Source organism: Rhineura floridana, chromosome 2 (genome assembly GCF_030035675.1).
Source record: "Rhineura floridana isolate rRhiFlo1 chromosome 2, rRhiFlo1.hap2, whole genome shotgun sequence".
In the NCBI taxonomy this organism is placed as follows: Eukaryota; Metazoa; Chordata; class Lepidosauria; order Squamata; family Rhineuridae; genus Rhineura; species Rhineura floridana.
In genome coordinates, this window is record NC_084481.1 from 140,246,140 (window position 1) to 140,390,318 (window position 144,179).

Sequence of the window (144,179 nt, forward strand, 5' to 3'; positions counted from 1 at the left end):
GCTACTCACTAATTAATAGCTTATCTCTGTTTTTGTTGCAAAAAGCTGTCCTGGATTTGCATTCTAAAGATATACACAGAAGAGGGATTTCTATTCCAGATTTTTATTTTGAAGAATATTATATTGTCTGAGACTACTCTCTTTTTGGTCTATTTTATTTTGACGAATCTGTTTCCTGACGACCGCCATTAATTGTTTCGATCCTGGGAACTGCATTTTGTTTACTTAAGCATGGAGAGATAAGGCTGTCTGCTCTGTTTATACTGTGATGTCACCAAGTTTGGAGTATTAACCCAATTGTTGCTGAAATAAGAAGTGGTTTTCCTATATTTTTCTTTTAAAATGGCAATTAAGAAAGTGGCTGAGAATCTGGAAATAACTATGTTTCAGAAAATAATGGATGAGATTGAGATAACGAAACAAAACCTGCGACAGGGTTGTAAGGAGCTGAAAATTGAATTGAGTAAAATGAAGCAGGAGATTAAAGATATAGGGGTCCCTGTGAGAGAGGTGACCCTGGAAGGGGTCCCTGTGAGAGAGGAGACCCCGGAGATTGGAACAAACGTGGAACAGGAAAAAGATTTGGAGTCTATGGACTTTAGAAACAAAATCTATTGTTTGGAGACACAGGAGATTAAAGACATAGGGGTCCTTGTGAGAGAGGAGACCCTGGAGACTGGAACAGGGGTCCCTGTGAGAGAGGAGACCCTGGAGACTGGAACAGGGGTCCCTGTGAGAGAGGAGATCCCGGAGATTGGAACAAACGTGGAACAGGAACAAGATTTGGAGTCTATGGACTTTAGAAATAAAATCTATTGTTTGGAACTCAATGTTATCTCTGAAGAAATTAATGAAGATTCTAGAGATAAAGTTATCAATGGCATGGATAATCTTCTGGACTGGAATGATGTGATGGAGCCCAATATAGAGAAAATCTATGGAATTAACTGCAGCCATGTGACAATGGAAAAACTTTCAAGAGATGACCCAGTGTATTTTGAAAAAAAGAACAGAGATATGATTTTACAGCAGTATTTCAGCAACCTATTCAGAATGGATGGCAAGAAAATATTTGGGATAGAGGTAATTCCCATCAGACTCTTACTATATGACTATGGCTTTGACAGCAAGATTATTATGGAATACTGATAATGGAAGATTGGATACTGAAATTACTGGACTTAACAAGACTACTGAAGATGGAAGATGGAAAATGGAACTAATAGGGATAATAGAACAATGGCTACTGAAATTACTGAACCTAACAGATTCTGATGTGATGGATTAATTGAAATGTTTATTTTGACTATGGTTATGACAATAAGATTATCATAATTAGTAATGAGATGGATTAATCGATATGCTTATCTGGGAAAAAAATTGATAGATATATTTCTTAAAGAATTGAAACCTCTCTTTGACTTTTTGTGGAAAGAATAAAGTAATGTTTATGAGATTTGATGATTAAGTAAGATAACTACTGGAGGAAAGTGATTTTATAATATGACTTAAGAGACAGGATTGTTATATATTATAGACTTATAACTGATTTGATCTTTGACAAATGGGAAGTCAATATTTTACTCTTTATTTTTTATTTTTGTTTTTTTTTTTCTTTTTTTCTTTTTGTTTAACTATTTTTGATTTTGTTTTTTGTCTTTGAATGTTTTATGATTTCGTCTTGTATGTTTTATGAAAATCTGAATAAAAATTATTGGAAAAAAAAAAAAAAAAAGACTAACAAAATTATTATAGCTTGTGCATGCCAGCGTCCCGAGTTTACAGGTACACACAAATACGATTTGGAGTGGCAAAATTGTAAACAGTGAGGACAGAGGGAAATGAAAGGCAGAATGTGCAGACTATATTGGTAACACTGGCCATTCACAAAATGGTGATAACATAGTCAGCCTGGCATTGGAATGCTTGTTACCATGTTATAAACCAGTAGTTCCCAGTAGCTTCTTATAATTTATCTCCCCCCCCCCGCATTTCCTGCACCAAGTTGGCAGTAACCTGCAGTTAGAAAAGTAGTACCAGGGGAAAGAAGCATAAATGAGTATGTGGTTTTATGCAACAATCTCTCGCCATCCCCCTGTTTTGGATTGCACAATAACATGGGTTGCAGACATTGCATGTATTGAATTGGTATTTACTAATAGGCAAAAAACCTTGCAGTTTAAGAATGTACCTATAGCCAACAGTAAGTAAAATTCATAAATAAATTTCAGAGTCACTGTGACCCTTGGGTCTCTTCCTCCTTTAGAAGCAAAGGAATCTGTCTTATACCCACTCAGGCCATTTGGTACCACATAGCTCAGTACTGATGACATGGACTAGCATTGGCTCTCCGGGCTTCCAGGCAATAGTCCTTTCCAGAGATTAGATTTTGGGCCTTTGCATGCAAAGCATGTTCCTGCTACTTAGTTAGAGCCCTTTCCCTGTGTAAAAAAGTATCTCTTCAGATTATTCTTTTCAGTTTACTATACAACATACCTAGTGCAGATCCACACCATTCAAAGCACATTGAACACATTTGAACCACATGAATCCCAGCACAGAATCATGGGAACTGTAGTTTGTTAAGGGTGGTGGGAACTATAATTGTAGGGAGTAACTACACTTCCCAGGATTCTTTGGGGGAAGTCATGAACTTTAAATGTGAGTTGGATGTGCTTTAAATGTATTGTGTTGTTGTTGTTATGTGTCTCCAAGTCGACTATGACTTATGGTGACCCTATGAACCAGCTATTTCCAAGAGCATCTGTCATGAACTACCCTGTTCAGATCTTGTAAGTTCAGGTCTGTGGCTTCCTTCATGGAATCAAGCCATCTCTTGTTTGGCCTTCTTCTTTTTCTACTCCCTTCTGTATTCCCCAGCATTATTATCTTTTCTAATAAATCATGTCTTCTCATTATGTGTCCAAAGTATGATAACCTCAGTATCATCATTTTAGCTTTTAGTGATAGCTCTGGTTTAATTTGTTCTAACATCCAGTTATTTGTCTTTTTCACAGTCCATGGTATGCACAAAGCTCTCCAACACCACATTTCAAATGAGTTGATTTTTCTCTTATCCACTTTTTTCACTGTCCAACTTTCACATCCATACATAGAGATCAAAAATACCATGGTCTGAATGATCCTGACTTTAGTGTTCAGTGATACATTTTTGCATTTGAGGACCTTTTCTAGTTCTCTCACAGCTGTCCTCCCCAGTCCTAGCCTTCTTCTGATTCCTGGACTATTGTCTCCATTTTGGTTAATGACTGTGCCAAGGTATTGTTAAGCCTTGACAAGTTCAACGTCCTTGTTGTCAGCCTTAAAGTTAGATAAATCTTCTGTTGTCCTTACTTTAGTCTACAGCTGTAGTCCTGCTTTTGTGCTTTCCTCTTTAACTTTCATCAGCATTCATTTCAAATCATTACTGGTTTCTGCTAGTAGTATGGTATCGTCTGCATATCTTAAATTATTGATATTTCTCCCTCCAATTTTCACATCTCCTTCATCTTGATCCAGTCCTGCTTTCCGTATGATATGTTCTGCGTATATATTAAATAAATAGGGTGATAAAATACATCCCTGTCTCACACCCTTTCCGATTGGGAACCAATCGGTTTCTCCATATTAGAACATAAGAACATAAGAAGAGCCTGCTGGGTCAGGCCAGTGGCCCATCTAGTCCAGCATCCTGTTCTCACAGTGGCCAACTAGGTGCCTGGGAGAAGCCCGCAAGCAGGACCTGAGTGCAAGAACACTCTCCCTTCCTGAGGCTTCCGGCAACTGGTTTTCAGAAACATACTGCCTCTGACTAGGGTGGCGGAGCACAGCCATCATGGCTAGTAGCCATTGATAGCCCTGTCCTCCATGAATTTGCCTAATCTTCTTTTAAAGCCATCCCAGCTGGTGGCCATTACTGCGTCTTGGGGAGCAAATCCCATAGTTTAACTATGTGCTGAGTAAAGAAGTACTTCCTTTTGTCTGTCCTGAATCTTCCAACATTCAGCTTCTTTTAATGTCCACGAGTTCTAGTATTATAAGAGAGGGAGAAAAACTGTCCTTACAGTAGCCTCTTGTCCAGAGTATAGGTTGCGCATCAGGACAATTAGATGATGTGGGACCCCCATTTCTTTTAAAGCATTCCATGGTTTTTTATGATCTACACAGTCAAATGCTTTGCTGTAATCTGTAAAGCACAGGGCGATTTTCTTCTGAAATTCCTTGGTCCGTTCCATTATCCAATGTATATTTGCAATATGATCTCTGGTGCCTCTTCCCTTTCTAAATCCAGCTTGGATGTCTGGCATTTCTCACTCCATATATGGTAACAGTCTTTGTTGTAGAATCTTGAGCGTAACTTTACTTGCATGAGATATTAAGGCAATAGGGGAGAGGGGGTTGCTGTGGTCTATAGGAGTTCCATCTCCCTCTGCAAGCACCCTGTCCATGTGACCACTGGTCTGGAGTGTTTGCACCTTATGTTGGGTCAGCGGGACAGACTGGGGATTCTGTTGGTGTACCGCCCATCCCGCTGCCCAACTGACTCCCTAGCTGAGCTGACGGAGGTGGTCTCGGGTGTACTGTTGAAATCCCCCAGACTGTTGGTTCTGGGGGATGTTAATATCCATGCCGACGCCACCTTATCCAGGGCAGCTCAGGATTTCATGGTCTCCATGACAACCATGAGATTGTCCCAATATGCCATTGGCCCAACACATGTAGCAGGGCATACTCTAGATTTGGTTTTCGCATCTGGACATGGAGTTGGTGATCTGAATGTGGGGAGCCTTACATCAGTCCCTCTGTTATGGACAGATCACTGCTTGCTGAAGTTTAAACTTACAGTGGCTTTTCCCCTCTGCAAGGGTGGGGGACCTATTAAGTTGGTCCGCCCCCAGAGACTAATGGATGCGGATGGTTTCCAAAGGGCTCTGGGGAGTTTTCCGGCTGATAGGGCTGGCGCTCCTGTAGAAACCCTGGACGAGCTGTGGAATACAGAAATGACCCAGGCGGTTGACATGATTGCTCCTGAGCGCCCTCTCCTGTGTAGAGCTCGTACAGCTCCATGGTATACCCCAGAGCGGAGAGCGATGAAACAATATTGGAGACGGCTTGAGTGCAGATGGAGACGAACTCCTAGTGGATGCAATTATACATTGGTAAGTGCCTATGGTGAGCTGTATTTAGGGGCAGTAAGGGCAGCAAAAAAACAATATTTTGCTGCCACCATCAAATCATCAATCTGCCGCCCAGGGGAGCTCTTCAGAATTGTCCGGGGGCTATTACACTCTGGTCCCAGGGACATGATAGAACCATCTGAGGCCCGCTGTAATGAATTTGCTAGGCACTTCCAGGATAAAATCTTTAGCATCTGCCAGGACTTAGACTCCAGTGTTATAGCAAGTGAATCAAGCAAGGTATCCAGAGCACAGCCTTGTCCCGATTTCTTGGATGAGTTTCAGTTGGTGCAGCTTGAGGACGTTGACAAGGTGCTTGGACAGTTTCATGCAACCACTTCTGTGCTGGATCCTTGCCCTTCTTGGCTAATAAAAGCTAGCAGGGATGGAACAGCCGGCTGGGCCAGGGAGGTGATTAATGCCTCTCTGTGAGAGGGGGTGGTTCCTGGCAGCCTGTAAGAGGCGGTAGTGAGACCACTCCTGAAGAGACCCTCCCTGGACCCAGAAAATCTTAATAACTATAGGCCGGTAGCAAATGTTCCATTCCTGGGCAAGGTCCTTGAACGAGTGGTTGCGGGCCAGCTCCAGACACTCTTGGATGAGACCGATTATCTGGATCCATTTCAGTTGGGTTTCAGGCCTGGTTTTGGCACAGAAACAGCCTTGGTCGCCCTGTATGATGACCTTTGTTGGGAGAGAGACAGGGGGAGTGTGACTCTGTTGATTCTCCTTGATCTCTCAGCGGCTTTTGATACCATCGACCATGGTATCCTTCTGGGAAGACTGGCTGAGTTGGAAGTGGGAGGGACTGCATTGCAGTGGTTCTACTCCTACTTGGCAGGTCGCCTCCAGAAGGTGGTGCTCTGGGAAAATAGCTTGGCACCCTGGACTCTCCAGTAGGAGGTTCCGCAGGGGTCAGTTCTGTCCCCCATGCTGTTCAACATCTACATGAAATCGTTGGGTGCGGTTATCCGGAGCTTTGGAGTGCGTTGCCATCAGTATGCTGATGACACGCAGCTCTATTTCTCCTTTTCATCTTCTTCAGGTGAGGCTGTCAATGTGCTGAACCGGTGCCTGGCTGCGACAATGGACTGGATGTGAGGGCTAATAAACTGAGGCTCAATCCAGACAAGACTGAGATGCTGCTAGTGGGTGGTTCTTCTGACCAGATGGTGGATGTCCAACCTGTCCTGGATGGGGTTGCACTCCCCCTGAAGGAGCAGGTTCGTAGCTTGGAGGTTCTCCTAGAACCATCTCTGTCACTCGAGGCTCAGGTAGCCTCGGTGGCACGGAGTGCCTTCTACCAACTTCAGTTGGTGGCCCAACTACGTCCCTATCTGGACAGAGATAACCTGGCTTCAGTTGTCCATGCTCTGGTAACCTCCAAATTAGATTACTGCAATGCACTCTCCGTGGGGCTGCCTTTGAAGACGGTTTGGATACTGCAGCTTGTGCAAAATGCAGTGGCCAGATTGGTAACAGAGACCAGACGGTCCGAACATATAAAACCGATTCTGGCCCACTTGCACTGGCTGCCTGTATGTTTTTGAGCTCGATTCGAGGTGCTGGTATTGACCTATTAAGCCTTACATGGCTTGGGACCACAATACCTGATGAAACGCCTCTCCCGATACGAACCCACCCATACACTACGTTCAAGATCAAAGGCCCTGCTCCGGGTGCCTACTCCGAGGGAAGCTTGGAGAATGGCAACAAGGGAGAGGGCCTTCTCAGTGGTGGCCCCCAAATTATGGAATGATCTTATTGATGAGGTGCGCTTGGCGCCAACACTGTTATCTTTTCGGCACCAGGTCAAGACTTTCCTCTTCTCCCAGGCATTTTAGCATGTGTTCTATATTGTTTTAAATTTTTAAATTGTGTTTTAAATTGTTTTTAAAAGATGTATTTTAAATTGTATTTGTTTTTAGTTATTGTAAACTGCCCAGAGAACTTCGGCTATGGGGCGGTATACAAGTTTAATAAATAAATAAATAAATAAATAAATTACTGCATTCCCTGGGATCCCATTTCTTTGGAATTGGAATGTGTACTGAACCCTTCCAGTCTGTTTAGTTTTCCATATATATGTCAACATTTGGACAGATTCAGTCTCAGAAGCTTGTAGCAACTCTATTGGTATGCCATCTGTTCCTGGTGATTTGTTTCTTCCAAGTATTTTAAGAGCAGTTTTCACCTCACATTCGAAAATTTCTGTTTCTTCATCATACGGTTAATGAATCTGTCATCCTGGCATCTCTTTTATACAGTTCTTCAGTGTATTGCTTCCATCTTCCTTTTATTTCATCTCAGTCAGTCAGTGTGTTCTCCTGTTGATTATTTAATATCCCTACTCTTGGTTACAAGAGATGGATTGATTCCATAAAGGAAGTTGTAGACCTGAACTTACAAGATCTGAACAGCGTGGTTCATGACAGATGCTCTTGGAGGTCACTGATTCATAGGGTCACCATAAGTCATAATCGACTTGAAGGCACATAACAACAACAACAACAACAAACTCTTGGTTTATATTTCCCTTTAATTTCTCTAATCTGTTGGGATAGGGCTTTGTTCTACACTTTTTGTTGTCCTCTTCTGTTTCTATACAATAATGATGGTAATAGTTCTCTTTATCCCTACATACTGTATTGTTGCATTAAGGGTTCTAACCATGTTTCTATCTCCTTTTGCTTTTGCTTTCCTTCTCTCTTTAACCATTTTAAGAGTTTCTTCAGTCATCCATTGAGGTCTTTCTCTCTTTTTAAATAGAGGTATTGGTTTTTTTGCATTTTTCCCTGATAATGTCTCTGACTTCACTCCATAGTTCTTCTGGTTCTCTGTCAACTAAGTTTAAAGCCTCAGATCTGTTCCTTATTTGATCTTTATATTCTTCTGGGATGTTATTTAAATTGTATTTTGGCATTATGATTGCCTTGTTTTTCTTTAGCTTTACTCTGAGTTTTGATATGACCAGTTCATGATCTGTACCACAGTCTGCTCCTGGTCTTGTTTTCTCAGAAAGTATGGAACTTCTCCATCTTCTACTACCAATTATATAATCAATTTGATTCCTATATTGACCATTTGGTGATATCCACATGTACAGTCATCTTTTCGGTTGCTCAAAAAAATGTGTTTGCAAGAAACAAATTATTGGCTTCACAGAATTCAATAAGTCTTCTGCTTAATTTCTATCTCCTAAGTCCATTTCCCCACAATTCCTAGTTCCCTACTTTTGCATTCCAGTCCCCCATGATTATAAAAACATCCTGTTTTGGTGTGTGATCAATAATAATAATATATAGCATTGCAGTTCTCAACTTATTTTCTTTAAAATAAGGAAAATAAGGGTACAGGATGGGAAATACCCAGCTTAGCAGTAGCGCGTGTGAGAAGGACCCTGGAATTGTAGTGGATCGCAAGTTGAACATGACCCAGCAGTGTGATGCTGCAGCAAAAAAGGCAAACGCGGTTTTGGGATGCATAAATAGAGCTATAGTTTCCAGGTCGAGGGAAGTAATAGTCCCACTATATTCTGCATTAGTCAGGCCTCATCTGGAATACTGCGTTCAGTTCTGGGCGCCTCATTTTAAGAAAGATATAGACAAGTTAGAGCGGGTTCAGAAGAGGGCGACCAGGATGATAGCCAGTATGGAGAACAAGTCTTATGAGGAAAGGTTGAAGGAACTTGGCATGTTCAGTCTGGTGAAGAGAAGGCTGAGGGGTGACATGATTGCATTCTTTAAGTACCTGAAGGGCTGTCACATAGAGGAGGGTACAGATTTGTTCACTGCTGCCCCAGAGGGTAGGACTAGGTCTAATGGTTTTAAGTTGCAGGAGCGTAGATTCAGATTAGACATTAGAAGGAACTTCTTGACAGTAAAGGCAGTTCAGCAATGGAACCGACTGCCTAGGGAGGTGGTGGGATCCCCTTCGCTGGATGTCTTCAAGCAGAGGCTGGACAGCTATCTGCGGGAGATGCTCTAGCTGTGGATTTCCTGCTGTGAGCAGGGGGTTGGACTCGATGGCCTACAAGGCCCCTTCCAACTCTATGATTCTCAGAGCTTGGAAGTAACTCGTTATTTTTAACGAGTTACTTTTAATTCGTTACAATTTTAAATAACGAGTGGGTAATTCCATTACATTTGGCAAGTAACGTAATGAATAGTAATTTCCCTACTTTTCAGCTTCAACTTTAACGTTTCCACGTTAGGTTGGACGTTACTTGGGGGCGGGAACAAGGGGAAGTCAGCTCCTGGCTGTGATTGGTTAACACAAGACATGTGCCTCACACTGATTGGACCTCTGCGCAGACTGTCTCTTCCCTCGTGATCTGTGTTAGGAGGCACGAGGGAAGAGGTTGAATAGGCAGGGGGAGCCTGCTAGCGTCTGACTCTGAGAGGAAAAAATGGATGCCGGAGGAAAAAGCCAGGGCAAGGACAACAATGGAGGAGAAGGCTGCAGCAGAATGGCGAAGAGCTGTGGAGGTGAGTGACGATTATTTGTGTGTGTGTGTGTGTGCCCCGGTGCGTGTGTTTTCGGCTGGAGTCTCTGGTTTTGGGGGGGGCTCCGGCTCTCTGGCTACCACCCCTTACTCTCTGGACTCTCCGCTTCAATTTAAAAAAAAAAGTTTCTAGGTGGTCTAATTCCCGAGATATACACCAAAACGTAACCCCCCCCTGCAAAACTTTTTTTAAACAGACCATGCTCTAGCTACAACTCCCATCAGCCCAATCCAGTGGCCATGCTGGCTGGGGCTGATGGGAGTTGTAGTTTAAAGTAACTTTTCAAAGCTCTGGCTGCAACCCCGCCCTTTCATGATTGTGAGTAAAGTGCAGACTTGTGTTTGTGTTGTAAATCTCTCTCCCTCCAACCCTATTTTTAAAGAAATTAGGCAGGGTTTATCACAGTTTTTATTATGTAGGAAACTAATACTCATTTTTTTAAAAAATGAATGAAGTTTATTTATTTATTTTTATTATTTTATTTATATCCCACCCTTCCTCCCAGTAGGAGCCCAGGGCAGCAAACAAAAGCACTAAAAACACTTTAAAAATCATAAAAACAGACTTTAAAATATATTAAAACAAAACATCTTTAAAAACATTTTTAAAAGCTTTAAAAACATTTTTTTTAAGAAAAAGTTTAAAAACATATTAAAAAGCAATTTCAACACAGACACAGACTGGGATAAGCTCTCAACTTAAAGGACTTGTTAAAAGAACAAGTTCCTTATCACTTGAGGCTGCAGTTTTCCCTGGTTGAGTAAGCCCCATTGAATACATTGGGACTTGCTTCTGAGTAAACAAACATAGGATTGCACTATAAATATCTTTACAGGTTATATAAATAAACATATTTGATAGTCATGCTTATATAAATATTTTCATAGAATCATAGAATAGTAGAGTTGGAAGGGGCCTATAAGGCCATCAAGTCCAACCCCCTGCTCAATGCAGGAATCCAAATCAAAGCATTCCCGACAGATGGCTGCCCAGCTGCCTCTTGAATGCCTCCAGTGTCGGAGATCCCACTGCCTCTCTAGTAATTAGTTCCATTGTTGTATGGCTCTAACAGTTAGGAAGCTTTTCCTGATGTCCAGTCAAAATCTGGCTTCTTGCAACTTGAGCCCATTATTCTGTGTCCTGCACTCTGGGATCATTGAGAAGAGATCCCGGCCCTCCTCTGTGTGGCAACCTTTCAAGTACTTGAAGAGTGCTATCATATCTCCCCTCAGTCTTCTCTTCTCCAGGTTAAATATGCCCAGTTCCTTCAGTCTCTCCTCATAGGGCGTTGTTTCCAGTCCCCTGATCATCCTTGTTGCCCTCTTTTGAACCTGTTCCAGTTTGTCTGCATCCTTCTTGAAGTGCAGAGACCAGAACTGGACACAGCACTCAAGATGAGGCCTAACCAGTGCTGAATAGAGGGGAACTAATACTTCACATGATTTGGAAACTATACTTCTGTTAATGCAGCCTGATATAGCATTTGCCTTTTTTGCAGCCACATCACACTGTTGGCTCATATTCAGCTTGTGATCAACAACAATTCCAAGATCCTTCTTGCATGTCGTACTGCTGAGCCAAGTATCCCCCATCTTATAACTGTGCATTTGGTTTCTTTTTCCTAAGTGTAGAACTTTTACTTCCACCCAGTTTTGTCATGCTGTGTCCCTATAAGTATCCAATTGCATACTATGGTTGTACAATACTTCCTTTACATTTTAAGTATGCCTTGGGGTACTCATGGTTCTCCATTGTTTTCATCCTGAGGGGCAGATAGGCTGAGAAATGGTGAGTAGCCCATGGTCACCCACTACACTTTATAGCTTATTTTCATTTTGAAAAATTAATTAAAACAATTTACATGCAGGCAAAATTTATTAAGCGGATTCACACAACATGTGTAAAGCACATCCAACTCGCATTTAAAGCGCATGACTTCCCCTAAAGAATTCTGGGAAGTGTCATTTCCCCCTCACAGTTATAGTTCTCACCACTCTTAACAAACTGCAGTTCCCATGATTCTGTGGTGGGATTCATGTGCTTCAAATGGGTGTTGAATGTGCTTTAAAGGAATGGTGTGGATCTGCCCTAGGTATGATGTTCATTCAAGAGTGAATTGAAAAGAACAATTTTAAAAGATACTTCTTACTCTTACTCATTTTTCAGACCTCTTTCTGAAGTAAAGGGTCAAATCTGTAAAAACAGCACATTAAAAGCAGCCATATTAAAAGATAAGGGCAGGGTATTCCAGGCAGGGGGTTGCCAACCCTGCTTGGATATGGATGTCTTTGCAGAAGAACCCTAGTCAAGGTTTACCAACAGCAAAGTCCAGACTATATCCACTTAGAAGTCAGTCCTGTTGAGTTCTATGGGGCTTAATCCCTTAGTAAGTGTGTTTAGAATTGCAGCCTTCAGGAGCCTCCATCTTTACTCCCCAAAGCTCCCATCTAACATCTCCACAACACTAGGCTCCTTTGTCTCTGCTGTGGCCTTCTGGTGACTGCCCTAGCCTGAAGGCACTTAACCCTTCTTGCTGAAAGCAAGTAGGCTAGATTAAATGTTCCCTACCCAGGCTCATATATATAAAATATAAACGGCATTTTGTCAAAAGTATTTTTGTCTACATTTTATACCTCCTTGGTTTTCCAAGCTTGGCATGGAATGCTTCTCATACAGAATTAATTTGAAATGCTGCATATTTATTATCATAATCATCATATTCAAAATAAAAAATATATGTACCGCCTTCAAGTTGATTCCAACTTATGGTGACCCTATGAATAGGGTTTTCATGAGGCTGAGAGGCAGTGACTGGCCCAAGGTCACTCAGTGAGCTTCATGGCTATGTGGGGATTTGAACCCTAGTCTCATTTTGTTCTCACAACAACCCTGTGAGATAGTAGGTTAGACTGGCCCAGGCAGGGTTATTTAGTGAGCAAAAATGATGCAAATAGGATCTCTTTTAATTGTGCTATCAACCTGCTTACTTCCACTCTGACTGGGGCATCTTGCAGCATGGGGAAGAGATGGGGGCACATCACAGCTGAAGTTCACCCACATAGGAGCATTATCTCTTGTTTATTACAGAGACGCCTGTTGCAGGTTTTGCTGCTGAGAGCAACAGTCAGTTAGTGCGGCCACTTGCGTCACAGCTTGTTGATCCTGAGGAGGCAAAACTAGAAAGTGAGGTTCAGAAAGGAGGCCCTGTGCACGAGGAGGAGGAGGGCATGAAGCAGTGCCAGTTGCCCACAGCCACATCTGCAGAACAGCAAATACCATGGTTTGGCTTTGAGAAAGCTTGTACATTTGTGAGCCAGAGTGGGAAAAATGTTGTTGTACGATGCAATTACTGCCTTCCAAGGATCAAAAATCTGAGATCAGCTGTTTCCTCCTCATCCAATGTGAAGAAACATTTTGAGGTAGGCCTTTGTCATGCTGGTCCTCAAAGAGTGTCCATTGTCTATTTATGTTTAAATTGTGAAGTTCCTCTTCCATTTTTTCTTGGATTCATGCTTTGTTCTTCTTCCTCAGAGGGCACACCCTGAGAAGCTGAGAGCAATTGAAGAAGCAATAAAGGCAAGGAGACGTGGCCTTCCTGAACCAATGCATGACACCCCTCCTCCCAAGATGCTGAAGCAGCAGCAGACAACCCTTGAGAGGTGGGGATCTGGCAGGGATCTGCTTCTTCTGGCAGCCTGCGTACACCCTCGCTTCAAACTAGATCGGCTGGAATCGTGTCAGGCCACCACCCATACCAACAAGTAAGAACATTAGGGAAGCCCTTTGGGTGGATTACTCCAAGGGAAATGTTGTCTCAAGGGAGGCATCAGAGGGCTTAAGGTGGTAGGCAGGGGCTGGTCCTTTTCTTCCTGGGGCTCCTCATCACAACCTTGGGTTGCTGCAGGTAATCCTTAAGGGTCTGCTGTGCTGCCCCATGAGTGTGGTGACTTGGTCACCTTCCTACCTTCCATGTCATCATCCACAGGCTCAGGCTGGACCCTGAACCAGGGGACATGACAAGCATCAGGAAATGAAGAGCAGATGATGGTTTCCTAACATATATGTGTTAACATATCCTCTCTCTTTCTTAGATACACAATGGAAGCCTTGCTGAAAGCCGAAATAAAGATGGGTGTACTTAATGAGGACAGTGATCAGTCTTCAGATAAAGACCAGGAAGGAGATGACTTAGGAGATGACTTCTTTAACTTTCTGCCCCAGGGCAAGAAGTCAGCAGTGTCTGCAGGTCTCCCAGCAGGGAAGTGTCATCACTCCATGGCTTTCCACGTGTGCTGCGGTGTTTTTTGCAGCACAACACAGGCATGCCTTCAAGCACCGCAGTAGAACGCCTGTTCAGTACTGGTGGCAACGTAATGACTGTAAAAAGACATTCCTTGTCTGACATGCTCTTTGAGCATCTTGTTCTTTTGAGACATAACAGAAACATATTATAAAAGCATTTCAAGTGTAAAATTTGATTTCAAGAGCTGGGGTATCTTCATTGCTTGGGGGGATGTGAGATTCTGTTATGCCATTATGTTAATCTTATGGATAAAATTTTTTATTCTACTACCCCCTGTGTGTGTGTGTTTATTTTTAATATTGTTTTAGGCTTCTTAGATGTGCAGCAGCCAAGGCCAGCACCTTGTAGGAGTTTTTTAAAAAAAGTAACTGAAATGTAATTGTAGTGATTACTTTTGAGAAAAAGTAAAGTAATCAGTTACTTTCAGAGCAATTGTAATTGTAACGGTAATTACCACTTTTTTGGGCCAAGTAATTGTAACTGTAATTTATTACTTTTTAAAAGTAATCTTCCAAGCTCTGATGATTCTATGATTTACATGACTTAGTATTTGTACACGGTCTTTTCCTAATTAATGGTTGTTCTTCATGGCTGTAGGACCCTATGTAATGCTTCATACATTATTGAACAGTGTTTCTATCTTTAATTTTATTTTTAAAGATGTCAATCATAATCAAACGCAGCACATGCCCTGTGACACATTGACTTTTTAAGTTTCTTTATATCTAGGCAGCTGTATTTGGAAAGGGCATCTGAGTGTAATCTGAGGACCCTGCATTGTTCCATAACTTGCTCATAACTGGTGCTCAGTCCAAGGCTTTGTCACAAGTTATTTTAAGCCACCTGATAGCAGTAGCATTGCTCACATACTCTTTCTCCCCTGCCCCAACACACACTCACACACTCACACACACACACACACACACACACACACACACACAGAGAGAGAGAGAGAGAGAGAGAGAGAGAGAGAGAGAGAGAGAGAGAGAGAGAGAGAGAGAGAGAGAGTTCTTCTCCTCTTGCCCTTTCCTAGCCAATGCATGTAACTACTAGGAAGTATTTAAAGACTGCTGGATCCTTAGCATAAGCTATTCAGAAAGGTACAGGAGACAAGGGAATACAACTCACTCTGGTAGGTACTGATGAGAAAGTGTCAAAAGGCTCTGCTTATGTTTAATGAGGAGCACGCTGAGCATTTTCCTTTTCACAAAGAGAAATGTATTCCTAAAAGTCATTGAATTTACAACTCAAGGTAGTACAAATCATAAAGGATGTTCTGAATTTTAAGTTTCTGGTGGCATGCTCCTTTATGTGAAGTCCCTAACATGTTATTTGTTAACAATATTTTTTTAGCTATCCCAAAAGTATGGTTCTTTTCTGTCATTTCCTTCCATTTAAATGAAAATAATTTTAGCTATAGCACAATGTAATGTTTGTGAAAATTATATGAGAAAGTGATGGTTGGTATCTTGACTTCCAAAAAGTGTAAATGCTATCTACTTTGAATAAATTATCTTAAGAAATATACGTAATGTGCTATAATAAAATGTTTCTTGCCACCTAATACTGTTGCTGCTACTACTACTATTACTGTTACTAGCAGCAGCAGCAGTAGTAGTCTGGAAACAAAGTTAATTTATGGCAGCCAGATTTTCAGTTTTCATCATCAGATGGTGTTATTTTTTACTTAGAATCAACCTTTAGATTTCCTGATAAAGCAGAGAACTGAGGGTGCACGAGACATTTAATTCTCTTCTTAGGTCAGCTGTACATTTTACAGTAAATGCAGCTTAGGCAACTTGTGTCACAAGGGATAGTAATTCAGTGAAAACAGCATTACAGCTTTTGTCATTTGTGCTCTATCCAAATAGCATGAGTGAAACTATATTTCTGTGTTTTTCTTTGTAAGCAAATAAAGAATACATGTAGAAATAGAAGTCATTGTCATCAAATATATGCAACATTTATGTGAGGGTGCAAGTTCAGTATAATGGTCTTAATAATGACAGTATTGACAGCCCACAACTGTTCCTCTGTTGCCGATTTCAGTTTTCCAGGATTATGTTAAATCATCTCAGAATTTGTGGTGTTTTTTGTGGTATTATATTTGAGATATGTTTTGTTATAATAGTAATATTCAGTTGTTGTTGTTTAAAAAAGAGAGGGGCCAAAGGCCTGCACTGCTATTACTGCAGTTTTCTTGTTCTAATCTGGAAGACTTCATTCTTATTTCAAGGTAGGGTTGTCAGTATGGAATGCTATCCTGTGCATGTTTACTTGGATGTAAGCTCCACTGTGATCAATGGGGCTTACTTTCGAGTTAACATGTTTAAAGGCCAAAACCAACTAGTAAAGTATAACTTATCAATACATCTCTGTGGTAGGTGAACCTTCAACTTGAAATTTCAGTGGCTCAAGAAGCACCTTTGAAGATACAGTTTGCCAGTTGTGTGTATTATTATGGCAAACAGAGAGGAAAATGTCTACCATACTTCCACGCATGATGAGAATTCTGGGATAGTAGGGAAGGGTTAAAATTCTCCTTGCTCCTAAGTGTAATACAGACAAGGAGCTTACCAGTGTGATACATGTCTGTTTTGGTAATGGCAGTCTGTATTTACTACAGTTGGACTGAATCTTGTTATTCAAATCAAATCAAATAGTATCTTTATTGCTTGGTTAACCGACCATTGCGACACATTAAAACCACTATATACAAGGAATTAACAATAAAACATATTAACACAACTTAAATAGGCTCTGCAGAGAAACAGCTGCGGACAGTACTTAGGGGCAAGACGCACTTACTAGATCTAGTCTCCATAGCCAAGTTCAGAAATTTGGTCACTTGGATTGTAATTGGTCTGTCAGAGCCCTGGAGGAGAACTACCAGAAAAGAGTCCATAGAGCGACCTGGGAATGCTTGCAGAATGGGGCATAAGAGACCAGTCCTAGGGCTCATCCAGACGGAGAGGGATAATCCAGGTTTTCCATACCCACTCTGTCAGCTGAGAGTCCTCACTTGCCCCTTTTCCCGCTCCTTTCCCGCTTTTTGCTGATACTAAAAACACGCTTTTTTACCTGCCGCACACGCAGCCCGAACATCTTCTCGCTTTTTTCCTGTCCATGCCCCCGACACATGTTCCGATTCGTTGGGAAAATATGACGTCTGCTCCCCTCTCCCCTTCCACTGCTATCAGTTCTGCACATGTTGAACGCGGAAGCGCGAAAGTTTGAATTTCCTGTGGGTGCAATGGAGGTCATGGCCCAAACCGAATTTGGAGGAGGGGGCCACGAGTGTTCCCGTAGCCTGTGGGGCCCTGGGCAAAATCATAGGTGGCTGATGAAAGGGCGGCGGGCAGCACAAAGAACCCACTCAGGCAGGGGATTCGCACCTCCCCCCTAAAAGCCGTGAGCAGCCTGCTTCACAGCTGATGAGCCGGAATCGGGCAGCACAAGGAATTCACTCAGGGGATTCAAACCTCCCGCCAAAGTACCTCACACAAACCCGATTCACAGCTGATGAGCAGAGAGGGGGGAAGCTGTCCAGCCACTCATCTGGGGATGGGGGGTGCCCCAAGAGCGGGAAGCGGCTTACGAGGCTGCACGGCTACAAAGGAGAAAAACACGCCACAGCCCACCCAGCTTCTCATCGCACACAAACAACACGTATGGTTACGGTGTCCCCCACTTTACAACACCATGTCTGCTTGGCAAGTCTTGCAGAACTGCGCATTCGTGGTAAACCAGAATAGTTACTCCATTTAGCAAGCGGCTTCTTGGATATTTCCCGTTTCAGCTTGCCAAACACTCCCTCTGGTTACAGTTAGCCATAAGTCAGGATTGCAGCTAATTCCGTTGCTATGGGCGAAAGGCTATAGCTCTGTGACAGAGCACCTATAGCAGCATATCTGCTTGGCAAGTCTCGCAGAAATGTGCATTCGTGGTAAAGCAGAAAAGTTACTCCATTTAGCAAGCAGCTTCTTGGATATTTCCCTTTTTGGCTTGCCAAACACTCCCTATTGCAGCCATTTATAAGCCCCAGCAAGTACATCATAATTTGGGTGCAAAAGTGATTTGTGTTTCCCCTTCCAGTTTCCCCTTCCTTCTGCTGCTTTCACAAATATGCTTTCTTGCATTTCTGCAATCACGTTAATCCAAAACGGTTAAACAGCTTTTCCACCATGACTTCCTACTTCTGCGCAAACCTGCATTTCTGCACCTGCGCAGTATATCCAACAGCACTGATTGGCCATGTTTTCCCGGGCGACGTTTCCACACAAGCGCAAACGTGCAAAGGACGGGATTGGCTGGAAAAGAGGAGGGGGACTGGGGAACCGTCCCAGGACCGCCCATGCAACAGCATCATCTCTTAAATCCGCGGTATTGCGTCCAAGCGGCCGAAGGAACCACGGATGATTCACGCTTTAAAAAAGTGTATCGCATTTTCCGCGGTTGTGCGAAAGCGGATTTAACCGCGCGAAAACGCGCTTTTGCACTCGGCGTCATCAGGACGACCAAAAAATAATGAGAACACAAAGCGGTCATGTCACACATTTTGCAGTTGTCTGGATGAGCCCCTAGCTTCATCATAGAAAGGGCACTTAAACAAAACATGTGAGACCGTTTCAACTTCAGGTTTGTCACAGGGGCAGTATCTGTTGCTCCTTGGTATTTTCTAAATCTTCCCTCCAGAAGTTTTGACGGGAGAGCATCAAAACGGGCCAAAGAAAAGGCCCTTCTATACTTTGGCACAGTTAGCCATCTTAAGTAGCGCATCCCTTCTTTGCGAGGGGAGCCTGATAGGCCCAATGAGTGGGGGGAGCATGGTCCCACAGCAGCTGCAAGGAGCTCCTGGTTATCAATATCGTGCAACCACTGTTTGACCAGCACCATAGCTCTGTCGTGTTCCATGGCAAGCAGGTCGACAGGGGAAAGGCCAACCGCTAGGATTTTGTCCCTCACCAATTTGGACCAAGTAGGGGTAGTGGAATCACTCATTATCTGCCTCACAAATGACTCTTGAGGTAGCATAGGACTACAACGAAGCCAATAATGAATAGTATGAGTCCAGGCTATACAATTTATAGAATTTAGGCCCACCTCCAGTTTGAGGGTAGCCCCAGAAGCACATCGTGGGACACCTAGAATGGATCTGAGGAAAAGGTGGAAGGAACCTTTGAGTGACCCCTTTAAAAAGGGATACCAGATTGGGGGCCCATATAGTATCATTAGGATTATTTTTGTTCTTGCCACACAAATTGCAGCAGGGACAAATTTCCCGCCCTTAAGAAAAAAGAAGCGGGATATTGCACCCAGGTTTTTCTCAGCCTTAGCTTTGACATAGTTTGTTTGGGATGTCCAGCTTATTGTTTCATGGAACCACACCCCCAAATACTTGTACGAGTTGACCTGCTCAATTTTAACAGACCCCAAAAAGCAGGGGAACCTCACTTTTCTCCTTGCAAACATTATTACTTTAGATTTCACATGATTGATAATTAGATGATTATTTTTGCAGTACTCCGCAAAGCCCAAGAGGAGTCTTTTTAATCCCAGCTGGGTTTGAGAGATCAAAACCGCGTATTCTGCATAAAGCAGAATCGGCACCTTAGTAAACCTTAGTTTGGGGGAATGAGATTGTATCCTTCTCAGGGTATTAATTACATCCATTACATTAATACATTAATTACTGACTCTCATTGGGCATGGTGGAGATCCCTCATTAGCCCAAGTTTTAAATCATGTTTATTATTGTGACAGACGCTACATAAAAATAAGCAAAAAAAGCTTGTCCATTCTAAATCTCTCAAGGGGCTTCCTTCTGTATTGGTCCAAGGTGGTTTCATTTCTGCATGAGACAGCTCGGAGTTGCTGAATAAAATGTTAATCAATGCTCTGCTGAAATCTGAGTACAAACTGCATGAAGGTTTCTCAGTTTCATCCAATAAAAGGTAGATTAGATTGCCCATGGCCAACTGTTGCACTATCAATTCTTACGGGTGGAGCAAAAAACCCCAATAACACTCTGAGGGTGTGAAGTAGCTCTGCTGGGAAGGAAAAATTCCCAAGACCTGCCTTTTTCTTATGCAGCTTCTATCTGTTCCCAAATGTAGCTGGCTGTAGCTTTTTCTGCCTTGGCCCAGCCCACCAGACTTTCATTCAGTGTTGATGAAAGGGATGGAAAAGGTTTGGCAATGTTGCTATAAATAGTCCCAGAAGTAAGGCTTCCTTTCAGAGTTCTGAGAGTAAGTGATTTGTGAGAGCCTGTTATTGTAAGACGTTTGTTGACTGACTGACATTTGTCTTTGGGTAGCTTAAAAAGAAACCTTCTACTTTAATCCTTTAGAAATGTCTACAGTTGCAACAGTAAGTCTTAGCATAGCCACAGAGGCATGCAAGGCTTGACTAAAGTAGGAGTTCTGTGGCAAGCAGAGAGGACCATAGCTAGGCGTATGCTGAAGGAGGTTTAATTGCTCACATCTCCAGTTAAAAGGATCTTAGAATCAGACAGCAGGAAAAGAGCTTTGCTTAGAGTGTTCCCACTCAAAGTATTGTTTATTATTCTTATGGTTTTTTGTTCATTTATATGAATCTCATATATTACTTTCACCTTATTGCACAGAAATAAAACAAGTACAAACTTAATAAAAACTATGCCAATTTAAAATTTCTACAACATGAAGAGCAACATCATAAAACAACAGTGCACCCTCCTCCAAAATATGGTGGAAAAGGCACATCTTTACCTGTCCTTTAAAGCACTGTTAAGTTTGTCAAGACACACTTCAGTGGGAGAGAGTTCCAGATGTATGGGTCCACCACTGAAAGTCTCTTCCCCAGGCCTCCAACTTATGGGCCATCAGGATAGCCTTATTGCAGTCTAAAGGGTGTTCCATACAAGGAAGCTCCTCTTTCAAGTGCTATCAGTGTGCATGGTGCTTTAACAGAGTGGAAGAGGTCAGGTCTCTGCCCCCAGGAGTTTACAAGCTAAAAGAGGGGAAACAACAAAGGAAGAGGAGGGAAGTGGAGGCAGAGCTAAAAAGGGAAGCAATAGCTGGTTGCTTCAGTTGCCCATCCTGAGTTACAAGCAGACAGTACCAGTTTAAAAGGACAGGTTGTCTGACTTGGTGTAATGCAGCTTCATAACCAGCCCAACTAGTTATGTGGCAATCAATGAATGACTAGTGAGGCAAGTCTGTCCCCCATGTTTTAAACTGGGGAACAACCAAATTGACTTAATACCAAAACACAAAAATTTCCCCATTTTTTTTACCTCTAGTTGGTAATTTTTATGAGGGAAAGACTGGATGAATCTTTCAAAATCTGACATCCTTTGCCTCAGTTAAGAATATCTCACTTGTTGTTTTGTCTAGCACCACTGAGAGAAACTGAGCAGAGCTTAAGGATGGGGTGGGGAGTTTATATAAAGAAAGTGACACTCCTGCCAATGACTCAGCCAGGAGTTCAGAACAGCCTGACTGATAATGTGGTGTGCTAATGTCAAGCTAGCATTTGATCATCCTAGAAAATATTACTCAGATGCATCAAAAAAGCACCATGAGCAGAACAGGCACTTACCTACTAGATTCTGTGACACATCTGAAACATGAGCCAATAAAGAAGACATGATGCTCAGGGTTGCTATGTCTTATACTTGCTTTTTGCCACCTGCCAACCAACTGTGATCATAGCCCCCATCTGTATTTTGCTGCCTTGTCCATAGATTAATAGAATAAGGGCACAATATTTATTTGCCTTTTTCTCTCTGAGCTTTCTGACACTGTTGGACTACATTCCTATCATCCCTTGCCATTGGCCGTGCTGGCTGGGGCTGATGGAAGCAGAGTCCAATAAGAACTGGAGGGCCATAGGTTGACCTCTTTATTCCTGTAGCACAGGAGTGGCTAAAACAACTCACTGTTAAATAAACATCAAAGGGACACAACAGAAGGCCAGTGCATCATCTTCTCATTGCTTGCCTGCTCAGAGAGGGCAGGTACAGAGGCAGTGAGAGCACAGGGTTCTAGTATTTTGCAAGGGGAGAAAATTATCTATTCATTTTCTTCACATCATGCATAATTTTATGTATCCCTATTATTCTGCTCTAGTCAGGGTGGCGTAGTGGTTAGAGTGTTGGACTATGACCTGGGAGATCAGGGTTTGAATCCCCATACTGTATAGCCATGAAGCTCACTGGGTGACCTTGGGCCAGTCACTGCCTCTCAGCCTCAGAGGATGGCAATGGTAAACCACCTCTGAATACCACTTACCATGAAAACCCTATTCATAGGGTCGCCTTAAGTTGGGATCGACTTGAAGGTAGTCCATTTCCATTTTTTCATTATTCCCCCCGCCCTCTTTTTTCTAAACTGAAAAGTCCCAAATGCTGCAACCTTTCCTTATCTTGGAGTTGCTCCAGCCCCTTGACAATTTTGCTAGCCCTTTTCTGCACCTTTTACAATTCTGCAATACCCTTTTTGAGCTGATGCACCTTCAAATGCTCCACAGGTTTCTGTGAATCAGTATGCTGCATGTGCCCTATAGAACGCAGTGTATGGGCTGGTTCACATATGAGCCAAGATCCACATTAAAAATGCTGCTTTTTCCATCGGGATTGATTTTGACAGTTTACATACTTCCACCCTCGCTACGAATAAATTGGCTGTTTTTCTTTTTAGCATTCACACGCGTGCGCATTTATTGCTATCAGTGTTTCCTTGTTGCCGCGCCCACACATTAGAATGTTAACTGTGGAGGCGGGGAAGGGACGATGTTTCCCTAAACGAAGGGAGGAATCGGCGCTTGAAAGAAAGGGAATCACCTACAGCTGCCCTACTAAAGGAAGCATTAATCGTTTAATATTATCGCAGTGGGGTGAGTGGAGCAGATGATGGGATGAGACACCAAGGCAGCTCCCCTTTTCCCTGTGCTTTTGGGTGCTTATAAATTACCCCAGCGGCGCCTTCCCCATTCTCCTCTCGCCGTGGCTGCACGTGCTCCAAGCCTGGGTATAGTGAGCAGCGTGTAGCAGTTTGCCCCCCCCCCCCGCAGCGAGAGAGCTGGCCAAGGCTGAAGGGGAGTCTCCCTCTCTGGGAGCCAGGAAGGAATTTACCGAGCTCCAGCTCTTCCCTGCTACCCTCAGGGAGTAGTTGGTGTCGCTGCAGAAGGGTGAGAATGAAGGGGTGGGGAAAAACCCGCTCACATCACATGCAGAGAGCTTTCACAGAATTAGATATTCTAGGGTGAATAATTTAGATGAATGTGATTTTGTTTAAAGGAGCGGGGTAGAAGATGTATTGGGGGGAAGTGGGAGAAAGGAAGGCAAGAGCCACCGGAAGTTGCTTTGTCAACGGCTGGAAACAAAATGACGCCCAGAGACAGTGAAAGGGGCAGAGAAAAGGGAGGATCTAATGGCGAAGAAACTGTGCAGCCAGAAATTAATACACAGTAGAAGCGCACCGAAGTAGATGTGGATTTTAAAAGCAATTTTGGGTTTTTGTCACATCGATTTAATCTGGAGTTAAAGGCAAAAGCAGCTGAATCTACTCGCATTGGGGAAAAAGTCGTGCAAATGGTCCAAATTAAAAGGATCTGCAAAAAACATCAGATCTGAATTATACTGGCATCTGATCAGTCCCTATGTGAAGGCCTTCTGCAATCTCTCTTCATAACCAACCATATCATCTCACAGACACGCTGCCTGCAGGAAAGAATTTCTTTTAACTTCTGTCGCTGAGCAATGCCTCATAGCAAGCTGCGATAAAATAGCATCTGCTGAGGGGAGATCAGTGAGAAGACTGAAATAAAGAAGGAAAGGAGCTAAGCTTGAAATATGAAGTGCCAGAGAATCTAGCCAAATGCTGCCTGTCCGACAGGGTGGCCAAAAAAGAGAGCAAAACAGGATACCACTTTGCAAAGGATAATTTAGATGTATAGCTGCAAATTTAGGAAAAAAACAATTTAAATAGAAATGTGATCCATCTCACCATAGTGGGGAAGACTATGGCCAGCGGAGTTGTGTAGCTGCTTAGTCTCCTGGCCAGGTGTGAAGTACTGGTGGGCAGCTACTTCTTATAGGCTTTTTTAAATGAATCTTTAAAATTGCTTTGGACTGGACAGTCTTTCAAGTAGAGGACATCTTCAGACTGAGGACTTTCTTTTGATAGCTTTTCAAATGGAGGACTGATCTCTCTAAAATAGGACATGTGGCTACTCTTTTCAGTCAGGGTTGGGGAACCTTCGATCTGGAGGCTGAATGCAGCCCTCCAGACCTCTTTATCTGGCCCTTGGAACTCTCCCCAGCCCACATCCATCACTGGCCCAGCTGCACATCCGGAGTGTTTTTTGCCTGGCTGGCACGTGTCCTTGAACTCTGATAAGGCCTCTTGCTTACCTGGAGAGAGGGCAGAAAGGGGTGTGTGAGGGTGCACAGAAATTAACTTTCTGTATAAAGGTAAAACTTGCATTTGTTTTCCCACTCATTTTTTCCTCTGGCCCCATTTACCTTTGCCATGTGGCCCTCAGAAGGATGCCCAGGAGAGAATGTGGCCCCTGGGCTGAGAAGGTTTCCTCACCCTGCTTAAAGTCTATAGAGTTCTACACTGCCATTACAATGGTATTCTTGCGGTAAAAGTTTACTACTGTTTTTGCTGCTGGAAGAACAGCCAAGTATACCCCTATTCCTGATGAATACGCATGACTAGGAGTATCAAAATGGGTCCTTCAAAGAGACAGGACAAATGCTTCAGGAATGCAGCGTAATCATCTGCCCCTCCTACGGAGCAGAATAGTTAGGCAGTGTTTCCTTTTCAAAGGCAGAATTCTTCATATCCCCTTAATATGCACTGCATATTCCCACCACAATGTGGAAGAGCCACTACTTTTTTCTCAGCATGGGGATAAATCCAAGAAGTTCAGCAGTAGCTTAATCTCTAAGGCAATGACATGCAAGCAGAGTCAACGTGAAATACTCTGTAAGGAATAAATAGCTGCAGTTTGAAAAGGCAGGTGTGAACACATCACTGTGGCTGAGACAGTAACTGGAACAACAAGAGGTGGCAACTGTTTCCCAGATTCAGAACTTAAGGAAATTCCTGCACCATTAATAGTTGCACAGAAAGCAACATTTTTCTAAGTGCTTTTTTTAAAAGGCAGAGGTAAAAGTTCTTCATGGAGAGCAATGCAGTTTGAAATGTGTGTGTGTTTTGGTAGAGAGCCCTGCAAAATTGGCAGGAAAATTTTAGGAACTGTGTAAGGCCACATCTGCACCATACATGTAGTTTGTAAAGGGTGCTGAGTTGTTAGGAGACCCCTATTCCTCTCACAGAGCTACAATTCCCAGTTTTCCTAGGAAGAAGCATTGATTGTTAAACTACTCTTAAGAAATGTAGCTCTGTGAGGGGAACAGGAGTCTTCTAATGACTCACAGCACCCTTTACAAACTACAGTTCCCAGGATTCTTTGGGGGAAGCCAAGCCATGACTGTTTAAAATTATATAATAGTGCTTTAAATGTATAGTGCAGAAGTGGCCTCTGTTTCATAAAGGGTGCTTCCGGATAGGAGCTTAATTTGCAAATAGGTCATTGAGACTGTTGCATTGTTGGCAGCAGGGTTTTACAAACAACTGTCTTATTTATTCTGGAAAGGATAAATCCAGATTGAAGGGAAGAAAAATGGTCTGGCATTTTGATGCCAGTAATGTTGTATGAATTCTACAAATAACTTGCATGCATGAAGAGCACTTATCCCTCAACCCATCTGGAAGCACCCAAGGTCTCAGGAAGGCACTACAATTTCACAGTAGTGGCCACAGTCTCTGCTTGGCTTTTCTTTTTTGCCACTGCTACCAGAGGTGATGTAGCTCCTCCAAATGGCCAACCTCCCTGGGCCTACCATTTCTTTCCCCAGCATGCCCTGTAATGATACTACATCAAGACGTAATGTAATTCCAAGGGGCATTCTGGAAGGTTGCAGGAATGATGACCATTAGTAAAAGACACACACAGAGAGAAAAAGCCACCAGAGTCACCACTGCAAAATGGGAGGCCCAGCCTCCACAAACCTTTTGGCAACATTAATTATCCCTGACAACTTTCCAAGATGCCTCAGCCTCAAATTTGACACCTGCAAATGAGGCAGATCATTTGGGAGTTAATTTTTACCCAGCCCTTTACTCCTCACACCACCAAAGTGTTGGGATAATGAGAGAAGTTAAGAATGTAAGAACATAAGAAGAGCCTGCTGGATCAGGCCAGTGGCCCATCTAGTCCAGCATCCTGTTCTCACAGTGGCCAACCAGGTGCCTGGGGGAAGCCCGCAAGCAGGACCCGAGTGCAAGAACACTCTCCCCTCCTGAGGCTTCCGGCAACTGGTTTTCAGAAGCATGCTGCCTCTGACTAGGGTGGCAGAGCACAGCCATCATGGCTAGTAGCCATTGATAGCCCTGTCCTCCATGAATTTGTCTAATCTTCTTTTAAAGCCATCCAAGCTGGTGGCCATTACTGCATCTTGTGGGAGCAAATTCCACAGTTTAACTATGCGCTGAGTAAAGAAGTACTTCCTTTTGTCTGTCCTGAATCTTCCAACATTCAGCTTCTTTGAATGTCCACGAGTTCTAGTATTATGAGAGAGGGAGAAGAACTTTTCTCTATCCACTTTCTCAATGCCATGCATAATTTTATACACTTCTTGTTGGCGTGTGCGTGTATAGATCATACAAGGATGGAATCCAAGAGTCGCATAGAACAGGAATAAGCCAGGCCAGGCAAGTTCTTGTAAGAGTCTTTACTAGGCAAAGACATTAGACACAGTTCTCTTCACAGACAGCTTTTCCCCCACACAAAGCTTTTCCAAGCATCCCACCTTATCTGCTTTCCCAGCCAGCTGCTGACCTTGGCAAACTGGCGCTCTGTTCTTACAGCTTAACCCTTCTGCTTCAGGTTTCACTCTCTCTGCTAAAAACCCTGTCTGTGAGTCTCACAGCCTGCTTCACTGACCAACACTTCTATCATGTCTCCTCTGACCCGCCTTTTCTCTAAACTAAAAAGCCCCAAATGCTGCAACCTTTCCTCATAAGGGAGTTGCTCCATCCCCTTGATCATTCTGGTTGCCCTCTTCTGAACCTTTTCCAACTCTATAATATCCTTTTTAAGATGAGGCGACCAGAACTGTACACAGTATTCCAAATGCGGCCACACCATAGATTTATACAACGGCATGATGATATCGGCTGTTTTATTTTCAATACCTTTCCTAATTATCGCTAGCATGGAATTTGCCTTTTTCACAGCTGCCGCACACTGGGTCGACATTTTCATCGTGCTGTCCACTACAACCCCGAGGTCTCTCTCCTGGTCGGTCACCGCCAGTTCAGACCCCATGAGCGTATATGTGAAATTCAGATTTTTTGCTCCAATATGCATAATTTTACACTTGTTTATATTGAATTGCATTTGCCATTTTTCCGCCCATTCACTCAGTTTGGAGAGGTCTTTTTGGAGCTCTTCGCAATCCCTTTTTGTTTTAACAACCCTGAACAATTTAGTGTCGTCAGCAAACTTGGCCACTTGACTGCTCACTCCTAATTCTAGGTCATTAATGAACAAGTTGAAAAGTACAGGTCCCAATACCGATCCTTGAGGGACTCCACTTTCTACAGCCCTCCATTGGGAGAACTGTCCGTTTATTCCTACTCTCTGCTTTCTGCTTCTTAACCAATCCCTTATCCACAAGAGGACCTCTCCTCTTATTCCATGACTGCTAAGCTTCCTCAGAAGTCTTTGGTGAGGTACCTTGTCAAACGCTTTTTGAAAGTCTAAGTACACTATGTCCACTGGATCACCTCTATCTATATGCTTGTTGACACTCTCAAAGAATTCTAATAGGTTACTGAGACAGGACTTTCCCTTGCAGAAGCCATGCTGCCAAGTTGTACCTGGTAGAATCTTTTTTTCCATGCAACTCTTAAAAATACAGGAGCCCTGTCAGAATCTGGGAGTTGTCCACCCAAATCAAGGAGAAAGAACTTTGAAAGGGCGAGAATCCCTTTCACATCACTCTCTTCAGTTAAACACACTGTTCAAAGCCTTCTACAGCAGACAGACAGTGGTAGAAAATTAAAGATCTCCAGGCTGAGCTAAGACTGTTCTCTCCATCTCTTGGAACTCCATTATGTTCTAGTATTATGCAAGGGAGGATTCTCTATCCATTTTCTTCACAACATGCATAATTTTATACGTCCCTGTTATATTCCCCCCTAATTTTGTCCAGTAAAATGTCACATTAAAACTGCACTTGATCGCTCCTCATTCTGGTTTATTTGTTTTTGGGTTTAAAGGTGGTGTCTCAAGCCAGTTGAAAGTTTCAAGGATGCCAAACTGGGGAGGTGGAGCCAAATGTGGTGCCTGTGACAAGACCGTCTATCATGCTGAAGAAATCCAGTGCAATGGCAGGAGTTTTCATAAGACGTGCTTCCATTGTAGTAAGTGGATCGATGCTATTCTCTTTCACCAAATAGCCACGGGTTACTCTTTTTCTCACTGACTGCAAGACATACATGTAGCAATAACTGCATCCATCCCATATTTCTGCTCAATATAAAAGTTCAGCTACACAGCAATTAATATGTTCAAAATGGAGGTTTATGATGGAATTATCTACAGATTAAACCCTTTGTTTCTACATAGTGTTCACAAGCCACATTTCTGGTGTATGTTGTGGGAAAGGTTTTTATGGTGACAGTGATCCTAGGGGAAAAAATCCAGGGTGTGGTCTGAAAGATGCATGAAGTAGCCACCTTGCTGAAGCTAAATAGGTCTGGTCTGTGCCTGAATGTGGAGACTACTTGGGAATCCCCTGTGTGCCACTGGAATTCCATGATAGTAGGGCATAAATTTTGTAAGGAATGTTTGAGATACATTTACGTACATGTTTGAGATTTATTTATTTATTTATTTAGTATATTTGTATGCCGCTTTTCATCACCAGGTGACCTCAAAGCAGCTTCCATACATAGCAAGAACAAAATAATATAATAAAAACAATTCAGAACATAATGATAATTTTAAAAATGATAACAGTATCAATAAATAACACCACAAAATATCACAAAACAGGCTGAAATCTCAAATCAATTTAGTCCAAAAAAGAGAGAGAGAAAGAGAGAGAAAAAACAAATATACACTTCAACTGGCATCATTTCAACATCCACTAAGGCGAGCATAGAACATGAATTGATACATATTCAAATATACCCATCATGAACTATAGAGAGATTAAAGGTGGGCAGACTGATGCATTTTTCCAAAGATTGCCTTACCTATCAATAGTAGCCACAGAACTTGAGGACCAATTTGCACATTTACTGTCCAAGAATCCCATATAGACAGTAGGATATCAGACCTGTTCACGTGCCCCCACTACACACCTAGCATAAGAATGGCCGGATAGATCAGGCCAGTGGCCCATCTAGTCCAGCATCCTGTTGTCACGGCAGCCAGTCAGCCTATGGGAAGCCCACAAGCAGGACCTGAGCACAACAGCACATAATATATGATATTTGGTATGTTTAAGGGTGACAGTCTCCACTGTCCTTTTCCTGAAAATATGAGACAGAAGACTTGTAGGGATGTAGAGTACATGTGTGCAGACATACTCATGTGCACCTTGCATCATATGTTATGCCACACATGCAGTGTAGAAAGGTCTTTCTTTGACAGTCCAGTGCCTTACCACATAGGAAATAACTTTACAAAACAGAAGAACCATATGTGAGTAGCACTTTATTTTTTTTACTGTTGTGAGAGGGGTTCAAACCATGCAGGAAAGGTTTTTCAGGTACTGTGGTTGAATCAGCCCTTAGTCAGGCTTTCAGGGGCAATTGGATACAAGCTCTTAACATCTTTTAAAAGTCGTGTATCCATCTATCCATCTGTCCAATCTATCTCCACTCTGGGGATGTGGCTCCATTCTACGTGGCATCTAACATGTAGTATTTAGTAAGACACTGAAAGATATTTGGTGAAAAAGCTGTGTGATTCATTTTATGGTTTGATACTATGTGGTACAAGGTCATGTGACATTTAACCACAAATCTCCAATGATCACACACTACAAAATAGTAGTGAGACCTGCAGCAAAATGTTGGTATATAAAGTCTACCTGTTCATAGCCTGCCAGCCAGCCATGCCCTCTTCCAACATACTCTATTTCATTTTTGTTTTCTTACAGGGGTTATGTTGGGTTCTTTACTCCTGTTTAGGGTTCTAGCTAGCCAGCCAGCCAGCCAGCCATGCTCTCTTCCAGAATATTCCATTCCATTCCTCCTCAGAATTCAGTACCCACTGAAAATGCCCAGTCCTCTTTGGGCTGCTTTGCAGTGTCCCTCCACTTTGTGTTTTTTCACATAAATTTTATTCTTCTTTTGCTCCTGTTCAGGGTTCTAACCAGCCTGCCATGCCCTCTTCTAGGATATTCCATTCTATTTCTCTTACCAATGCAGAAAGTCAGTCTTCATTCTTTGGCCACTAAAAATACTCATTGGGGTGTTTTGGGGGATCCCACTTAGGGTTTTTTCCCTAAAGTTTTTTTTCTGCTTCTGTAAACTTTTGTGGCCCCCTCTCCCCTGCCAAGTCTCCTTGTGTGTTGATGGTGCCATTTTGGCTACTTAAGGACTGACACTTGGAGAATGAATTCACCATTAGTATTGCTCACTTGTACTACCCTATCATTAACTATGCCACCCTGGGCTCCTACTGGGACGAAGGGCGGGATATAAATCTAATAAATAAATAATAATAATAAATAAATCTGTAACTTTCCATTATTTCAGCAAAACCTTACCATGAATAACAAGGTGCAGGTTTTCACCATTATAATAATGTTGTTGTTTATGTAAGGGGAATGAATAAACATTGACACAAATTATGGAAAATGTGACAGAGCACTTTAAAGGTTCAGTGAATAAAATAAAATCATTTAGCACAAAGATTTTGCTAGGACCTATGCAAAACCCAGATGGTGCAAATAAAATAATACGAACATCAAATAAAATTAAGGAGGACAGGACAGTGTTGGAAGAATAACTAGCTTAGTAAGGCATGGACAGAGAAGGATTGATGGTTGGCAGACAGTGGTTTGTTTTCTTACTGATCTTCCTTGATTGGTAGTCCATCTTCTCTAATGTTCAATCCTTCATTTACTTTCCTGTAATTTAAACTGACATCCATTGTTGATAGGACAAGGAGTGATGGTTTTAAACAGAATTGCTGATTTATGTTTAAACATTAGAAAGGACTGACTGTCTCTAAGACCCTGATAAGCAATTATTTTTCTTCCTGGCCCTCTTTGAATAGCAGATTGACAGCAAAGGGTGAAGGGCAGGTCTACTCACACTTTAAATAGGTTTCTGGCAATTCATTTTATTTCTACACACCTTTTGCCTCTACTGGGGAGGCAGGCAGCACTCTGCCTCAGAAGGTGATGGCATTTCTCTTCCTGAAAGTGTAGAAGAAGAAAAAAACCCAAGGTGTCTCCTGCCAGCAGTAAACCACATAAACTACAATCAGCATGAACAGGAGCATTCATGAAGCACATGCTACTGTCATTCAAAGACATTGTAACGGGGTGAAAACATCAAAAGCCTTCCATGTTACTGGATATAACTATTATAATAAAGTGCCCCAGCCCCACCCCAATTCTGTCCATCCTGAACAACATGGCAATGTTGACCTTGAATTAAGATCAGTATCAGAGGTCTTGCGCTTGAGATATTTAGCAAGCAAGCATGAGAGTTTGGCCAGAAACTGAAGACACTCTTCGTTTGAAGGATTTTAATATACATCTAGGTTAATTGCAGTCAGATTTAGGCTGCAGTCCCACACACACTTACCTGGGAATAAATCCCATTGAACTCAGCAGGATGCACTTCTAAGTAGACATGGCTAGACTTGCATTGTGTACGTGTAATATCTTTGAGCCTTGCTGCTATTTGTCTGGTTGCTTTACACTGTATGTCCTTTGGCACTGCTTTTTGAAACTTTGTTAAAAAAATTTATAATTATAGTGTATAATCTTATGCTCATGATGTATGATATGCTGGGAACATTAGTGAAAGAGCGGGATATAATAATATATTGTATTTAATACCTTTCTTAAATGCCATTCTTAGAAAGACCCAAGGCAACTTACAAAAATGTAAGATTTAGCAAATTTAAAACAAAGCAATAAAAACATCAACTATCCGTAAAATAGTAAAATCACACCAATTCATAAAATTAACAAAATCAACAACGGCAAAAAGCATAGAGATTAAATAAATAGCCCATCAAAAGCTAGAGATGTCTAAAGCGGCCATCACATGCCATCAAATGCATTGACTAATAATCTTCTTGTTATTGCACAATGCCAACAAAAATACCCTCCCTCCAAAAATCCCCGTCTATTATTTGCTGCTTGATGTCTGACTTGAAAGATACTCCTTCATGTGCAGCTTGCTGTCTACTTACTGTGCTTCTCAGGTGACTTTTACATAAAGCACATCTGTGGTGGACATGTGGCATGATCACATTTTGTAAGCCCCAAACTGCTTCATGATGTCTGCCAGCCAATTTATCAATCTCTTGGAGCTATTTCATCAATAGCACTTCAAGGGCTTGTGCTCCATCTGTTGCGCCAAGCAACAGATTGTCTCAAACGGGCCAGAAATAGAAGCACTTTATCTGCTGCCAGAGTGTCCATCACCTTTTAACACCCATGGTAACATAATTATCATTTCCTCACAGAGGAGAATGCAAAACAGAGACAGAGCAGCTTCACAATTTCCCAAAACTTCTTGCTTTAATTGTCTTAATTTTAGGGGGGGGAATTAAGACTGTAATCTTATACACACTTACCTGGGAGTAAATCCCTTTGAACCCTATTGGATTACTTCTGAGTAGGCATCTGTACAACTGCACCGTTTCTCTCCTCCCCACACCCAATACTCCTCTTTCAGTAGCCAGCTATCTGTCTTCATGATTTAGGATTGCATCCAAAATCCACTGATGGCAATTTGCAGTGACATTTGTTAATTTTATATCAGGCATCTCCAAAAAGAATATGGCCTTTTTCACAAGTATGAATAAGAACTGGAGCCGTTTACAATTCTGGTTATGCTTTTACTTAGTTCTGTTAATACACAGATGTAACAATCATTTGTAGAATCAGAAAGTAATTGTTTCCCAAAGCTGTGGCTTGGATTTACCCTATAAATATGCATTTCTGAGAAACAAGGAAGGCTTAATTTGGACCAGGCCTCAATAATAATACGTAGCATTTATGAATATTCAAAGCACTTCACAGAGATCATCTCAGTAATTCTTGCAACATTGTAAGGTAGGCCAACGCTATTAGTCCTGAGGCAGAGGAGGTAGGACTGAATTTGCCAAAATGTGGTTTGGTATTTACTGAGCTTGTGGCTGGGAAGAGATTTGAAACAAATACTTTACAATTCACGGTCTTCATTATAATGTTTTATATCTGCTCTAGAATCTGTCATAGAGTCTATTTTCAGTGCCAAAGCTCTGGCTCCTTGGCACATGGTGGGAAAATGAAGTATGCATGTTTCTCTGTGTATGTATAGAATGCTTTCCCTCTCCATACACATACAAAATACATAATACACATAAAGAATCAGGGGCAAGGCAACCTGGCCTTGGTGGGTGGGTGGTGGGACTTCTAAGCAGATTTGAGCCCTGGCATATTTCCTTTCAGAATGAATCTCTGGTTAAAAGCCTACACTGTTTCTTCACTGACTTAAAATATTGCAAAGAGCACTCTATTTCCCTGAGTGGTGTGGAAGTTTCATGAGTGCAGTATGCACCCAGATTTGGTTCCTTTGGGAGGGAGAGATCACTGGAGTCTTACAAATACTGCAGCAATATTCGAGTTTGTTTACATATACACAAGTAGGTGGAGGAGGCACAGTTTAACAATCCAACAAAGCAGCCAAATCCTCCCACTTTCACATTTGATTTTCCCCCTTGTATACCCAAATGCTTGCAGAAGTCAAAGCTAGTTCTCTCCCCTCTCTGTCACACTTAAAAACTATTACTTCTATCCTTTTCTTTCTTTGTACAAGCACTTAGCTTGTAATCTTCTCCAAACCTTTCAGGGCCGTTTACCTGTAATTTCACTAACCATAGATGTGTCTAGCATATTTTGCCACTGACCTTTAAGTAAGTAACTTTTTCCAGGCCTTTTGGCTCCATCAACCCTCTCCTGTGTAAACCCCCAAACCTATAGCAGTATAGTAAAATGCAGGTACCTATGTTGTGATAAAGGTTCATAAAGGCATTTGCTTCCTTTCCAGTGGCTTGTCGAAAAGCTCTGGACAGTACGACTGTAGCAGCCCATGAATCTGAAATCTATTGCAAAACCTGTTACGGGAGAAAATATGGTCCCAAAGGGATTGGCTACGGACAAGGCGCAGGCTGCCTCAGTACAGACACTGGAGAGCATCTCGGGCTGGATCTACAGCAGTGAGTGAAATCCTTGGTTGTTTGATCATTACACTTCCATCAACTCACTTCATTTAGTTTCCATAACAACATGGAACTTGTAGTATAGACTTTTCTGTGGAGTTTTCTTCAATAGATCTAATCATTTATATCCATTTTAATGATGTTCAGTGCCTGCAGAATATTACTTTACAATTATTTCCTATTCCTGTGGGCAATTATTCTACAGAAAGAGCCCTTGCTTTACATATGTCACCACAGATCTTAATATTCACAGCAATTGTTAACTCATTAAGTGTCGTACAATCAAAGGGATGTGATCTCAGTACAATGATGAAATTATTTTACTGTGTTGTACTGAGATTTTATGAATCCTTCAATAGTCACAATGCAATCTGCATTCTCTAAGGGAAGGCAGGCAGAAAATTTGCCATGGGTGGTTAAGGTTAAGGGTTACTACTACTTTTGCAGAGTTCTATGTTCCTATTATTATAAAGGCATAGAATAAAAGGTTATAATTGCAGCACAGTAAGAATAAGAACTGGGCATTATAATACTCATGGTGGTATTAATAAGCTATGTTAATTCTGTAAAGATTCTCATCAGCTGTAGAATCAGAAAATAATTACTTCCCAAAGTTGTAACTTCAAGCAAACTTATTTGAAACTCAGTAGGACTTGATTTCTTACTACTTTATCCCAAATTATGGACTTTTTGTGGGTACAGGAATGCCAATGAACACATAGAGCTCCTAAATGCACAAGAACTGCCCCTGTCATTTCAACAGTGGTAGCAGGTCTATGTGTGGTGTGCATGTTCCCTTTGAACATCAATCAAGTCCTTCCAGTAAAGGAAGGGAATAAAGCCCAAGCTTTGCATTCTAGAGGTCCCAATGACGTCCCAATTTCCCAACTTTTCAGGCAAGACTGGGAGTTGGGGGGAGGCAGGGGAAACCCTGGAAAGTTGATGCTAGTCAGAGTAGATAAAACTGAACTAGGTGCACGAATGGTTTGACATGGTATAAGGTAGTTTCCTATGTTCACTGAATAACTAGACACCCTGCATGCACAGGAGCTCGACATGCAGTGTGGATCAAGCTGATTATGGGTTTTAGTGCCACCATTTGTGGTCCTTGATCTTGTACATAGTGTTGGGGCAAGTTGGTGTCGTAGGTCACTGTACCTTATTCCAGGACTAGGACAGGAGTTTCCCAAACTGGGGGTCCTGCTGTCTGTTGCTGGAACTAGATCAGAGGACTTGATTTGGAGTCACAGTTATATGGCTATGGTATGGAGCTGGCAGTTTATGCACTGTTGATCAAGCAAGGCCAATGTTTTTATACCAGACCTGGATGCTTCATGCTACCAGCTGATCACAAGGGCCAATGTCATTAGCCTCTTCTTGTCTTGCTTCTTAATTGTTGTTGTTGTTATATGCCTTCAAGTTGATTTTGACTAATGGTGACCCTATGAATCAGCACCCATACATAGAGATCGGGAATACCATGGTCTGAAAGATCCTGACTTTAGCGTGCAGTGATACATCTTTGCATTTGAGGACCTTTTCTAGTTCTCTCATAGCTGCCCTCCCCAGTCCTAGCCACCTTCTAATTTCTTGACTATTGTCTCCATTTTGGTTAATGACTGCGCGAAGGTATTGATAATCCTTGACAAGTTCAATGTCCTCATCAACTTTAAAGTTACATAAATCTTCTGTTGCCATTACCTTAGTTTTCTTGACGTTGAGCTGTAGTCCTGCTTTTGTGCTTTCCTCTTTAACTTTCATCAGCATTTCTTTCAGATCATTCCTGGTTTCTGCTAGTAGTATGGTATCATCTGCATATCTTAAATTATTGATATTTCTCCCTCCAATTTTCACACCTCCTTCATCTTGGTCCAATCCCGTTTCCTGTATGATATGTTTCGCGTATAAACGAATAGGATGTTAAAATACACCCGTCTCACACCCTTTCCGATGGGGAACAAATCAGTTTCTCCATATTCTGTCCTTACAGTAGCCTCTTGTGCAGAGTATAGGTTGCGCATCAGGACAATCAGATGCTGTGGCACCCCCATTTCTTTTAAAGCATTCCATAGTTTTTCATTATCTACACAATCAAAGGCTTTGCTGTAATCTATAAAGCACAGGGTGATTTCCTTCCGGAATTCTTTGGTCCGTTCCATTATCCAACGCATGTTTGCGATATGATCTCTGGTGCCTCTTCCCGTCCTAAATCCAGCTTGGACGTCTGACATTTCTCACTCCATATATGGTAAGAGCCTTTGTTGTAGAATCTTTAGTGTTACCTTACTTGAATGGGATATTAAGGCAATAGGTCGATAATTACTGCATTCCCTGGGATTCCCTTTCTTTGGAATTGGGATGTGTATTGAACCCTTCCAGTCTGTGGGCCATTGTTTAGTTTTCCATATTTTTGTCAGAATTTGGACAGATTGTTGAGGCTCAGCTCTCCCAGAAGGGACAGGAAGGGAGGAGGCATGAGTTTCAGGTGCCTCTGCTGCCAGAAGACACAGAAGACTTGGGAGTTGTTGAGTCTGAGCGGGACCTTGGGGGGGGGAAGCGAGCCTGAACTCCAGCCAGTTCCCACAGATGGTGCAATCTCCGAGTAGGAGAGCGTGCCGCCCCCAGTTGCTGCTGAGGACCTGTTGGGGGAAGCTCCAGCGAAAGTGCCAACTCCTCCCTTACCAAGCAGTTCCCAGGATGCCACCAGCGTGATGCAGCCCCCTGACCTCGAGCCCGTTACTCAGGAGCAGGTGTCTTCCGATGAGCCGTTAGAGACAACCCCCCATCACCTCGCTCCCACCACCGCAAGAAACGGACAGGGCAGAGACAGGACTTGCAAAGAAGTCAAAGATTACTATCAAAAACGTTCCCTACTTAAGCTTGCAGCTCACAGTGGGGAGACATGTTCTGCGGCATATGAAGGAAGTGAGTTAGTGCAGGTTTCTCTATGAAGTGCAATGCCTTTGATGTATCTATTACTTTAATAAAACGAGATTTAATTGCACCCGAATCTCAGCCTCGTGGTTCCGGCTCTGGACAGGACACAGATTCAGTCTCAGTAGCTTGTAGCAACTCTATTGGTATGCCATCTGTTCCTGCTGATTTGTTTCTTCCAAGTATTTTGAGAACAGCTTTCACCTCAAATTCTAAAATTTCTGGTTCATCATCTGGTTCCTCCATGAATGAATCTGTCATCCTGGCATCTCTTTTATAGAGTTCTTCAGTGTATTGCTTCCATCTTCCTTTTATTTCATCTCAGTCAGTCAGTGTGTTCTCCTGTTGATTATTCAACATCCCTACACTTGGTTTAGATTCCCCTTTAATTTCTCTAATCTTTTGGAATAGGGCTCTTGTTTTTCCCTTTTTGTTGTCCTCTTCTATTTCTTTACAGGAACGATTGTAATAGTTCTCTTTGTCCCTACATACTAGTCACTGTATTGTTGCATTTAGGGTTCTAACCATGTTTCTATCTCCTTTTGCTTTTGCTTTCCTTCTCTTTAACCATTTTAAGAGTTTCATCAGTCATCCATTGAGGTTTTTCTCTCTTTTTAACTAGAGGTATTGTCTTTTTGCATTCTTCCCTGATAATGTCTCTGACTTCACTCCATAGTTCTTCTGGGCCTCTCTCAACTAAGTTTAAAGCCTCAAATCTGTTCCTTATTTGATATTTATATTCTTCTGGGAAATTGTATTTTGGCATTATGATTGCTTTGTTGTTCTTCTTTAGCTTTACTCTGTTTTTCGATATGACCAGTTCATACCACCTTCTGCTCCTGGTCTTGTTTTCGCAGAAAGTATGGAACTTCTCCATCTTCTGCTACTGATTATATAATCAATTTGATTCCTATATTGCCCATTTGGTGATGTCCACGTGTACAGTTGTCTTTTCGGTTGCTCAAAAAATGTGTTTGCGAGAAACAAATTATTGGCTTCACAGAATTCAGTAAGTCTTTCTCTTGCTTCATTTCTATCTCCTAAGCTCCATTTCCCCACAATTCCTAGTTCTTCTCTGTTCCCTACTTTTGCATTCCAGTCCCTCATTATTATCAGCACATCTTGTTTTGGTGTGTGATCAGTTTCTTTCTGCACTTCTGCGTAAAATCTCTCCAATTCTTCTTCTTCCGCATTTGCCATTGGAGCGTAGACTTGGATGATGGTTATGTTAATAGGTTTCCTGTTAAATCTCATTGATATAACTCGCTCAGACCTTGTGTTATAGCTCTTAAAATTTTTTGCTACATCACTTCTCACTATTAAAGCAACCCTGTTTCTTCTTAATTTCTCATTTCCTGCATAAAATATTTTGTAGTTGCCTGACTGAAAGTGTCCCATTCCCATCCATTTTAATTCACTCATGCCAAGAATTGTAATGTTGATACGTTCCATTTCTTGCTTGACAATGTCTAACTTTCCCTGGTTCATACTTCTCACATTCCATGTTCCTATTGTGTGCATCGTACAACTCCGGACTCTCCTTTCGTGTCTGTGCGCATCAGCCTCTGGGCTTCCTTTTGGCTTTGACCCAGCTGCATCATTAGTCACAGTGCTACTCGTACTTGTCCTTTGTTCTTCCCCAGTAGCTCATTGAGTGCCTTCTGACCTGGCGGTCTTATCTTCCACCACTATCTCGTGTTGCATTTTGGATACTCTGTTCATAGGGTTTTCGTGGTAAGAAATATTCAGAGGTGGTTTACCATTGCCTTCCTCTGAGTCTGGATGCATCTTAGTCTGGTGTCTCAGCTTTAAGCATTCCACCTTGGGTGCCCCTACTAGGAGTCTAGCCTCTTGGTCTAGATTCCTGATGGCATTGGTCTCAGTTTCTTCAACACTCTCACACCCCCTCAGCATGTTAAGGTGTGTATCCTAGAGGGGGTCTCTTGAGGATAATAATCCTGAATAGATTTCCTGCATGGAAACAAATATTTTGTATGTTGTTTTCTGCTTTGGGAAGACATTTCGAATGAACAGTTGTTGTTCTACTCATCCCTCATTTGCACCTCAGTGGTACTTATATTTGACTAAACAAAGTCTGTCTCTGGAGGCTAAGATAAGGACCTCAAATTTCAAGTGACCTTTTAATTGCCAATGTCTTTCATTATTGTCATCATTACAACTCAGTGTTTTTGGTGATAGCAAGCCTGTCAGGAAGAGGTTCAGCAAAGAAATAGCGGGGGTGGTGATGGTGGTGGTCATTTCCCACCATGCCATACTGCATTTGTCAACTCTTAAGTCCTAGTTAGAAATTAAAAACAGCAACTGTAATGTGCTGTCATGCTTATAGAGCCCAATTCAAGGTGTTGACATATAAAGCCCTTGAGATCTGACTACCTGAAAGAGCACATCCCCCAATATTGTCCTGAACATGATTTGAGATCTGCCAGGGAGACTCTGTTGGTTGTACCACTATCTAATTTGTCAGAACCTTGGCAGCCCCCCCCCGCTCTGCAATACCCTGCTTCTTGAGGTCAGACCGGCACCCACAACGGCTGGGTTCCAACGTCAGATAAAAACCTTTCTTTTCTTTTTTGACCAGCAGTAGCACTTTAGATATTGTGCTGTCAGGCAAAGGGATTTTTGCTGATATTTGCACAGTATGTGATCAAAAGTCCACTGGCAAAATAGCAACATTCTGCAATCTCTGACAATGTAACCTTTTATAAAGGAATAAAATTTGTTACTGTCTCCAAAGTGTGTGGTTCTGTTTGGTTGATATGGTTGGTTCTTTTTGCAGGTAATAGCTTTGTATAAAAATGTTTAAAAGTTCCATTCCTCAGTGAGTCTAGTTTAGCCATAATTAGGCCTACCAACAATTCTATTTCCAACACCAGATATGGGCTTGGAGGGGGTATTTATCTATAATCATGTGCTTCAGAAACATTCCTGCCACGGAATGTCCTGCTTGCTGAATCACATGTTGGGAGTCTGACCATTGAGGCCTGCAAAGGTCACTTCAGGAAAGATTTAAAGCCATCACAGAAAGGCTATATTGGGGGGAAAAGAGGGTTTAAAAAGTACTTCCAGGCACAACAGCAGCTCATTCCATCCCCTCCTGTCTGACCTTGACACAGACTAGGCATTTTGAAGAGCTTTAAGAGCTACTGTAGAATATGTACAATGAATGGAGAAAATAAAATAAATGCTTTTCCCTGTTAAAGCATATCAAATTTGCCACAAGTTCAACAAGGTAAGGATCCCCTTTAGCCCTTTTTTCCCTTTGTAGTTTTCAGTGGCTGCACACATGCACCCAAATCCTGCTGCAGTTTACAGTTTTCATGCTGAGATTTCACCTGCTATCTTTGCTTTAGAAGGCTTTTTTAAAAGTCCCTCAGCCTTTTAAACTCCAGGGTACTACATGGTGTTGACAGTATTTGACTATTAAGGTTTCATGACAGCTGTACTGGGAACTGCCTTTGGGTGAGGTTATCAGAATTCTCTGTAAGGGCATGTGCTTAGGATCATTAAAGGCAGATTAGTTAACCATTGTGTTTTTTAAATTTTCATAAGCACGTAAGAGCCTGCTGGATTAGGCCAATAGCCTTTCTAGTCCAGCATTCTGTTCTCACAGTGGCCAACCAGATGCTCATGGGAAGCCCGCAAGTGAGACTTGAGAGCAAAAGTATTCTCCCTTCTCCCTTCTTGCAGTTTCTAGCAACTGGTATTCAGAAGCATACTGCCTCCAGCTGTGGAGACAGACAGTAGTCATGAAGTTCATACTTGGGATTGCTCTAGAGCAGCCTTTCCCAACCAGTGTGCCTCCAGGTGTTGTTGGACCACAACTCCCATCAGCCTCAGCCAGCATTGCCAATGGTCAGGAAAGATGCGAGTTGTAGTCCAACAACATCTGGAGGCACACTGGTTGGGAAAGGGTGCTCTAGAGGCTAGATTTCCCTTCTCTTTTACTATGTGCTTATACATATAGGATTCTAATCCTCATCAGTGGTGGTGGGTACTGAACCATTATGGGTAGCAGTTGCTTTGGATCAATTGCTCTTTCATACAAAGGTGTTATCATCTCACAGTGTGAGGATGGGCTCTGTAGAACTCAAAAGTTCTCTTACCACGTTGTGAACTTTGGTTGGCCCCAATAAAGATGTTATTTTACATTTCCTATATGTTGTGTATGTGGAGTTTGAAGCCCTTATCCCAGCAGTAAAGGGATTACAACTGTCCCTCTAGTTGTCCCTTAACATTTTACACAACTTCTTTGGCTAGTTGTGTAATTTGGCTGTTAAATCAAAAGAACTCAGTCAGTGCTAGCTGTTTCACTAGTCATAATATAAGCTAAACATTGCAGAATGACACCTCTTTCCGCATAAAATATTTGTATTCTTCTACCAAAAGTGAGTATTTGTTCATTTTGGGTGATACACGTATTGTTTGTAATTCTGGTTAAGTTAGATGGTGCTTAATTTAGCTGTTCTGAGATCAAATGCTTAATATGGGCTGATCATTTCTTGCCATTAGCTCACCAAAGCCGGCTCGTCCTTCGACTCCTACCAACCCTTCAAAGTTTGCCAAAAAGTTTGGTGATGCAGAAAAATGCCCTCGTTGTGGAAAGTCGGTATATGCAGCAGAGAAGATAATGGGAGGAGGCAAGGTAAGAAACTTGCTAAACAGGTCAAGTGCTGTTGCGTTACAGCTGAAGGGCAGATGCTAACATTGAGATTTTAGTCATACATCTTGTTTCACAAAGGGAATGGTGCTCGTTGCTTCATGTTCTCAAACCATGATCGAGCCAAGATAAAAGCTCCAACCTTTTCTGAAAATAGATCTTACTGAACTCAGTGGGACTTTCTTCTGAGCAGGCAGGCATGTCTAGGATTTGATTTGTAGCACATTTCTGTCCTACATTTATTTCACATGTTCAGCTTTCCTGTTGGAATAGGATAAAGTCCATAGACCGTATCAAAAGAGAACAAAATAAAATACATTTAAACTCCACATACAAGTGAAATATGTTTACGACTCCACATAAAAAATATACATAAAACTTTGTATTTTTTAATACAAGTAAAAATGAAAGATTCAATAAATTAAATTAAAAATGAGAGATACATGTCAGAATGATTTTTAAATTATTTTAACAAATTTATAAACTGCTTCATGCAGTAGCATGAAATCATCTAAGTCATGTACAAGATAAAAATAGAACAAAAACACAAGGTCTATAAATAATAAAATCATTTCAAAAATTCTAAGAAAAAGCAAACAATATGTCAAAAATGACTGGGTCGTATTTCAGGGAAATACTTCTTAAACAAAAATGTCTTCAGTAGACACCTGAACATCATGAGACTAGATGCTTGTCTAATTTCTGCTGACAACTGCTGATTCAGTTTCAGCTGGTAACTAAGTTTATACCCTTAAAATCTCCACCATAATTGTCTGAAATTGATTCCACTTATCTTTTCCTGCAGCTTGAGACCATTACCGCAAAAGAGGCTACCTTCAAAGTCACATACTGGTTTGTTCCTTGTAACAGAAAACTAAACTTTTCTTTCACTCTGATATTTCATGTCCTTTAGTAACAACTGTTCAAGAGACTGTTCTCTAAAATTAAAATAAAACTGATATTTAAAAATGTAGAAAGGCAAATCCTCTGGCACTGCTGCTCCACAGATGCATAATCGGACTGGCATGCCCCAAAATCTCCTAGTTAAGCATTGATTCCACCTGTGCAAAATGGACTCTGGTAAGAGATTTCCAAGATTCCATTTTCATGTAAAATGACAGGTATTCTTCATATTGATGCTGAGATTTTGCATTTGCTAACCACTTAGCACAATACTTGAAGAGGAAAGGGCAGCTATGTCAATTTGTACTTTTTTAAAGATGTTTCTGGCTAGATTTCCAAATGAATTAACTGCCTGCACTGAAATTCCATACTGCTGTAATAAATCTGAAAATTGTTGAAACCAGAAACTACCAAGAGCTAGTGCCATCTGTTCCTCAAGTCAGATTTTAGGAAGCCTGTTATCACCCATTTGCAATAATCTGCGCCAGGAATTAAACATACTAATATGCACCTGAACTGTTAAAAGAATGTCCATAGGTTTGGCCAGATTTTGCCTCCAGTATTCCAATTCTGATCTTCATATGGCAGTTGATGTTTTCATCTCTATGTCCATTGTACACTGTCCTCTAATTGCACATGTTCCTAATTTGGTAGTTGTTGTTGTTGTTATGTGCCTCCAAGTCAATTACGACTTATGGCAACCCTATGAATCAGCGACCTCCAATAGCATCTGTTATAAACCACCCTGTTCAGATCTTGTAAGTTCAGGTCTGTGGCTTCCTTTATGGAATCAATCCATCTCTTGTTTGGCCTTTTTCTTTTTCTACTGCCTTCTGTTTTTCCCAGCATTATCATCTTTTCTAATGAATCATGTCTTCTCATTATATGTCCAAAGTATGATAACCTCCGTTTCATCATTTTAGCTTCTAGTGACAGTTCTGGTTTAATTTGTTCTAACACCCAATTATTTGTCTCTTTTGCAGTCCATGGTATCCGCAAAGCTCTCCTCCAACACCACATTTCAAATGAGTTGATTTTTCTCATCCTCTTTTTTCACTGTCCAACTTTCACATCCATGCATAGAGATTGGAAGTACCATGGTCTGAATGATCCTGACTTTAGTGTGCAGTGATACATCTTTGCATTTGAGGACCTTTTCTAGTTCTCTCACAGCTGCCCTCCCCAGTCCTAGTCTTCTTCTGATTTATTTACTATTGTCTCCATTTTGGTTAATGACTGTGCTGAGGTATTGATAATCCTTGACAAGTTCAGTATCCTCATTGTCAACTGTAAAGTTACATAAATCTTCTGTTGTCATTAGTCTTTTTGACTTTCAGCTTTTGTGCTTTCCTCTTTAACTTTCATCAGCATTCGTTTCAAATCGTTACTGGTTTCTGCTAGTAGTATGGTATCATCAGCAAATCTTAAATTATTGATATTTCTCTCTTCAGTTTTCACACCTCCTTCATCTTGGTCCAATCTTGCTTTCCGTATGATATGTTCTGCATATAGATTAAATACATAGGGTGATAAAATACACCCCTGTCTCACACCCTTTCCGATGGGGAACCAATCGGTTTCTCTATATTCTGTCCTTACAGTAGCCTCTTGTCCAGAGTATAAGTTGTGCATCAGGACAATCAGATGCTGTGGCACCCCCATTCCATAATTTTTCATGATCTACACAGTCAAAGGCTTTGCCATAATCTATAAAGCACAGGGTGATTTTTTTCTGAAATTCCTTGGTCCGTTCCATTATACAATGTATGTTTGCGATATGATCTCTGGTGCCTCTTCCCTTTCTAAATCCAGCTTGGACGTCTGGCATCTCTCGCTCCATATACGGCAAGAGCCTTTGTTGTAGAATCTTGAGCATTACTTTACTTGCATGGGACATTAAGGCAATAGTTCGATAATTACTGCATTCTCTGGGATTCCCTTTCTTTGGAATTGGGATATATATTGAACGCTTCCAGTCTGTGGGCCATTTTTTAGTTTTCCATATTTCTTGACAGCACACTTGGATGAAACGGATTATTTGGATCCATACCAATCGGGTTTCAGGACTGGTCACGGAACTGAAACAGCCTTGGTCGCTCTGGTAGATGATTTGAGGAGGGCATTAGATAGGGGAGAATCCACCTTTCTTGTCCTCCTCGATCTCTCAGCGGCTTTTGATACTGTCGACCACAGTATCCTTCTGCTTCGCCTAGAGAGATTGGGAATTGGAGGCACTGTATTACAGTGGTTCCATTCCTTTCTCTCCGACAGGTACCAACAGGCAGCGTTGGGGGAGGAGGTATCAGACCCTTGGCCTCTCAATTGTGGTGTGCCACAGGGCTCTATCCTCTCTCCCATGCTATTTAACATCTATATGAAGCCGCTGGGGGCAATCATCAGGAGATTTGGGCTGCAGTGTCATCAATATGCGGATGACACTCAGCTCTATCTCTCGTTTAAGTCTTCACCAGAGTTGGCTGTGGAGACCTTGTCCAAGTGCCTGGAATCCGTGAGTGGATGGATGGGAAGGAACAAGCTGAAGTTGAACCCTGATAAGACCGAGGTACTACTTGTGGGGGACAAGAGAAGGTTGGGTGACATTGACCTGAAGTTCAACGGGGTGAGTCTACCCCTAAAGGACCAGGTCCGCAGCCTTGGGGTTGTGCTTGATTCCAGGCTGTCTATGGAGGCTCAGATTTCGGCAGTGAGCCGGGCAGCCTGGTACCAACTACACCTCATATGAAGGCTGCAACCCTACCTTCCTACTTACCAGCTCCCACTAGTGTTACACGCCCTGGTCACCTCTCATTTGGACTACTGTAATGCGCTCTACGTGGGGTTACCCTTGAAAACGGTCCGGAAATTGCAACTGATACAAAATGCGGCGGCTCGACTACTTACGAATAGTCGCCGCCGAGATCACATCACACCAGTGTTGTTTGACCTACACTGGCTACCAGTTGTTTTCCGAGCCCAATTCAAGGTGTTGGTATTGACCTTTAAATCCCTACACGGTTTCGGCCCAGTTTATCTCACGGAGCGCCTTCAACGCCACCGATTATGCCGCCCGACAAGATCGGCCACACAGGGCCTTCTCTCAATCCCGCCAACAAAAACAGCTAGATTGGCGGGTACTAGAGAGAGGGCATTTTCAGTGGCGGCCCCCACTCTTTGGAACTCCCTCCCACAAGATCTCCGGCACGCCTCTTCCCTAAATGTGTTTCAGAAAGCCTTAAAGACCTGGCTCTTTCAGCAGGCCTTCGGGGTATCCGGGGAGGGTTAATTGTTATAACTGTAATGTCTCCTGACCAGTTTTAATATTGTTGCAGATGTATTGTTTTATATTGTATTATTGTATTTTATCTATTGTATTTTAATAATTTTGTAAGTCGCCTAGAGTGGCCATTGGCCAGATAGGCGACGAAGAAATTAAATTTATTATTATTATTATTCAAAATTTGGACAGATTCAGTCTCAGTAGCTTGTAGTAACTCTATTGGTATGCCATCTGTTTCTGCTGATTTGTTTCTTCTGAGTACTTTAAGAGCAGCTTTTACCTCACATTCTAAAATTTTTGGTTCTTCGTTGTACTGTTCCTCTGTGAATGAATCTGTCATCCTGGCATCACTTTTATAGAGTTCTTTCGGTTATTGCTTCCATCTTCCTTTTATTTCATCTTGGTCAGTCAGTGTGTTCTCCTATTGATTATTCAACATCCCTACTCTTGGTTTAAATTTCCCTTTCATTTCTCTAATCTTTTGGAATAGGGCTCTTGTTCTTCCCTTTTTGTTGTCCTCTTCTATTTCTATACAGTAACTTATTGTAATAGTTCTCTTTGCCCCTACGTACTAGTCACTGTATTGTTGCATTTAGGGTTCTGACTGTGTTTCTATCTCCTTTTGCTTTTATTTATTTATTTATTTATTATTTCAATTTATATACCGCCCTTGCTTTCCTTCTCTCTTTAACCATTTTAAGAGTTTCTTCAGTCATCCATTGAGGTCTTTCTCTCTTTTTAAATAGAGGTATTGTCCTTTTGCATTCTTCCCCGATAATGTCGCTGACTTCATTCCATAGTTCTTCTGGTTCTCTGTCAACTAAGTTTAAAGCCTCAAACCTGTTCCTTATTTGATCTTTATATTCTTCTGGGATGTTATTTAAATTGTATTTTGGCATTATGAGTGCTTTGTTGTTTTTCTTTAGCGTTACTCTGTTTTTCGAAATGACCAGTTCATGATCTGTACCACAGTCTGCTCCTGGTCTTGTTTTCGCAGAAAGTATGGAACTTCACCATCTTCTGCTACCAATTATATAATCAATTTGATTCCTATATTGACCATTTGGTGATGTCCACGTGTAGTCATCTTTTTGGTTGCTCAAAAAATGTGTTCGCAAGAAACAAATTATTGGCTTCACAGAATTCAATAAATCTTTCTCCTGCTTCATTTCTGTCTCCTAGGCCCCATTTCCCCACAATTCCTAATTCTTCTCTGTTCCCTACTTTTGCATTACAATCCCCCATGATTATCAGCACATCTTGTTTTGGTGTGTGATCGATTTTTTCCTGTACTTCTCCGTAAAATCTCTCCAATTCCTCTTCTTCTGCGTTTGCCATTGGAGCATAGACTTGGATGATGGTTATGTTAATACGTTTCCCATTTAATCTCATCGATATCACTCGCTCAGACCTTGAGTTGTAGCTCCTAATTGCTCTTGCTACATCACTTCTCACTATTAAAGCAACCCCATTTCTTCCTGATGTCTCATTTCCTGCATAAAATATTTTGTAGTTAGTTGCCTGATTGAAAATGTCCCATTCCTGTCCATTTTAGTTCGCTCACACCAAGTATTGTAATGTTGATATGTTCCATTTCTTGCTTGACAATTTCTAACTTTCCCTGGTTCATGCTCCTCGCATTCCATGTTCCTATTGTGTGCATCGTACAACTCCGGACTCTCCTTTTGCATCTGTGTGCATCAGCCTCTGGGCTTCCTTTCGGCTTTGTCCCAGCTGCGTCATTAGTCACAGTGCTACTCGTACTTGTCCTTTGTTCTTCCCCAGTAGCTTGGTGAGTGCCTTCTGACCTGGGGGGTCTCATCTTCCACCACTATCTCATGTTGCATTTTGGATACTCTGTTCATAGGGTTTTCGTGGTAAGAGATATTCAGAGGTGGTTTACCATTGCCTTCCTCTGATTTGGTACACAATGTTAAATCTAGACAGGTTTGTCTAAAGCAGCCTTTCCGAACTAATGGGGCACCAGATGTTGTTGGACCACAATTCCCATCAGCCTCAGCCAGCATTGCCAATGGTCAGGAAAGATGGGAATTGCGGTCCAACAACATCTGGTGGTCCACTAGTTGGGAAAGGCTGGTCTAAAGGAAGTTCTCAGCTGATTATATTCTTTATCTGCCAGTGGATTAAACAATGCATAAATCTTGGGGAGTGCAAACGTAAAGCTGTGATAACTATGTTTTCCTTAATGCCCTTTTGGTTTCTGTTTCAGCCATGGCACAAGACATGTTTCCGATGTGCTTTTTGTGGAAAGAGTCTAGAGTCTACAAATGTTACAGATAAAGATGGAGAAATTTTCTGTAAAGGCAAGTGTAACAGAATATCTTAAACTTATTTCAGACAAAGTTTATTAAGGTGCATCCTTTGAAGACTTGTGGAGGTGTATTATACATATTTCACAGAATGAAAATCCACTAGAACTTGATTTTCTCATTGTGTATAACATAATGCAGACTTCAGCAGTAATATCACTGAATTCCTACCAGGAACTGGAAATGTTCAGTCAAGAGAGTGGGGGCCAGGGGGGAATGCTAGTTTTCTGAATCTTAAAATACAATTGTTCACATGACCACATTGTTATCTTCCCAGGGCTAAACTAAACATATGAGAAAACACATCCAGCTCCTCCCTCAATTATGACATACCCCCATGGCTTGCCTTCACACCTTTCTACATCCTCCCACCAATGATGTGGAGGCAAGGAAATGCCAAACACTGTGATGTCAGATACCCTTTCCCTCTGCTTTTTCTCTCGTTACCCACATACCATTAGGCCCACATACCACAGATCCAAAGCACTAAACTGAGAAGAGTCCTCTTATACTGTACCCTAATGATATTTACCTCAGCCCAATAGAGGAGCTTCACTTATACAACTTTTACAATTTTTCACATGCAGCTTGCCTTTATAGAGTTCCATCAGCATGCACAAAGTGCTGGCACTTAACCCCAGCGGTTCTCATTTATACATCCAAGATCATCCCCCATGTGCAGGCAAGGATGCAAAGGATTGGCACCTGGAACCACATGTGGTGGGAATGTATAAAAGTGAAAGCCTTTGGGGAGATATTTTCAGCAATTAATAATTCAACAAAATATTTCTCCCTCCTTACTTGGCTCCTTTGAATCTGTTCATCAGTGCTGATAAGAGAGAAAATATAAAGAGTGGGTCACACATTGACAGCTGCAAGGGCATTGATAGCGAAGCATTGGAAGATATTCAACCTGCATTCTAGAGTGCTGGTATAAGGAGGTCTGGTAAATAGCCCTGTTGCGAGAAACTATCACACAAGCTGAGGGCATCTGGGAGACAAACTACACAAGACCAATTCTTAGTACAGTAATACGGCAGGACTTTATTTCTTATACAAATGATGATACACACAGGTACCCAATACCCTGGGTCTATGTAGAAACATGGTGCAGATGAATAGAACTTTGTGGTAACTGGGTAAATGGAAAAGGGAAAAAAGAAATAAGGTCAGATAATCAATTGTAAAGTCAGATTCCTTTAATACATGGAATAAATCAGTAAGGTAATTCAGCACACCTGTAATGTTCTAAATGAGTAAGATGGAAAAAATCTTTTCATTTTTAATTTTATTTAAAATTTAATTTGTTACAAATTGTGATGAAATTTATTAATGCAATTAATAAAAATCACAAATAAAAAAAATAAAAAGTATACACTGCCATGCTTTTTAAAATGCCAGCACAGGGAGACAGAGCGTTCTGTGGAGCAGAGAGTAAGACAACGGAGTTTTGCTGATAGTAGAAATGATGCCTTGGCTACCAAATGAAGGAAATGGCTGCAGCTCAGTGGCTGAGCACATACTTCACATGTAAAAGGTCTCAGGTTCAATCTCTCATGTGTCCAGGTAGGGCTGAAAAAGACTCCTGCCTGAAACAATGAGAGTGACACAAATGTAACTATGCATCACAGATAATATAAATGCAACAAATCGTCTCTCTAAATCCAAAGAATGTGCATTAAGGATTAGTGTAATATTTATTATTACTTATATAGCACCACCTATGTACGTGGGCTTTACTAAAACAACAGGTTTGAAAGGTTGTTATTGCAAAGTAGCCTTAAAGTCTATATTTAGATTCAGAGAAACAAAGGAAAGGGGCGTGGTAGCAGAGGCAAAAATGGGAAAAATATGCAGCCATTTAAATTACACTTACTTTGGCTTAGTTATGGTAGGGCATTGGCCGTTCCAATGGCTTCCAGGAAAGCTTAAGTTTCAAGGAAGGCCTTGGAAGCAAGGGTATTTTATGTTGAGTGCCTTATGAAAACAGCTAAACATAATGTATTTCTTTCTGTTCCAGTTTGCTATGCAAAGAATTTTGGTCCGAAAGGAATTGGATTTGGTGGCCTCACTCAAGTTGAAAAGATGGAGTAAGATATCCTCCCACTTAGGCTTGTTTAAACAGTAACACATGATTAAGAAGAGGGTACTGAGAACACTTTTTTCATCTCTCTGAAGAAATAATCTCCTTATACAAATTTTGTAGAATGGTGCAGGAAAGCATGTTTTGACAGGTAGTATAGAAAAACATTTAATTTCTGAACAAATACAGCTTAATATCTTAAATTCTGGACTGTTCACAAATTATTTCAGAATTGCTACCTGTTTTAGACAGTAGTAGCACTGGTTACTGTATCACAAAGTTAACTGCATAAAGGACACAGCCCAAAGACTGTATTTACATCAATGTTAACTAAACAGAACTTGATACCTATTTTACATTCTGTTACTCCTAAGTGCCAAAATAGCACTTATGAAGATGTGTTGCTGATGTCATGAGATAAAGATATTTGACCATAACTGGCCAGCATAATAAGTAGTAATTGTTAAAAAAATATTCCCACCACCAAGTCCATTTATCTTCACCTTTGTTAATTTTTCACTTTGACCCTCTCAAAACCATGTCATCTCTGCCTGGAAGCGCTTGGGGTGGCATTCTCTCATCTCCAAGCAGGTGTTACAAGGGTAGCTTATACATTTGCAGTCTGATTTAAAAACAACAAAAATATGCCTTCCAAGTGCGGGTGCGGAAGAAAATGGACCATTGGTCTCACCTGAAGGGTGATTTTCCTATGAGTACGGACATCACAGCGGGTATTAGCTCCACCTATCGTGCGAAGGCAAAAATGTCTTTGAAGTCAAGACTAGGGGCGTCAGGCCCCTCCCACTCTCCAGTTCATTCGCAGTGAGTCTAAGGAGAAATATCTAAAAATACAAGAACAAGGCAAACAGGCCTGGCAGCAGGAAAATAACACAATAGTACCATGCATAGTAACATGACTCCAACATAGCGGTATAACAGAACTAGAAGTCTTGACTTCACTCTTAAATTTAAATATAATAGCGTAACAGTAATATATAACACATTAGAAAATATATAGTCATCCTCCAACTGGGAGGGTCGTGATGTCCGTACTCATAGGAAAATCACCCTTCAGGTGAGACCAATGGTCCATTTTCCCTATGAGTCCGGCCATCACAGCGGGATGTACCAGAGCAGCCCATACAGGGAGGGACCACCCACGTGTTAATCGTCATTAAGAACCTGTTGCAACACTCATCTGCCAAAAGAAGCGTCAGCAGAGGCATAGCGATCAATTTTATAATGCCTTATAAACGAGTGTGGGGTAGACCAGACTGCAGCCCTACAAATATCGGCAACAGGAGCATTAGTGGCAAAAGCAGCCGAAGTGGCAGCTGACCTGGTAGAATGAGCAGTTATACTAGCTGGAACTGACAGCTTCAGAGACTCATATGCTAAAGTAATACATGCCCTTAACCAACGGGATAAGGTAGAATTGGATACCTTATGTCCCATAGACCTTGGATGAAAGGATACAAACAGAGACTCCGTTCGTCGAATCTCTTGGGTCCTAGACAGGTAGGTCTTGAGAGCCCTCCGGACATCTAACGAATGCCAAGCCTTCTCGAGAGGATGGGTAGGATTCGGGCAAAAGGAAGGCAAAACAATGTCCTGGTTGCAATGAAAAACCGAATCAACCTTGGGACGGAAGGAAGGATCAGTCTTCAGCACAACAGAGTCCTTATGGAAGACGCAGAGGTGTCGAGCAGAAGACAATGCGCCCAACTCCGAAACGCGTCTGGCAGATGTGATTGCGATCAGGAACAAGACCTTGAAGGACAGCATACGTAGGGGCACAGTCCTGATGGGTTCAAACGGAGGGCGTTGCAAAGCCTGCAAAACTTTCGGCAAACTCCATGAGAGAAACCGATGGACAACAGCTGGAGAGCATAGGGCGACTCCCCTCAAAAAACGTTTGATGAACGAATGTGAGGAAATAGGAGCTCCAGGAGAAGACACTGAGAGAATGGACGACAGAGTGGACGCATGTCGACGTAGAGTGTTGGGTCGAAGTCCCATCTTAAAACCACTATGGAGAAAATGCAGCACCTGATGCACAGTGGCCTGGGATGGATCATGGTGGTGGGACTGACACCACTTGGAGAAAGCCACCCAGGTATGTTGATAAATACGAGTGGTAGATGGTCTTCTCGAGGCCAAAATAATATCAATCACAGCGTCAGACAGTCCAGCTGACCTCAAATGTCCCTGTTCAAACGCCACGCTGTTAGATTGAGCCAAGTAGGGTCCTGGTGCCATACTGGACCCTGGGATAGGAGGTCTGGCCTGACTGGAAGTGTCCAAGGCTCCATCATTGACATTGCCAGAAGATGTGAGAACCACGGTCGGCGTGGCCAAAATGGTGCTATCAGAACCAGCTGTGCCCTCTCGGTTTGCGCCTTCCTCAAGGTTTTGGCTAACAATGGTATTGGAGGAAAAGCGTACAAGAGACCGTCTGGCCACGGTATTGTCAGAGCATCCATTGCTTCCGCTGTTGAATCCAGGTATCGGGCAAAGTACCTGGGAAGCTGGCAATTGCGACTGGAGGCAAACAGGTCGATTGAGCATTCGCCGAACCGACTCTGAAAACGATGGAAAATGGCTGGGTGAAGTTTCCATTCCCCCGGAAAAACCTGTTGTCTGCTGAGCCAGTCTGCTGTCACATTCCAAATCCCTCTGAGATGTTCTCCTTTCAGGGATTGTAGATGATGTTCTGCCCAGACAAAGATGAGGGAGGCTAGGTCCTGCAGAGGACGAGACCTGGTGCCCCCCTGTCTGTTCAAATGTGATTTTACACACGTGCTGTCTGTTCAAATGAGGACATGGCCCAAAGGGAACAGAGACTGAAAATGAAGTAGAGCTAAATGTACATCCTTTAGCTCCAGCCAGTTGATGCTTTGAGTCTGCTCTGTGGTGGACCAAACCCCCTGAACATACTGGGAGTTGCAGTGGGCTCCCCAGCCGATGAGACTGGCATCTGTGGTTACAACAGTTCTGTGTGGTTCTCTGCACGGCGTGGCCTTGGAGAGGCGTTGGGACCTCGTCCACCAGCGGAATGATAGGTGCAGCGCGGGGGTCAAGCGAACTTTACGATGGTTGGAGCTGGCAATGTCCTGTTGAAAGGGCAGTAGAGTCCATTGAAGATGCCGAGTGTGGGCTCGAGCCCATGGCACAATATGGATTGTAGAAATAAACATTCCGAGCGCCCTGGCTAGAAGCATGACGTCTGCTGATGTTTGGTGCATCAGGGACCTTGCGATGCTTGTGATGGCAGTGATGCAATCTGGAGCCAGGAATACCATTGCCTGCAGGGTGTCCAACATTGCCCCTAGATGTAGTAGGCGTTGAGTTGGTTGGAGATGTCTTTTGTCGAAGTTGACAAGCCAGCCTTAGGTCTCTGCCCTGGAAGCGTCGGTTCCAGGAGCCCCTGAATGAATTGGGGTCATAGGATCTGAAGTTGCGGCCTCGTCCTCCTGGCCGTGTTCCTCGAAAGGGCTGGTTAGTACGGAAGGAAGGAGATCGCCTGAAAGGCCTGTGGTCGATGTTCTGGACAGTGGCCAGAACCGGTTTGTGGGCGTCCTTGGGATCAACCAGCAGTGCCTTTAGAGCTTCCTCGCCGAAGAGTAACGATCCGGAGTAAGGAGCCCTGGACAGATTCATTCTGGCCGCTGAATCAGCGAAGCCAGAGGGTCCGTCGAGCGACTATCTGAGCCGTCATGGCTCGTGCCCCCAATTGAGTGGTATCCAAGGTGGCATCGGCCACAAAAGCTGCTGTCTTACGCAACTTTACCAGTGACCTTCTGAGGGCGACAGGATCAGGGCTAGTGTCCTCTAGAAGATCATCTAGTCACATCATAGCTGCTCTGGAGAAAATGGAGGCTGAAGCGGAGGCACGCGTGGAGAGGGCAGTGGCCTCGTGATTTTTGTGGAGGGCGAAGTCTATTCGTCGCTCAGTAGTGTCCTTTAGTTGGGAATCCCCTTCTCTGGGCAAGAGAGAACGTGAAACTAGGCAAGTGATTGGTTCATCTATGCCAGGGACGTGTAACTTGGTGGCAAAGTCCGGAGCTAGGGCGTAAAACCTGTCAGCCAGGTTCTTGAAGCGGCGAGAATGGAATGGGTGAGCCCATTCTTTAGAGGCCAATTTGGCAATTGGGTCCGGCACCGGGATGTAATGTTCAGTAGGTGCAGGGGATTTGAGAACCTTGGCCCCTTTGATGGCTGGGGTGGAGGAAGTTGAAGGCATAGTCTGGAGACCAAGGGTATTAACTACCCTGCGTGCCAGGGGCTGATAGTCTGAAGCATTAAACAAGCGATACAATGTATCCTCCTCATGATCTGAATAGTCGCTCCAGTCATCTCCTTCAACGTGGTCAGTGAAGGATGACTCCTCCGCATACGAGGCTTCGTCAAAAACTCTGCCTCTGGCTACATCAAAGGGGTTAGGTGAACAGGAAGGATGAGCTTCATGACACGCACGTTGGTCCATGTTGAGTTGGGGTATGGCAGGAGCTTGTGGTGGTGACTGCATTTGGGTGAAAAATGCCAGCATGGCTTGGAGTTGGAAGAGGAAATCAGGGGACGGCAGCAGCCCAGTTGTGGTAGATGTTTGTGCCTGAGTGGCTATTGGAGCAGATGTTTGGGATGGTAAAACGGAGGGAGGCTGGTTAGGCGAAGGCTGAGTGGGCAAGCCAGCAAAATCTTCCTCGTCAGAGGAAGCAGCAGGGGAATGAAGTATATCGCTTATGTGTGCCTGAGTTGCTGTGGTAGTAGTGGGGGTTGGCACAGAGGCATAGCGTGGCCGCTTTGGTTTGCTATGGCTTGAAAGATGTTTTGTCTTAGCCATTGCTTTAACATGCTTAGACTTAGTCGCCTTAGATTGTTGCGGCTGGGCTGTTTGTGACATGCCTGGCTGATCTGGCATCATATTGGCTGATTGCGACATGCCTGGCTGTTCTGCCATCTTATATTAACTTGGGTGCAGTACACGGCCACGGAGGGGGCAGGATGTAAAGACCCGAACTGGCACAGTGTACGACCACGGAGGGGGTAGGATACACTGGCAGATGGCTAAGTGCACGGCCACAGAGGGGGCAGGATGCACTGTGGTATCAGCGTTAGGATAATATAGGCTGTATAATATAGGCTGTATTTTAGGCTTGGTACACGGCCACAGAGGGGGCAGGATGTACAAAATATAGTTCAGATCAGTGCTGTAGGCTGGATTTCAGGCGTGGTACACGGCCACAGAGGGGGCAGGATGTACTGAATATAATTCAGATTTAGTACAAGTCAGCCACTGATATTAAAGCTCCAGCCTTGATGATACTGAATATAATTCAAATTTAGTACAAGTCAGCCACTGATATTAAAGCTCCAGCCTTGATAATACTGAATATAATTCAGATTTAGTACAAGTCAGCCACTGATATTAAAGCTCCAGCCTTGATAATACTGAATATAATTCAGATTTAGTACAAGTCAGGCACTGATATTAAAGCTCCAGCCTTGATAATACTGAATATAATTCAGATTTAGTACAAGTCAGGCGCTGATATTAAAGCTCCAGCCTTGATGATACTGAATATAATTCAAATTTAGTACAAGTCAGCCACTGATATTAAAGCTTCAGCCTTGATAATACTGAATATAATTCAGATTTAGTATAAGTCAGCTCCAGCCTTGATAATACTGAATATAGTTCAGATTTAGTACAAGTCAGCCACTGATATTAAAGCTCCAGCCTTGATAATACTGAATATAATTCAGATTTAGTACAGGTCAGCCACTGATATTAAAGCTCCAGCCTTGATAATACTGAATATAATTCAGATTTAGTACAAGTGAGCCACTGATATTAAAGCTCCAGCCTTGATGATACTGAATATAATTCAGATTTAGTACAAGTCAGATTTAGTACAAGTCAGCCACTGATATTAAAGCTCCAGCCTTGATGGTACTGAATATCATTCAACTTTAGTACAAGGCAGCCACTGTATTAAAACTCCAGCCTTGATGATACAGTCACAGTAAATTTGTGTGTGAGGAAGCCCTGTGTAAGTCTGTCTACAACACACAGACAACACACATACAGATAGCTTGCAGGGAAGGTGTCCGTTGGTTAATAAAGGGGTTAACAAAAAAGGCGGGAAATTTGAATCCCACAAAAATGGCGCCCAGAAAAGAAAGGGCGGGAAAAATGATCTAAAAATGGCGGAGATAGACGGAGCAATGGCGGCCATCTGATAACGAACTGGGGGAAGGGTAACCCAGCACAGTCTCGCAGGGGGAGCCGCGGGGCGATAGCCGCGCTTGCGGCTCTAAAAAACCCCAAGAAGGAGACTGCTGAGAGGAGCAGGAAGGCAAGCTGCTGCCGCCGCCGGCTGCAGAGCTCTCCACGGCGAAAATTAAAATCACGGAGATAGAGGCTACGGAGAGGCAGAACCCCGGCAGGCTGAATTAAGGCGGCAGGCTGAAAAGGGCAGGGAGCCACAGCCGCAAGCTCCCGCCTGGAAGAGAACCGCAGCCGCGGTCCCTTCAAAAGCTCCACAGAGCGCGGCTTGATCCGATGGATGGCAAAGCCAGGGAGGGAAAGGCTCAAAAACAGCCAAAAAAGGTAGAGAACCGCAGCCGCGGTCTCTGTGGGGACCCTCAGACAAGCAAGGGAAATAAAAGTAAATGAAAGGCTCAAAAACAGCCAAAAAAGGTAGAGAACCGCAGCCGCGGTCTCTGTGGGGACCCTCAGACAAGCAAGGGAAATAAAAGTAAATGAAAGGCTCCAAAACAGCCAAAAAAGGTAGAGAACCGCAGCCGCGGTCTCTGTGGGGACCCTCAGACAAGCAAAGGAAATTAAAGTAAATGGAAGGCTAAACACAAAAAACATGGAGAACCGCAGCCGCGGTCTCTGAGGGAACCCTCGAAAGAAGTAGAAATAAACTTAAATGAAGTTAAACAGAAAAACAGGGAAAGGATGGACTGGGGAGACACACAAGTAACACTAGGTTCGCACCCAGTCAGAACAAATAAACAGACAAATCACGAAAAAACTTAGCTAAATGCTACGCTATAGTATCTCAATCTTGTTCGTACGAAGGCAAGAATGAACTGGAGAGTGGGAGGGGCCTGACGCCCCTAGTCTTGACTTCAAAGACATTCTTGCCTTCGCACGATAGGTGGAGCTAATACCCGCTGTGATGGCCGGACTCATAGGGAAAATATATTGTATTTACCTCGTGGACTACAACTGGGCATTTCTTAAATTCTTCTGAGCTTCTAAAAGAGCCTGTAACATAATTCCACAATCCTGACTCTGAACTCTACACCTTGCTGTTCAAATTGCCTCTAAAAATTGATATCAGTTGTAATTTTAGCAACAGAAGCCGTTTTCTCTCTTATCTTTTCAAAAGAAAAAGAGTAAGAGTGAAAGCAATTTTGAAATCAAATCATGATGCTGTTTCCTTCTGAAGTTACAATAAACTATATACCTTTTTTTATTCTGTGGTGTCTTCTTAAACAAAGTGATACATTGTACACCAGACTAAAGAAGTCCATTACTATACAAAATTTAAGAATATATTTTACCTTAATTTTACACTATTACATCTATATCCTGCCTTTCCTCCAAGATCGGGGCAGTCTCTATGGTTCCTCCCATCATATTTTAATCTCAAAAAACCCTAGAGGTAGGTTAGGTTACGAGTCAGTGATGGGCCAAAGGTCACCCTGAGCTTCATGACTAAGTGGGGATTTGAATCCAGGCCACTTCAGTTCTAATCTGACAATTTAACTGCTACTCCATGCTATCTCTCAATTTTCTCTCTCAAAAGTGTGCTTCTATGGGAACTGCTCCCCGCAAGCCCTCTCACACCCAACTAAGAATCAAACCCCTAGACCAACAACCTTGAGTTAATTTTACACATAGACATCTATATCTGTTGACTGTTTAATATCTGCTTTTCTTCAATGTCACCTTTGTTCCTTTTTGCTCTGGCATGAACCTCAGTATGCACAAGATTCTTGCTGAATCTCAAGTCGAGAAATATGATTTGCATCCGTTTACAACTGCACACACCTGTTAAACATTAAAAAAAGGCAGACTACACGCTTTCAGTCTGAAATGAATTCTGCCAATGCCATTAGCATTTTCTTAACTGATATTGAATCCGCTGTCACTGGTTTCTAAATGTTCTAGCACCACTGAAAAAAAATTATTCTGTGTATTGGGGCCTTAGCCACAGTTATTGTGGCTAAGTTTATGTCAAATAATTTCCCTTGAATATTTGAAAAGCCAGTAATTATACTTGTTAATACAAAAAAGCTATAATTTAATAAATGTGAGCATGAATATATTAAATCTAAACAGCCTTTATATACAGATTTAAAAATCAGAGATAGGTAAGTTATTAAAAGTTACAAATAAGTTTTCATATACTAAAATATTATGAAATTCCAAAGCATCTTTTTTGCCTTATTAAGTGCATATTTTAATGGATAAACACATATGAACAATAATGCATAGGATTTACAAACTACTTTATTAAAAAGAGACCTTTCATTAGCAATTTGAAAAATGATATTTCACAGTTGTACTTCTTTCCAAACAAACCTATTCAAAGATGTCATATATAAACTACAATTGTCATTGCATTATTGAGTTTGCTGCAGTTTGTGCATGTAAACTTTACTTTCTTTTCCAACATAACAATAATATAACCAAGGGAATTACAGAATAATTTGTAAATTGTACAATATATACACCAAATATCCACATTTATTTAAGCCACCAGATGAATCTGGTGCAGGTTCTCTTCACACAGGATGAACATCCTTCACTGTATGAAATGTTAGTGTGTACTGCTTAGTCCAGTCAATGATGTTGGGCTTGAACATTCCAAAGCATCTACAAGTAAAGAAGTCTGCTAGGTTCTGGAGGCATCCATGGCTAGGAAGGGGAAGAAAACCACATGATGAGAGTCAAAATGTCTTCCCTTATTTTGCTAATAAATGAAGTATCTGAAACATGGGGATGTCTTGGGAGCATAAAGGGACCACTGCTAGGCTTTGTAGCTGAGCTGCACTCCTGCAGAGGGGCTGTCTGTGAAAACTGGTTTCTCAGCATTGGGGTATAACCATATATCCTCCTTAAAGAGGAAGTGGTTTGCACGTACAGCACTTGCATGTGAGCCTCTACATATTCCCATGGCACTGAAAAGGGGCACAAGAAAGATTATATTTATACTCTTTAGCCATATATGACAAAGTTTTGCAATGCAGAAACAGCATTAAAACTAAATGGAGTCCCCTACCCATAAATAGCATATAGATAGCTTTCACACAATTTTTGCAACATTTTGGTTGGTCTTATTAAAGGTGCTGTGCTACTATGGATTTTGGATCTATCTATAAAAACAGATTTTACAAGAGCTACCAACTGTACCCAGGAAGGAACGCAAGCTTGGGGTCTCCTTCTGTCCACAAGTCCTTGTCAAGTATGAAGGGATCCAGGACAAGATTTATGTGTCATTTGGGCACATCATTTAGCTTTCCCGTTTAAGGGGTGGTGGTGGAGGGCATAAATGACAGCTCATTTCTCAGGGTCACTGCAGATGCTGCAAACCAACATAGATCTTATGGAACAAGGATAGAAGGATGTCCCCCCAATATTTTGGGAGTGAGGCTGATATGAAATCAACATTCTCCAAGTAAGCCTTCCCTAATCTTGTGCCCTCCAGAAAGCATGCTGGCTCAGGATTATGGGACTTGCAGTTCAAAATATTTCAAAGTTGATGAAGACTGCTACAAATCATTTAAGAGAAGTACCTGCCATTTCAGACCCTTTGCAGGAGCCCCACTGTGAGAAAGGTTTAACATGCTGGTTCATGAAGTCACAAAAGTGTTCTGCTACAGCTGAGAACTTATAAACACCATGTACCAAATATAAAGTTATATAGTCATGCTTTAGTTTGTGCACTGCTCCTGAAACCTGTAGCTTACACTTAAATACTAACAAAATAATCTTGTTTGCATAAGGATGCAGATATTCAGATAACTACTGGAGGTAAAATTAGCTGGGACAGGTTTTTAGTTACATTCCATAATCTAGGCAGTATTCAGCTAAACAGTTGCGTGTGCAAAAGGATTACTGCTACCACAACAGGACCTTCCCCCTCTCCTTTCCCCATGTGTGCTCCATGCCATCCCCAAATCTGCTCTGGAGGGTTGGGAGAACCCTCACAACAGATTTAGGTGATGTGTGGGAGGAGAACATTCTGTTGCGTAAGGAGAAATCCTTGTCCTGATGAAACAAGCAGGTTAGTGTTATGTTGAATACAACCCTGTGGATCATTGTAATGGAAATGCAGCAGTTCCCCTTCTCCCAACATTTTGCTAGGCAGCAGGCAAAGCTACAGCATAACAGGCTTGGTTATGGTCTACTGAAGCCAAATGATGTTGCTTCCTCACTTTTCCAATGTACCCTGAGGCAGGAGGTGGCGGCATGGTGGGGTGGTGCTCTGCCATTGGCCTCCCAACAAGTAGCGTTGGTGCCACTTACTGGGATGGGGCAGGGTGAGGTCAGGGTTTCATGGGCCCAGTGCCAGGAACAGCAGATTTTTTCACAGGTACACCCACCAAGCCCCTATCTTGTTGCCATCCTGACTGACACCACCCCACTGTGCCTGCTGTTCCTGCCCTGAAGGAATTGTGAAGTACACTTCAATTATCTTTCTGCCACTGATTCATTTTTACTCTTTATGTTGTACCTACAGCCAGACTTCTGGTTCCTTACACTTCTATATAAAAGACACCCAGGAAAAACTAGGCTAAAAAAAATAGATTTTGTTCTGTAAATTTATTGTCTTCTTTTGTTTGATCTAAAAACAGATTACAAAAACTACCACCATCAGCATAAGCAGAGGAGGTCATTACATCATATCATAATAAGAGAAGTTCTATGATTTTTAGAAGGGATCTCTCTCCAGAAGCTACTTACTTATAAGGAGTTTTCCTGAGTGAAACAGGATGCTTTGAACGCTTACTCCAGAGGGTAATCCTCTCATGTGAGGTCAATCCAAGAAATGAAATCTTGAAAGAATAAAAAAGGAAAATGCCAATTAAATGCAATGCAGTAAGAGTACTGAAATTATGCTCTACATGAAAAGATATTTTCTTGCATTTTAATTACGTCGTAAGAAACAGCCCCCTTTTCAATTAAACATATACCTAAACAATGAAAATTTGGAGAGAAAGATAAATCTAACAATGAATCTTGAGCTTATCATCCCTAACTTTTAACAGAAATCTAATTATAAATCATTAGAACTGCATGCTTACACCAATCTCTCTATGTAGCATTATTAATTCTTCAGCGACACATTATTTGGCACAGGATACTAAGTGAAGAGCTGTATTATACAGCCATGAGAGTGGCTGTATACTATAGTCAGCATGGATTTTTCACATTCCACAATGTAAAATTGAAAATACCCCCCATGCCATTCTGATCCTTCCCATAAGCTCATTTCAAAACAAAACCTTACAAAACTTATAGTCCTGAACTCAGAAACACTTGCTTATTAACCCTGTAAATATTCATGGCGATACACAAAACAGTCAGAAAGAATCGAGAGTGTTCTAAAAGCCAGACTCACAGCTGCTTGGCTAATCGGGGCCACACCCACACCAGACCATTATTTCACTTGAGACAGTTCATGGCTTCCCCCAAAGAATCCTGGGAAGCGTAGTTTGTGAAGGGTGCTGAGAGGAGACTCCTATTCCCCTGGCAGAGCTCCAGTGGCCAAAGTGGTTTAACAGTCAGCCGCTCTGACTGAAGCTCTGTGAGGGGAACAGGACATCTCCTAGCTACATGTGCCTGCTGTAGAATAAAAAGGGGGGTATACAGAATAAGAATGATACTGTTCACAACGTTTTCTTTTTGCAAAGGAAAGGTGCTTCCCCTCTGCCAGTGCCCACCCACCCAATCTCCTCCCGTCCCTCCCCCCTTCCCTTCCTGCCCTCCTCCTCCCTCTCCCCTCCCCCAGGTCAGTTTCTCCTATCCTAAGCATGATTGCACAGGAGTAAATCCCACTGAAAAAGCATGCAAATGATCAAACCTGCCCTCCTCTCCCTATCCCCTCCCTCTTGCCCCTTCCCTCCCCCCTCATTCACCCCTCCCTTTCCCTCCCCATCCCCTTCCAATCCTCTCCTTCCCTCTCCTCCTCCTGCCCCATATGCTCAGAGGCACGTTACCCAATTCTTCCAAGCTACACAGCAAGTGGATTGGACTGTGAAAGACCAACCCAAATTGTGTTTGCGTTCTGACCAATTTGTAGGGCAGTCCAATTTCTCAGAGAGGAGTTCAGGTCTCCTGCTCTCCTGGTGCATTCACTATAGCTGCCCAATTTCCCTGCCTTTTAAAGTTTGATAGAAATATTTGTTGGCTATAGGTACGTTCTTAAACTGCAAGGTTTTTTTTGCGTATTAGTGAATCAACTCTAAGTCAATTTCCTAAGCATATGTCTTTCTTAAAATCATGGAGCTTTTTCTGTACAGTTTTAATACATGGTGTGTAAGAGCTACAAGATAACATGGATGGTTGCTGGACTTCAGTGGTTGAGAACTAATCAATTAGAAATCTTCATCCATACGTACAGTCCAAAAAAATCAAAATTAGCAGAAGAGAAGAGGGTTATTCAAGTAGATCTCAAGACTTATGCCCAAAATGGTGGCTTGGCAGAAGAGGGTTACACAGTTCCCTCTTCCTCAGACTGAACGTGGTCAAGATGTTAAGTACATTCATCTTGATCAGAGCTAGAAGAAAATGAGCTAAATTGACTGTTTACATAAATGCTAATACATTTCTCATTTGCTTCTTGGCTTAAAAAAAGCACACATGTGACTACTTGTGTAGCCAAGCTGGCATCCTTGATTTGTAATAACACAAAAACAAGAAAGAAAAGGCAACTTAACACTCCAAGTCAGCTAACTTCATAGGTCATAAAGGATCCAACATAGAATAATGATACACAGCTGAGCTATCTAACAGTTTTCAGTTCAGCACTAATCACTCCACCGGGCAGGAGAAATTATTCATACCATATTTTTAGAAACCGACAACAGAACTATTTTCTCTCATGCTCCTCCATCAGAACACAACTTTCTCAACAACAAACATTTGCTACATGAGAATTATACCAACAACACAATCTTAAAGGGCTGTTTTACTTGCAGCAGCTGGTGATTCTGCAACTAACTCAATATCCCAAATCTAGAACTAGTGCTATTAAGAGTAAACGGGGGAGGCTATGCTAATGCACAGGCTCTTATGCTACAAAGCCCTTTCATAAACTGCCCAAGGAGATCCTGTAGGTCAGAACAACTGTGTTATACAAACACATTAAGAAAAGGGCTTGTGCAGTATTGTCTGCTGCTGGGCTGGGTCTAGAGTTGGAACCAGTTCTGTTTCTGGCATTTGGACACCAGTATAGCCCTTATGCTAGTGCTGAAACCACTGTCCAGACCTCTGAGCCACTGTGCTTCCATAATAACTTAGATGACTGGATCATCATTCCTACTTATAACTTCAAGATCTGGAGAAGTAAAACTATGTGGGGGGGAAAACTTGACAGGGAAGAGAGCCTGCCCAAACAGCACAACAAGAGCTGAATGTTCTCAGTAGCCATAGAATTTTAACTAACTGTTGGAGAAGGGGTCTGGATGGGAGTCAGAATGGAATATTTGAAAGAAGGTATCACTAACTAACTGGAACCCTGAACAAGATCATTTCTCACCATAACATTTTGTTGCAGGTCCCACCTGTAAAATTCTGAATTCCAAGTGTCACCTCTATAGTCTACAGATTCATAAAAACTCTCCTAATTTATATCTATTGGCTTGAACTGTGGTTAGATCTGTACACAAACCTGAGGTTCAATTCTGAAGTGGAGACACAAACATAGACCACTTTTAGGCTTATACTTTAGATAAAACCAAATAGTACCTGATAAAGCTGAAGGATTAGCAGCAATGTAGCCCATGATGTGTGAAAAAATATTAGTGTGAAAATGTACAACACCCATGGAGAACATGACACAATCTGTGTGAAGGAAATCCAGGCTCCATCTTCCCGATATGTTGTTGTGCAGTGTTCTGACCAATCTAAGATAAGGATTTTTGATTATTATTGTAAATAGAGGGTTCCTTGAAAACAGACGATGGTGATCTTCCCAGAAACTCAGTGTGTACGTTTGTTACTAGAGTATTGTCCACATATTTAACAACCAACAGGGACTAGCGTAATCTAAAGATCAATGTGGGGCACAACTCCCTCACTGCAGCCAGGGTCAAAGAACTGTTTGTAGTGAAATCCTTTGAAATAAAAACAGAGCCTTACAGTATTTGACATACACAAGTTTCCCTAATAAAAGGTGACACCCAATTGTCCAGATGCCATTTACGTAACATTTAGTGTGTGTTTGTGCCAGAAGCTGTACAATTTGCAAGTAGTACTGCACCCATGGGTATTTATTCTGATCTCAACCCTTTACATTCCAGATTAGGAGTCCAAGTTTTCTAACATTTTAGCTACAGCATGACACAGTATCTTCTGAATTAAGTGCTAAGGATAAATACATAGCAGTTTCTGGCAAACTAAATAATGAAATAAGTGCTGGGAATACATACACAGAATTGTTCCGTATATAGCCCAAATATTCACCATTGTCAGGAAGAAGAGAAACAGAACAAAATAAGAATGGTTGCCAACACCTAGATTAGAAAATTTGATAAGGGTTTGTTCACATCACAATAACAAAATACTCTCTCCACCACATCAAAAAAACATACCCAAGTAATTCACAGAAACATTAGTAATTAATGGACATTAATAAAGTTCTCCACCTTTTCTGCTATAAATATCCAAAGCTAAACAGGATTTGGCCATTTTACAGCCCACTCTAATCACAGCATTAACGAACAGAAATATGCAGTACAGTTCTATGGATATTTATTCTGAAGAGTTCAGCAAAGCTTACTCCTATGAGTGTTTACAGGATTTCAGTCTAATACTACAGTTAATTTCATAATGGAAATCAGAATTAGCATAAAATATATCTAAAGTATTTTGGACTAAGGTTTTTAACAATACCTAAACCATGCAAAGTACATCTAAAAATACTGTACTCTCACATTCTACAATATAGTACCAAACTGGGTTGCAGTTCCCTGTGGAGCTTGTCAACATCCCTTCACTTCGCACTCAACTCCTAGAGTTTGTCTACATGATCTAGTAAGTGTTCTCCTTTCATGTCTTCAGAAACATTCCTGGCACTAACAAAGGACATCCAGTTCTGCTAAAATAAACTCACCTATACACCGTCCAATCCAAATGCAATGTTGGTCATATCTAGCTACACAAGAGTTGCAAGTGTGGCAGTGCATGGATCTCAAAGGTTTTTTCACCTGGTCAAGAATGCAGGGGAAAATATTAACTCATGATCCATACAATATATCCACAGATGTCCCACTTAACTTTAAATGTTCCTTCTTATTTACTTACAAAATCACACAAAATCCTCTAATATGAGCCACCACTTTGGTAGGCCAAGATCATGTCTTGGTTGGATTCAGAGAAGCCTGCATGCACATGCAAAGTGTATCCATGTGTGAATGGGTGGGTGGAGGGAGGCAGGTTCCCATTTATCCAGCATGTAGGGTACTGTTCTGAAGGGGCCCACAACCACTGAGGGAGGGAGTTTGGGGTTATGACGGCCAGAGGAGAGAAGCTGACACCACCCAACCTCATGCGTGAATGGAAAAACATTGTGCTTCCCTGTATCCAAACCTATCTGATGTTTGAATGGTAATGATTGCTTCAGTTATAGAACTTGCTGCTCCCCAGGATCGAACTCCTTTCTCTCTCCTTGCTTTATTTAAATGTTTAACTCTAATTAAACACCTGCTGCCTAAAGCAAAACCCAAATGGCATTGTCTCACTAGGGCCAACATGCTCAGCAAGCACAAAACCATCTATACGATACTGAAGCTCACTAAATCTGCTTCCTACAAACCAAATAATTCACATAAATAAAATTAAATGAAGGCCAATGCCAACAAGCAGGCTCCAACAGCTGGAAGTTATTTTGTTACTGCTGGGCTACTATTGTTGGCTGTCATACTAGGACTTGAAATTCCAATTTCAAGCCAGCAAAGCAGCCAACAGGATTGGGCTGCAAAAATATCACTATTATATAATTACTACTGAACAAAGTACACATACACGTTTCACACATCCTCCAAGAAATCAGGCTCTAAAAAACCAAAACTGCTGATCTGCAATTGCTCTTCCTTGCAGGCTTCTCATACACATCTGGCTGGTGCCGATGAGAAACAGGAAGCTAGATAGACACTTGGTTTAATCCAGCTGGACTCTTCTTGAGTTCTGTTACTGTGCAGTCACACATCCTGCCCACTTTCCTGCCATAGAAGGACGCTTTGGTTCTAGCCTCAACAGCAACCAGGAAGAATTGTGCAGGAAGGCTCGTAGCTTGCACCTGGTTCTTGTGCTTAGGCGTTTGCTGAAGAAAGGAGGCAGGGGGACCTATGCTTCTAGTCTCATTCTAAAATAAGTCTGTATTCACACCAGCATGAAGTGTGAAAATGCTATTAGGCACAAGGAAACCTTTTGTCATAGGAAGTTGTGAATGCAGTTTCTTATATATCAAATATATACCTACGCAATTAAGAAAAAGCAAGACTAGATAACAAAGCATGACTTACGAGACATGATGTGCAAAAGGTTCTGAAATCCAAGCAGCCAGATTCTCCGAGGTCAATTATATTCTGAAAGACAAGATATTTCACTATCATGTTTGTGTCTCAGGGCTTCACAAGCATCATGAGGAATATGAACCCTTATATGAGCATCATAATTATGAGGTCCTATACTCTCCTTTATATATTTCTGCAACACAATACTGGATGTTGGGAGTGGAATTCTCATCCATTTTGTGGCAACCATGACATTCCAATCTAATGCATTTGATTAAAATCAGAACATTCTTTCCCCATCCCTCCCTGGACCCTTTCCACTTTGAAATGGACAGAGTCCTTATAAGCTTACAGCATCTTGTACTCAGGTGGGGTGTACAGAAGAGTGAGTGGAAGAATGTTGGACAGCAGAGGAATGTGATGGAATGTTGGGTGGGGTTGGGGTGAATGACAAGTGAAGAGTGCTTGTTGAAGAGCTGCTGGAGAAACAAATGAAAGGGAATGAAATAGGAGAGATAATGAAAGCACAGATAAAGAGTTAGGGTACCTGTTAAGGTAGAGAGTTAGTTATGTTAGGCTAGGATATTATAACTCTTATTTTAGTATTCTGTACAAAATGACCACTTCTTCTGCATATTTTTTTCTGTAAATAAATTATGAGTTTGCTGTTTTAACTTATCTGTGTTCTGGTTTGGGTGGATTACAAGGTTAGTATATCTCACTCCATGTGTCTTGCGTGGACATACTTAAGCACATAAGGAGGAGAGTCCTGCTTTCAAACTCAGTAGGTCGTGGCAGCAGGTACTGCGAGGACCATCAACAGAAGGAAGTCTGGAATCACTGGAGTAGCTAAGCGACTGAACTAGTGAACTCCAGGGGTAAGGTCCTTGTAAGGGACCTTGGAATGTCACAGAAGGGATTAAACTTAGAAGATGAGCACCTCATGATGCACATTCCCCATCACGAATTCCTTCCCCAGGACACCATAAGGTATTGTGAGGGACTCAGTCATGTCAGTCTCCTTACCCAGTTTCCTTTCGCCCTTCAAACAACACCCTCAACATTCCATGCGTCCTAGAGGGCTACCAGCATACTTAGTCATCACACACTGTGATTCACAAGTATTTTTCTGCATACTCAAAGAATCTTCCAAGTATGCAGAAACCCCTAAATTATCTGTGGACAGCCTTATTTCACTGCCATACTGATAGACATGGGACCAGTTTGTTCAGTATTTGTCCTGCTGTATTCTCACCTCCTTATAACAGCAATCATGTTCAGGGATCCAGACAACCAGTTCTGACAGAGCAGAGAGGGAAAGGTTTGGGGGAATGAGAGGGGGAAAGGATATTTTTTATTTTCTTCCTGAATAGTGCAGGGAGGGAAGTTTTTTAACATTATGGCATGCACCCCCCCCCACCAACCCTACTCCTCACCATTCAGGACACCATAAGTTGTCAGGGGCTCAAACAGGCAATATCCTCCCACCGATACACTCAATATTCCACAGCTAACTGAAATGCAACTGATTTCAAGATTATTTTTAGGTCCCCCTACCTGCTTTTCTTTTTTTTACTTGATAAACAAATATACAGTACTTCTAAGCTAGCTTCCCAAGTACACAGAAACCACTATCTTGTCTGTGGATGTTTCCATTTTGCTTCCAAACTCATAGGCACAGGAACACTAAATTTAGAAGTAACAACAACAAAATCAATAATCAGCTGTAAGTATCTGAAGAAAAGCTTACAAGTCTCCAGACCAGTCCTTCCTAATCATGCAGAAGAACCAACATGTATGAAAACACAGCTGTACGTGTATAGAAACCCCTTTCAGGCTTTCTGCTAATATATGGGGGTTGGGGGGAATGGAGCAAGCAGCCTCTGTCCTCACTCTGTCCTTCATGCTTTCAGAGGGGAAGTCTGAATACAGCTTCTGAAATCTTACAAGCAGAAGAAGATTCTAAGCAGAAGTGGCATTTTGCCTGCTTCTTGAACTGTTCTTTGCCCAACACCAGTCACATCAATCATCAAGAAATTGGAAGCTATCTCCAGTATGATTATGGCCCCAGAGAGCTCTGACTTGTCCTTGTATGACTGGCATAAGTAAACAAGTTCCAGTTTTCTTGAAGTACTGACAGTTTTCCTTGCTGCACACTCACTATTTTTCCAGGTTTCTATCACTTGTAATTATTTACATTGTGAAGAAAGTATGAATAAAATATCTTCCAAATACACTGTTATCAATTAGGAAAATATTTAAATATTAAATAATGCAATATAGGAAATTGTGGCATATATTCTGTGTAAAAAATACCTTTTTATTCTCTTCTTCTGTAGTCTTAATGAATCCAGGATCAGTCCTGACAGTTTTGTAGAAATAATAGAAAAGACCAACCATGCCAAGAAAAAAGGGAAGCTGAGAAACTGTGCCTGAAAAATGTAACCTCCAGTTAAGGAATATGTCAAGGAGGATGTTGGACTAGGTGGGCCTTTGGTCTGATCCAAGAGGGCTCTTCTTATGTTTTCATAATTCATGCATTGCTACAAATAAACAGTCCTCTCCAAACTGAAAGTTTAGTGCCTGAAACACGGGGCTACAAGAACATCATTTACAATAATTTTGTAAATAAAACTTCAAAGTCATACTGCTGAAGCAGCAGCAGCACCACTATTAAAAAGTATCTTTTTGGGGACTGAAGCAAATATATGCACATATTTTAGCTGCAACATGCCCAAACAGTTCACAGGAATTAATCCAGATAATTGTATTAATCAGATCTCATTAGAAACCATACAAAAAGAAAATGGCACTTCAGAGATGACGTAATTAACATTGAAATATTAACTAGTACTGGAATAGATTAAAGTTGGCTTAATATAGTAATTATCGTTGCTTCCAAATCTGTTATCCTTTTTAAAAACAAACAAACCAAAATAAAGGTCTGTGTGTAGAAGCTAGGAAAAACAGTGGGCTGCAATTACTATATCTACATATCAAATTCATGTCATTCACACAGTGCAGCCATGTAAACTAGAAATCCGATGCCAAATATAGCAGCCATGACAGCATATTAGGACATTAAAGACAGTGCAGAAATTTAACCTTGAGAGGAAGTTAGTTAGGTTGTAGCATATTTGTCTTCTACCAAAACATGGTCAATTTTTTGCATGGATAGTGTAGTATACCATTCAGATGCTTGTACGATCTTCACTAATTTTTGATAATGCTTTCTGGTATTCACACCAATCCAGTAGGAATGAATTATCTGGAGTGGATCTGCCCTACCAGCAGTGGAGAAGGATGCTGCCAAGAAGGAGATTATGTAGGCAGTATTTAGTTATGAATTAAATGTATATCCAGCTCTTCCTCAAAAAGGAGCCCACTCCAGCAAACAATACGCAATAAAACAATGAAGACATCTTGGGTAATATTCCATTAATGCATCCTGTCAGCACAATGCAACTTCCTCCTCTCCTAGAACATAACCCTAACTCTCCCCAGATCTGCTTTGGAGGGTTGGGGGAACACTTAACAGATTTAGCAGATGTGGGGGGGGAGAAGAGGGGGAAAGTCCAATTGTGCTATTGGTAATCCTTGCACTGACAGGATGCTTACTTAGTGCTATGTTGGATACAACCCCCTAAAAATATCTTTAAAACATCTCCAATACAGATGCAGACTGGGAAAGATCTCTACTTCAAACACGCGTTAGAAGAGGAAGGTCTTCAGTAGGTGCTGAAAAGACAACAAAGTAGGTATCTGTCTAACAGCTGAGAGTAGGTGTCACAACATTAAAGACTCGATTCCTTTATTGTCCAGAACAGAGGTCCTGATAAAATGGTATCTGCACGAGGCCCTCACCAGTACACCAATTAAAGGTATGGGGGAACTACCGAACTCACTGCAGGTATCTCCTTTCCTTTCCCTTGAGTGCATAAGTCATAGGGTTGTTGGAGGCCAACAGCCCTGATAGGTGATAGTATGTGCTATGAAGTGAAGAACTGGTACACTATCTCATTTAAGTTGTATGATTTGAGGCCACTTTGTTTAAATCAGTCTTAGACCTAGGAAGCTAAACCATCAATAAATATTCAAACTATGAACCTTCCTTGATAGAAAAAGTCCATCTCTTTCCAAGATGCCAGTAAGCGGAAACTGTATTTTATGTTGCCACACAGCAAATATTTACTCATCATACAACCTCAGTTTCTTTTTGTAAGTAACTCAGATGTCTCATGAGATTTTTGGCTATGGGGTGGTATATAAATGTAATAATAAATAAATAAATGACAGCTTCCTATTAAATGTTATGTCCATATCATGTCAAAAACCAGAATTTCTATAAGCTTTCCATAGAAATCAATCACATTAATATCTGCAAGAACAAGACCTGTGTTAGTTCTATGTAATCAATCACAAAGGATATCAGGCAGGAAACGGATAAAACAGGTCCAAGATATCCAGAAGACAGAACCAAGCATGAACGCTACTGGAAAATATTTTAGTTTGTTGAATCCTACAAACTGCCTGAAAAGGAAAGTTGAAAAATATTTCCATGAAGTATCTAACACATAAACATTCCAAATTAAATTAAAAAAGGTTTAGTGAATTATTTTTCAGCTTAATGAGGTATGCTCATCAAAATATATTTGTTTTTTCTAAAAAAAAATTAGTACAAAGAACAGTTCTGACATATGCAACACAGAACTGTGGTTTGCTCTGAAATTAAAGTAGAAGCTTTCGCTCTTCTCTTCCATGAGAAAGAGAGGGTAGGGAGTGTGCCCAAGGGTAATTTACATAATAGGAAACCACCGTTTCCTTTGATGTCTTACTACCCCCCCCCCACACACACATACAGAGACATACTTAAAATAAATTGTTAACGTCAATGGCGATTTAAATAATGTTCAAGGGCTTTGTTTTCCTACACGGAAGACACTTTCAAAATGCATGCAGCCATATGTAAATTCTCATGTGTGACAGTCCTACAGACATGTTCTATCTTGCACGTACACCTGGTGCGCACATTGTGGGAAGGCACAGCCAATCACTACTGCATGTACTCAATTGCCATTGCATGTATCTAATTTGAATAACATGAGGATGTGATTGTTACATCTGCCATGTGGGTTTCATGCATTTTCCAATATGAAAGTAATTTCTGTGTAAGAAAACCTTAATGTGTCAATAAGATCTCTTTCTTTCTTTGGATTCTGTCTAGTCTCATCACTCCGTCAAATACTTCAAGTGCCAAAATATATATTTTTATAATATCTCAATCTTAGGCATGAAGGAAGGGGAGGAGAGAAGGGCAGCATATTAACCCAATGCTTGCTGTGGCTTATACTTTAGGAGGTGATAATCTGAACCAAGCCATGATGTTTAATTAAGCATATTTGTGTTAACCTAAAATGAGTTCCTTGTTGATCTTCCAGAAACAAATAATAAACAGAAACAAAATTCTTTGCAATGTAGAAATAGTCACAAGAAAGCTACATGCACCTACCTTGCAAACAGGGATAGGATAACAAATATGAAGACTAGCAAGCTTCCTTTCAGCAGCCAAGAATCAGAATTTAAGTCTGCTACATATCCTATAGCCCATATCAACGTCAACGATGACACTAGCAAGAGCAAGAACTAAAACACAATAAAATAATATCAGTTTCATAACAACATGGTATGGCAGAAGCAACATGTGAAAACTGGGAAACAAGTCAGAAGCAGCAGCTGCTAAAGAATGCGGAGGGGAGAGAAAATCAGGTCTCATAGATTAACCCAAGAATCCCTGAAGCTGCCTTGCCTATTAGCTAGAAAGCAGAACCAATCTGGCACCTCCTAGGTATGTCCCTTCAACTTTGATTCTGCATCTCTTCATAGGGAGTAACATCCCAGAAGTGACTATTGTCCTCCTTTCACAGCTGGATAATGCAACATTTAACTTTTTATAAAATCATGTGGAATGTAATAGCTCAACAGATGCATTTAAGAAAAAAATAAACTACAGTTAGAGACCTATAGCCAAGCAATTGGCTGGCTGTTTAAATAAACATGTGAATTGAAGCCCTCTACCTTGCTTGTCCCTTTGACCTTGCTAACCCCTTATATACAGCCACAAGAGTGGCTGTATACTATAGACACCACGGATTTTTCGCATGCCATTCTACTGTTTCCCATAAGCTTATTTTAAAACAAAATCTTACAAAACTTACAGTCTTGAACTCAGAAACGCTTGCTTAACAACTCTCTAACTTTTCATGGTGATACACAAAACACTCAGAGAGAATCCAGAGTTCAAAGTGTAAAACAAAAGAGGAAAAAATCCAGACCCTTGCTGGACTTTTTTTCTCTCAGTGGTCTCATAGTTTGTTGATATTAATTAAAAATCAGCCATGTTCAGAGTACCTGTAATCCTACTACTCACCTTGCCCCATAATCTGACTTTCATCTTCTGCAGTTTAAAAGTTTAAAAAAATTCTTAAAAATTTAAGAAATTTAACATTGGAGTCAATGATAACCATGGGCATGCTCAGTAAGAACCAACTGTCAGTGTTCTAAAAGCTAGACTCACAGATGTTTGGCTTGGCTCATCAGGTGGCCACACCCACACCAGTCCTTTATTTTACTTTAGACAGTCATGGCTTCCCCCAAAGAACCCTGGGAAGTGCAGTTTGTGAAGGTTGCTGAGAGTTGATAGGATACTTCCATTCCCCTGACAGAGCTCCAGTGGCCAGAGTAGTTTAACAGTCAGCCCCTCTTCTGGGGATTGTATCTCTGTGAGGGGAACAGGGTGTCTCCTAGGAACTCTCAGGACCCTTCACAAAATACACTTCCAAAAATTATTTGGGAAACCCATGACTGAAGTACAACAAAGGTCTGGTGTGGATGTGGCCAGTGATAGCTTTGGTTTAAATTTGGGTAGGGGACTACATGTGCCTGCTGGAACATAAAAAGGTAGGGGAAACCTTGAAAAATAATGATACTGTTCACAATGTTTTCCTTTTGGAAAGGAAAGAGGCTTTCCCTCTGCCCAGTGCCCACTCACCCACCCAACCTTGTCCCCTCCCTCTCCCCTCCACCTTCCTCCCCTTCTCCAGGTCAGTTTCACCTATCCTAAGCATGATTGTACAGGTGAAAATCCCACTGAACTCAAAAAGCATGGAAATGATCAAACCTGCCCTCCCCTCCCCCTCCCCTCTTCCTACGTCCTCCTCCCCTCCCTCCCTCTCCTCCCCCTCCTCCCCTCCCTCCCTCTCCTCCCCCTCCTCCCCTCCCTCCCTCTCCTCCCCTCCCTCCCTCTCCTCCTCCTCCCCACCCTCCCTCTCCTCCTCCTCCCCACCCTCCCTCTCCTCCTCCTACTCCATACTCACGTTTCACCTATCCTGAGAATGATTGCACAGGAGTAAATCCCACTGAACTCAATAAATATGCAAATGATCAAACCTGCCCTCCTCCCCCCCACCCCTTCTCCTCCTCTCCTCCTCTTCCCCGCTGGTCAATTTCACCTATCCTAAGCATGATTGCTGAGGAGTATATCCCACTGAACTCAATAAGCATGCAAATGATCAATCCATTCTCAGCAAACCTGCACAGGATCCCATTTCTTACCTCCTGGATTAAAAAGTAGAGAAATGCACTAATAGGCAAAAAAAAACCTTGCGGTTTACGAATGTACCTATAGCCAAGAGATATTTCTATCAAAATATAAAAAGCAGGGAAATTGGGCAGCTATAGTGAATGCACCAGAGGAGCAGAAGACCTGACCTCCACTCTGAGATATTGTACTGCCCTACAAATTTGTTTATTTATTATTTATTTAGTCCATTCATATATTGCTTATATTTAAATAAAACTCTAAGTGGTGTACAAGTCAAAACATCTTAAAACAACTACAAAAAACAATCAATGAAATACAGTTAACTGAACAAAACATCCTCTTTAGTATCAACGTAATATAAACATTGCATATAAAATTAAGTACAAGAAAAAATCATAATATACATAATAGACTAAACAGAATATTCCCTAAGTTTCAAGGAAAAACAAACATGTTAAAACAAACTTTGTTGTAAACATAATAGATTAAACAAATCAAAAAAATTTCTTAATCACAGTATAATAAAAAGCAAAACAATTCAAACAGCTGGCCCCCATTATAACAGAATTTTGTCTTACCACCGTTGGGAAAAGAGAAAAAAGGTTTAGTTTACTCAAACACACCCTTACAAAATCAGCACATTCATATTTAAACATATCAACATTCTAAACCAACATATTCATGTGTACCTCAAATCACACTCTACAAGCACTCACATAATTAAAAGTTGTAAAAATGCACACACAATTTGGGTTGGTCTTTCACAGTCCAATCCACTTCCTGTGTAGCTTGGAAGAATTTGGTAACGTGCCTCTGAGCATATGGTGAGTGGTGGCAACACCTGCAATCAGCCCAAATAACAGAAACAAGACATGTGCTGTGCTGATCTTGTTTTAGCAGGGAGGAAGCAACAATATTAAGACAATTGATATAGTTCAGATAGTCACTTTAAATATGTTTGATTTACTTTGCATTTTTAGTGAAGTTTCCTATGGTAAATTATTTTCTTTTGCTTCTGTTTCTGTGAATATGTGAAGTAGACCAACACTTTGCATAATTTTCATTAAAAAGACCCTCCAAAACAATTGTGGAATAATGGCACTGACTATTCTGTAGAAAAGTCTGCTATGGACATGAGGAGTATCTCAGTCTGCACAAGATAAAATAGCAGGAGATGAAATATATTCTAGCAAATTTCTAAGTGTGCTCTGTTTTTAATCGACCATGCCCAAGCTTCCTTAAATGGAGTGGTTTACGCATGGCAAACTGAACACATGCATCTTGGGCAGGCCAAGTTTGTTTTTCCCAACAGCTAGAGTCATTGCTTAAGTAGCAACATATTGGAATCAGTCTGATTTTACATCAAACTGCAGTTTCAGATTCAACTGTTAATGCACCCAAAATAGAAATAAAACACAACCTCCAGTATGAAGCACAAAATGAAGTCTTCACCATCATCATATGACATTGTCCAATAAAAAGGCTTTGAATTAATGAAAATAAATTTGACACAGATTTCTAGGATGAATAATGAGAGAAACATAATTTTCTAGGTTAGATTCTCTGTAAAAACAGTAGTAACACAGGAAATGAGCAAAGTAAGAAGAACACCAACAAATCACAATAAATGTAATTCTCTGCCTTTGGAGATGTAGTCCTGATTGCAGGTGTTGCTACCACTCAACGTATGCTCAGAGGCACACATTACCAAATTCTTACAGGCTACACAGGAAGTGGATTGGACCCAAATTGTATTTGCATTCTGACAAATATGTGGGGCAGTACAAGATCTCAGAGAGGAGATCCGGTCTCCTGCTGCCCTGGTGCATTCGCTATAGCTGCCCAATTTCCCTGCTTTTTAAAGTTTGATAGAACTAACTATTGGCTATAGGTACATTCTTAAACTGTAACTTTTTTGGCCTATCAGTGAATAGTTTCCAGGTTCAGACCCTAAGAGGCCTTGTGTGGCTGTCAGAGTTACAAAGAATGGAAGATTTTGCCATATGATACAGAGCGGCTGCTATACGGAAAGCCTACATGGTAGAATTTCTCTTCTTTTAACTTACTGGAACCCTCCAGTGGCCTGAACCAGCAACCCTGTACCCCTTGGATCTGCTAGCTGTCCACTTTCTTCCTACCAACACCACACAAAATTTTACTTTCCCTAAACCCTTGATGAAGTTCCTTTCCTAGCTTCACTTTCTTCTTGCTTTCTCCAACTCTATGCCTCCACCACCTATTTTTGCTGTTGACCCTGCTGGGAAAATTCTGTCACACCTTGGTTCTGTTCCAGGGCCAATTCCAACCCAAGCAATTCATGTGAATCTGCCAGCATAACTAACTATGAAAGAAAACTAAAAATGTTTTCTTTTAAAGTGCACTGCTGGATGCCAAGATTTGTTTGTGTACAATACCTCATTTTTCTCCAGAATCCTCAGAAACCTGGAAGTTTTTCTGGCTCTTATTTTTTCTTCTTCAGAAAGCAAGTGAGTAAGTAAGCGATTTTTAGTTTGATGAGCGAGATCAAGTGGCCTGTCTCCCTTAAAAAAAAGATTTTAAGTTCTTTAAAAACCAAGAAAGACAAGGAAAAGATGAAAATTGTTGTGTAGTTACTTCATTTTAGAATTCCAAATACCTGCCAGTCCTAAGACTTATATTTAGATTGGGGTTATTCTAGAGCAGGGGCTGCCAACCTTTTTGGGCCCATGGGCTTATTTACAAAATGGAGAAACTGTTAGGAGTGCCATGTACACACACTACACAACCTCTTCTATTGGCTACAACAGAATGTTTATTTCAAGCCTAGTTTCAGCAGGGGAGGGGCTCCTTTGAGTAGCAGGAAAAGCCTCTGCAGGCACAAGTGTACTCACAGATGTTATGTTGGCAACCCCAGTTCTAAAGTAACTTGACAAGTTCTAAAACAAGATGTTAAGTTTGTATTGTAAGAAGAGAAACACATAAAAAATTCTGAAACTTTAAGGGCAGTATTCAGCTATCATCAATCCAAGAATTTCCACTTGCACAATGGGACTCCCCCTGCACCCTCCCCAAATCTGCTCCAGAGGGGTGGGGAAATCCCAGAACAGATTTAGGGGGTGCACAGGGGAGGAGAGGGGAAGAACCTTCTGTTGTGCAAGCAGAAATCCTTGAGCTGACAAAACATTCACTTGACACTACACTGGATTCCACCCAAATGGTAGTGGATTAACAGATATATTAGCTTTGTGCAAAGAAATCCAATTATGACAAATTAGTGGACTATTATAACATCAGCACTACTTACAAATTGATCTGAATAGCTGTTTCCTCTATGTGTCATGCAGCTATATCTCTAAGCAGAGCTAAAATTAAATAGCATTAAAATCCCAAGAGATGTACCAGGAGACTCCAAAAGGAGAATGAAGTATTTTCCAATATAACAGGAGCAAGAAAAGTACTGACTAAAAGTCTTATCATATGTTCTAACACAGGTGTGGGGACCCTTTGGCCCTCCAGATGCTGCTCCCATTTATTTCCATTTATTCAGCTACCCATTTAAAATCACAATTCACATATGGCTGTGCTGGTTGAGGTACTGCAAGTTTTAGTCCAAAACATCTGGATGGTACCATGTTGACTAAGGTTGGCATAAAGGGATCACTTTTCAGAGACCAAGTGTTCCACCTGTTCTAATCATCAGCTATCCCTCTCCGCCCACTCTGCAAAAGATAAACACTACTCACTTTAGAAACATTTCCTCATATGGATTTCCCTCACAAATAATTATGCCTTGAGCCTACTCCATTTTTTTCAAACAGAAAAGCTATTGAGATCAATGTATTTTGTTCTATAAATATTTCTTAAAGTAATAATAATTACTAATATTAACAGCTGGTAGCCGAAGGGTGTATTTAACTGCAGTTCCACCGGCATAAAAGACTTTCGTGCAAGCAGTGGAACAGCTTGTTTCTTTCTCCTCCAGCCCACCATGTGCCCTTAAAACCAGCCCCAGAGGGTTGGGAGAACCCTCCAGAGCAGATTTTTTTTTTAGGGGGGGTGTTGGAGGGATAAAGAAGAGACAAAAATCCAGTTGCTCCAGCAGAAACCCTGGAGCACAGGAGGGTGAGAGATGCATCTAAGGACTTGGGTGTGCTTTGTGGAATTCTTGACTTTTTTTTCTTTTAATAGCAGACCACCATGCCATATCACAATCTGCTTTCAAAAGTGCCTTCAGATCCCAAAGTGGCTGCTGTTCCAAGAAACACAAGCCCAAAGTCCTTTTGGGTGCACAGTCACATTGTTATTTGGATCTGAGCCAATGTTTCTTCATTATTCAAACACTACAAAATACTTTACATGCATGATTGCAGTAATCTTTGCAACCCTTTAAGGGTTTTTATTATCTCCATGTAACAGGTGGATACTGATGCTGAGAGCTAATATTCTGCCTAAAGCTGTTTTGTGAGTTTGTGAACCAGGGACTTCCTAACTCACACTCTAAGCCACTATATTATGGTAAATAAATAATGAGATTTTAATATTGTCTTTTATTTTGTTATTTCTTATGAGTTGCCCAGGTAACCTCTGTTATTGGGTGGTCTATATAGATAGAGTTAATAATAACAACAACGGTACTAGGAAGTTTATACAGGTAAGGTATTAAGGTTCACACACTTAAAAATCATAAAGAGAGCAATGTCATGTATTAATAAGGAACACAAAATGGCAGTATATCTCTTGTCACTAGCATTGCTCCTTGCTATGAAACAGAAATCAAGACATTTTTGTTTTTGATGGAAAGAAAATGTAGCCCTAAGGCTGTTTTATGAAAATTGTCTTGTGGATTTTAATAGGCAGGAGGCTCTTTCACGATGAAAACAACTCATACCTTGATATTTTTGATGTCCAGACTGGATCCAGCTTCTAACAATACATCTACAGCACTAATATTTCCTGCTATAACAGCCCAATGCAACGCAGTGTTTTTCTCTATGTCGTCTACAACTTTGATAGAAGGATTAAACTTTAACAGAAAACGAGTAGGTTCCATCCTAGATGAAAAAATATATATATAAGATAGCAAAAATTAAATATACATCACCTTAATATCTATATCTATATATCAGAGAGAGAGAGAGAGAGTTTTAAAAGCAACAAACAGAACTTCACCCAAGCTTGCTCTTGATCCCTATAAGGATTCCACTGATCACTTAAAAACATACAAATAATTGTGATTAACAAAACAGAAGTTTTTATTTTTCTAGTAAAATGTTTTAGCTTCTGTCTTCATCAGCTGCTAACATGCAAATGTCATGATGCTATTACCAAGGTGGCAGTTATAGAGCTTTGAAGACAGAATGCTCAGAGGAACTTCATTCATAGAAGCTAAGCAATGTTGGTACTGTCCTCCAGGTTGAGGCCTTGTGGTACCAATGCATCCAGTATGTATATCCAGAAGTTCTCCCTCTTAGTTAATTCTGTTGGATCAGTTAGCATCTCTAGAGCTGTTACAGATAAGTCTAACAGGTTGCGGTTTTCAGTGCTGAAATGTTTTGCAATTGCTTGCTCCACTTTTTTAGTCAAAATCACCGATTTGTGGTTTCTAAAACGTATGCGTAGGTCAGTTGTAGCTTTGAGTATATACTGGATATGACATGGTTTTTTTGCATTTGATGACATAAATTCTATTGCAGGAACTGTGGGTGGTGTTCTGTTTGATGGAATATGTTCTACCCATCCTGGTGCTTTTGAAAGAAGTTGTCTTGATGAGGTGCACACAGGTGATATGGCGTTTACACTGACAAGGATGAAGTGTACTTAAGCTGATTGGTGGATTAAGTACAGCTCTCACTAACGGTTTGCATAAATTAGGAGGCTGGCAAAATGCTATAACAGGTTTGTTAATGGCTTTAGCAAGATGTTCAGAGTTTGTTAACACTGGGTAGCTCTCTTTGATTGCCAGGTGATAGTAGATGCTGGATGGAAATCTACCACAAATTTGGTATGTTGTCGTTTGTTTTTTGAAACTTCATTTTGATGGAGGTTTTCTCTAGACAGGATGGAGAATCAGTGGATGTTGCAATCACATAAGGAGACTATCCTCAGAGAAGGAAATGTTAAGTTCACTGAACCTTATGTGGTATTTATCTTTGTTTATAGCTTAGTTCTCAGAATCAAATGTATTTTAAACAACAAAGGCCCAGCATCCAGAGCCATCACACGATGGCACTGGGCCCAATTCTGGAGCACTGAATAGTTCCAGTTTGGGCCCTATCATCCTGTCCCTCCTTCTACCACGTCTACAGAGAACAGCAGGGGTACACGTGCCCCGTGGCAGTGGCGCTCTGTAAAACCTAGCTGACGGGGTGGGGGCAAGATGATGGGACACCAACAATTCTTCCTTAGTCTTACTAAAGAGTAGATCTACTGAAATCAATGCATTTAAGTTACTTAACTCCATTGATTTCAATGGGTTTACTCTAAGTATGACTAACATTAGATATCACCCAGTTAAAAGAGGCTATGGTGTGGCATGAAACGGGAGTTTATTTAGGAAGAAGCCCTAGAAGTTCTTTCTATAGCTTGTTCTTGCTTACTACCTGTATTTATGTTTAGGAACGTAAGAAGCAGCCATATACCAGATCAGACTATTTGTTCATCTCCAGGATCTCAGATAGAGATCTTTCACATGACCTGCTACCAGATTCTTTTAACTGGAAACACCAGGAATTGAACCTGGGTTCTTTCTGCCACCCTTCTGCAAGGAAGGGAGGGAGGGAGGGAGGGAGAGAGAACCTGGGACCTTGTGCACTCAAAGAATATGCTCTATCACTGAGCTAGAGTACAGCCATAGCTAACACTCTATTGACTTGAAGCTTAACCCTCTAACTGTAAGAACCACCAATAAGCTCTCAACCTGGAAAAGAATATGTGAGCACTGAAATCCTTCACTGAAAGTTACCTGCTCACGCATACACAAGACATCTAAATGGAGAATGATTTTATCATGAGAGATGGCATGGGTGACAGAATAAAAGCAACTATATATTGTGATTCTTCACTGAAGATTTGGTGTACTCAGTAATCCTAAAATCCAGGCTATTAAATTAACACGGTTTCCCCAGAAATCATTGGACCTGGACAGCTCAATGCAATAGCACGCTTTATGAACAGAAAGAATATGCAGCGTAAGGAGTAGCACACATATACTACAAGAGATAATGAAAACAATATTTTGATTTATTACACTTTTTATTGCCAATCTACTAATCTGAAGTACTGTTTTCCAGATTTTTATATCTCAATGTTAATTCAGATTATGAAAAGTAAATCATTGTAACACAAACTTCTGTATTCTTAATCAAAAATGTTTTCCTCTCAAGAAAACTTTGTAAATCAAACATGGAATTCAAGATTATTTAAATCAGGGGTGGCTAAGCTGTGGTCCTCCAAAGGTTGTTGGAGCAATTCCCATCAACCCTGACCATTGGCCACAATGGCTGGACTGGTGGGAGTTGGAGTCCAACAGTTTCTGGAGGTTTTCCATCGAACTTAAAGTAAACAGAAGTTTTGAGAATAAATTTAAACAACAAAATACTATATCTAATGTCTGGAAAATTCATAGGACAATGTTCAATTTAAGGAAGAAACATTGGTTTAAGAAGGCATATAAAATACTAAAATGTTATAATTCTCATGTGAAACATTTTTAAAGCCCAAGGGATTCTTACTTAGTTAGCTTATAATTAAACATGTTACATCTCGGTAAAGAAGAATTTGTATACAGTAGGAAAAATTATAAACAATTTAAAGAAATAAAGAAAGAAGAGACTGAAACACTTTGGATTATCTTGTTATCTATCAAAAAGGTCTCACTTGCCGTGCAGATGTAAGTGTTAAATGTGGGTGTATTGATTTCATGAGAATTATGGTTCTTCCTAACATTTACCATTATAACACCCTGCTTTCAGGAGTTTACCAATCAACAATGAACAATTGCTTTGGTAATGCATATGTTACTGGCTACTGAAGGAACTGTTGAGCTGTTTTATTATACAACAGGATTCATGCTACAATTCTATGCACACTTATTAAGGAGGAGGTCTCATTGAAATCAGCACTATTTATTTCTGACTAAACATTTTATGATTGTACAGCACATTAATTATAATCATTACTCACCCAATTACTTTGTGGGCTGACAGCATAAGAGGTGTTTGTCCATTTCGATCAGCTGAATCTACACTCTAAGTATGAAAACATATTAACATGTCACAGAATGAAGGTATCAAATAAACGTACAGCGGGAGCCATAAATCAGCAGCACTGCACTGAATTAAATTAAGCTATGGATTTCATTAAACATTTACATCATGTGGCCCACATGCCTGTCCTTGTTTACTCTAACATAGATGATACGCATCAATTATTCTCATCACCAAAAGATGTACCATTAAATAAGATGTGCTAGATATAAGCACAACTAATATAGGATATACATGTCAACAACCACTAATATTATCAGGAATACTCTTCAGACAGATTGAAAAAAAACTTCAAATCCACGTGTTAAGGACCGAAACAAAGGCCAGGAGGTTGAGAAACAGTAGCAGACTCCTTTGGTAATCAATTTAAGCTGCAATAACAACACTTTGTTCAGTTGGGTTTTGAAAGGAAAGTGGAAGATTAAATAAGGTTATCCAAAGGCTTATTAAAAATTTATATGACAGGATGTAGTGACTACTTGTATCTGAAGTAGAATATTCATAATAGCACAAGTATTAGATCAAAGTCTGATCTGTTTTCCAATAAAGTTATGTTACCTAATAGCACCCGTACAAAGTAAGTGGTCAGTATAAAATTAAATTTACCAAACTAAAAACATACCTGACCCTTTGATATGAGGTAAGCTATGACGGGCATGTGCTGAAAAAGCACAGCTAAATGCAGACTGCTATATCCTTCGCCATCAATAAGAGTTGGGTCTGCTCCACATTTTAACAACAATATGACCATAGACAAATGCCCTTGTCTGGAAAAAGATAGAAGCGTTTAGTTTGTAACACCACCTTATACAGAAAATACAACACATTATTTCTAAAGGAAAAAGAGAACCATTGATATTACCATCTGTCTAAATTTAAAACTGTAATTTGCAATTATGTTTTAACACAAAATTTACTGACAGCAGCCACACTGCAAATGCAAGTTGTCTCTATTTGGAGAGTCTGTGTGGTACAATAACTGACTAAGCACTGATCATACTAGAATAAGAGAATATAGTCAAAGGAAGATAAAAAGGAGAATTGCCTTTTTGAATAAATCAGAGCTTGGAAGTAACTCGTTAGAAATAATGAGTTACTTGCAATTTGTTACTATTTTGCATAACGAGTGGGTAACTTCGTTACATTTTGTATGTAACAGAACGAGAGGTAATTTCATTACTTTTGAGCTGCAAATGTAACTTTTTTGTGTTACATTTGGACGTTACTGGGGGGGGAAGCAGGGGAAATCATCTGCTGCTGTGATTGGTGGAATGGTGGAGGAAAGATATGTGCCTCAAACTGGGCTTCTGCACTGTTTAGCTCTTCCCTCGTGCTCTATGGAGGCACGAGGGAGGAAGTGGAGAGTCAGACAGCGCTGGAGGGCAAGGAGTAGAAGGCAGAAGCAGCAGAATGGAAGTGAAGAGCTGTGGAGGTGAGTGTATGTGTTACCCTTTCCAGCCTACTCTCCCTGCCCCCCCGCTCGTCCTGCCTCCCTCAGCCTGCTCGCCCGCCCCCTCTGCTCTTCCTGGCACCCCCTGCTTGTCCTCGCATCTCCTCTGCTTGTCCTTGCATCCCCTCCGCTTGTCCTTGCACCCTCTTTGCATCCCCTCCGCTTGTCCTTGCACCCTCTTTACACCCCCTCCGCTTGTCCTTGCACTCTCTCTGCACCCCCTCCGCTTGTCCTTGCACCCTCTTTGCATCCCCTCCGCTTGTCCTTGCACTCTCTTTGCATCCCCTCAGCTTGTCCTTGCACCCTCTTTGCATCCCCTCCACTTGTCCTTGCACCCTCTTTGCATCCCCTCCGCTTGTCCTTGCACCCTCTTTACACCCCCTCCGCTTGTCCTTGCACTCTCTCTGCACCCCCTCCGCTTGTCCTTGCACCCTCTTTGCATCCCCTCCGCTTGTCCTTGCACCCTCTTTGCATCCCCTCCGCTAGTCCTTGCACCCTCTTTGCATCCCCTCCGCTTGTCCTTGCACCCTCTCTGCATCCCCTCCGCTTGTCCTTGCACTCTCTTTGCATCCCCTCAGCTTGTCCTTGCACCCTCTCTGCATCCCCTCCGCTTGTCCTTGCACCCTCTTTGCATCCCCTCCGCTTGTCCTTGCACCCTCTTTGCATCCCCTCCGCTTGTCCTTGCACCCTCTTTGCATCCCCTCCGCTTGTCCTTGCACCCTCTTTGCATCCCCTCCGCTTGTCCTTGCACCCCTCCAGAGAGGGTGAAAATTGGGAACTGGCAAGAGACTAGGAGGTAGGTGCAGTCTCATACTTCTGTTTGTGTGTTTTGCTTCAGTTATGTGCCTCTCATAGAGCGACTCTCACTAGGCAGCAAGAGTTGACTACCCCAAGCAACTAATTTGGGGCACCATGCAACAAATTATTAGCTATTTTAATTTTTGGTTGTTGTATATTTACTGTCAGGAAGAGGTACTTGTGAGATTTTCTGCCTCAAATGCCAACATAACTTTTTAAGCTATGGTACTATGACCTTGACTTGGGGGCAGGGCACCATTTGCTCTTCTGCTTCAAGTAGCAAAATGTCTTGGGCTGCACCTGCTTGCAGTCATTTCACATACTGGACAACTAACATGGCTTTTTGGTGAAGGGCAAGAGAGAATAAGACTGTTATCTCAAAAACAGTTGTGCTTGAGGAAAAGATGGCAAACATATGTAGAACTGAACTTTTCTGCAATAATATAGACATTCGGATAGGGTATTTTTTCTACTCATGGAATATTAAATCTTTAAGTCTTAAATCCTTTGTCATCCCCTCCCCCTTGTGCACACCCTTTACACTGTCTTTCTCCCTATGCATGTAGGTCAAAATGACAACTGGTGTAGTTTGGGAATTAACAGAATGAGAGCTGAATTACAACTCAAAAAAGAACTTCCCTGCTGGTGTCTGCTACTGATGTGGGGGGCATTTTGTTAGGGAGAAGTGATGAGAGGGGGTAATTTGCTGCTGAAACTTTTTATCTGCAATCCCTTCCCTGGCCACTTTCCCCTAGCTGATGGAGGTCAATAAGGAAAAATATGGGGCATTGCACTGGTAAAGTGGCAGGCATGGAAAACAGCCCCTTCCATCTATCTCCTGCTTCACCTACCCAAATGCACCCCAGCAAATGCTTTGCACATTGACAGCACACATTTAGTTGGTTTTCTGGTATTTGCTGCTGAAAGTGTAGTTCCATGCTGGGTGCAGCTGGGACGTTCTGAGTTCATATCTTACCACAGCCATGAACTCACTGGACGACCTTCTGGCCACACCCACGCCAGACATTTATGCCACTTTAAACAGTCATGACTTCCCCCAAAGAATCCTGGCAAGTGTAGTTTGTGACGGGTGCTGAGTGTTATTAGGAGACTCCTATTCTCCCAAAAGAGCTCCAATGTCCAGAGTGGTTTAACAGTCAGCCCCTCTTCTCAGACAATTCTGTGACTGAAGTTCTGTGGGGAGAATTGGGGTCTCCTAACAACTCGCAGGACCCTTCACAAATTACACTTCTGAGGATTCTGAGATCATGACTGTTTAAAGTGGAATAAATGTCTGGTGTGGATGTAGCCTTAGTGAGTCATTTTTCTTTCCAGCCTGCCCATCAATCATATGGACATTAAAAAAATCTGGACTATTATAAAAGTTAGAATTTTATTTGAAACACCTTTCAACACTCAAAAAAGGACTGTCAGTCATTAGAGCAGTATGACAATGGAACCAATTACCTAGGGAAGTGGTGGGCTCTCCAACATTGGAAGCATTCAAGAGGCAGCTGGACAGCCACCTGTCAGGTTGCTTTAACTTGGATTCCTGCAGTGAGCAGGGGTGTGGACTCGATGACCTTAAAGGTTCCTTCCAACTCTACTGTTCTATAATTTTCTGTTAGCTGAGACATCTCTCTCTCTCTCTCTCTCTCTCACTCACTCACTCACTCAGCCACTGAGCATTCCATAACACAGCATGCTCAGCACTCATTTGGGCTGTTTGGGGAGTCATCCCCTTTCTGTTTTCCCTCTCACTTTTTTGTATTCTGCAACACTTGGGGTTCCCTCTTGCCCACTAATACTCCTTATTATGTGTGGTATGGATGGTGATACCATGGCTACATAAGCAACAACACTTCCAGCCTGAGCTTCAGAAATAGAGGGAATGACACTCTGACCAGTTTAAGTGGTTAGTATTTAAATCTGATTGGAAACTGTTCAATTTGATACAAGGTGGCTATTAAGCATGACCTAAAAGTTGCAATTCCAAGCATACTTACTTGGAAATAATTCCCATAGCAGTAAATAGGATTTACTTCTGGGAGTATAGAATCAATCCATAAGAGTCTCCCAGTAGACACCATACATGTAAGCACATGGCTTTTCCCCAAGAATCTTGGGGACTGTAGTTTACTCCTCACAGAGCTACAATTCCCAGCACCTGTAACAAACTACAGTTCCCAGGATTCTTTTTTGGGGTGGTGGTGGAAATGTGCTTTAAATCTGTCATGTGTATGCAACTTTGGTGAGATAATAGCTGAAGGTAATCAGCCCAAAATGATAACAAATAATCAGTAGGCATTCCCAAAAGACATTCAAACAGTGGGTAAAAAAAAGTGAGAATTACAGAGGCAAACACAGAATGCAGTTAAGCAATAAAGTAATCCAAGAGAGAGGAGACACCTTTGTCTCTGCTCTCTCCCTCCTGAGCCATGAAGGCAACTCCCAAACCTGAGTGTTGCGCCTCCAAGTTAGTTAGAACTAGGTATGCCTTTCCTATCTACTATGTATTTCTATAAATAAAATAGCTTTTCTTATTTTACTAAGTCTTAAGTCTCAGTGATCTCAGTGCAGGGTAAAAGCCTGCCACTTAGGTAAACGCACACATTGGCGCACACACATCTCAGACTGTTGACAATCTCTGCTAATATCTACACAAATTTACATAACATGCATCACCTGAACTCACATGATCTAGAGTTACCTTAGATCTTGCAACATTTGCAAATGAGAAGCAATAGGGTTTTATATTAGTTCTGATTGTCTATTGGGCTATCATAGGGTATGTATTTTTTGCCTTTTCTATGGCAAAAACTCCAACTTCAGTGGAATTTATGTGATGTGTTCTAATCATTTGAATTTGGCTAATGAATGCTTTATTCTTTCATCAGAACTTTAGCAGTAGTACTAAAATACTAATAAAAAAGGGAAAGAGAAAAATACTTTACATACATCATTCAGCTGTATTGTTAATTATAGATATAGATATAAAGGATAAACGGCATTTTGTCAAAAGTATTTTTGTCTACATTTTATACCTCCTCCTTGGTTTTCCAAGCTTGGCATGGAATGCTTGTCATACAGTATTAATTTGAAATGCTGCATTATCATAATCATCATCTTCAAAATAAAAAATAAAAATACTGCCTACAAGTTGATTCCGACTTATGGTGACCCTATGAATAGGGTTTTCATGAGAGGCAGTGACTGGCCCAAGGTCACCCAGTGAGCGTCATGGCTATGTGGGGATTCGAACCCTTCTACTACCCCTGTGTGTGTGTGTTTAGTTTTAATATTGTTTTAGGCTACTTAGATGTGAAGCAGCCAAGGCCAGCACCTTGTAGGCATTTTTTAAAGTAACTGAAATGTAATTGTAGTGATTACTTTTGAGAAAAAGCAAAGTAATCAGTTACTTTCAGAGCAATTGTAACTGTAATTACTACTTTTTTGGCCAAGTAATTGTAACTGTAATTTATTACTCTTTAAAAGTAATCTTCCAAGCTCTGGAATAAATACACTAGAAATAACTTGGTTTCAACAGACAATGTCAATATTGTGACTGCGCTGAGATATCTTTAATTCTCCTCCCCCCCCCCCAGGTACCTATATTGAGCCAGAATGGTGTAGCAGTTAGAGTGTTCAACTACGATATGGAAAACTGGGTGCAAACTCCCATTCGGTCATGTAGCTCATCTTGAGTCAGTCACTATCTCTCAGCTTAACCTACCTTATAGGGTTGTTGTGACAGTAAAATGGAGGGGAGAACAATATACACTATTCTGTACTCCTTCAGAAGGGGACAGGATATATACGTAATAAATATTGTACTTGGAAAATTATATAAAAATCCTGAAACTGAATAAACAATTAAAATTGGACAATAACTTGGCCCTTGTGTTTATGATTCTTACTGCTATAGTAGTTGAGTTTTTGCTGACAACTAAAGTGAAAGAAGAGTGAATGAACAAATGAGATAAGAAGACAAACAAAAGAAGAAGTTATAGAAAAAGGATGAGGGTGAAAACTACACATTTTTAGCAAACTCATTTTCACAAAATCAAAATTAAGCTTCCATTAATGCATCACATAGAACACATACATACACACTCAAGAAGTCAGACATGATTTGTGCTTTGTAAATTCCATACCTAACAGCCCAATGAAGTGGTGTTGAATTTAAATCCCCTCCTAGTTGATCCACCACTGCACCTTTGGAAATAAAGAACCTGTGTAATAAACAAAGTATCACTGCATAAATAACAGATGGATAAACACTAAAAGAAAAAGCATGTTCTAATGCTGAGCAAGCTTTTTATGTCAGAGGTAAGTATATTAATTTTTTGGTGCCAGGTAAACATCTTTTTTCCCAGGCTTTTGACAGACTAGAAGGAATCATTCTATTGATCAGAAAGGTATTTCTCTGGGGGCACCAGGACACCGCCAAGCAGGTATTATCTTCCTCTCCTGTTGCTTGAGGCAGGAAAGAGTTAACACTCCAAACGACTCTCACCTTAGCCCCTCCCAGAGAGTGTCAGTCCTCCTGTCCATTGGAAACTATTCTGTAGAATAGTCAGTGCCATTATTCCATAATTGTTTTTGGAGCCTTTTTTTAGTGTTGCAAAGTGTTGCTCTACTTCACATATTCACAGAAACAGAAGCAAAAGAAAATGATTTACTATAGGAAACTTCACGAAAATTGCAAAGTAACTCAAACATATTTAAAGTGAATATCTGAACTATATCAACTGTTCTAATATTGTTGCTTCCTCCCCGCTAAAACAAGATCAGCACAGCACATGTCTTCTTTCTATTATTTGGGCTGATTGCAGGTGTTGCCACCACTCACCATATGCTCAGAGGCACATGCTACCAAATTATTCCAAGCTACACAGGGAGTGGATTAGACTGTGAAAGGTCAACCCAAATGGTTTTTGCATTTTGACAAATTTGTGGGGCAGTACAATATCTCAGAGAGGAGGTCAGGTCTCCTGCTCCCCTGGTGCATTCACTATAGCAACCCAATTTCCCTGCTTTTTAAAGTTTGATAGAAATATCTGTTGGCTATAGGTAAGTCCTTAAACTGCAAGGATTTTTGCTTATTGGTGATTTTCTCTGCTTTTTAATTCAGTAGTTACAAAATGGGGTCCTGTGCAAGTTTGCTGAGAAAGATAGACCATTGGCATGCTTCCTCAGTTCAGCGGGATCTACTTCCCTGCCATCATGCTTACCATAGGTGAAACTGACCACAGGGGATGGGGAGAGAAGGAGGAGGAAGGGAGCAGGTGGAGGGGGGAGGAGGGCAGGTTTTATTATTTGCATGTTTATTGAGTTCAGTGGGATTTACTCCCATGCAATTAAGGCTAGGATAGGTAAAACTGACCATGGGGGAGGGGGAGGAAGAGGGGAGAGTAGAGGGAAAGAGGAAGGGAGGAAGAGGGGAACGGGGGGAAAGAAGGGATTGGAAGGGGAGGGGATTGGAAGTGGGAGGGAAGGAGCAAAAGGGAGATGATGGGAGGGAGGAGGAGGGGAAGGCAGGTTTGATCATTTGCATGCTCATTCAGTTCAATGGGATTTGCCTCTGTGCAATCATGCTTAGGATAGGTAAAACTGATGATGGGGACGAGGCTGTGGGGAGGGTGAATGGGAAAGAGGAAGAGGTGGAAGGAGGGGATTGGAAGAGGATGGAGGACGGGAAGGGGGTTGAAGAGAGGGGGAGGGGATAGGAGGCAGGAGGAGAGGAGGGCAGGTTTGATCATTTGCGTGCTTTCTGGGTTCAGTGGGATTTACTCCTGTGCAATCATGTTTAGGATAGGTGAAACTGACCTGGGGGAGGGGCAGGGAGTGGAGGACAGGAAGCAGAGGAGGAGGGAGGAAATTGGATGGGTGGGCACTGCGCAGAGGGGAAGCTCGTTTGCTTTCTAAAAGGAAAACATTGTGAACAGTATCATTCTTTTTCTGGGTTCCCACCCCTTTTTATTCTACAGCAGGCACATATAGCCTCCCACCCAAATTTAAACCAAAGCTGTCCCTGGCAATATCCACACCAGGCCTTTATTTCAGTTTAGACACTCATGACTTCTCCCAAAGAATCCTGGGAAATGTAATTAGTGAAGGGTGCTGAGAGTTGCTAGGAGACGCCCTATTCCACTCACACAGCTTCAATCAGAGCGGCTGACTGTTAAACCACTCTGGCCACTGGAGCTCTGTCAGGACAACAGGAGTATCCTTTCAGCATCCTTCACAAACTACACTTCCCAGGATTCTTTGGGGAAGCCATGACTGTCTCAAGTGAAATAAATGTCTGGCCTGGGTGTGGCCCCCTAATTAGGCAAGGCCAGCAGCTGTGAGTCTGGCTGTTAGAACACTGACAGTTGGTTCTTACTGAGCATGCCTGGCCTTATCAGTGTGTTCAATGCTAAATTTCTTAAATTAATTAAAAATCAGCCAGACATTTTTTAAACTTTTAAACTGCAGAAGATGAAGGTCAGAGTATGGGGCAAGGTCCGTAATAGGATTACAGGTACTCTGTGAACAAGGCTGATTTTTAATTAATTTCAACAGATTATGAGAACTCTGACAGAGAAAAGTCCAAAAGGGGTCTGTTTTTTCTCTCTTTCTTTTTACACTTTGAACACTTGATTCGGTCTGACTGTTTTCTGTATTACTATGAAAATTTAGAGTGTTGTTAAGCAAACGTTTCTGAGTTCAAGACTATATGTTTTGTAAGATTTTATTCTGAAATGAGTTTATGGGAAGCATCAGAATGGCATGGGGGGTATTTTCAATTTAACATTGCAGAATGCGAAAAATCCATGCTGACTATAGTATATAGCTAGTCTCGTGGCTGTATAAATATGCCAGCCAGATTGAGGAGGAAGGCGGGAACAGTACTGCTCAAGCCAGGCAGGAAAACGAACTGACACTCTGTGGGAAGGGCTAAAGTGAGAATCCTTTGGAGTGTTAACTCTTTTCTGCCTCAAGCGACAGAAGAGGAAGACAATACCCACTTGGGGGTGTCTTAGTGCCCACTGGAGAATGATATTGTTTGTTATTAGCATGCTGCCAAAGCTTCCTATGGCTGTATGGTGGTGCTTTTACGTATTTATTTTTAACAGTGTTGTAAGTCGCTTGGAGACCTTCGGATAGCATGTGACTAATGAATCAAATAAATACTAAATATATAAATAAAAACTGTCTGCAATTTAAACACTATGCCAAAAGTCTTCTGCTATTAAGACTGTTTCTTTAGTCACCCAAAACACCTTTCGAAAAATAATCATGGCTGTTTTAATAGTTAGGAATGCACCACTTCATGTCTGACAATGAACAAGTTCTAGCAAACCTCTTCATATATAGCTAGGATACAAACATGAACAGCTCTGAATATCACTTGCTGGGGAACAATAATAGGACAGTGCCATTACCTTTATGGCTTAGTTGTGGGCTTCCCATAGGCACCTAGTTGGCCAGTCTGGGAAACAGGATGCTAAATTAGATAAGCCATTCGTCTCCTTAAAGTTGGAAGTAACTGGACCAGGATAGCCTGACCACTGTTGTCCATGCACTGGTAACCTCCAGGCTGGATTACTGTAATGTGCGCTATGTGGGGCTCCCCTTGAGGTTGGTCCAGAAGCTGCAGCTGGTGCAAATTGCAGCGGCGAGACTGCTCACTGGGGCAGGGTATTGCCAACATGTCACCCCACTGCTAAAAGAATTGCACTGGCTGCCCATTTGCTACCAGGCCAAGTTCAAGGTTCGAGTTTTGGTGTACAAAGCCCTAAACAGCTCAGGACCAGGATACCTGAAAGACTGTCTTACCCCAGTTGATCACTGTGCTCTGCAGGTGAGGGCCTCCTGCAGATACCAATCTTATCAGGAGGTCTGTTCTGCACAACATAGGAAATGGACCTTTAGTGTGGCGGCACCTTTCCTCTTTCAACAAGCCTTTTAAGTTGAGACCTTATCCCAATCTGTGTCTGTGTTGGAATTGCTTGTCAATATGTTTTTTTTAAAAAAAGCAATGTTTTTTAACCCTTTTTAAAAGATGTTTTTAAAGCTTTTTAAAAAAATGTTTTTAAAGTTGTTTTGTTTTGGTGTATTTTAAGGTCTGTTTTTATTATGCTTTGATGTATTTTTAGCGCTTTAGCCCTGGGCTCCTGCTGGGAGGAAGAGTGGGATATAAATCAAATAATAAATAAATAAATAAGTAATGGCATAATCCTTTCTTTTCCCAAATGAACCTGCCCAAAGTTTGAGATTAGAGCTCCTGTTGCATGTTATTTCACCCTCATGGGTACAGCAGGCAGAAAAAAAAGTCAGGGCCTTTAATGTAATGGCACTGAGATTCTGGAATATCATTCCAAAAAAGGGCTGCTTGGGCCCATCTTTACTCATCTACAATGCAGGCAGCCTCTTCCACATGGCAATGGAAACCTTAGTGACCATGATGACTGACAACGAGGTGTTGTAAAACAGAATTTGCTATTCTAACTTCAGTACCCGCATGGTTTTTATAATATTCATAAAACAAAGGATTAGACTATGAGAGTTTATATGAAAATAAATCTGCATTTTTGTGTGGGGTAGTGGTACTATACTGTAGATTTCAGCAGCTTCTTAAGTCTGTTATTGTTTTGTTAATAATGGCAGGTTTTACACATCTACGCAATTGTACAACCCCCACCCCCAAGAAAACTACATGTAAAATCTTACACAACTTGCCAGTTCTTGATATGGAATGCACTTTGGGTTGTTAAATTTTTTTAAAGCTTCATAAAGATTGTAAACAAAGTGCGCTTTACAAAAAAGTTTATATAAATCCCTATTAAAAAGCAAAACAAAAAAGAGGCAGTGCATTTGTTTAGCATCACTTCACCTCTGTAATTGTTTTTTTTTATCATTAATTTTTATTCAAATTTTCAAAGACAAAAAACAAAACAAAACAAAAATAATTAAACAGTAAAATAAAATGTTGACTTCCGATTTGTCGCAGATCAGTTATAGGTCTACAATATATAACAATCCTGTCTCTTAAATTATATTATAAAATCACTTTCCTCCAGTAGTTATCTTAATTAATCATCAAATCTCATAAACATTACTTTATTCTTTCCACAAAAAGTCAAAGAGAGGTTTCAATTCTTTGAGAAATATATCTATCAATTTTTCTCCAAATAAGCATGTCGATTAATCCATCTCGTTCAAATCTATTAGGTCCAATAATTTCAATAGCCATTCTTCCATTATCAATGTTAATTCCATTTTCCATCTTCAATAATCCTGTTAAGTCCAGTAATTTCAGTAGCCCTTCTTCCATTATCAGTATCCCATAATAATCTTGTTGTCATAGCCATAGTCCAAATAAACATGTCGATTAATCCATCTCATCAAATCTGTTAGGTCCAATAATTTCAATAGCCATTCTTCCATTATCAATATTAATTCCATCTTCCATCTTCAATAGTCCTGTTAAGTCCAGTAATTTCAGTATCCATTCTTCCATTAGTATCCCATAATAATCTTGCTGTCGTAGCCATAGTCATATAATAAGAGTCTGATGGGAATTTCCTTTATCACAAATATTTCCTTGCCATCAATTCTGAATATGTTGCCGAAATATTGTTGTAAAGACATATCTCTGTTCTTCTTTTTTACAAAATGCACTGGCTCATCTCTTGAGAGTTTTTCCATTGTCACATATCTGTAGTTAATTCCATAGATTTTTTCTATGTCAAGCTCCATCACATCATTCCAGTCCAGAAAATTATCCAAGACATTGATAACTTTATCTCTAATATCTTCATTAATTTCTTCAGAGACAACGTTGAATTCCAAACAGTAAACTTTGTTTCTAATATCCATAAACTCCAGATTTTCCAATTCCACATTTGTTCCGATCTCCAGGGCTTGTATCTTCCCTTTAATTTTTCTTTTCTCATCTCTGATCTCATCAATCTCCTCTCTCACAAGATCCCCTATTTCTTTAAGCTCCTGCGTCATTTTGCCCAATTCAATTTTCATCTCCTTTCTACCCCGTCTCAGGGTTTGTTTCGTTATCTCAATCTCATCCATTATTTTCTGAAGCATAATTACTTCCAGAGTCTCAGCCACTTTCTTGATTGCCATTCTTAAAACCACGAAAAAAAAACAACCACTTCTTATTTCAGCAACAATTGGGTTAATATTCCAGGCTTGATGACATCACAGTGTAGACAGAACAGCCTGCCTTATCTCTTATATGTTCAGGAATACAAAACAAATTTAGTTCCCAGCATCAAAACAGTTAGTGGTGTCGTGAACAAGCAGATTCGTCAAAATGAAATAGACCAGAAAGAAAATAGTCCCAGACATATAATATTCCAAAGTTCATAAATCAAATTTTATTTTTTCTCCTCGGAATAGAAATCCCGCTTCCGTTTGTATCTTTAGAATGCACTTCCAGGACAGCTTTTTGCAATAAAAACAAAGATAAGCTTTTTCAATTTCTTTCCTCCTTAATAAAAGAGAAGAGTTATAACTCACCCAGAAATTCTTTATAGCTGATTCATTGACAAATCTCTTTTTGCTGCAACAATTTAAATCAAGTGAAAAAAAAATAGAAAGAAGGATGCTTGCCTGTTAAAGTCCGTTTTTCTTTGAAGAAAAGATAAACATGTCGCATTAATCAGTTAGAGCTTGTTTGGAAGTCCGTCCGGCATTGCTGGCTGAACCTTCTCTCATAAATTAATGAAATCCAGTCCTCCCAACAAAAACAGGCTTTTGTGGTTAATCTCTACGTTTCTCCCTGCCCGGGAGAAAATCTTTACCAGTCAAAAAGAACGTTCTGACTGATTTTAAAACTGAAAAAGCTTCTTCTGAGACGAGAGCTCGTCTCAAAAAGCAGGCACAAGCGAAGTCACCCTTCCCGGAAGTCACTTCACCTCTGTAATTGTACCAGACATACATTCATGTTCTGTGTTTTTTCCTTACCAGAGAAGTTCTGCAACACCAAAACTATCAACATAAATTTCTCACTGTTTTGAGTCTGAGTAGCACTGGATTAAAAAATAATATTGTCCTGAACTTCCAGTAGAGGTAGTTTTTCCACCTCCTTCCAAGAAGAAATTAAGTCTTATAGGAATTTATCCAGCTAGTTTATTGATTGTAAGTCGCTTTGGGTTCTTTGTGAAGAAAAGTGACTAATAATTTTTAAAAAATCTTTCAAGACATTTTTATATCAGTAGACCTTCGGCTCCTTTTACTGATGTATTTTGAGTGTTTGGTTTTTAATCTGTTTGGTTGTTTTTTATTAAGTTGTATTTACTCTTATTTTAAACCTGGTTAGCCACTTCAATTATCTTTCAGATGAAACAGCAAAGGAAAAATGTATAGAAATAAATATATACATTTCTAAAGACACACATGCTTAATTTACACAATCATGGTATTATTTTTTACACTGCGTACTCAAAGAATGAGGTGAAAATCCTGTATTAGCTGGCATTTAGGAGAAGCACTGGACAAGCACAAGCCTGAAAGATTTAGTATTGTTTTTACCAGTTAACTGATCTTAAAATATAATGGTATGCTGTATCTGTAACTTCTTATTGACCTCCCAGGGAAAGAAAGCAGGCTACAAATCTGATTTAATAACCTCCATCACAAAAGTTGCAAAAGGTTTTGCAATTTTTAGTAAGCTGTATTTTCTTTGAATCAGTTCAGTGAAAGAAAGAGATAGAACACATAGGCTTCATCCAACAATGATAAGTGGAAGGGAAAAATCCATTTGTGCTGTTCTACTACCTCTTGCACAAGAGTTTACAGAAGATTTCCTGTAGTACAATGTCACAATGTATCAGTATAATAAACACTGACTAAGGAAAATTACTGGCTGGAGGGTGAAAAATGGTTTTGTCTAAAACCTTTGCAAGATCGTTCTCAAAATCTTATGCCCATAGCGCAACTTCTCTGGATTTGGGGTCACTTCTCTCATGCGGTGCTCTTCCACTGCATTGGAAACATCCTGTCTGAGAGTGAAAGAGGCTTTCTGTTACGAGGACATCTTCAGTTCCAACCCATGAGCTATAAAAGGAATGTGCTTCATCATTGCGTGTCCTCAAAAAATTTAATTTTTGTGTCGCCTATCTGGCCGAAGCCACTCTAGGCGACGTACAAACTAAAATTCAGTAAAATACAATACAATACAGATAAAATACAATGAAGTCATTAATCACAGCAGCATGAGATCAGTTAGGGCAATCAATAGATAATAAGTATCCCAAAAAAGTTAGCCCTCCCCGGAAATCCTAAAGGCCTGTCCAAAGAGCCAAGCTTTTAAGGCCCGGCGGAATGTATCCAGGGAAGGGGCATGGCGAAGATCGAATGGGAGGGAGTTCCAGAGAGTGGGGGCCGCCACTGAAAATGCCCTCTCTCTAGTCCCCACCAACCTAGTTGTTTTCGTTGGTGGGACTGAGAGAAGGCCCTGTGTGGCTGATCTGGTTGGGCGGCTTAATTTGTGGTACTGGAGGCGCTCCTTCAGGTAAACTGGGCCGAGACCGTATAGGGATTTAAAGGTTAATACCAACACCTTGAATTGGCCCCGGAAAACAACTGGAAGCCAATGTAGGTGAAATAATACTGGCGTGATGTGATCACGGCGGCGGCTGTTTGTAAGCAACCGCGCCGCCGCATTCTGCACCAGTTGTAGTTTCCAGACCGTTTTCAAGGGTAACCCCACGTAGAGCGCATTGCAGTAGTCTAATCGAGAGGTGACCAGGGCGTGTACCACCAGTGGGAGCTGATGAATAGGGAGGTAGGGTTGCAGCCTCCATATGAGATGTAATTGGTACCAAGCTGCCCGGATCACTGCTGAAATCTGAGTCTCCATGGACAGCCTGGAATCAAGAACCACCCCGAGGCTGTGGACCTGATCTTTCAGGGGTAAACTTACCCCATTAAACTGTAGGTCAACAGCACCCAACCTCCCCCTGTCACCCACAAGTAGCACCTCAGTCTTATCAGGATTGAGCTTCAGTCTGTTCCTTCCCATCCACCCACTCACAGATTCCAGGCACTTGGACAAGGTCTCCACAGCCATCTCTGGTGAAGATTTAAAGGAGAGATAGAGCTGCGTGTCATCAGCATATTGGTGACATCGCAGCCCAAAACTCCTGATGATAGCTCCCAGCGGTTTTACATAGATGTTAAATAGCATGGGAGAGAGGATAGAGCCCTGTGGCACTCCACATGTGAGGGGCCAAGGGTCTGAAACCTCATCCCCCAATGCTACCTGTTGATGCCTGCCAGAGAGAAAGGAACGGAACCACTGCAAAACAGTGCCTCCTATTCCCAATCCCTCCAGGCGATCTAACAAGATACCGTGGTCGACTGTATCAAAAGCCGCCGAGAGATCCAGGAGTACCACAACCAGACAGATTTGAGCCTTAACACCTCTCATTTTGGAAAGTATTTGCCCCTTCTAGCCTGGATTCTCTTTAAAGAAGATGAAGAATCAGTTTCACAGCTTAGTCTACCTATTCCTTTTCAGGAAGTTGTGTGAAAAGAAAAATCAGTATCAGGTTGCACCTTCAGTGGAATAAGGAAGAGGAAAATACTACTCCATTTCTTTATGCCCAAATGGCTGGCAACTAGAGAGAAAATGGAAAAGAAAATCCTGTTTCAGCACCTAGCACACCATAGGAACCTCATAAACATTGGGTATTAGTTCTGACAGTCTCCCTCATTTAGACAGCATTTAAAGATTAAACAGAGAGCGAAAACTGAATGTGAAAGAGAATCATTAATGATAAATAGGGCAGTTTAATTTAGCTGCAAACTTTGATTATGAAAGGTTCTTCTAGCAGCAGGATTCTTGTCTTTGTGCAGAGCATCAAGGTAAATACCTTTCACTCATAAAAGGATTCTTGGGATTCTGTCCATCCTCTAGCATCACAATGTAAAGAAAAGTGTACAGAAAAATTACATACAATTACTGAAAACAGACATTTTTCATATCATTAGTAGCAATTATATTTCATCTTGTGTAGGAAGGGTCACACTAACAAAAGACAAATAATATACCTGATTCAATTATCTACATTCCTAAATTCTTATAAATGCAAACACTGACAACACTTACTTTACTAGATCAAGCCGATTATTTATTGCTGCCCAGTGAAGAAGGGTCACATTTTCTTTGTCGGGCTGTCGTACATCATATCCCGCTTCCACCAACTCCTGACACCGGTCCAACAAGCCATATCTGAAATAAGAGGTCAAGACTTTCCTCTTCTCTCAGGCATTTTAGCATGTGTTTTTAAATTGCTTTTTAAAAATGTGTTTTTAAATGTGTATATTTGTTTTTAATGTTTTTAATTGTTGTAAACTTCCCAGAGAGCTTTGGCTATGGGGCGGTATACAAATGCAATAAATAAATAAATAAGAGTAAGATCCATTTGAATGGCAAACAGAAGAATCTGGAAAATGGTATAGCTTTATTCTAGGCAGCCATTAAGTCTAAATCCGACAGTAAAACAGTTATTTGATCCTACAAGAGTGGACAATAAAGAGTTTGGGAAATTGGGAGGCAAAAATAAATTGGTAATAACTGGAAAATTATCCTAATTGCATTAGTATAACATATTATCCATTATTACATTAACAAAAAGATGGCTGCATCCCTGTGCACTGGTAACTTAAACAAGCCAGGTGGATGACTTCAGAATCTTTTGCTCTTACTATTTATAAGCCATGGTTTCCTGTGCTTGGCAGAAATGAGGATAATGGTTTCCCCAACATACAGTTAACTTAAACAAGCCAGCTTCCTAATCTATGTTTTGAAATTGGTTTGTTTTGAAACTGACTATAGCTGAAACTATTCATGTGGTTTATTGCAACATGCATGTATAGCCAGTGTGTCTTCTTGCATACCCAGACTTTCATCTCTCCTAACTCCACCTCATTCCCACATAACCTGTTGCTGGGCAACTCCTTCCTGCTCACACACCCTGTACATTTTATAAAATACTCAGAAAACATGCAATTAAATCTCATCCTGGTTTGGCACTGTCCTCCTCTGTCCGCACAAGACAAATTCCTGATTAAGGCTTTCTGTAGCTTTAACGCACAACCTTTTTTCATGAGCTGCATCTATTTTTATAGTTGTTAGAACGTATTTTCATCAGTTGCATCCAGCCTGATCCGGTTGATAATTTTATCCTCTGCTGAGCTTCGATTAGCTTCAATAATTCTTCATAGCCCAAGCATATTTGGCAGATGTAGTAGTTTTTAATAGCTTTATTATGCCTCACTTATTTAAATGGAAAAATAGTTTTAAAAAATATTTCAGATGAAGTGAGAATAGGTGCTAACGAAGACTGATATGCATATAGGTAACATAATTTGGAACAGGGTGTGGCTGCGGCTAAAGGTTACACACCAGCAGAGAGGTGGATCCGAGAAACCGAGGCATTACTCATTTATCATAACAGAATAAAGTGGCAACACATAATAGCTATTAGTTAAGTATTGGTCATACTGTCAAGCTACAAAGGGCTTTCCAAACATTAAAAATTTGTGAAATCTTTTAGTGGTTTCTGTCTTTAAAAGGTTTTGGAATATAGAGCTTGGTCAAATGACCAGTCAGTTTAATCACTCCGCATCATAGGACAATATAAGTGGTCCCCCCACCCCTCCAATATCCACTTGGGAAAATGTCTGCATTGATTCCTTGGCATAATCTAATTTATCTGTTGTTGTTATGTGCCTTCAAGTCGATTAGGACTTATGGCGACTCTATGAATCAGCGACCTCCAAGAGCATCTGTCATGAACCACCCTGTTCAGATCTTGTAAGTTCAGGTCTGTGGCTTCCTTTATGGAATCAAGCCATTTCTTGTTTGGTCTTCCTCTTTTTCTACTCCCTTCTGTTTTTCCAAGCATTATTGTCTTTTCTAGTGAATCATGTCTTCTCATGATGTGTCCAAAGTATGATAAGCTCAGTTTCATCATTTTAGCTTCTAGTCATAGTTCTGGTTTAATTTGTTCTAACACCCAATTATTTGTCTTTTTCGCAGTCCATGGTATCTGCAAAGCTCTCCTCCAACACCACACTTCAAATGAGTTGTTTTTTGTCTTATCCGCTTTTTTCATTGTCCAACTTTCACATGCATACATAGAGATCGGGAATACCATGGTCTGAATGACCCTGACTTTAGTGTTCAGTGATACATCTTTGCATTTGAGGATATTTTCTAGTTCTCTCATAGCTGCCCTCCCCAGTCCTAGCCCTCTTCTTATTTCTTGGCTATTGTCTCCATTTTGGTTAATAACTGTGCCAAGGTATTAATAATCCTTGACCAGTTCAATGTCCTCATTGTCAACTTTAAAGTTACACAAATCTTCTGTTGTCATTACTTTAAGTCTTTTTTACATTCAGCTGTAGTCCTGCTTTTGTGCTTTCCTCTTTAACGTTCATCAGCATTCATTTCAAATCATTCCTGGTTTCTGCTAGTAGCATGGTATCGTCTGCATATCTTAAATTATTGATATTTCTCTGTCCAATTTTCACACCTCCTTCATCCTGGTCCAATCCTGCTTTCCGTATATGTTCTGCATATAGATTAAACAAATAGGGTGATAAAATACACCCGTCTCACACCCTTTCCAATGGGGAACCAATCACTTTTCCCATATACTGTCCTTACAGTAGCCTCTTGTCCAGAGTATAGGTTGCGCAATGTAATCATTAATCTGAATTCTTTAATAGCAATCTCTCCTATGAAATCCAAAAATAATCAAAAATTGAGATTAAGACTATTGGCATATAATGAAAAGTCTGAAGTGGTGGTGTTTTATTCTTATTCAATTTTGCTACATGTGTACCTTAAATTTCTTTGGAGTATAATTCCCTAATTATAAGCTGTCAATGGTAATGCTGATGGCTATGTTTTTCCGTTACTGTCGGAGACAATATGGTTTTGAATTCCAGCTGCTGGAAACTGCAGAAGTAGAGTGTGCTGTTGTGCTTAGGTCCTGCTTGCAAACTTCCTACAGGCATCTGGTGGGCCACTGTGAGAAAAGGATGCTGGACTACATGGGCCACTAGTCTGATCTAGCAGGCTCCTCTTACGTTCTAATTCAAAGTCTTAAGTATTTTTTCTATGTATATATTATACACAGTCTCTGGAATGCAACATTTCTTCTAAGAAACCACAAGAAATAAAGCCTAATGTGGGAGGAGAAAGCTCCAGCAACAAGTAGAGTAACAGGCTAATGTTACATAATTAAATACTACATTACTAGTTTCTCTGTCACCTATACAACATTTATTTTATTTATGTATTTTTATTTATGCAAATACTTTATAATAATTGAATCAAGAGACTTACTGAGTTGCTTTGACAATATCAAAATTGCTGTAGCCCCCCACAAAAGGAAGCACATCTTGTTCTTCTGGTAGATCTTTTTCTTCATACATTTTAGACCAGCTGTGGCCATGAAGGCCAAGGGGACCATGGCTGTGATTTTTACACTGTCAATAAACAATTAACATATTTCACAATAAGTATTTTACCCCTAAACATTGTATACCATCATATACAACAAAAAGAATATAACGGGAGTTATATGTTTTCATTGTCTTTTATGCCATTCTAGGAGTAGATCTGCATTAACCATAAAGGGTAGACAGACATTATTCCTACCCATGTTAAAGAGAAGGTGATGGAAATTTGGGAAAAATAAATAAATAATCCCATGTCCTAGATCATAGCCAAACTAGCATCAGTCCTGTGGTCATATTCAAAATGAGGGGCAAACTACATCTGACAATGTGTCTTTGCATCTAACCTGCAAGTTTCTTAAAATACAAATTGCATCAGCTTGTACAGTAGGGTGATAATTAATGGAATTAGAGCAGGGACAAAGGGGAAATGTAACTCATTTGTTCCCTGCTACAGTTGGAGAAAAACCCCTTTTCTACAAGTGTTATTCCCCCATCTTCCGCCTTTGACACCAATGGGGGATCTCCCTGTACAACAAATATTAGACATCAAGTGTAGTTTGGCCCTGTCAAAGTCTGCATTCAAGTGAACCAATATAATACGAATTAGAGTACTTTTGTAAGGATTATTGCAATTTATATCTACAGTTTTGACACACACATTTGGATTCCTGCATTGAGCAGGGGGTTAGATTTGATGGCCTTATAGGCCCCTTCCAACTCTATGATTATGAACAGAAGTACATTCCACACATTTCCTCTGCCAAACACACACAGAAGAAGGTAGGCAGAAGAAAAAGTCTTCCTCCCTCATACAAATATTTATTGATAACTTTGTATTATTAATATAAGAACATATAAGAACCTGTTTCAGATGTATATTGTGTATGCTATTTTTATACCATTATAAGAGATGTATATAATGTATCGCTATATAAATATTACTATTTATAATGCAATATATTTAAGAGTGTGCGTGTTTTTAAAAAAGTCTTGCCCCTACAGGCATCCACCTAATAGGCCTGAAGAAAAGCAACATGGGAGTCCGTCAGCAAGCACAATGCCCACGGAACTGAATAAAATGGGGACTGAGGCACCTAATAATAGGAAAGGGCTTCCTGGCAGGCATTAACATAAAGGGTGCTCTCATTAAGAACAAGGATGGATGGATGTATAAGACATTTAATGACAGTGAACTAACAGCAGGCATTACAATACAATTTTCAATCAGAACTCAGGTGACGAAAGGTGACATTTCCCTGGGAGTACAAATTTAGACGTAATGCAAAGTATGGGTTGAAGATGCTTGCTGGGGGAGATTTTTGTTTCTTTCCCAGAATCAGGGTATGTGTAAAGGCATCCATGCAACCAAGAGTATTTGCAAAAGCTTTCTCCTTGCAGTCATTCACTCTGTACGCACAGGCATCAAGGGGTGAAACTAGGCATCACAGCCTCAATCATGCACCTATTCAATCGATTAGCATTTCTTCTGAATAGGGCTAGTGTGACCCAGCAAAGCATTTTTTTCTGCCAGTGAGAATGCATACTGAGGCTCATTTAATACAGATCAGTTCCACCTGAAATCATGAAACAATTCTGAGAACGCAGCATGGTGTGTGTGTGTGTAAATTTAACACATTTGTGCACCATGGAGATTTCAACTTCTGTTTTTCTAAAGTAGACTAAAGTCAGGTCAGCGCACACTCGAGTAAGAGGATGTGAGGAAATTGTGCCTCTCCCATTCAAGTATCTGTAGTTTCCCATGTTGAAACTGTCACACCCCTCCTCATCTCGGATCTTATATACCGGCTCCTGCCTCAGCACTAATAGAGGATATTATCATATGTTTTCTCCTTGGGCTTTGCTGATAGTCGGCGGGTGGGAAACAGCTGAATCCGCATGCCGACCCCCTTTCAAAAACACTTTTCCTCGAAATGTTGTTTATCTGACATAAGGCCTTCTTTGGAGAGGTACAAGGTGGTAAGGCTGGCGGCGTGGGTGTAAGTAAGGAGGAACAGAGGACGCCATCACCTGCGCAGCCTCTCGCTCTTCCTCCCGCCTCCTATAGGCCTCTCCCGTCATTCGCTTAGCAGCAAACCCCAGTTCTATCCCGCTTCCCATTCGCGACCCTTTGCTCACCTCACGCTCCCCACAGCCGCCGCCGCTGCCCTCCATGCCAGCCAGCCAAGACACCCCGCTCGGGTGACAGAGACGTTTCCTGGCGCCACTTCCTGGTTACGCCTCCCCAACCGGTCGAAGCGGCGCACAGGAGCTGGAGACTAAAGAACGACGAGCTTGCCTTGCTGACCCGGCCCCTGGCGGCTCGGAGGCAGCCTGCAGGCAAAGGAGGTGGAATTCCTCTACCTCATGTTGTTACCATCTTTATAGGACTTGCAAGTTCAAAGCGTAACTACACACACACACGTCGCAGCTAGCTGTGTCTAAGGCCGCAACCCTATGCAACTCCCTTACCTGGGAGTAAGTCCCACTGTACTTAATGGGGGTTCATTGTAAGCAGATACGTATTCACTAATAGGCGAAAAACCTTGCGGTTTAAGAATGTACCTATAGCCAACAGATATTTCTATCAAACTTTAAAAAGCAGGGAAATTGCCTGAACCCCAAAATAAATAATGGGATACCTTGTATGATATATTGCTGTAATCAGGAGACTCTCCCTGTCAAGACTGACAACAAATTTATACAATCAAAATCATCAGGATTCTGATATCATAAATACATAATGATGTCATAAAATCATGAAAAATAAGTAACTGGGGGTACACACCCCCAAATCTGCTCTGGGCCAGGACAAATCATATACCCCAGGAAAGGGGAGGGTGTCCCCTACGAGATGCCACTGCGTCCCGCCCGGCCCAGAGCTTCTGCTGGGCGCAGGGCACTCACGAGGGCATCTATGCGAAATTGAACTGGACAAAAACATGCAGAAAAAAATAAGTAACTGGGGGTACGCAGAGCTTGGAAAAGTTACTTTTTTGAACTACAACTCCCATCAGCCCAACCCAGTGGCCATGCTGGCTGGGGCTGATGGGAGTTGTAGTTCAAAAAAAGTAACTTTTCCAAGCTCTGGGTACATGCCCCCAAATCTGCTCTGGGCCAGGACAAATCATATACCCCAGGAAAGGGGAGGGTGTCCCCTATGAGATGCCACTGCGTCCCGCCCGGCCCAGAGTTTCTGCTGTGCGCAGGGCACTCACGAGGGCATCTATGCAAACTCAAACTGGACAAAAACACGCAAAAAAAAAAGTAACTGGGGGTACACGCCCCCAAATCTGCTCTAGGTCAGGACAAATCATATACCCCAGGAAAGGGGAGGGTGTCCCCTACGAGGTGCCACTGCGTCCCGCCCAGCCCAGAGCTTCTGCTGGGCACAGGGCACATGGGAAGGCATCTATGTGAAATTGAACTGGACAAAAACACGCAGAAAAAAATAAGTAACTGGGGGTACACGCCCCCAAATCTGCTCTGGGCCAGGACAGATCATATACCCCAGGAAAGGGGAGGGTGTCCCCTACGAGATGCCACTGCGTCCCGCCCGGCCCAGAGCTTCTGCTGGGCGCAGGGCACATCAGAGGGCATCTATGCAAACTCAAACTGGACAAAAACAGGCAAAAAGAATAAGTAACTGGGGGTACACGCCCCCAAATCTGCTCTGGGCCAGGAGAAATCATAGACCCTGCATGTTTTTGTCCAGTTCGATTTCGCATAGATGCCCTCCCATGTGCCCTGCGCCCAGCAGAAGCTCTGGGCCGGGCAGGACGCAGTGGCACCTCGTAGGGGACACCCTCCCCTTTCCTGGGGTATATGATTTGTCCTGGCCCAGAGCAGATTTGGGGGCGTGTACCCCCAGTTACTTATTTTTTTCTGCGTGTTTTTGTCCAGTTCGATTTCGCATAGATGCCCTCGTGAGTGCCCTGGGCCCAGCAGAAGCTCTGGGCCGGGTGGGACGCAGTGGCATCTCGTAGGGGACGCCCTCCCCTTTCCTGGGGTATATGATTTGTCCTGGCCCAGAACAGATTTGGGGGCATGTACCCCAGTTACTTATTTTTTTCTGCGTGTTTTTGTCCAGTTTGATTTCGCATAGATGCCCTCGTGAGTGCCCTGCGCCCAGCAGAAGCTCTGGGCCGGGTGGGACGCAGTGGCATCTCGTAGGGGACACCCTCCCCTTTCCTGGGGTATATGATTTGTCCTGGCCCAGAGCAGAGTTGGGGGTGTGTACCCCCAGTTACTTATTTTTCATGATTTTATGACATCATTATGTATTTATGATAATATCAGAATCCTGATGATTTTGATTGTATAAATTTATTGTCAGTCTTGACAGGGAGAGACTCCTGATTACAGCAATATATCATACAAGGTACCCCATTATTTATTTTGGGGTTCAGGGGCATGTTAAATTTGGATTGACATTTCTGTAGCTGTCAACTTTTCTTCTTTGTTAGTGATTGAAATTTCACACAAATAAGGAACTGGGAACTAGGAACCAACTTCAGCGTCGTGGAAGTGGATTGGACTGTGAAAGACCAACACAAATTGTGTTTGCATTTTGACCAATTTGCAGGGCAGTACAATATTTGAGAGAGGAGGTCAGGTCTCCTGCTCCCCTGGTGCATTCACTATAGCTGCCCAGTTTCCCTGCTTTTTAAAGTTTGATAGAACTAACTATTGGCTATAGGTACGTTCAGAAACTGCAAGTGGTTTTTTGCCTATTGGTGAATTTCCCTGCTTTTTAGCCGGGGAGGTAAGAAATGGGATCCTGTGCAAGTTTGCTGAGAATGGATTGATCATTTGCATGCTTATTGAGTTCAGTGGGATTTACTCCTCTGTAATCATGCTGAGGATAAGTGAAACTGACCACCGGGGAGAGGGGATGGGGAGGGGAGCAGGCAAGAGGCGGAGGAGGAGAGGAGGTTTGATCGTTTGCATGTTTATTGAGTTCAGTGTGATTTACTCCTGTGCAATCATGCTTAGGATAGGTAAAACTGACCATAAGGAAGGAAGCCTGGAGTGGGCAGGGGAGGAAGAAGGGGGAAGGAGGGAGATGAGAGGGGAAGGAGGGGAAAGGCAGGTCTGATCGTTTTCATGCTTATTGAGTTCAGTGGGATTTATTCCTGTGCAGGCATGGCTAGCATAGATAAGACTGACCATGGGGGAGGGGAGAGTAGAGAGGATGGGGGAGAGGGGAGCAGAAGGAGGGGGAGGGGAAGGAGGGAATTGGAAGGGGAGAGGTGAATGAAGTGGGAGGGAAGGGGCAAAAGTGAGGTGATGGGAGGGAGGAGGAGGAGGAGAGGGCAGGTTTGATCATTTGGTGAGTTCAATGGGATTTACTCCCGTGCAATCATAAGTCATTCTGACTTATGGCGACCCTATGAATAGGGTTTTCATGGTAAGTGGTATTCAGAAGTGGTTTACCATTAAGAACATAAGAACTTAAGAAGAGCCTGCTGGATCAGGCCAGTGGCCCATCTGGTCCAGCATCCTGTTCTCACAGTGGCCTACCAGGTGCCTGGGGGAAGCCCGCAAGCAGGACCCGAGTGCAAGAACACTCTCCCCTCCTGAGGCTTCCGGCAACTGGTTTTCAGAAGCATGCTGCCTCTGACTAGGGTGGCAGAGCACAGACATCATGGCTAGTAGCCATTGATAGCCCTGTCCTCCATGAATTTGTCTAATCTTTTAAAGCCATCCAAGCTGGTGGCCATTACTGCATCTTGTGGGAGCAAATTCCATAGTTTAACTATGCGCTGAGTAAAGAAGTACTTCCTTTTGTCTGTCCTGAATCTTCCAACATTCAGCTTCTTTGAATGTCCACGAGTTCTAGTATTATGAGAGAGGGAGAACTTTTCTCTATCCACTTTCTCAATGCCATGCATAATTTTATACACTTCTATCATGTCTCCTCTGACCCGCCTTTTCTCTAAACTAAAAAGACCCAAATGCTGCAACCTTTCCTCGTAAGGGAGTCGCTCCATCCCCTTGATCATTCTGGTTGCCCTCTTCTGAACCTTTTCCAACTCTATAATATCCTTTCTGAGATGAGGCGACCAGAACTGTACACAGTATTCCAAATGCGGCCGCACCATAGATTTATACAACGGCATTATGATATCGGCTGTTTTATTTTCAATACCTTTCCTAATTATTGCTAGCATGGAATTTGCCTTTTTCACAGCTGCCGCACACTGGGTCGACATTTTAATCGTGCTGTCCACCACAACCCCGAGGTCTCTCTCCTGGTCGGTCACCGCCAGTTCAGACCCCATGAGCATATATGTAAAATTCAGATTTTTTGCTCCAATATGCATAATTTTACACTTTATATTGAATTGCATTTGCCATTTTTCCACCCATTCACTCAGTTTGGAGAGATCTTTTTGGAGCTCTTCGCAATCCCTTTTTGTTTTAACAACCCTGAACAATTTAGTGTCGTCAGCAAACTTGGCCACTTCACTGCTCACTCCTACTTCTAGGTCATTAATGAACAAGTTGAAAAGTACAGGTCCCAATACCGATCCTTGAGGGACTCCACTTTCTACAGCCCTCCATTGGGAGAACTGTCCGTTTATTCCTACTCTCTGCTTTCTGCTTCTTAACCAATTCCTTATCCACAAGAGGACCTCTCCTCTTATTCCATGACTGCTAAGCTTCCTCAGAAGCCTTTGGTGAGGTACCTTGTCAAACGCTTTTTGAAAGTCTAAGTACACTATGTCCACTGGATCACCTCTATCTATATGCTTGTTGACACTCTCAAAGAATTCTAATAGGTTACTGAGACAGGACTTTCCCTTGCAGAAGCCATGCTGGCTCTGCTTCAGCAAGGCTTGTTCTTCTATGTGCTTAGTTAATCTAGCTTTAATCATACTTTCTACCAGTTTTCCAGGGACAGAAGTTAAGCTAACTGGCCTGTAATTTCCGGGATCCCCTCTGGATCCCTTTTTGAAGATTGGCGTTACATTTGCCACTTTTCAGTCCTCAGGCACGGAGGAGGACCCGAGGGACAAGTTACATATTTTAGTTAGCAGATCAGCAATTTCACCTTTGAGTTCTTTGAGAACTCTCGGGTGGATGCCATCCGGGCCCGGTGATTTGTCAGTTTTTATATTGTCCATTAAGCTTAGAACTTCCTCTCTCGTTACCACTATTTGTCTTAGTTCCTCAGAATCCCTTCCTGCAAATGTTAGTTCAGGTTCAGGGATCTGCCCTATATCTTCCACTGTGAAGACAGATGCAAAACATTCATTATTTAGCTTCTCTGCAATCTCCTTATCGTTCTTTAGTACACCTTTGACTCCCTTATCATCCAAGGGTCCAATTGTCTCCCTAGATGGTCTCCTGCTTTGAATGTATTTATAGAATTTTTTGTTGTTGGTTTTTATGTTCTTAGCAATGTGCTCCTCAAATTCTTTTTTAGCATCCCTTATTGTCTTCTTGCATTTCTTTTGCCAGAGTTTGTGTTCTTTTTTATTTTCTTCATTTGGACAAGACTTCCATTTTCTGAAGGAAGACTTTTTGCCTCTAAGAGCTTCCTTGACTTTGCTCGTTAACCATGCTGGCATCTTCTTGGCCCTGGCGGTACCTTTTCTGATCTGCGGTATGCACTCCAGTTGAGCTTCTAATATAGTGTTTTTAAACAACTTCCAAGCATTTTCGAGTGATGTGACCCTCTGGACTTTGTTTTTCAGCTTTCTTTTTACCAATCCCCTCATTTTTGTGAAGTTTCCTCTTTTGAAGTCAAATGTGACCGTGTTGGATTTTTGTGGCAATTGGCCAGTTACATGTATGTTTAATTTAATAGCACTGTGGTCACTGCTCCCAATCGGTTCAACAACACTTACATCTCGCACCAGGTCCCGGTCCCCACTAAGGATTAAGTCCAGGGTTGCCGTCCCTCTGGTCGGTTCCATGACCAACTGATCTAGGGAATAGTCATTTAGAATATCTAGAAACTTTGCTTCTTTGTCATGACTGGAACACATATGCAGCCAGTCTATGTCTGGGTAGTTGAAGTCACCCATTACTACCACATTTCCTAGTTTGGATGCTTCCTCAATTTCATATCTCATCTCAAGGTCTCCCTGAGCATTTTGATCAGGGGGACGATAGATCGTTCCCAGTATTAAGTCCCTCCTGGGGCACGGTATCACCACCCACAACGATTCTGTGGAGGAGTCTGCCTCTTTTGGGGTTTCGAGCTTGTTGGATTCAATGCCTTCTTTCACGTATAGAGCGACTCCGCCACCAATACGTCCTTCCCTGTCCTTCCGATATAGTTTATATCCAGGGATAACCGTATCCCACTGGTTTTCTCCATTCCACCAGGTCTCGGTTATGCTCACTATATCAATGCTCTTCTCTAAGACCAAGCACTCCAGTTCTCCCATCTTGGTTCGGAGGCTCCTAGCATTAGCGTACAGGCACTTGTAAGCAGTGTCTCTCTTCAAGTGTCTTTGGCACTTGTGGTTAGGCCTGTGGTAATTTTGCTCTTCTGAATTTATATCCTGTGCCCCTGCTCTCACAATGCCTACTTCTAGGCCTACCCCTTTTAAAATTTCATCATTTCTTTGGTTTTTATCCCAGGGGGGAGGTTTATTCCGAACCAGACCTTTCTCAGCTCCTGTCGGGTTTCCCCCCTCAGTCAGTTTAAAAGCTGCTCTGCTACCTTTTTAATTTTAAGTGCCAGCAGTCTGGTTCCATTCTGGTTCAAGTGGAGCCCGTCCCTTTTGTACAGGCCCGGCTTGTCCCAAAATGTTCCCCAGTGCCTAACAAATCCGAACCCTTCCACCCGACACCATCGTCTCATCCACGCATTGAGACTGCGAAGCTGGGCCTGTCTGGCTGGGCCTGCGCGTGGAACCGGTAGCATTTCAGAAAAAACCACCTTGGAGGTCCTGGCTTTAAGCATCCTACCTAGCAACCTAAATTTTGCTTCCAGGACCTCACGGCTGACCTTTCTTTAACCTAGGGAAACAGAGCTTGTGGTTGTGTTTCAGGAAGGCTGAAGCTGCCCTTTTTAGCAAGGACTGAGCTGACTCTCTCCCTGTATGTGTCGGTGGAGTTTCCTTTTCCCCCTTCTCTCCGACTGGAATTTAGCCTTGTTTACAGTGTCCCCTGAAGCTTTCCTGCTAGGGTGGTGTTGAAAACTAGCTTTCTATGGGCTTCCTTCTCCTAGGATCTGTCTCCTAAGATATAGGTTCTTTCAGGATTTGGCTCCTAGCTCAGGGTGACCTTGGGCTGCCCTTATTACTTATTGCTCTGCGCTGTTTTACTTCAATTAAATAATGGAATAAATGGGAGCTACTTACCCTCTTTTCGCTCTGCTGCTTAACTCGCCTTGATGCTTTGTCAGCTGGGGCCTTGATGCTTCGTCAGCTGGGGCTCCCTCTAGCTCGTGGAGCAGGCAAAACCATTAGTTTCCTCTGAAGCTGAGAGGCGGGGACTGGCCCAAGGTCACTCAGCAAGCTTCATGGCTGTGTGTGGATTTGAACCCTGGTCTCCCAGGTCGTAGTCCTAGGATATATTATTTTTTGGCTGGTCCATGACCGAAATAAATTAATTAATTCGCTCGATATATTATTTATTTATTTATTTATTACCTTTATTTATATCCTGCCCTCAGGATAGGTAAAACTGACCATGCAGGAGGGTGTGGGTGAGGGTGGAGGGGATTGGAAGGGGATGGGGAGGGTAAGGGAGGGGTGAAGGAAAGGGGAGGGAAGGGGCAACAGGGAGGTGATAGGAGGGAGGAGGAGGGGAGGGCAGGCTTGATCATTTGCATGCTTTTTGACTTCAGTGGGATTTACTCCTGTGCAATCATGCTTAGGATACGTGAAACTGGGGGAGGGGAGGGGGGAGGAAGAGGGAGGAATGGGAGGGGGGAAATTGGGTGGGTGGGCACTGGGCAGAGGGAAATCCCCTTTCCTTTCTAAAAGGAAAACATTGTGAACAGTATCATTCTTTTTCAGGGTTTCCCCCAAATATTTATTCTACAGCTACTGCGTGTAGTCTCCCACCCAAATTTAAACCAAAGCTGTCCCTGGCAACACCACACCAGACTATTATTTCACTTTAGTCAGTCATGGCTTCTCCCAAAGAATCGTAGGAACTGTAGTTAGTGAAGGGTGCTGAGGGTTGCTAGGAGATGCCCTGTTCCCCTCACAGAGCTTCAATCAGAGCAGCTAACTATTAAACCACTCTGGCCACTGGAGATCTGTCAGGGGAATAGGAGTTTCCTCTCAGCACCCTTCACAAACTACACTTCCCAGGATTCTCTGGGGGAAGCCATGAACTGTCTCAAGTGAAATAATGGTCTGGTGTGGGTGTGGCCCTGATTAGCCAAGCCCAGCAGCTGTGAGTCTGGCTTTTAGAACACTGACAGTTGGTTCTTACTGAGCATGCCTGACATTATCATTGAGTTCAAGCCAAAACTTTGTAAATTAATTAAAAATCGTCCTCGTCTTTTTTTAACGTTTAAATTACAGAAAATGAAGGTCAGAGTATGGGGCAAGGTCAGTAATAGGATTACAGGTACCCTGTGACCATGGCTGATTTTTAATTAATTTCAACAGATTATGAGAACTCTGACAGAAAAGTCCAAAAGGGGTCTGGTTTCTCTCTCTCTTTTTACACTTAGAACTCTCGATTGTCTCTGTTTTCTGTATCATCATGAAATTTAGAGGATTCTTAAGCAAGCGTTTCTGAGTTCAGGACTATAAGTTTTGTAAGGTTTTGTTTTGAAATGAGCTTATGGGAAGGATTGTATTTGATTGTATTTTAGTATTATTTTGTTATTCATTGTATTTTTATGCTATTTTATGTTCACCGCCCAGAGAGCTATTGCTAGTCGGGCGGTATATAAATTTAATAAATAAATAAAATATAAAATAAAATAAATAAGGATCAAAATGGCATGGGGGGTATTTTCCATTTAACATTGCGGAATGCGAAAAATCTATGCTGACTATAGTATACAGCCACTTTTGTGGCTGAGTAATACTGTTGTGCTGTAGATACCAGTGTTAATAGTGAAATTGCCTCAGAAATTGGTCAGAAACAGAGGTATACAAATATGAAAAATATATACAAATTAAAGAAGGTGTCAAGGGAAGAGTGATTTTCTAGGGATGGGGTCTTGTCCAAATAACCACATAATCTCCCATAGTCAAAGAAACAATTCCAATTGAAAGTTATTGGATCTAGGGCAGCCTTTCCCAACCGGTGTGCCTCCAGATGTTGTTGGACCACAACTCCCGTCAGCCTCAGCCATTGGCAATGCTGGCTGAGGCTGATAGGAGTTGTGGTCCAACAACATCTGGAGGCACACTGGTTGGGAAAGGCTGATCTAGGGATACGTCAGACAAAGAAATTCTGGTAATCATCACTAATCTGTATACCGTTGCAGAAGCGACAGAAAGTCTTTGCACAAACACTGACGTGGTATAAACACGCATTATGAGGTGTTGTGCAAGGCCCCAATGGCTAACACCTTGCTTCTGTTCATAGAAGTGCAGTGCTAGATTTCCATTCTATCCTTTCATAAACATACTTGCACTAAGTTCAGAAAAGCTCATACATTTAGGGAAGATTTGCGTTTGTGGAAGGGCACTGTGGATCCACCCCAATGTCCCAATATACGTCAATCACCTTGGATGTACTTGGAGCTGGGGTACAGGAATTCTAGCATTATCTCACATGGGAAATAACAATATATTCTGTTCTAGAGACGATAGAATCTTTGAAGCTATAGAACAATTTCCTGCACTCTGAACATGATCATTTTATTAAAGCATATGTGATTTCTACATAAGACACGATTCATTTTCCTTTTGTCCCAAGATCTATTCAGTGGGCTGCACAAGCCACTATTTGTTATGATCTATAGGTATGTGAAACTTATGCTTTCCTAACTGACAAAAATATCCCCACAAACAAAAGATCTAGACAGTAAGCAAATAAAGCAACTTTTATTCTGCTGCAATATATTACTGTGGAAGTAGATTTAAGAAGCCAGAGAGAAGAAACACCCTGTTATACAATAGCGTCAACACTACATAAGTAAATTGACAGTGCCAGAAATGAAAGTACACTCTGCCCTCTGTCTTGATCTCTGCATTTGATTTTGTGAAAGATACTCTTTTGGCACTGTTCTCAAAGGAAATGCAAAGCATCAAAGCCATCCAGGGGAGGACAAGACAGCGTTTGACTTTTAACTGTAGGAGAAAATATACATTTCTCCCAAGTGTTGCTCTGGATCACACAAGCACGGAGTTGTATCTGCTGCAGATTCTACCTTTCTTCAATCCATTATGTAAACACCTGGTTCTAGGGATATGGAAACCTTAATATCCAGTTTAGTTAGTTCCCCTCACCACAAGATTAAGATGTAGAGCTCAAGCTTTCTTTGAAGGATATGGACTGTTATACAATGATGGGACTTTACTGTATATATGTGGTTTTTTCCTCTTTCTCTTTTGCAGACTAGATTGATTTGCGATTTCAGCCTGTTTTGTGATATTTTGTGGTGTTATTTATTGATACTGTTGTATTATGTTCTGAATTGTTTTTATTATATTGTTTTGTTATTGCTATGGAAGCTGCTTTGAGGTCACCTGGTGATGAAAAGCTGCATACAAATATACTAAATAAATAAGTATACAAGAGGTGTCATAGGAAAGATTGCATAAGCAGCTGAGACTAGATGGTTCCTTGTTAACCAGGAACTTAATTCTCAAAGTGGGAAACTATCTGCATCCAATATTTAATGATCTCTCTAAAACATGTTATTTAAAATCTATTGATAACATGATTTAACACTTTTTAAGACCCATTTTAAGACAGGTAGAAGCCTGCCACAAACTGGTCATCAGTAAGTACTGTGACTTTTTACATATTTGTATACACAACATCCACGCAAACCTTTTAAAACTTGAGAATGGCCACAGAAGTGTTACCATTTCTACTTAAAATATATACGCAGTCTTTTGAATGAGGGCGAACTTCTGTGCAGAAAATGTCTATGATAATTAATGAGGGCAGAACTCGTGCACATTTCTAAAAGCTATTTTTATTACAATTAACATAAGAACTCATACAGACCTTTTACCAACACAGCCACAAAGTATGAAAATCATGTCCCCTCATTAGCTAGTAATTTACTTTTATTTATTTATTATTTATTAAATTTATATCCTGCCCTTCCAGTAGAAGCCCAGTAGTATGCATTTATTTAGTATGCATTTAGAGTTTTACCATGGCTCCAAAATTTCTGATGAAGCTACAATAAGCCCTTCTGAGGACTGGATCATCAGATGGGAATGCAAGGGGAGTTTTGTTCATTTATAGCTCACCCAGAGCAATGCAACACAGATAATAACTACCCAGAAGCAGCATTGTACAAACTGCAGTGAAGAGTAAGCAGTTTTAAAGGGCCAGTTTATCACCATCTTGTCCCGTGGACACTGCTCCATAATGAAATAACAGAATGGATTCAATTATAACCAAACATACATGCACACACAAATGCTCTGAGTGGACAGGAGCAGTGGTACATACTTAACCCCTGCCCCTCAATATCATTGCACTTGTAAACCCTTGTCTCAGCGTCCTCTTATGTATCATGCCCGCCTCCTGTTCCTGACCTTCCTTGTGATGTCCAAGTAAGGTCTACTAGGGGGTTCTACTTGGGTGGCCTTGAACACAAAGAGAAACCTCTTTGCAGTCAGGGACCTTGATAATGCATGGTCCCAGTCCCATCATGCAGACCCTTCTCACTTTCAAGCAAATTCAAGTAGAAGCCCTCTGCAAACCTTCCACACGCAACATGAAGGTCAGGAACTCGGGTGGAGGAAAAGACGCACATGACACTGGGGACAAACGTACATGTGCATTCCTGTCCATGAAACACTTTAGAAGGTTTATGCTCAAGGTGAACATCTGAACATACCTCAAGATGTGACTTTTTAACCTGAAGCTTATTTGGATACACACACAAATCAGTGCAGAATTAAACCTTTTTAAAAAACAAAAAAGTTAGATCATTTTAGTGGTGCAATGATCTTAACAGATATGAGGATCATGTCCCATCAGATGGGCCAAAAGGATATCTCTGTTGCCAGACCTTTTTAGGACTTCAGAACTTGTTCCACAAAAAAGGTACAGTTCATACATGCGCTCCAAAAATATACTTTTTATGTCTAAAGTTAAGCATTTAAAAGATCCCTGGAAATAGCCGGTAAGGTACTGCATCAGTATACTCCTTCCAGTCCTTGCCATACTTGCTGGAGCATCGGTGTTCATCCCTGATGCAACGGTGAACCAGAAGAATGGTCATGTAAATTATATAGAAGTAAGGCAGGATGTGCTCAGAGCCACAAGACAAGCAGTACGCCAGGCAGCCCATCAAGTCTCCTGTATAGTTAAAATGGCGTGCAACTCTCCAGAATCCGGAAGTCAGCAACTTGCTATAGTGTTTGGTCTTATCTGTGGACATATAGGAGCATTCAATGTAATTAGGTTTCTTGCCCCAGATTTTACAGTTGCCATCTGTGCGACGAAAGAGATCTTTCTGATGATTGGTCATTCTGAAGATATAGTAGCCTGCTAAACCCAGTAGCAGAATTCCAATTGCACTGCCTGTGGCAAGCTGAACAGGGTGGTAAACCAAGTATAGTCCCTGAGGAGAGACAGAAGAACATACCCCATAAACAAACGTTCTTACTGAACTGGTACCCTTCCATTTTCTTTAGAGGAGCCTGTGATGTCCCTGTATATAGATATTACTGTAAATATGGTAAGTGCAGGTTTATTAAAGTATATATGGTAAGTGGACTGAGTGAGAGGGGGGAGTACATGGGCTAGAATGCTGGAGAATGCTGTATGATGATTGGCTGAGCGTTTGAGTGGCTGAAGGTATAAATGAGAGGATGACACTTGAGAGAGGGTTGTTGTTTTGGGTTGTGAGGAGTTGAGGGAGTTGTGAGTTGGATTGCATTAGGCTGGTATTGAGGCAGATTATATTTGACTAGAAACATAAAGAGTAACGCAATATATGAAACCATATGCTTGTTAAATATACCTTAAGTAATCTTGTTATTTCCTGGTGTTTATAAATAAATATTTTCTTGGTTTACCAAAAGCCTGATCCTTGGCTGGGGCTTTCACAGACCAGAAGGGTGGGCAGGGTATTTACCAAGGTGGAGAAACAGTATCAAATGGTGGCAGCAGTGAAGAGATAGTGTAACATCATCAAGTATCCAGAGCAACCCAGGGCTGTATGCTTTATAGCAGAGCTTGGAAAAGTTACTTTTTTGAACTACAACTCCCATCAGCCCAATCCAGTGGCCATGCTAGCTGGGGCTGATGGGAGTTGTAGTTCAAAAAAGTAACGTTTCCAAGCTCTGCTTTATAGACACAAAGATACAGGGGGGTTGTGGCCTGCAAATGCACACAGACACGAAGTAATAAGCCAGAAGGAGACTAAGGCAAAGTCTCAAGGCAATATTGTGAAATAGGGAGTGGCTGGTGGTGCTGCCTAGCAGTGGGATCTTGCGAGATCTGTGCTAGAGCTGGTGAGAGAACTATTTTGAGAGCAGGACCCTGAGGTGGGACCGTGACAAGGCGGTAACCACAGGTGGGATCCTAGCAGGTGGTGGCCTGAAGTGGGATCTTGATGGGTAGGGGCCTGACAAAGTGGTGAAAGTAGGTGCAAGCCTGACAGAGCCCAGACTAGAGACTGAATCTGCTAACTGCCAGAGAGGGGATAAACACTCTACAGTACACAGAGGTAAGCCACAGGTGACTCTGTAAAGTCACTTTGTCATAATGGGAACCAATATGGTGTAGTGCTTACACTGTCAGACTAAGGCTGCGGAGACTAGAGTTCAAATCCCCACTCAGGCATCTTTGGCCAGTCACCACAACTCGGCAAAACCTTCCTCATAGGGCTGTTGCAAAAAAAAGCAACAAAAAAAACAGAAAGGGCGGGGTGGGTGGGATGGAGAGAAATGCTTTTTATACCCTGTTCCTTGGAAGCAAGGCAGGATATAAATGCAGTTAATATAAAAACAAAGGACCAGCTATGTTTAAGATATTAATTTGGTTTGGGATGTTAAGAATCACAATGTGTGTCCAAAGTAGTAGACAGAATTGAACAAGACCTTTGCTGTAACAGCCAATAATGCCACTGTTGTTACTACTGCTTCTAAGGCTTACCGACTCTCACATCATGAACATGTGAAAATACCTGCAGAGTATAGAGATAAGGAAGCCAGACACAGTCTCCCCAGCCCAGGTACCATCCAAAGTGATCATGACAGATGTCAATTGTTTTCAAATACCAGGCTTCATTCCAGAAAAAGTCCAAAATGTATAAGCTCTGGAAAAAAACACAATATCAGAGATCTCTATGGCTAGTCATAGGTGAACAATGGTGAACCATTCCCATCCTTCCTTGAAAAGTAAGAGGCTTAAATTACTCAAGATAGACTCTAATGTCAACCATCCTTTTTTGGATTGCTTCTCTCATTTGAGATGAGATAATGTGTCTGACAGAGATTAAACAGTAGTTCTATGCATTCCATATTTCAGAGAATCAAACTTTCAATATAGTTCAGAGAGCCAGGATGTGTGCATATGACTGGAAGCCACATGGTAAAGTGCTTAAATGCTTGTTGTACTGCACCTGAAAGAGAGTGTGTGTAGCTAACATGCAGACACTGTTATTTTTCATCCATTTATGTTGCTGAGCTGGTGCGTAGTAGCAACGTTAAGTTTGAGAGAAGAGTCTTCCACCTCCCTGCATGGTTACAGGACCCACACACAATGCTTTCAGTAGCTATTGTGTGACTGCTTTCATTTGCATGAGTGCACATTCTCAGCTTGTAGTTACAATTAAACCAATGACGTACTGCAGTCTTGAATCTCAACAATTGATGTGAATCAATGATCATCACATTCTCAAGACCCTACACTCTCACATCTGGATAAGCTATAAGTGATATTCCATTGAAGTCTTTATTACAGCTTTCCTCCCCATTATTTCATCTCCTCACACAGAGAAACATTCTAAAACACATTCCTCCACCCCACCCCACCCCCCGGAACAAACAAGTGTGACTAGTATGATCCATCTGCCACATAAAGCAGACTACAGCTATGCAACTATCAAAATGCTAAAGACGTCCATCCTGGTTAAGCAATCTCCACCCTCTGTTTGTCAACCTTCTCCCTTCCTATCTCCACATCAAACAAAGAGGAGTTTACATCTGTCCCCAATGTTCCATTACCATCACATTGTAGCATGAATCAGAAGTATGACTGAGGTGGAGGGCTGGATCTATGAGATTGGGGCTGCTCCATTTCCCAGTGGTTTTCACTTCCATTGAACAAATGCTCAGACCCGATAGATATTGTAATTATGAGGGGAAATTGAAACTCTCTGGCCTGGGGTTCACATGCCATGCTAAGCCAAACCATGGCTCAGTGCAAATGTGTAAGCTCTGGGAAACGAGACTGTAGCCGCTGTGCTCCTCCATAGTTCTGCTGCTGCACTGAGCTAAGCCATGATTTGGTTTAATGTGTCATCCAAACCCAGGCTCATGGTTTAGCTCTCTCCAGACTAAACATGAAGTGTAACCAAGGTTTGTCCTATGGTTAGCGGTTCATGGTTTATTTGGAAGAGCTAAAGCACAACCCAGTTTTGAACCACATGCCAAGCCAAGCCATTACAAATCTGCATAGCAGCAGAATGACTGGTAGGAGCAAAGTGGCTGCAATCTCTTCTCCCAGAACCCACGTGTTTATACTAAGCCATGGCCTCTATCCCTCCCTTGAACTTGATGGCACACACATATATACTTTGTGAGCCATAATCCTTTACCACAGTAAAATCATAACTCACCAGATTACACTAAATATGGACTACAAGGTATATCTGAAGGCACACAAGGCCACCTCTTTGCTGAAGATAAGCAGATGTGGGTCTGTTCAGTGCATGGATGAATGACTGCTTGAAAACCACACGTATGCCACCTTAAGTTCCATGATGGGATATAGGTTGAAAAGTGAGAAAGCAGCTAGACAAATGAAACACTGTATTTTGTTTTAAAACCAAAGCTTTGCCAGCTTAAATATTCACAGCATTAAAATTAACTTGGGAGTTTCATGAGCCTGGGCTTACCTGCAAGATATTGACAAGTATCATAGAGTTAGTTACTTGTCCGTATAATTCTTGCTGTTTTGCTGCATAAGAGAGGTTAATAAGAGTCCATGCTATAATGCCTGGGCGGCCGTTGAAAAACAGTTTGAAATCAAACCACTTTCCTACACGAGGATTAAATTCAATTCCCATCATGAAGTCGTAGAAGAAGTTACCAGTGAATTTGCTAAAATGGTGCATAAAAACAAAAAAACCAAAAAGATTAATATACAATCAGTTTCAAAACCATATGCAATTGAGCAAAGTGTCATAAATAGCACATGATTACTGACCAGTCTAAGGCAATTACATTATAGTAAGCTATAATTGAGAAATATTAGCTTTCAACATCTATAATCTCAAGAGCATCTCTGGATTAATTTGTTTTATTAATCAGTGGAAAATACAGTGCTCATTAAATGTATTAACACTATACATGTAATAATATAAGCAATGCCAACATACCAATCTTTTGCATCAGAGGGGAAATAGTAGGCTTTTATCATTGCAAATATTGACACTGAATAGCCCAGGATATTTGCACACCATAAGAGTGGAATCCAATTGTCAAAAATGATGGTGGGTGAGAACCAGTGGAAGTGGAAGACATTTGCAAACCAGAGTACATGTGTGATAAGCCAGGATTGAAGTCCATTGATCTCATATTTGAGTACTATGCCTAAAAGGGAAAAGAGTTACATGGTTCAGTACTGTGATGGCAAATGACAAAGAGGTAGGAAAGGCAGCATGCCATCCAGTGGTTGTAAACACTGCCGTTTTTAACCTTGTTTTCAGGAAACATGATGTAAGCCTTCATAGGGAAGAGTCTTGGAGGGGTGAGGAACCAGCTCATTTATGTACATGCTTTAAATGTATCCCAGCCCATTCCAATAGTTGAACACAGGCAACTGTGGAACCAAATACTTCTTATATTTGTAGACTGCCCTTTAACAAGAGCTCTCAGGATAATGAACACTTGACAATAAAATGCAGACTAAAATATCAGCAATAAAACCTATTCTCCATAAATTTATCAACCCCTATTAGCCATCATAGCTAGATGGAACATCCCTGTTTAGTATACAGGCATACCCCGCTTTAACGTTCGCAATGGGACCGGAGAGTATACTTTAAGTGAAAATAAACTTTAAGTGAAGCAATTGTCTTCACTTGTACTGCACGCAATCACCACTAGATGGCAGCGGCGTCATGCCAATAAAGTACGTTATTGTGAAGCGCGCAAACGTTAAGCGGGGTATGGGGATGTATGGAGCAAGTACATTATAGCGAGGCAACATTAAGTGAAGCGACATTAAGCGGGTATGCCTGTACTTATGAACAACAAGACCTATGAACAAACAGGAATGCTGCAGCCCTCATGTACTCCTTGTGGACTTCCTGGAGGCATATGCCTTGCTGTTAGAAAGGTTTGTGAAGAAAAAGCATTGGCAACAAAGACCTTACCAGCAGGCGTCATAGCTCCTTCTTGTACTCCTCCTCGAAACCAAGGAAGAAATTTGTGGCAAAAGTCAGGAAGCATGAACAAAAATGCCTGTAACAAAAATGAATTTATGAGCAAACAAGCATCTTTATGATAACTGATGAACTAAATCAGTTAGTTATGAAAGATGGGTGATTTTGATTTGCATTTCTAATACTCTTATTTCTGTGGCTTTTTTTTCAAATCCCGAGTTGCAAATTTCTAGTCCTCATAGTTTCAGACATATCTTTGCATGTCATACAGCTTCTAATACTGAACAACCCCTCATAATAAGATATTTAAAATGAAGTTTTAAGATATGCAATACAGAGTATTTTAGCTTACAGGCCAAAGGCAAAGTTTCCATACCTAACTTTCGGGCAATTTTACTTTTCTGCATTCAGATAGTATATAAAAGTGTGTTAAGTTCCAGATGTCAATACCCTGCACAGGCATTCATATATAAATGATACAGAAATAAAGAATGACTTTGGTTAGCGACCGTTTGTTAGGTCAGTTCCCATCAGGTACTCTAGTCACCAAAGTTCCACACAAGTCCATCCCAATGTAATGCTTACTGAGATCATGTATTTATTATCATCCTCACCATCTATTACCAGCCCTTCACCCAAATGTCCCAGGGAAGGTTATAACCATTTTAAAATACCACATTAAAAACAATTTAAAAATAACCTAAAATCCCAGAATAGGGTGGGTCCTAAAATATATGTCTTGGGTGTCAAAGGCTACAGTAAAGAGGTATGTTTTCAGCATTCACCTAAAACTGTACTGTTAAGTTGCCAGACACACCTCGATGGGGAGGGAGTTCTATAACTTAGGGGCCCCCACAGAGAATGCCTTCTACTGGGCCATCCCCCAAATATCTGAGGGTGGCAAAAGTGTTCCCTCTGCTGATCTCAGCATGTGAGAGGATCTGTAGGGAAAGAGAGGTCTTTCAGATATTTGGGACCTAAGTCGCTCCAGGCTTTAGATACTACCACAAGCACCTTTAATTGGGCCCAGAAATGAACTGGCAACCCATACAGCTATTTTAAAACAGGGGTTACCTACCTATACTATATTTGTGTAAGCATCATGCTCTATGAATGCTTCTGCTCAGGCACATGGGTAGCATGATGATTACAGATGAGGCAGGCAAGGCAAATTGCTGTAGCAACAGGGCAACAGCAAGAAGGTAAGTGGTGGGCGGGTGGTTTGGGAAGCTGCATGGGAGTTGAGGGGGTACAATGGCAGGCCCATGCGATGAGGCCCGGAGCTCAGCCTCACCAGGTGGGTGGGAGGCCAGCCAGAGGAGGGGAGTTATAGCACCCGCTGGGGTGGTGGTGGTGGGGAAGGGGAGCTCTAGGAACCCTTGGGGTGGTGGGGAGAAGGGGACTCTGGCAAACTCTGTGGTGGGGGGGACAAGGGGGAGTGCAGCTCTGGTGACACCTGCGGGGAATGGGGGAGAGCTACAATGAACCATGGAGGGGGGCTTTGGTGACCCAGAGGGAAGGGGATTTGGCAACAGAAGATGGGGTTGGTGAGCAAAGCAAGAAGGACAGAGCTCAGTCAGTCAGTAACTAGCTGTTCCGTTTTGGACCAGTTGAAGTTTTCTCGTCTTCTTCAAGGGCAGCCCCATGCAGAGTGCTTTGCAATAATATAATCTGGAAGTTAGCAGAGCATGGAGTACTGTGGTCAAGTCATCTCTGTCCAAAAGGGGCAGAAGCTGGCAAACCAGCAGGAGCCAGAAAAAGGCATTCCTGGCCACTGAGGCCACCTCAACCTGCAGTGACAATGTTTATTTATTTATTAGATTTAAATCCCACCCTTTCTCCCAATAGGAGCCCAGGACAGCAATGTTAGATCCAGGAGTACCTCCAAGCTGCGAACCTGCTCCTTCCAGGCAAGTGTAACCCTGTCAAGAACAGGCCACTCCCCACCTCCTGGACATGAGAACTCTGGACACATAACATCCCTGCCTTTTCAGGATTCAGCCCCCAATTTATTGGCTCACATCCAACCCATCACCACCTCTAAGCACCAATCCAACACCTCAACTGCCTCTCCCAATTCAGATCGAACAGAGTGACAGAGTTGGGTATCATCTGCATACTGGCGACACCTCACTCCATATCTCCTGATGACAGCTCCCAGTGGCTTCATATAGATATTAAAAACACATAAACACCCTATAAATTCTGGGACTGCAGAATGCTGGAAACGTTTGGCATTCACACAGAGACAAGCTGGCACATAAGTGGGGTTGTTCCCCTATCAGTTAAGCTTAATAGGCTATGAAATAACTCTCAGGTCAGGGGGAAGCATCAGGATCAGATGCCAGTGTTTTGGCTGGCCTGTACTGGTTCAGAAGTCATGAAGATGACTGTGTGGGCAAAACTACATGTCAAATCAAAAGTCCCAGTGAAAAGGAAAGTATGCCATGTTCTGGAAACAATAATTCGCAAACCAGAAGAGGAGACCTAAAAACAAAAGTATATCAGAATTGGTGCACTGCAAAATCATTATGTAGTCCTCAACTGAAGCTATTGGGATAAGTCTACCATCTTTGTCTGTTCAGGGGAGGTCAGCAGCCACCAGAACAGTAACACCTGGCCTTTGGGGGGGCAGAAAGCTAAAGTCACAGAGTAGGGATGGGGAACCTGTGGCCCTCTAGATGTTGTGTACATAGTTAGTCCCTGGGTCAAGGGGAAGTAGTGGAAAGGAGGATTTTCTAAGAAGAGGGGGAAGGAACAAAAGGAGAAGGAGAGACCTAGAGGAGTCAGCTTGGCTTCCTGTGTACTGATACTTAAATAAAACTGTTCTAGTTTGTGTTTACCGAAGCACTTGGGGTTGTTTCTAAGAAAGGCAGCCCTACCTGGCAACAACACAAATGTTGATAGGCTTCCATCTCTCTTCTGCCCCAACCAGCATAGCCATTGTCAATAAATAAAATGGCTTTGTGGCTTGGAGTGCCAAATGCAACATTGAACAATATCAAGATGGTAAGGCAAAATAAAACACAGGCAGCCCAGACACATGTAGCTATGACCAATAGCTTATACTTGTATGGTGGAGACAGATGGAGGAACAGGTCAAATGACTGCTGTATAAGGAGTGGTGAGCAGAACTAATGATTTGATAGGGCTGCAATGAAGGCCTAAATGCAACAAAGGATGCAGATGCTTGGATGCAAATACTTCTCATTATCTATGACCTTGGGCTCATCCAGACGACTGCAAAATGTGTGACACGCCCGCTATGTGTGTTCATTATTTTTCAGTCGTCCAAATGATGTCTTGCGCTGTTATGCATTTTCGCGGGTTAAATCCGCTCCTTGCAATACCGGCAAAAATGCGATTTGCTGTTTAAAATCGGGAATCATCCACTGTGCCTTCAGGAGTTAGGATGCAATACTGCAGACTTTACAGCTGATGGGCGGTTCTTGGGCGTTTCCCCTTGCCCCTTCTCCTCATTCCAGCCAATCACGTATCTGCACTTTTGCACATGTGCGAGAATAAGCCTGGGAAAATTGAACCAATCGTCGCAATGGTGGGGTGTTGGGGGGGTCTGCAACTACTGCGCAGATGCATTTTATTTTTTGCCAGCCTGCAAACTGGGCGGCTGCTCTGGGTGAGATCTGCAATGCACAGCAAGCGAGAAAGGGGTGGTGGTCGGTTTCAGCCTGCTTCCGAAAGCTTTGTCAATTTCATTCTACTTGCTGGGGGTTTTGCTTCAAATCAGAAAAGCATACATTCGTTTAAGTATAATATCGCAAATGCAAACAAGAAAAGGGCTTCTGGTCGGTTTCAAGCCTGCTCCAGAAAGCTTTGTCAATTTCATTCTCCTTGGGAAGGAAAGGGAGAAGGAGGGGGACACACATGTTTCTTGCTTTTTTGGGGAAATAAGTGCAATTGCCAGTGTGTGTATCTCCTTAAATATCAATAAAGGCAGAAAAGCATACATTCGTTTAAGTGTAATATCGCAAACGCAAACAAGAAAAGGGCTTCTGGTCCGTTTCAAGCCTGCTCCAGAAAGCTTTGTCAATTTCATTCTCCCTGGGAAGGCAGGCATGAAACCGACCAGCAGCCTTTCCTTCAGAGGCGAGAACTTCTTTATAGCCATATTGCGCTTCGTTGCAAAGGGGGAGAGGAGCATACGTAATTTTTTGGCTGACCAATTGGTTGACGGGGAGGTTTTAGAGGCGGAGCTTGGAAAAAGCAAAAAGAATGTAGGGATCTTACCGCTGCGTGTGCGGGTGCAAAAAACATTATTTAAGTTGGGAAAGAGCGAACTAAAAGGCAAAGTGAGGACTATCAGATGACAAACCAAATATGGAAACCGTGGATTATCCCACTCCATTTGGATAAGCCCCTTGTGTGCTGCTGAAGCAGCTGTCTGTCATTTATCTAAACCCTTGCAATATCTTCTTCTGCACCACATATTAAAAGGGGACGGGTTGCCTGAAGAGGGAGGGTGTGTGTGTGTGTGCGTGCGTGCGTGCGTGCGTGCCCCTTGGTGCTGTGCAACTTGAGTTATTCTGGAGCCTGCTTCCCTCCAGGAGAGATCATCACTACACCTTGCTGTAGTTAGATAAAGTTCTGTTTATTACTATAATGGGGCAGTTTAATTGCTTTGCTTTGTTTTAATGATATGATTGATGCGCAGTGGTTGGGATGCAAATTGATTTTCTTTTGTCTAATCATCTATCATGTTATTTTAAAAGGTTGAATTTATATTTCTTTACTTGATTTTTACAGTAACCTTATTTTCTGATGTCTAGAGTATCTTTTTCCACTGTTCACTATGTTTATTATGAATTGTTTCTTGTTTTTTTGAAGTTGATTTTTATGTGCGATGTTTATTTTGATACTAAAGACGATGTTCTGTTTGGCTGTTAACTGTGTTTTATAAAATGTAGATATTCTTTTATTTTTTGTATTTGCTATTTAAGCTGTTTTAACTTATATTGTAAACTCTGAGTTTTGTTTAAATATAAGTGGTAGATATTGTCCAAATAAAAATAAATAGTTAAGGACAGAACTTTCAAAGGTGAGATGGTCTTTAAGACACAGGATCATTAGGGGCATTGAATGAAAGTTGGAACAAGCATTGACTCATTGGGAGGTAAAACTACACAGGTTCCCTGCCCCAGAATGATAGTGTGGTTTTAGGAGTTTCCTCAGACAATTGGAACAAGTAGCCAGCTAACCAAGGGAACCTATGTGGGAACAGGCAATGGCTGTTACCCAGGGAATTCAAATAGTACAACAATATTGCTGTTGGATGTTGCAGGTTGGAAGGATGCCCTTGTTCTTGCCAGGGCTAATTAAGGACTGGATAGAGCTGTATGCTTGCTTTAGATATGGCAGTAGTACAGGTGTCTAATGTGGCGTAAGTATGTATCTGGAACTCTGCTCAATTCCACACATACGATATTAAGCAGAGTAGTTAGCCTGGGCCAAATATTGGTTCTTCTCTTTTTGCAAGTCTCTCACCCACTCCACAAAGATCAAAGCTAAAGGAGTCCTGTAGTTCCAGGGCGTGTAGAGTATTGGCTAAACTGTGCTTCTCAGTAACTATTTTACCTCATTTAAAAGGGCAGTGGGTGAACTGCCCTGTAATTTGTCATGTTTATTTATTATATTTATATCCCATCCTTCCTCCAAGAAATGTAAGGTAGCATACATGGTTCTCCTCCCACTCCATGTTATCCTTACAGCAACCCTATGAGGAAGGTTTGGCTCAGAGAATGTGACTGGCCCAACGTCACCCAACATGCTTTATGGCCGAGCGGGATTTGAACTCTAGGACATCCATGTCCAGAACCAGCCACACATTATTTAACGTTGATCCAAGGTCAACTAAAAGCTGCACCACATGAAGCTGGGCTTATTGAATGGAAACAAAACATAATATACATAGAGCAACAGGTTCCTGCAAAGAAAACAATCACATGGCCTGCTTCGGATTCTGTTTCCAAATCAGCCTCGATGCATAAATAAGACTTTCAAAGGACTCAATCGTTGTCTTCGGCATGCAGGTGCACATATGCAGAACATGAAAGGGAGTGTGGATTAGAGGAAAGAACAATACAAATGAAAAGGGGTCAATAATAGGATGATTAGTGAGGGGTCTGTCCAGAAAGCCAGGGATGTCAGTAGCCAGTGCAAATGGAGTGCTGACAGAATGCTGGATCTGGGAGTCTTGCATCACTGCCAGTAGCAATCACAAACAGTGAAAGAGCATCAGGGTAGTAACAGACAGCCTATATTCCCTATTTCATTGTGTAGGTTTTGATTCTACCTGTAAAATACTATGTTGTAATCAGAAAAGCTAAATTTGGATCACATGCTACATTACTTATGTCCTACTGGATTTCAATAGAGAAGCCTCAAGATACATACCTGGAAAATTACCCAAGTAATATAGAGAGTCACAGCTTTCCAAGTCAATGGTGGCGTCTTGTTCCAGATATCCAAGAGGTGGGCTTTTCCCGTGAACAAGTCAATAGCTGGCTTAGTTAGAGAACAATTGTACTGATCACACGACATTATAAAATAATACACAATGAAGGGTGCAAACAGGAGTAGAAAGATGACACTTCCCAAAGAAAACCAGTCAACTTTCCTGAAACAAAAGAGACAGAAGAAACTGAATAGCTGCAACAAGATGGTGCTTTGACCATGGCCTGATTGAAACGTTATAAGTAATGGTTTATCATGCAGTGCTACAGGGTATCAAGGATGAGGGCCAAGTTTGCTCTTGTGATTTTAGTGACCCCTGGAAATCTCTGTGTATGTCAGGACAAAACTAGAAATGATGTGGGAGACCAGGCTCTTTACATGCTGTTCTGTTTCAATCACATATAAGGCAGTGCGCATATACGAATTGAAGACTTATTTGTGATGACTGCTGAATCCCCCTTCCGGCAGACATATTAATTTAGCAGCATGCTGGGGAAGGTTCACTGTGTCTCTCATCCAATGTCTTTACTTCTGGGAATGGGCCTGCTGCCAGCATGTTTAACTTGGCATGGATCCCAGATCTACAATTCTGAATAACCCTACCCTTTCTCTTTCTTATCCACAACCATCTCCATAATACCATATGTTACTGATCACACTGACTTAACCATAAGCTCTGTCCCTGTTCTGAACACAGTGTGCTAGATCTAATTGCAAAATGGCATCTTAGCTCAGTATCTACCATATCACATGCTGGAACAAAGGAATGGCTCACCTGTAAATCCAAGGACAAGCTGAATACCTATTTGCAATTATGACACCTGCATGTTAGATATATCGTCCAAAGAACAGAGAGTGGAAGGAAAACAGCTTTTAGTGCTGTTCTTCATATTCTTGTGCCAAGGTTACTAGAAGAGTTCATGCTGTATGATAAATAGTAGGCTCTATAGTTGTTTTCATGCTTCTGCTTGTCCAGATGGTAAGACATCTTTCAATTTAGTTTGGCTTTTAACATTCTACAGCAAGACGTGAAAACAGACCTTCCATGAGCACAAGATACCTTCTGTGCACTTGGAAGTGCACCTTTGGAGCTGACTCATGCTAATCCCTCTAAAACAGGGCCAAGTAACCTATAGTCCTAGCGTGACATGCAACCCTCAGCCTAATGTCAAAAACACTCTGCAAATGAGTTTGAGTACTGGAAGCGAATTTTACACAGTGCTAAAGTTATCATATGGCAGGATTCTCTTACCAGGCTCTGCCCCATTGTCCTTGAGAGGTTCCATTTCCATTTATGACACATTTACTTTTCCCTCCTTCAGAAAACTGTGTTTCCCTACGAGCAGTCATTGCAGCCTACAGGAGAGAGGGCACATGACATTAGAAAAACTGTTGACTACATAAAAATATACCTCCCAATTCTGTGACTTGCACCAATACTTCTGATTGTTTACAGCATGTCAGAGTATGCCATTTCATTTGAATAGTCAAATAATGGTTTACATTTGCTTACAAACCAGATTTTAGTGTTATATCTGAACAGTTCCACTGTATTTGGGACATCCACCATAATATGACTTTAGCCTCACGCAATACAACCTAAGTAAAGTGATCTCTTCAGCGGGAACAACTTCTGCTATAATTTTATTTTTTATTTATTTATTTATTTTATTACATTTTTAGACCGCCCTATAGCAATAAGCTCCCAGGGCGGTGTACAGCATAATAAAACAGGTTAAAATACAAGTGGATGTAAATACAATACACAATAAAACATAATTAAAAATTTCCAATTTTAAATTCAAATTTTAAAATTTTTAAAATGCCTGGGCGAAGAGGTAGATCTATAATGAGGACATTCAAGCTCTTGAGATACTTTGCCAGACTGAAAAGGAACAAAGGCAGTCTTGTGTTTTTGCAGATAACAAGAATAATATGGAGATGATTTCACCAGTTCAAACAGTGTGTCATGGCCCCATCAGAGGACTCATCAGATGAGGATGACTCAGGAGTAACAGCAGCAGACCCAGAAGCAGCAGCAGACCCAGAAGCAGCAGCAGACCCAGAAGCAGCAGCAGACCCAGAAGCAGCAGCAGACCCAGAAGCAGCAGCAGACCCAGAAGCAGCAGCAGACCCAGAAGCAGCAGCAGACCCAGAAGCAGCAGCAGACCCAGAAGCAGCAGCAGACCCAGAAGCAGCAGACCCAGAAGGCGAAACGGAGGAAACTCCTGAGAACCCAGCTCCTTCTCCCCCTCAGCTGCAGAGCACCCCAGACACAGCTGAAGCCCTTCAGCCAGATGCAGACAATGAACAGGATACTCCCCCTCACCTGCAGAATGTAGACAACAGAAGGTCAGGCAGAAGAGGGGCAGGCCTGTCCACTTAAGGCCAAAACGCTGATGGCTCACACCTGGTGACAAACCTGCTCCTTAAAAGTCAAACCTTGGCTTCAGCTTGCTGCTGACTACAACGTCAGGCGTGACCACTGTGTGTCTTCCTATCCCCTGAATCTTGACTTGGACTGATCTCTCGGCAAACTAGACCCGGACCTTCACTGACGTCTCTTCTGGATTTCTGGCTTGGCACGTAAACTTTGAACGGCCTCTGCCCTTATCTTGCTTCCTCCTTGCTAGCCTGGCAGATTTATAGCCAAGCTGCCGGCTGAGGACTTACAGCCTGGCAATTACCAAGGAATCTCCAGCCCTGCCTGCACCCCCACCGACACTGCTGTCTCAGTGAAGAGCTGACATAGTGGTAAATTAAATGCCTTCAGCATTCAAACACAAGCCAGGGGAGTGACAGTTTGGCCAGTTATACCTATGTGTTTGCCAAGCAGAACACTATAGAACAGCGTTTGCCAACTTGGTTACATGCTGGCTGCTGATGGGAGCGGTCTAAAATATCTGAAGAGCACCGATTTGGCAAAAGTTGCTTTAAAATTTCATTCCCCCCATGCCTTGCCATGCTTCCCTTGCAAAAATAAAATAACCTACAACAAAAACACAGTTCATGCTCTAGTTCAGGCTAAATGGGGACTTCATTGCCTGTGATGATAAGTAACAGGTTTTCTATCTGATCCAATACTATAATAAAGGGTGTATTTTTTTCCATAATACAGTGGTGCCAGTGCTCACATTGATATGGAGCTTGTCTGCACAAGGGCAATCCTACCTTTTCTGTGTCTAGAGCAGCCTTTCCCAACCAGTGTGCCTCCAGATGTTGTTGGACCACAACTCCCATCTTCCTGACCATTGGCAATGCTGGCTGAGACTGATGGGAGTTGTGGTCCAACAACATTTGGAGGCACACTGGTTGGGAAAAGCTGGTCTAGAGAATACTTCATGTAGAGAATGGATACCCCCGGGCAGAGCTGTTATGACCATAATTGTCTTGCAGAAGCTCAGATCCAATCAAACCAGCATAGCCAGCAGAAAGGGATTATGGGAGTTAGACAATAACATCTAGATGGCCACCCCTGCCTGACATTCTGTGCATATGACTCTCCATGTAGCCCAGGACCATCTTTTCTATCTTGTAGAAGCTATTCAAAATCTCAGGAAGAGATATTTCCCAGCCCTGGTATATCAGCATATCCTCAAATTTTACAAAGGTTTTAAACACGTTTATGAGAATCTGCTTCAAGCTGTATGTTTTGGATTCAGTAAAGCATGAGTAAAGTTCTACTCACGTGACAGGGCTTTTCCACACTCCCACTGAAGCCCCCAGCACCCCTTGAAACCTTGCTCAAAGGTCATGAGACCCTCTGGTACTGTACTGGAGGGGACGCAGAGAGCTGCAGCAGCAAAGGTTGGCAAAATTTGGGTCAGCCACTTAATGCATAACAAATTATCCCTCCACTCATGTAAGGCATCTTTAGAGCCAACTGAATGTGCAAGGTGTTGAACTGACCTGAGAACTAAACTGGAGCCCTCCACAGGCAAAGTGTACACCTTGCCCTAAAGGACCTTTGATCACATCCTTTTGTACGTTAGCTAAACAACTTTCTGTGAATGATGTGTGTGTTACATTCTCAAGTCATACACTGCCAGCAACAAAGGTTCTACTGGCTTCCATGAGATGCTGGACAAACTAACAAATCAGCAACGATAATAACACTGAGGCTCTATAAACTTACTGTGTTTATATTTCTCTTACCCGAGAATAAGTACATCCAGTTCTAGTTCATGAGAACTTTCATACTAAAAATTTTGAGGTTGTAGTTGCAATTATTGGTCACTGGCTCCCCAATAAGAATAACTTGCATATCCTATTTAGCAGAAAGTGGATGGAAAGGAAATGGACTGCCTACAAGTTGATTCTGACTTATGGCGACCCTATGAATAGGGATTTCATGGTAAGTGGTATTCAGAGGGGGTTTACCATTGCCTCCCTCCGAGGCTAGTCCTCCCCAGCTGGTGAGGGTCTGCTCAGCTTGCCACAGCTGCACAAGCCAGTCCCTTCCTTGTCCGCAACTGCCAGTTGGGAGGCAACTGGGCTCCTTGGGACTATGCAGCTTGCCCACGGCTGCACAGGTGGCCGAGCACGTAACCCCTGAGCCACTCCAACACAGATGCAGATTGGAATACAGTCTCCACTTAAAAGGCTTGTTGAAAAAGGAAAGTCTTTGGCAGGCACCGAAAAGATAACAAAGATGGTACTTGTCTAATATTTAAGGAGAGGGAATTCCAAAGGGTGTCACAACACTAAAGGTCCACTTCCTATGTTGTACAGAGCGGACCTCCTGGTAAGATGGTAGCTGCAGGAGGCCCTCACCAGCAGAGTGCAGTGACTGACTGGATATATAAGGGGTGAAGACTACCTTTCGGATAGGGTTGCCAGGTCAGAACCATCCAAAAACCTGAGAAAATGGGGGCGGGCCCTAGTGACGTCACGGGGCGGGCCCTAGTGATGTCACGGGGCGGGCCCTAGTGACATCATTAAACATGATTCATTGTATCAACCACAGTTGCTTGGAGCATAATGAGAGGGATATTAAGGCTAAAATCCAATACCCACTTATTTGGGAGTAAGTTCCATTGAACTCAGTGCAGCCTACTCCTGCAGCCAGGCAGGCAAACCCCAGGCAGGCAGTCAGGCAGGCAAACCCCAGGCAGGCAGTCAGGCAGGCAAACCCCAGGCAGGCAGGCAAACCCCAGGTAGGCAGGCAGTCAGACAGGCAAACCCCAGACAGGCAGGCAGTCAGGCAGGCAAACCCCAGGCAGGCAGTCAGGCAGGCAAACCCCAGGCAGGCAGGCAGGCAGGCAAACCCCAGGTAGGCAGGTAGGCAGCAAACCCCAGGCAGGCAGGCAGGCAGGCAAACCCCAGGCAGGCAGGCAGGCTGGCAAACCCCAGGCAGGCAGGCAATACACACTTACCTGGGAGTAAGTCCCATTGAACCCAACAGAGCTTACATGTATTGGATTGCAGTCTTAGTTGCTAAGTTGCTTAGTTGCTAAAAGCACAGGAACAGCAGCAGAAAGAAACTGGCAACTTAGTGCAGCTGTATCTACATCAGGCAGTTTTTTAAGATATAGATTATGTTCTTTTAACTTGTGTGGTTTTAACAGTTCTAAACATGAGTGCAGTCAGCCCTTCATGTAAAGAAAATAAAACATCCCATTGCACAATCCAATGTGTTGCTACTTCACTGTATAAACAGAGCAAGTATTAATGCATGCTACAAAACATTCTTGGACATAAATGAACATAATACACAACAGCATCTGTAACGTAAAAAATAACGTATTGACAAGCTATAGGTAGCATTTTTATATAGAAGAATGTACAAATACACTGATGTACATTGATCTGCTACCTAGTTTTGAACGGAAAACAAAGTGGCAGATAGTGTACTTCTAATATAGAATTGTTAGGAACTTTTTTTTTGTCCAACAACTTTTGCCCAATCTTGCCCAGGGGACAAAAGCAACTAGCCACCTGGGATTTTTATCTGGGCTGCAGGGCTTCCCATCTGGCTTCAGGCATTGCTTTTGATCCCAAGGGCATCCATTTATCATGCACCCAAGTACTTTCTCTCGCAGGAGCCGGCTTTTAAAATCCCTCCTCCCTAGGGTGAGCAGCAACATGAAGTTGGCCCCTCCCACTACTACACCCCTCAGTCACTCACTCCCAAGACAAAAGGGTGCTTCAAAGTTGCCTGATCATTCTCTCTTCCCCCCTCCTCCACTATCAGTAGTGCATGAGATGCATAACTGGCTGCTGTCCTAATGGGTTTAAAAGATGCCTTCGTCGGTGAGGACTGGTGGAGGCAAAGCTACTGACTATCTAGTTCTTACTCAGTTCAAAATATGCCCCAAATTTAAAGTTAGTAGCACACCAGGGACACACAGAGAAAAGTCACACACAAAAAACCAAAACCAAAAGCGCCCACCTCAAGGAACACCTCCTGGCTTATTGGGGGGGGGCGGTGAGAGAAGAGAGTCAGTTTCCATTTAGCTACTTTTCTTTAAACACATATTTAGTGAGTCAGTGCTGTATTACAGGAGGATTTCTTATTCATTTTGTCAATCCTACACTTTTCCCAAAGCGCTCAGGTGGGCACACATAGTTTCTCTGCCTTTGAAAATGGAAATGGCCTGCCTTATGACGACGCTATGAATAGGGTTTTCATAGTAAGTGGTATTCAGAGGGGGTTTGCCATTGCCTTCCTCTGAGGCTGAGAAACAGTGACTGGCCCAAGGTCACCCAGTGAGCTTCATGACTTTGTGGGGATTCAAACCCTGGTCTCCCAGGTCCTAATCCAACACCTTAACCCAGCCTTTCCCAACCAGTGTGCCTCCAGATGTTGTTGGACCACAACTCCCATCAGCCTCAGCCAGCATTGTCAATGGTCAGGAAAGATGGGAACTGTGGTTCAACATCTGGAGGCACACTGGTTGGGAAGGTCTGCCTTAACCACTACACCTCACAAAAATCCTGAGAGGTAGATTAGGCTGAGAATGTGACTAGCCTAGGGACACCCAGTGAAGTTCAGATTCAGAGTGGACTCCTGAACCAGAGTGGTCTTCCTGGTCATAGCCTAAAACTCTGTCCATCACATCACCAACTATTGAGCTAACTCTGGAAGAATTCCCACCCTCACTACCTGCATTCATAGGTTTGAGCTGCATGGGTAAAAGCTATTTAGATGCAAAGTTAATACTGACTTTTTTTCCTACCCCAAAACCACAGGAAGCTTCTGCTCATCTGGCGAAGTGCAATGTCTAAGGTTTGCCTCTGTTTAATTATATCAACCACCTGTTATTTATTCTGGCTTGGCAAACATATTTTTTTTTGAAGAATACAAGGCATACATGTTTTAACTGTAAAATACTCAAAAAGACACTTCCTTGTTACAATGCAAAGAAAACAAATGAAGGCCATAGATGCCTAGCACCAAAGCTGCCATACGAGGAATCCAAAACGCCCTTAAATAAGTCCCCCTTTCGAGAGTCAGGGTTAAAATATTAAGTTGTACACAACGTTTTCATTTTCTCCTTTTTATAACTAGCAGTTATGAACCCTGTTGTCCGCTTATTCTCAACTACCACATGGGCACCTTATCGCGAGAAAATTACCAGACGGGTGTCGCTTATTAACAACCTTCAAAATGGTGAATTTTCCGCTTGCTTCACTATTTATACCGTGATTCATTCCAATATAGATGCCCACCATATTTCATTTAGAATTCTGGAATCAATCCCCCTTACCGGTATTGTTATTTTTCAGCTGCTCACGAACGTGGAACTCTTTCGCTAGCTCGAAAACACCAACACAAAATATTAGGCTGAAACTCACGGTTCATACACTCTCCCGTCTTGCTGACCCCACTTCTATGCCACACCTCCTTGAATTACATACTGCAAACAACACCCAATCATCTGCTGGATCTCTGATATTTCACCGCTGGATTGGTGCAGCTGTCTGAAGCCATCCGCTGAGCTGATTCAAATAACCATGGCAACCGCCAACCGAGGAATATTTTGAAGAAAGAGGAGGAAATGCTATGTTGATAAAGAGCGTAAGAGGTTTGCGGTTTCCGAATCAAGTTGAAAGCGATGGCTTTGTCCTTAATAGATATTTTTAAAATAGATATTTTTAAACTAATTTGTAACGTCTGTCTGTATTGCAAATTACTATAGGAAAACTTGCTTCTTAACATCGTATGGTGAAAAGTGTCAGAAAAGGGCAACCAAAGGTGAAGAGGCTGGAGAAATGCCTTTATGAGGGAAGATTACAGCATTTGGGGCTTTTTAGTTTGGAAATAAAACGGGAAAAGATGGATGAGGTGTGTGGTGTGGAGAAAGTGGATGGAAAGGAAATGGACTGCCTTCAAGTCGATCCTGACTTATGGCAACCCTATGAATAGGGTTTTCATGGTAAGCGGTGTTCAGACGGGGTTTACCATTGCCTCCCTCTGAGGCTGAGAGGCAGTGATTGGGCCAAGGTTACGCAGTGTGTGTCATGGTTGTGTGGGATTTGAAACGTGGTCTCTAGTTGGTCATGGAACCGACCAGAGGGACGGCAACCCTGGACTTAATCCTCAGTGGGGACTGGGACCTGATGTGAGATGTAAGTGTTGAACCGGGACCGGGACCTGATGTGAGATGTAAGTGTTGAACCAATTGGGAGCAGTGACCATAGTGCTATTAAATTTGACATACATGTAAATGGCCAATTGCCAAGAAAATCCAACACGGTCACATTTGACTTCAAAAGAGGAAACTTCACAAAAATGAGGGGATTGGTAAAAAGAAAGCTGAAAAACAAAGTCCAGAGGGTCACATCACTCGAAAATGCTTGGAAGTTGTTTAAAAACACTATATTAGAAGCTCAACTGGAGTGCATACCAAAAGGTACCACCAGGGCCAAGAAGATGCCAGCATGGTTAACGAGCAAAGTCAAGGAAGCTCTTAGAGGCAAAAAGTCTTCCTTCAGAAAATGGAAGTCTTGTCCAAATGAAGAAAATAAAAAGGAACACAAACTCTGGCAAAAGAAATGCAAGAAGATAATAAGGGATGCTAAAAAAGAATTTGAGGAGCACATTGCTAAGAACATAAAAACCAACAACAAAAAATTCTATAAATGCATTCAAAGCAGGAGACCATCTAGGGAGGTGATTGGACCCTTGGATGATAAGGGAGTCAAAGGTGTACTAAAGAATGATGAGATTGCAGAGAAGCTAAATAATGAATGTTTTGCATCTGTCTTCACAGTGGAAGATATAGGGCAGATCCCTGAACCTGAACTAACATTTGCAGGAAGGGATTCTGAGGAACTGAGACAAATAGTGGTAATGAGAGAGGAAGTTCTAGGCTTAATAGACAATATAAAGACTGACAAATCACCGGGCCCGGATGGCATCCACCCGAGAGTTCTCAAAGAACTCAAATGTGAAATTGCTGATCTGCTAACTAACATATGTAACTTGTCCCTCAGGTCCTCCTCCGTGCCTGAAGACTGGAAAGTATCAAATGTAACGCCAATCTTCAAAAAGGGATCCAGGAGGGATCCAGGGGGGATCCCGGAAATTACAGGCCAGTTAGCTTAATTTCTGTCCCTGGAAAACTAAGAAAGTATTATTAAAGCTAGATTAACTAAGCACATACAGGAATACCCTGCTATACGGACCCTCACTTTAAGGACACTTGCGATATGGACATACTTACAGTAGCACCATTCCCCTGTTTACATATGCTTGCTTCGCAAGAACGGACACTTAACCTTTGGTTGTGGCCTGTTCTTTCAGTGCGTGGGGTGGTGGTGGAAAGAGACGTGACTGTGCGACTGCTAATCAGCTGGGAGGCGCAATCTCAATCAGCTGAGAGGTGTGGCGGCGCAGCAGCAGAGGTGCAGTAGTGTAGCAGCAGAGGCTTTAGAGCAGGGCTTTGAGGCTCCGAGTGAAGGAGAGGTGGCACAGTGGCAGCGCAAGTGAAAAAAGGTAGTGCTTCACTTTAAATACACTTTCGGTTTACGTACTCGCTCTGGACCCATTGCGTACGTTAATGCGGGGTATTGCTGTAGAAGAATAAGCCTTGCTGAAGCAGAGCCAGCATGGCTTCTGCAAGGGAAAGTCCTGTCTCAGTAAACTATCAGAATTCTTTGAGAGTGTCAACAAGCATATAGATAGAGATGATCCAGTGGACATAGTGTACTTAGACTTTCAAAAAGCTTTTGACAAGGTACCTCACCAAAGACTTCTGAGGAAGCTTAGCAGTCATGGAATAAGAGAAGAGGTCCTCTTGTGGATAAGGAATTGGTTAAGAAGCAGAAAGCAGAGAGTAGGAATAAATGGACAGTTCTCCCAATGGAGGGCTGTAGAAAGTGGAGTCCCTCAAGGATCGGTATTGGGACCTGTACTTTTCAACTTGTTCATTAATGACCTAGAATTAGGAGTGAGCAGTGAAGTGGCCAAGTTTGCTGATGACACTAAATTGTTCGGGGTTGTTAAAACAAAAAGGGATTGTGAAGAGCCCCAAAAAGACCTCTCCAAACTGAGTGAATGGGCGGAAAAATGGCAAATGCAATTCAATATAAACAAGTGTAAAATTATGCATATTGGAGCAAAAAATCTTAATTTCACATATACGCTCATGGGGTCTGAACTGGCAGTGACTGACCTGTAGAGAGACCTCGGGGTTGTAGTGGACAGCACGATGAAAATGTCGACCCAGTGTGCGGCAGCTGTGAAAAAAGCAAATTCCATGCTAGCGATAATTAGGAAAGGTATTGAAAATAAAGCAGCCGATATCATAATGCCGTTGTATAAATCTATGGTGCGGCCGCATTTGGAATACTGTGTACAGTTCTGGTTGCCTCATCTCAAAAAGGATATTATAGAGTTGGAAAGGGTTCAGAGGAGGACAACCAGAATGATCAAGGGGATGGAGCGACTCCCTTACGAGGAAAGGTTGCAGCATTTGGGGCTTTTTGGTTTAGAGAAAAGGCGGGTCAGAGGAGACATGATAGAAGTGTATAAAGTTATGCATGGCATTGAGAAAGTGGATAGAGAAAAGTTTTTCTCCCTCATAATACTAGAACTCGTGGACATTCAAAGAAGCTGAATGTTGGAAGATTCAGGACAAACAAAAGGAAGTATTTCTTTAGCGCATAGTTAAACTATGGAATTTGCTCCCACAAGACGCAGTAATGGCCACCAGCTTGGATGGCTTTAAAAGAAGATTAGACGAATTCATGGAGGACAGGGCTATCAATGGCTACTAGCCATGATGGCTGTGCTCTGCCACCCTAGTCAGAGGCAGTATGCTTCTGAAAACCAGTTGCCGGAAGCCTCAGGAAGGGAGAGTGTTCTTGCACTCGGGTCCTGCTTGCGGGCTTCCCCCAGGCACCTGGTTGGCCACTGTGAGAACAGGACGCTGGACTAGATGGGCCACTGGCCTGATCCAGCAGGCTCTTCTTATGTTCTTATGTTCTCCCAGATCGTAGTCCAACACCTTAACCACTACACCTGTATACCCTGGGGCTTTGATGCCTAGTCTGATTAATGATGTACCCTGTCAAGATGTGCCGATTTGATGTTAGATACAGCTAATGATGCATTCCGTCATTGTGTATGCCTTGCCAAGATTTTCTCTATAAAAGGTGCCTGTGCCGTGAGCTCAGGGTGCAGACCTTAACGCCTCTATGTGAGAGACCTTGGGTCTGTTCCACTGGGTAGGCAAGCCTTTTGTGGCCCAGCTCAGCATACAGACTGCAGGTGCCCATGTGGGAACCTTGCAGCCTGTTCCATTTATTGGGTATGCCGGTGTGCTCGCTAAATTACTCAATAAACGTCTCCTTGAGAGTAAACCTTTGAATCCATCGCCCAAGGGAAGGAGAGGCTGCTGCTGCTGTGCTGCTGCTGCTGCTGTGGGACCACCACCTCCACCACCCTTCCCTGAGGGACTTCTGCCTGGCAGGACCAGGCCCCAGGTACCCAGCCAGCCAGGACTGATTCTTACCACCTGTCCCTCTTTGGAGGGATACATAAGCTGGCTGGCTGAGGTGGCCTGGGAGACCCAGTGCCTGCAGGAAGAAGAGACCATCGCCCAAGGGAAGGAGAGGCTGCTGCTTTCTTTTTTATTTATTTTATTTTTATTGTATTGTATTTGTATTTTTATTTTATTATTTTTATTTTTATTTTTTATTGCTTTTAGGGAGTAGGCCTGCCTGTTGGCAAATAGAAGGGAGTGTGTTGTGTGTGAGTGTGCATGAATGTGTGAATGAGAATGTGAAAGTGGGGGAATTATATTGATTTAGTTTAATTGAAATTAATTTATTTTAACTAATTACAGCTGTTATTGGGTACGGAGGCGGGTCTCCGGACAAAATTGTTAGGGTGGGTGACCTGTTGACTGGCAGATAGGGATAGAGGCATGTGCAAGCCAGGGAGGGAAGTGGGGGGCCAAGTTATAGGAAGTTTGGGCGGCAGGCGCTGGAAGGGTGCTATTGGCAGACCATGCCGGAATAGGGGAACACGGGATAGATGCATTATATCCATCCCATGTTCCGGGTCTGCTCAGAACCAGATGAAAACTGGGGGATGCAAGGTTCCTACCAACCTTTGACTGCTGTTATGTAATGCCAGGTCTGTGGCTCAGAAAACCTCACTCATTCATGATATGATCTTGGATGGGCGGGCAGACCTGGCATGCATTACGGAAGCTTGGTTGGACGAAGCCTCTGCTCCCATTCTTGAGGCCATGCGTCCACCAGGTTTCCGTTATGCACAGCAGCCGAGGGTAGGAAGGCGGGGAGGGGGCATGGCAGTCATCTACCGAGAGTCCTTGGTTTTTGCCAGACCTCCTCTCCATAGGACTCAATTTGTTGATTGTATGTACTGGAGGTTGGGCCCGAAGGGCAGTTTGGGGATCCTGCTAGTGTACCACCCACCCCGCTGCACAGCAGACTCCCTGGCCGAGGTGCTGGAGGTGGTCTCGGCTGTACGGGCATTGTCCCCAGAATTGTTAGTGCTGGGTGACTTTAACGTGCATGCCGAGGCCACTTTCACTGGAGCCCTTCGGGATTTCCTGGAAACCATGGCTTCCTGGGAACTGCACCTTAGTAATACTGAGCCCACCCATGTAGCCGGTCATGCTCTCGACCTTGTGTTTGTCCTGGGAGAGGAGAGAAGTGGTCTGAAGTTGGGAGTGGTTCATTCCACCCCTGTGTCATGGTCAGATCACTACCTGGTAAACATGGACTTCTCGATGCCATGCCCCCTCCTCAGGGGTGAAGGACCTATTAGAATGGTCCGCCCCAGGCGCCTGATGGATCCGGATGGATTCCTGACTGCGCTAGGGGAATTGGAACCTGCTGAAGATCGCCCGGTTGAAACCGTGGTGAAGGAGTGGAATGATGGGATCACCAGGGCATTAGACCGGGTGGCTCCGAAACGTCCTCTCCCCCTGAATAGAACTCAACTAGCAACCATGGTATACACCGCGGTTGCGTAGTTTGAGACAGGAGGTGAGACGACTAGAGCGCCGGTGGCGGAAATCTTGCTCCGAAGATGTCCGGACACAGGTTAGAGCAGCAGTAGCTGCCTACCAAGTGGCAATAAAGGCAGGAAAGAAGGCTTTCTTTGCTGCCTCTATTGCGTCTGCGGAGTGCTGTCCCAGGAGGCTGTTCCAGGTGGTCCGAAGCCTGGTCGGTCCAGTTGCTCAGGAACCCTTGGAACAGTCAAAGGCCTCCTGTGATATATTAGCAAAGCACTTCGCTGACAAAATCGAACACTTATGGAGCTCGATCCCGTGCGCCGTGGATACAGTGGATGAACCAGAGTTGGCCAGTTGCATGCCGGTAAGTTGGGATCGGTTTCAGCTTCTCCCTTCTGAGGATGTGGACAAGGTGCTTTCATCTGTGAAGCCTACCACTTGTCTAACTGATCCTTGCCCATCGTGGCTCCTTATGAGCTGCAGAGAGAAATTGGGCGAGGGGATCAAGGTGGTGGTAAACGCTTCCTTGAAAGAGGGTGTGATGCCATCAGCCCTCAAGGAGGCAATTGTAAAACCCATCCTGAAGAAGCCCTCCTTGGATCCCCAAGTTTTCAATAACTTCCGCCCAATTTCGAACCTACCATTTTTGGGCAAGGTCATTGAGCGAGTGGTGGCCAACCAGTTGTCAACACACTTGGATGAAACGGATTACTTGGATCCATACCAATAGGGTTTCAGGACTGGTCACGGAACTGAAACAGCCTTGGTCGCTCTGGTAGATGATTTGAGGAGGGCATTAGATAGGGGAGAATTCACCTTTCTTGTCCTCCTCGATCTCTCAGCGGCTTTTGATACTGTCGACCACAGTATCCTTTTACATCGCCTGGAGGGATTGGGAATTGGAGGCACTGTATTACAGTGGTTCCGTTCCTTTCTCTCCGATAGGTACCAACAGGTAGCATTGGGGGAGGAGGTTTCAGACCCTTGGCCTCTCAATTGTGGTGTGCCACAGGGCTCTATTCTCTCTCCCATGCTATTTAATATTTATATGAAGCCGCTGGGGACAATCATCAGGAGATTTGGGCTGCAGTGTCACCAATATGCAGATGACACTCAGCTCTATCTTTCGTTTAAATCTTCACCAGAGTTGGCTGTGGAGACCCTGTCCAAGTGCCTGGAATCCGTGAGTGGATGGATGGGAAGGAACAAGCTGAAGCTGAACCCCGATAAGACTGAGGTGCTACTTGTGGGGGACAAAAGAAGGTTGGGAGATGTTGACCTGAAGTTCAAAGGAAGGCTGCAACCCTACCTTCCTGCTCATCAGCTCCCCCTGGTAGTACACGCCCTGGTCACCTCTCGTTTGGACTACTGTAATGCGCTCTACGTGGGGTTACCCTTGAAAACGGTCCGGAAATTACAACTTATACAAAATGCGGCGGCTCGACTACTTACGAATAGTCGCCGCCGGGATCACATCACACCAGTGTTGTTCGATCTACACTGGCTTCCAGTTGTTTTCCGGGCCCAATTCAAGGTGTT

The 144,179-nt window shown here is 42.2% G+C and overlaps 3 protein-coding genes across 8 annotated transcripts; 1 reads left to right on the plus strand and 2 right to left on the minus strand.

The window, feature by feature from the left end:
• The first annotated feature begins 15,002 nt into the window (after window positions 1–15,002).
• CSRP3 (cysteine and glycine rich protein 3) lies at window positions 15,003–58,203 on the plus strand. Its single transcript, XM_061610671.1, has 6 exons — window positions 15,003–15,117; window positions 28,325–28,468; window positions 34,337–34,505; window positions 41,973–42,105; window positions 48,531–48,624; window positions 50,651–58,203. The coding sequence occupies exons 2-6, from the start codon at window positions 28,357–28,359 to the stop codon at window positions 50,722–50,724; spliced, it is 582 nt and encodes a 193-aa protein (XP_061466655.1). The 5' UTR covers window positions 15,003–15,117; window positions 28,325–28,356; the 3' UTR covers window positions 50,725–58,203.
• Window positions 58,204–59,225: 1,022 nt separating this feature from the next.
• On the minus strand, window positions 59,226–105,381 carry ZDHHC13 (zinc finger DHHC-type palmitoyltransferase 13). 3 transcript variants are annotated; one of them, XM_061610663.1, is made up of 17 exons: window positions 105,189–105,380; window positions 102,937–103,079; window positions 99,688–99,810; window positions 89,720–89,797; window positions 83,940–84,084; window positions 83,235–83,299; window positions 79,942–80,104; window positions 77,489–77,614; window positions 72,984–73,117; window positions 71,902–72,004; window positions 69,791–69,913; window positions 67,484–67,546; window positions 66,073–66,166; window positions 65,390–65,473; window positions 64,707–64,864; window positions 61,701–61,792; window positions 59,226–59,651 (listed from the first exon to the last, which is right to left on the minus strand). In XM_061610663.1, the coding sequence occupies exons 1-17, from the start codon at window positions 105,222–105,224 to the stop codon at window positions 59,519–59,521; spliced, it is 1,863 nt and encodes a 620-aa protein (XP_061466647.1). In that variant the 5' UTR covers window positions 105,225–105,380; the 3' UTR covers window positions 59,226–59,518. The 3 variants fall into 3 exon arrangements, with proteins under 3 accessions (XP_061466647.1, XP_061466649.1, XP_061466648.1); XM_061610665.1 differs by lacking the exon at window positions 99,688–99,810 and having other exon boundaries at window positions 105,189–105,381; XM_061610664.1 differs by lacking the exon at window positions 65,390–65,473 and having other exon boundaries at window positions 64,707–64,855; window positions 105,189–105,381.
• Window positions 105,382–116,114: 10,733 nt separating this feature from the next.
• Window positions 116,115–137,083, minus strand: DHCR7 (7-dehydrocholesterol reductase). 4 transcript variants are annotated; one of them, XM_061610669.1, is made up of 8 exons: window positions 137,002–137,083; window positions 130,457–130,560; window positions 129,145–129,367; window positions 122,725–122,812; window positions 121,726–121,939; window positions 121,243–121,447; window positions 119,308–119,439; window positions 116,115–117,738 (listed from the first exon to the last, which is right to left on the minus strand). In XM_061610669.1, exons 2-8 carry the CDS (start codon window positions 130,552–130,554, stop codon window positions 117,274–117,276), a joined length of 1,425 nt encoding a protein of 474 aa, XP_061466653.1. In that variant the 5' UTR covers window positions 130,555–130,560; window positions 137,002–137,083; the 3' UTR covers window positions 116,115–117,273. The 4 variants fall into 4 exon arrangements, with proteins under 4 accessions (XP_061466653.1, XP_061466650.1, XP_061466654.1 ...); XM_061610666.1 differs by having other exon boundaries at window positions 136,914–137,065; XM_061610670.1 differs by lacking the exon at window positions 137,002–137,083 and adding an exon at window positions 134,580–134,685.
• Window positions 137,084–144,179: the final 7,096 nt, after the last annotated feature.

What these genes read in the sequence shown, in the direction of transcription:
- CSRP3 (XM_061610671.1), top strand. Translation starts at nt 28,357, where the DNA reads ATGCCAAACTGGGGAGGTGGAGCCAAATGTGGTGCCTGTGACAAGACC. An exon ending in TAAGACGTGCTTCCATTGTA is followed by an intron (nt 28,469 to 34,336) that starts GTAAGTGGATCG and finishes CTTCCTTTCCAG; the next exon opens with TGGCTTGTCGAAAAGCTCTG. An exon ending in TGGAGAAATTTTCTGTAAAG is followed by an intron (nt 48,625 to 50,650) that starts GCAAGTGTAACA and finishes TTTCTGTTCCAG; the next exon opens with TTTGCTATGCAAAGAATTTT.
- DHCR7 (XM_061610669.1), bottom strand. Translation starts at nt 130,554, where the DNA reads ATGACTGCTCGTAGGGAAACACAGTTTTCTGAAGGAGGGAAAAGTAAA. An exon ending in AGGAGCTATGACGCCTGCTG is followed by an intron (nt 121,940 to 122,724) that starts GTAAGGTCTTTG and finishes TTTCCCTTTTAG; the next exon opens with GCATAGTACTCAAATATGAG. An exon ending in TACTTGTCAATATCTTGCAG is followed by an intron (nt 119,440 to 121,242) that starts GTAAGCCCAGGC and finishes GTTTTTTTCCAG; the next exon opens with AGCTTATACATTTTGGACTT.
- ZDHHC13 (XM_061610663.1), bottom strand. Translation starts at nt 105,224, where the DNA reads ATGGAGGGCAGCGGCGGCGGCTGTGGGGAGCGTGAG. An exon ending in GCGGCTGTGGGGAGCGTGAG is followed by an intron (nt 103,080 to 105,188) that starts GTGAGCAAAGGG and finishes GTTTATTGACAG; the next exon opens with TGTAAAAATCACAGCCATGG. An exon ending in ATCCTATCCCTGTTTGCAAG is followed by an intron (nt 72,005 to 72,983) that starts GTAGGTGCATGT and finishes TTTCCTTTTCAG; the next exon opens with GCAGTTTGTAGGATTCAACA.